Here is a 144,179-nt window from a genome sequence, read left to right as displayed (position 1 = left end):
ACATTTAAAATAATACTATCTAGGAATCTATCAGGAACTTAAATTTATTGGATTTAAGAGCTAAGCAGCCAGAAAAAGAGGTGCTCAGCATGTCCACAGTGATTCTTTTAAAAATTATTATAACATTATTTGTACTTGATCATGATTGGAGTGCCTTCACTAAGTGCTGTAAAATTTTAAACTGACTGGGAAGCCTAAATCAGGTTTAGAGGAGAGGAGAAAAACACTGGCTTCATATTATCAGTGAAAAACTAACTCTGAATGAATTGCTAGCAAAAATAAGTGAACAAGTGAACGTGATAACAAATCCAGGAACTGAATCCTGCTCTGCTGCATCTGTTTACTCAGTCTGCAGAATCAGCACTCAAGCAGCCTTCTCTCTTTTTCTACAGAACAATAGACTGAAAAAATTGAAAGGATTCAGAAATGAGTCATCTCTGATCTAGTAATCCCAGTATGTTTTTCTGCCCTATTTGTTTCAAAGCTTTGCCTTTTTAGCTTACTCAGTGAAAAGCAGGTTAGTTATATTTTAAAATTATTTCCACAAGAAGAGATATTTCAATTTTTGACTGAGGATACCAAGATGAAGTGCCTATGTTGGTTATAAATTGATACTAATTATGTAAAAGATAAATAAAAAATTACATTTTTTCTTGGGAAAAGTATTCTTTATGTCTTAATCTATTTTATTATTATTATTATTATTATTATTATTATTATTATTATTTTTATTTAAAAGAAATGCCAACCACAGCTTAAACTGCTAGCTATAGCTGTGCCAAATTATTGGATACATATCCAGGGGTTGCTATCCAGGAATCAGAGAAAATGATCGTAATGGTCCAGTGTCGTCTTATATGCTATGAATTTACAATTGCTTAGAGAAAAACTTTAATGTTAGAAATTAGGAAAAAATCCTACCTGCTGAAGTCTAATAAGAATTTTACCATTCATTTTTGTATATATGCTTATATTTGGAGCTGTAAAATGCTAAGAACGCTTTTCACTTTATAATAGAAGCACTTTTGTGAAGGTGCCATCTTGAAATTTTTAAGTACATTGTGAGGAAGCTTCATACAAATAGGAAAAATGTAAGAAATAAATGAGAAAATAAATGATGAATTATTTTAGTTGAATCCCTGTGTGACTACCTGTCACTATGTGACCAGCCACCCCAAATTCTTGATAGATTTGCTCACAAGATCTCATCCTACATCTGAAGTAATTAAGCTATATGATAGCTTTGCTGATATCCATGTTGTGGAGATGAAATCAGAAAATCTAGCAGAAAGCCTTTGCATATGCAAACTCTAGTATTTTCCGGGGAATCTATTTCCTTTCCTGTCTGCATATTATGTATGCATATGTTTATGTAGTATCTGACAAAGTTCACATGCAAAATATATATCTATTAGATTACAGTGATAAAATATCTGTACAATAGGTAGCTCTGTTGATATCTGGATTTAAAAAGAAAAAAAATAATTAAAAAAAATTAAAAAAAAATATGTTACCATGCTGTATTAAGGTAAGACACAAACCCTAACAGTATATAAACAACTTTGTTGTTGAATTGTAATTTTTAAATTGAGATCTACACATACGAAGAGCCAAGGAAAGCTGTGATAAAAGCTTATACACAGCTTTTTCTTCCACTTGATGTTCTCTAAATAGGGACTTACAATAAGAGCTTTTTAACATAAAGAAAAACAAGATATACTGCTTCTTTGGGCATTTGGGTAGAATCAGGTAAAGGTTACATGAGAAATAAGTTAATGGACTGAAGTTTATAGCTGTGTGTATAACTGTCAAATCTCTGTGTAAATTACCTTTCTCTTCTGCTGGCTGGAATGCAAAAATCCAATAAACTGTTAATAAAAATGGAAAGGTCATATGTAAATACCACAGATCTTGAAAATGAACCAGAAAAATATGATACTTTGCACACAAATATCATTTTATATTTTGCTTTGTGGTCTCTAAAATGGGATGGGTCTTATGAGACATGTTTTAACGAAGTATGGTGAGAAAAAAAACATTCTATTCAAAAGAGATTTGCTTTAAATCTGAAAACAAGTGTTTGATCACTAATTGGCTGTTTGTTTCTCTAGCTTAGAAAGAATTTGTTTACCTTATCAAGAAGACTCAAAATGAAGACTGATTTAGTCATTTTAATCGTTCACAAGAGTATTTACAGCAGAATATACGTTTCATCTTTTCAGTCCAACAAAGTACATGCTTATTTATGTATTTTTATTTGTATTGAAATATATTGGTAGCCTACTTTCTAAAAGAAAAGATGAAGGTTTTTTCAAGATGCATGATTTCGTGCCCAGAGCATTGGAATTTATACAAGAATCAGCTTCAAAGAAGTTGTGATTGCCTGTATTTTGTTCCTGAAAACAGTAATACATTTTTGTCTTAAAAATAATGAGATTCTCTAGATACTTGAATAAAGAAATAAATGAGAAAATAAATGATGTATTATTTTAGTTGAATCACTGTGTGACTACACCAGCCACCCCAAATTCTTGGCAGATTTGTTCACAAGATTACAAGATGCATTTATTTAATTTGAGTTAAGTAGAATATATGTATTGTAAATGTAGTCATCTAAGAGTGGTTGTTGAACGAGCACCACTGACTGGAGTTTTCCTTCTTTCTTGCTTTCCTTCTACTATTAAGGATATGATATAAATGATTTTATAATACTGCTTGCCCATTTCAGAAATTACTATTTTTCTTTTGCTCAGTACTACTAAGGGATATCAGCCTTAGTATTTATAACTTGAAGAGATTTTTGTTAAGAAGGTAATTTTCCCTTAAAATGAGCTTCAGGAAGTGGATTAGTATAGAAATGACCTGTAAGATGGGTGCTTTGTAATCATGAATAAAAAGCCAAACTACTCCTCTTCAGAGCAACATTTTTATATCAAAGGCGCTCTAAAATTGGACTGATAGCCCACTTATTTTTCTAAACAGAAAGATAAATGATGGCTTTAATCAATAGTAAGCATCAAAAATAAATCAGGAAGTACACAGGATATGTAACCATAGGGTTATGTAGTCTAAACAACACCTTCTTGGTATTTTGTTTTTAAATATTTTTTTTTATTATATATTTTAATGAATTTTAATTTTATTTATCATTGAATTGAGTGGTAGAAAGCAAAGCTCGCTTGAGTCATTGGAATACCTAGGGTATTCCATTTAAAAACAAGAAATGAAAAAGAAATCTTACTGTTACTTTCAAGTAAAGTTTTGCTTTTTTCTCAAATGCTCTAACTTCTGATTTAACAAAAATTTATATCAAGAAAGAGATGTGCAGCCAAAACAAAAAGACTAGATCATACTTTCACACTGTGTGTTTTGTTTGGGAAATTTTCTGGTAAATCCCCATATATCTACGAATGGAAAAGGGAATAGAAGAGAATACATCTTCACTATCTACTTCTATTCATTCTTTTATAAGATAAGTTGAAATGTTTGCCTATCATTAAAAGCTTCTGGATGAAAATGGTCCCTGAATTTTGTGATACTGGACATACCTCTAATTTACAGACCTTCATTTATGTATGCCTTATGCTTTTAGTTCTACCAGTAATGCAAAATTACTCTAATTATATACAAAGCAGGATAAAACTGCTGGAGGGCTACCTTAGCAGGCTGTCAGAAAGCTGGTGCATCCACACAGGACTGTTCAGTATTGTGCAGAAAAGCAAGGTAGGATTCTTCTTGGAGTATTTTAATAGGACGATGCAGTTTTTCTCTGTCTGCTGCAAGAATAGTTTTTGACCCATCCTATGGAAGTGTTGTTATTCCTTCAGTATTTGTCTTAATAAAGCCTGATGAGGTTGAGTCCATGTGAAGAACTGTGGGAGACCTAGAAATCATAAAAAGGGTAATTGAAAAGAACTGAAGTGTCAAAGATGGTGTCGTTCTTTGTATAGGGGTAACAAATTAATTCATCGGTTATGTAGAGACAAATCATTAGAAGTAGTATAAAACAATTCTGTCCCTTTAGCATATTACATAGTGGTGTCTGTACAGACTGATAGCACACAAAATTTTTTTTAGCAAACTTGCTAAATTATTTTGTGTATGTTTAAGTACAGATTTGCAAATTTGGATGTGTAAAAATCACTGGAAGGCAGTCTAAGATAATCAACATTCATTTGTGAATATATTGGATCTGCATTTTCAGCAATAAAAATGCCGTACAAAAACAATAAAATACTTGAAAAATCTGGTACTTCTATGCAGATGGAGGAGCCTATATTTTATTCTGTAAGGTAGATCTGTAAGCAAAACCTGAATAGAAGAAAATTAGCATAAATTCAGATTTTCTTGGAAAAAAAAAAAGTACATCTAGTTCTGGATAAAGAGCTTTAAGGGTATGCATTATACACTGTCATAAGGATTTGTAGGCTTACTGAGTAATGTGTGACTGTCACTAGCTGCATAATTAAAAAAAAGTTATTCCATCTCTTTCTGCAGAATGCTTTTGAGAGTCTTGAGCTCAGTGACTTTTACAAACACTGGAAATGAATTGATCAAATAATCTTCAGAACCACTGTGCTGTCATTTTTTCATTCGCTATGCAATTCTTTTCTCTGTGTGCTAAATCATGTGGAAGGGAGAGAGGCACATGCTATAATCTCAGTAACAATAATTGGATTAAACACCTCTTTTTTTTTTAGTAACTCTCAGCATTTTAAAAATGTCATGCTTTGAAGAACCATGCAAGTATTAAGTGTAGACTTGCAAGTGTTTTCAATTTCCATTTCTGTGCTGCACATTTTCAAGTACTGTACAGAAAAAGTATTTACAAAACATCTAGGCAGCTAAATGTTCATGGTGCATAATTAATAGCTGCATGGAAACTGATGAACAATATACTTGGAATACTTCGTCTGGAAGTAATTGTGCCATATGCAAATATTTCCTAGAGTCAGATGATCCAGTCTTTTATTTATTTGTTTATTTTAAGGTTTAGATGGTATTATCAGTAACATGCAGAGAAATAAGGTTTATATTTTTCTTCTGTAAGCTGATCATCTTCACAAACAGTACTGAAGCTCACTGCAGTAGAGACCCTACTCTCTTTACCTGGTAATGGACAAAAGAAATGCCTTTGTTGCATATGCTATAAATTTTTATTCACCTATCTGTGCTATGTCAAATCCTGATTATTACAGTTTAATCAGTGTTCTGAAATTCAGAAAAAATGGATTTTGCCAAAATAAGGTAAGGAAAAGATACCTTATAATTTATGAGAATGATTTTAATAGTGTCAGTATCTCATGGCTCTTGTTTTATTTAGATTTATATAAATAAAATGTATAAATCAAATCTAAAGCTGTCTAGATCTAACATAATGCTTGAGTTTAACCACTTTCATTTCTTTTGTTACTTCTCCTATTTTCCATTTTTCTAACTCACTCTCTATGCAGGCAGGTGGAAGAGCTCTGAAAAGGAAAAAAGAGAGAAAGGAAGGATCTCGACAATCAAGCTTTTGTTTTGTTTTTGCTCTTTTTTCCTCCTAAGAGCTCTCATGAGTTAGTTTTAAATAACATTAAAACCACTAACTCCACAATTTGGTAATAATTTGAAAGATAGTTGGTGGACACTGAACACATTTAAAGATCTGCATATTCCTAAATCAGAATTTTTGTGTCCCATTCTATCCATAAACCAAAGCTTAAAAAAGTAGCCAATGCCTTTTTAAACTGCACATGCTTTAAGCCATGCTCCTTTAAAAATAATAATAATATTATTATTATTTAAAACAAAAAAAAAAGCCTAAGAAGAAAAACCAGTAGGCCAGATAGACAAAACAAAATGTATATATATGCCTTTGTACTTCTTTTCTTGAAGTAACAGCTATTTTAATGGTCATGTCAAGATTAATCTGGCACTTTATTCTAAATATTTTTATTGAAAAATGGTGTGTTTAATTAGTCAGACCAATATCTGGTATGTCAAAAGTCAGAACCGGTGTCTTGGTGGAAAAGCAGTGCTTCCTCTGGGGATTGGTGGACAGCCTTGCTGTAGAGATCGAATGCAAAATATGCTCAAAACAACCAACCAAACCAAACCAAACCAAACCAAACCAAACTAAATCAAACCAAACCAAACCAACCAACCAACAAACCAAAAAAAAACCACAAAACAACAGCAACAAAAAAGGGAAAGACTGTTATCGAGATAGAATAATGTGGACAAATTTCAGTTGAGACATACTGTGTTCACGTGGTATGGACATTAGTTCCAGATTCACTGGGGCTATAAAGAATTTTTTTTTTTTATCTGGTATCTCTAAGGTGTAATCCTCTTGCTCCAGCAAAGCCATTCATCTCACCAATACAATACTTGTAGGATTGAGCTTCATTCTAGGTTTTTTAAACTTCTGCACAAATTGTGTGTGACCCACATACCTCACTGACTCCCCTTGCCTCCCCTTATCTGAGGTCATAAAAACTAGTAAAGCAAGAGCACAATACTATATTACCACTTGATGGAATACTACTGAATAAGCTTCAGCTTATTTACAGTGTACATAGAATACCACTGTTGCTTTTTTCCCCCTATTTTTCTTATTCTCTTTAATATATTCCCTTAAAAGCATGCTTACTTAAAATAATAACTATGATTTGAGGCCTCAGTATAGTCTAAAACCTTTATGATTCACAATAGCTTTTCTTCTGGCAAGCTTTCACAAAAGTTTAGTGCAGCACTAGTGCTCGACAACAAATCTGCACATAATACAAGGAAATTTCACTCTTTGCCCCTGGCAAACGTGTTATTATGTTGCTCAGAGATGCTTGTGGTGACAGTGACCACTGTGTGGCAGGTGTACCATGATGTTTGATAATAAAATCCCTATGGGAAGCTGCATATTCTCTTAATGTCAATTCCTTCCTGCCAGCTTCAGCTTTTGAATGATAAATGTTTCAATTAAAGCTATTGAGATGTGCACAAAGTAACTTGCCTGATTCCTGTTAACCCTAAATAGGTCTGTGACATTATGGAATAAATCTGACTGTTCGTAAGAATACATTTTTTTCAAAACTGACATTATTCCTAGCTTCCAAGCAATAAAAGGAAAGAAACTGAAGAGAATTCTTAAAACTTCAGTTTTCACAGATGCCTCAAGTACTGACCAAAAGTAGTAAGACAGTGAAAATTCCAAATGTCATTTTTTCTAATTCTTCTCTTAAATTATTGGCTTAATGTTGGTTTGACCAAAAAGAGAGAGTTTAGTTGCCCATCTAAATGGGGATTGAAAGAGTGTTCAATGCTTGTTTCAATATCATGATTGGGTTTGAGGAAATCTCATTTTGCCAATAGGCCTCTTTCATATTTTGGAGTTATTATCCAATTAACAAATAACACTGGAAACTGTGCCTGTTAGTGACTGGTAAATATGGTAACACAGTAAAAGTGATATTAAGGCCATGATTTTGTTTGTCTGGAAAAAAATGGGACATTTAGCAGATAACCTAAAACTACATTAGCTCTGCTCACTACAGTTTATTTCCAGGGCTTTTCATCCATGGGTCATGTGACTTAAAGCTCTAATTTTTATGCTATAGTTTTTATGTCAGTCACAGATTTCATTGAAATAAATTCAGCAAAAGTTTATGACAAGAACTTTCAAAGATTATTGAGTTTATAGGAAAAAATTAGAAAGCAGACAACCTCCCCTTCCCCCCCATCCTGAGGAGCAGTAAGGCAAATGTAAGGAGGGAAAATGAATATGACTGATTCCTTTCTTGGCTAAGTGATCAAATACTGAGTGTATCTAACACTGAAGGCTTTTGACTCATCTCTGGTGAGACATGGGGGAGGAACATACTTTTCATTTACAGCATTGATGTGTGCTTCACCTCATTTTTGGAATACCAGCTTCAAAGCTGTCATCTTGCAGCTTTTGTGAATGCAATCTTCATAGTAGATGTTAGCTCATATTTCAATATCTTACATTGTCAAAGCTCATATCACTGTGAAGAAGATCATGGTAGAGTTTTAATACTTGTTTTTATCAGTTTAACAAAATACAAGAAAACCTCATGATGCCAAACAATTCTACTGATGCAGAGTCAGATTAGAAGAAAGGAATCAAAGACTTCAGCCAACCACAACTTTGGTCAGAAAACAGATAAACACTTCCACAATGATTATATGACTCCCATGCCAATTAACCCAGAATACCATTAGTATCTAGCTATTTCACAGACCCAGCTCCTATTACCTTTCCTTTTAGCAAACTGGGAAGTTGTGTGGAATCTTCATTAATTCTCCACAGAGAGACTACTTTAAGAAACCTTTCTCTTTACAGACATTCTCAGTATGTTACAGATAATTATTTCTGTTCCCAAAGGTAGAATAGCTTTATTTTATGTATATGTATGCATGCACGCACATACGTAAGCTTAGTTCTACATGCATTTTCTAAAAAGTCACTGTTTACAGAGGGCTTTCTGTTGCCTCTCCTCTAGTTTCACCCTCCAATAAATCAAAAAAAGAGAACACACTGCCCTTTTTAATATCAAATCTTTAAAACACCATGCAGAAATCTAGCTACAGGTACACAGCTTTACTATATTCTATCTTTAGACTGTGATTTTGTATCTTTTTGCTTTTATAGTTAAATGTTTTAAAAAAAAAATTGTTTACAGTTTGATCTGGGTACAGAATCACCTGACTACCTAAATCCTGGAAGCTAGTTTTTTTTTTTTTTTTTTTTTTTTTTTTCACCCCTAAAAATCTAGAAGGAAAAAATGGAAGCCTGGCATCAAATCATTTTTATTTACGTTAAGTGTCTGTCTGGTGAATGTTCGACAAACAGAAAATAAGTGAAATTATTTCAGCAAGAAATTGATTTGACAATATATTCTAGTCTTACTAAGTTTTATTATTGTATATCATAATTAATCTACAATGTTCTACCATTAGGAGAACATATATGTTAATGTCCTCATTCATCAATTTATATGTCATAGCTGGAAAAATTCTGATGAAAGAGGAATAAACTAGAGTAAAATTTAAGCATAATTTTACATTAGTTCATCCTTTTGGTGATAAACTATTACAGTCAATACAGTTGTTACAACGAAGGAAGGGATGCCATCCAAAGGGACCTGGACAAGCTTGAGAAGTGGGCCCATATGAACCTAATGAGGTTCAACAAATCCAAGTGCAAGGTGCTGCACCTGGGTCAAGGCAATCCCAGACATGAGTACAGAGTGGGAGAAGAACTCGTTGACAGCAGCCCTGCAAAGAAGGACTTGGGGGTTCTGATGGATGAAAGGCTTGGCATGAGCCAGCAGTGCGTGCTTGCAGCCCAGAAGGCCAACTGCATCCTGGGCTGCATCAAAAGAGGAGTGGCCAGCAGGTCTAGGGAGGTGATTGTCCCCCTCTACTCGGCCCTTGTGAGGCTCCACCTGGAGTGCTGCATGCAGGTCTGGGGTCCCCAGCACAAGAAGGATGAAGACCTGTTACAGCAGGTCCAGAGGAGGGCCGCAAAGATGCTCAGAGAGTTGGAGCGCCTGTGCTATGAAGAAAGACTGAGAGAGATGGGGATGTTCAGCCTGGAGAAGAAAAGGCTCCAGGGAGACCTCATTGCAGCTTTTCAGTACTTAAAGGGGGCTTATAAAAAAGATGGAGAGCAACTTTTTGCTCAAGCAGACAGTGATAGGACAAGGGCGAATGGTTTTAAACTGAAAAAAAGGACAGATGAGATATTCAGAAGAAATCCCTCACTCAGAGGGTGGTGAAGCACTGGAACCATTTGCCAAGAGTATTTGTGAATGCCCCATCCCTGGAAGTGCCAAAGCCAGGCTGGATGGGGCTTTGAGCAACCTGGTCTAGTGAGACGTGTCCCTGCCCACGGCAGGGATGTTGGAACTAGGTGATTTTAGGGTCCCCTCCAACCCAAGCTGTTCTATGATTCTATGATAGCTGTAGATACAAAATTAAACTGTAATTATAACTCACTTTGTTATCACTTCCTTGAGTGCATTTTCCTTTCTTATACAGCATGTTATGTTGGCACCCAAGTGAGGTATTGTTCTTAGGAGTCTTTCTCATGATACAGAAGGTGAAAGGTGTTTATTAAAGAAAGCAATAAATCGTTACTTAATAACTTGCAGTTCTGGACCTGACTTTTTGTGGTACAGAGGTCACCTTCTTCATTGACTGTGATTGTATTTGATTCAGCTGGAAATCAAAACCATAAGAAGATAGGAAATAGCAACGTAAAAATGTTAAGAAGTAACAGAAGTAAATGAGATTGTCTTTGCTTTCGTTATTTCCAAAAAGAATTGGAACAATAACCTCATCTCAGATAAAATGACTGCTATTCAGTTTACACTGCACAAGAAATATTACCAGAACTGAAACATTACATTCCACTTCCCTATTTTTTTTCATGTCACTCATCTTTAAAATACTTCAGTTTATCATACATGAAATATGGACAGTACTTACCTATTTGCTGTGAGGTCTGTCAGGAGACAGTAATTCTTGTGGCACTTTCTGATCTCTTTCCTTGGAAGGTGCAGTATAAGAGAGGCAGTGGCCTGTATTGCTTCTTCTGTTCATAATGAAAATCCAAATTTAAAAGGTGCTGTCAGGCAAGTCTAAGTGTGAATGTTCCATGATTTATTCTCAGTTTGTGATAGATATCATGATTATATTAATTTAGAAGTATGTGTGGGTTTTTTTTGTTTGTTTGTTTTTGGTGTGTGTTTTTTTGTTGTTGTTTGTTTGGTTGGTTGGTTTTCCAGAGAAAATTAAAAAACAACTATGTAGAAATTTATTTTTCCAGGGAGGCAGGTCCGTAGGTGGAGACATTAGACCATATTCCAATTATAAGCTTTTACACTTAAGATACTGCTTTTATTTTATGATCATAACTAGAGGAGTCAACTTTAGGAAGAGACATGGCAATGGTAAGAGGAGCAAGAAACATAGACTGTTTAAAACGAATTGCTTGTTACCATGATACTAGAGGATTTTATGGTTACAATCACTGATACACAGTGTGCAAGCTAATCTTGTCATTGCAGATTCACAGACATTATATAGTATGTTGGTGGACAGCAGTATCCTACAACACATTTTTTTCCAGCTATTAGCACACCTATATTTTAAGGACTTAATTGTATAAAGTATGAGCTGCTGGTTGTTACTGAATTTTTGTTGGTTGCTTTTTTTTTTTTTTTTTTTTTTTAATAATGCTGACTATTCTCTCCTCCTCTGCTTTAACAAAATGCCATTGCTATCAACTTGTGCTGGATTCTTACTGAGGATCTCTGGAAAGTTAGAAAAGATAGGCAAGGTGTAAAAGAAATTGTTGCAGCTTTTGTTTGAAAAGATCTAGAGCCTTAAGGAGGTGAAATATCCTTAGAAAATGTATGTTTGAAAATCATACCTGACCTAAATTGTTGAATTTTTGAATTGTCTTCTGCTAAGTTATTCATAAAGTCAGGTTCTTCAAAAAGCTTTCAAGATAGCGTAGTTGTTTTACATATTAGTCCACTAGCGTAAGTTTTGTCCTGCATAAATAAAATATTCTTCAAATAAATTTTAATCCCATTTTAAAAAATAAATAGGAGAGAGTTATTAAGCTGTTAAGAAGAACGTTAGGTTTTATATTTTGTAAAGATATGGTTTATCTTTGAACTATAGATGTGTCCATATATCCATAAGACATCATAAAATAGGAATAGCTGTATTGTATTGAAGAACCAACAAATACAATATTTTATCTACAAAATAGTGGCCATAAATCATTTTAGAAAGAATAATGTAGTAACAACAAACTCATACAATGACACTTCCCTAAACATCCAGGTCGCTGAGTTTTAGAATTTCCTCTTGCCAAAAAACAATACAAACTACTTGTTACAGCAGAGCAGTTCACAAATGAATGAAAATTTACTCTAAATTTTTTACCCTAGATTTTTAAGTTATGTTAATGACTGAAGAATATAGTAATCACTCCCAGTATCACAGAAGCACGGTATTATAGTAGTTTACCTGAAACATGGAAAATATTATGAAAATACAAACTTAATTTTGATTAGGTTTCCTTGGGTATAACTCCTGTGGTCACAAAATATAGATCGCATTGCATTAGTTCTGACCTTAACAGTCCATTTAAAAACAAAAATGAATTCTCATTTTTCCTGTTTTCTTTCTGACTGGTTCATAGAATGTACATTACGTATAATTAGGATACTTCTCTTGCTTTATATTCTGTGGAAAAGAACATAATAGTGAAGTATTTAAACTTTGCTGATTCCACAAAGAAATCAGGAGCTAGAATCCTATTTTTATACATGGTATTCTAGTAAAAAACACATCTTCTTAAGCAACATGCAAAACCAAACAATATGTAAAACATAACACCCATACTGTCCTCCAAGAGCAAAAGTACACCTTCACCTTATCAGGGGATAAAGAGATTCAGCATAACCTATCACAGGGGAATGTAAAACTTTGAAAGAGTAGTTGAAGTAACAGCTTTGCATGTGTGCATTCAATGCAAACAAATACCAGGTACAAAAACAAACAACAACAACAACAACAAAAAAACAGCTTGTAGATATATTAGAATTAGTAAGTTATGGAAAAAAAGTATCTTGTACAAAATTAATGTTTATTGCAGTCACATGGAAAAAAACAAAGATGCAAGAGATGCTATTTAATTAGGCAGCAGCTTCATTAAGGTAATTCTTTTGGGAACACCTTGCAATAATTTACTATTTAGTGCAGTTCATGATCCCTTTCTTAATAATTCCTACTTGATGGAAGGCTCTATGCCTCTTAATGGAGAATACTCAGCTTTTGTGTGGGTTACTGCTAATTTTCCTTTTTTTCCTGAAGGTTCTTTTTGTTTCTTTGTTTGTTTCTCTATATCAGACAGCAAGGGATTACAGATTCACTCCCAAGCTGATTTTGAGGGTGCTTCATTTTAAGTCAAGTTTTCACTCCAGTTTTTCAGAGTACTAGATGACTACATGCCCCATGGAATAACAACCTTTAATAGACAGCCTAACTGGTGAAGAATCCAAAATTCATATCCTTATTATTTCTGAGAAAGCTAATAGCTACTTATTTAACATTGAATTTAAACATGTTATTAATCCAATTTAATCATAAATTAATCAGATTTAGACCTCATCTGATTAATCAAAATTAAAATTTTCATTTTTAAAAGAATCCTTCTGGTTCATAATTAATATATTTCCTGGACATATGTTGACTGATTAACATAACATAACATAACATAACATAACATAACATACACAGGCTTTTGTATTGGGCTTACATGGCAAGGTTTTGGTAGCGGGGGCTGCAGGGGTGGCCTCTGTGAGAAGAGCCCAGCAGCTGCCCCATGTTAGATACGAGCCCGTTCCAGCTGGCTCCAAAGGGACCCTCTGCTGGCCAGAGCTGAGACGATGTTGTTTGCGCCTCTGTGAGAGCAGATTTAAGAAAGGGAAAAAAAAAATGCACAAGAGCAGCTGGGAGAGTGAGGAGTGAGAAACAGGCCTGCAGGCCCCAGGCCTGCAGGAGGAGGGCAGGAGTTGCCCCAGGCACGGTGCACAAGTTCCCCTGCGGCCTGTGGAGAGGCCCCTGGTGGAGCAGGCTGTCCCCCTGCAGCCCATGGGTCCCACACGGAGCAGATCTCCACGCTGCAGCCCGTGGAGGAGCCCCCGGTGGAGCAGGTGGATGTGGCCTGGAGGAGGCTGCGGCCCATGGAGAGCCCCTGCAGGAGCAGGCCCCGGGCCGGAGCTGCAGCCTGTGGAGAGGAGCCCAGCAGGAGCAGGAGTCTGGGGGGAGCTGCTGCCTGTGGAGGACCCATAGTAGCCATTTTCATAGGCTTTTTATATATTCTGTGGGTTTACGCGGCTTAATGTGGGACATGCTGTATGTTATGCAGGATATTGTTCATATGGCCAAGAATATAGACCAAGAATGTATCAGCAGAGTCTAGGATTTCCAGTTAGGTCTACAGATACCTCAGATGCTACAGTACTGAAAGTTGCAGCTGGTAAATTTCATGAAGCTTGCTCTTCATTTTATTCATAGCTTTTTCCAGAGCACAAAGGACTGACTGCGTAGTAATTTTCAGTGTTCTTCCTGGGGACCCAGGAGTTGGACTCGATCTTTGTGGGTTCCTTTCAACTCGGATATTCTATGATTCTGTGATTCTGTGTTGGAGGAGTTTGCTACTGATGGATGGACTTTGTGGTACAGACCCATATTTGGAGCAGTTCTTGAAGAGCTGCTGCCTGTGGGAAGCCCACACAGGATCAGTTTGGGAAGGACGGCATCCTGTGCGAGGGACTCCACTCTGGGGCAGGGGCAGAGAGTGACTGTGAAGGAGTGGCAGAGACAAAGTATTATGGACTAACTACAACCCCTATTCCCCATTCCCCTGCACTGCTCAGGGGGAGGACATGGAAGAGAGTGGATGAGGGGAAGGAGTTTTTAGTTTGCTTTTAGTTTCTCACTGCTCTAGTCTGTCAGTGATAGGCAATAAATTATATTAATGTCCCCACACTGTGTCTGTTTTGCTCATGATGATAATTGTTAAGTGATCTCCCTGTCCTTATCTCAACCTTTGAGCCCTTTCCATCGCATTTTCTCGCCCTTTCCCTTTGAGGAGGGGGAGTGCGAGAGTTGTTGTGGTGGAGCTCAGCTGCCCAGCTGGGTAAAACCAGATTTCCACTTCCTAGTCAGTATTATCTATCAAAGAATTTAGGAAAAGTTTACAGCCAATATGCAAGTTATCTCTTAATTTGCTTTAAAATTCTTTTTATAAGATGCTTGAAAGATCAAATCCTTAAACATCCCATACTGTCCCTAGCTTCCAACTTTGGTTGCTTCCAACTACCAAACAATTTCAAAATGCATTTATGCAATATCTGTCCAATGACGTTCTAAGCAGAACCAGAAATAAATATTTACCCTCACTTCCCATTTCTTTTCCTCTGTATCTCAACGATCTGCTGGTGTGCAGAAATGCTTTAACATCTGAGGTGCAGTAGCATTCTAAGGGGAATTGACTTCCTACCTGAAGGCCAATTATTTAACTGTTGTATGTGGATCAAATGAGAAAGGAACTCAGAAGCTTTCATTTCTACATTGAACAGATTTTGTGCAATTCTAGGACAGGGAAACAGCTGCAGCTTTCATTAAGGGGAAAAATGTACATTTTAATCAATTCAGTACTCAAAATATCAACTCATTTCTTTGTGATACCTTTCGGATGTACTAGAAAAAGACAGACTTTTTTGGGGATGAGAAGAAATGTAGAATTAGACTATCAACCCACCAGAGTTCATTGAAGTTCTGTGTAATGAACAGAATTCTCTTAAGTCCTGGTGAGCTAACACTGAGTAGATCAAAGCCTAGAAAAATTCTTCAGAAGGTAGAGTTTATTAAAAACAAAAAAAATCCCTGAATGAATGTATAGCTTCTGAAATGTTCTGGTTTGACAGCCCTAGAGAACAGAGTCATATCAATTCATCCAAATAAAAGGTACAGTGGAAGTAACAGCATAGTAGCTGTCCTCTATTTCTACCATAATGTGAGAGAAAGGATGGATGAGTGCGTCAGAAGAACCAGAAAGAAAATATGTCTAAAGTTGGAAAAGCTAAGTGGATCTGTTGGGGTGAATGTATATTTTTTATAATATAGAAAACTCATGCACAGTAAGTTCTGAAAGAAAAAAAAAAAAAGGGCTGGGGGGGGGGGGGGCGCTGCAAAAAGAGCCTGACATTGAATTCAGTTTACTAGGAAGTTGAATTCAGTTGTCTAACTTTATTCAGGTAATTCTAATAAGAGTACAGAGGCCAGGTTTAGACACTGTGCTTCTGGCTTAAATAGTACATATGGCTGTCATCCCAACTCTTAGTCCAAATGAAGTGGAAGAAGATGGCAAACGAATTCATGATCTAGCAAGTGCTTCTGGATTTCTCTGTATCTGCTAGTTGGCTTATGCTAGCAGCTGAGTAGTTTTCACTGGAGCAGTAAGGTAGATCACTCGATTTCAAATTCATCAGAATATTATACAGGCTATAAAAATGTAAGCTGAAGGGAACAGATGAGAAAAAAACTTTGTCATGTAGAAAATGTATTTGTTTTCATTGACAAAACTCACCAAAGAATGGCTAGCAACACTTTGTCTTCTGATAACAGCCTTCAGCATCTGCTTTTATTTCTATAAATTTCTCTATTTCTATTCTTTCTAGTATCAGCATATTTATGATGGTGCTCTTTATAGGATGAGAGATTTCAAATAACAATGAGAGTGGCTACATTTCTAGCAGATTCAAAAGCTAAAGTGTTCTTTATAGTAAAATGATTAAGAGAACTAAAGAAAGAAATTGGTTAGCTTGGTTCTCTATAGGCAGCATGGCATACAAAAATAAATAAAAATACATGGATATACTGAAAGTGCTAGTAATGCATATGGTAATGTCTGAAGCAAAGTATGCTAATGTTATCTGTTTCTAAATGCAATCTAAGCAAAGAACTAGAAGAAAAACAAACCATTGGAACATATCGTATCAGTACCTTCAATGCTTTTCACCTTTTGCTTTACAAGTAATTTATTTCTCTCCCCTTCCTTCATAGTGTTGTATAATCAACGTGGTGTAGTGTAATCTTACGGTGGGATAGAAAACCTTTAACAGCAAGTCTCTTGTGTTATGGTTCACTTTGACCACAGCAACAGATGTATAAAAATGACTGCATTATGGTAATGGATGAAAGTAATACAGCCTGCTGCATACTAAGGGAACTCTTGTAGATTGCATTTTACCATCCTTTTGTAACTGCTGTATTTAATTACTTGGATGACATTCCTCCTGCAGTGAGAAGGAGGTTTTATACCATATCACTGAAGTTACACAAGAGAAACATTTGGCCCAGGACTAGAGAACACTTCCCTAACTACTTAGACACAGGCATTTCAAAAGAGGGAAAATGGAAGTCATTATTTAACAACAGACTTCCCCTTATCATAGGGCAGGAAGTTATTAATGAATTGAATGAATAATATGGAAGCTGTAATCACCTACTGTTTTCATATCTTACCGAGAAGCGTCAAAAGATGCAGTGCCAGAATTATTCTAAACCCATTTCCTTCCAGTTCTCTTTATCATACACAGGCTTAGCAGTTGACAAAGTGCTACTTGCCAAAAACTGATGTTAGCTGGTATTGTATTGGCCCAAAAGAGCAATCATCATTTTAGCTAATAAGGTTATAATGACTCTTCCTGCCATTACAGTTCATAGTTGGCAGAAGACCTATAGCAGGTGGATTGAGACTTCTTACTAACAAGCTATCATCAGTGTAGTCATGTTGTGTCAGTAAGAAAACTGCTGTCACATATTCCCTACTTCACAGATTTTCTTCACTTGGATGCCTTGCGTCTAAGGTAGGTATTTTTGCAGTTGACATTTGTTTAAGCAATTTAGAGTTGTCCTGGGAATATAACCCAACTCTCAGAATTACAGTACTGATGGGGGAGATAAAGAAAAGTCTTCCATAAATTTTTCTATAAAAAGATTGAAAAGAAAATAAAAACTTAAAAAAATACTCAGCTTACTTTAAAAGGTAGGGTAGGTCAAAACAGAGATGGTGGTCAAGCAATGTTGGTGTTATTGGCAGATTTCCACTGTCTCAATTTCAATTTAGCTTTTTCAATTTATGCCTGATGAGGATTTGGACCAGTATCTCTGATAAGAAAACTCTTTGCGGTATGCACTGAGACCTTGCAGCAAGTGCCTCGTTTAATTTTAGTTCAAAGTAGAACTGATTTGGCTGGCACGTAGGCTGTGATATCAAATTCAAGTCAACAGATCACGTCTGATGTTACTGATATTTATTCAAAAGTCTTAAAACACCAATATTTTTTTTCTTTACTGACCCCCTGCTGTTCTTTAAAGTCCAGAGGGAATTTTACTTTAACATCCAAAGAGCTTTTTTTTTTTTTTAACATATTTCACACATTTTCCGCTAGCTCTTTGTTCAGATGTTGAAGTACCAAACACAAGATTGTTGTCATTTTGACAACCACATTACGTTCTCAGATACACATGAATTCCTGCTGCAGAGTTGAACAGGCAAGTGGTTGTTCTGTGACAACAGTACTGATAAGAGGAGGTGAACAGATTGTCTTTATGTCTGTATTTGCTTGTGTGCCATGATTTCTGGTAGGTTACAAAAGGGTCATGTTAGGCTGCCCCTACTACTTATTTTATCTTCTTTTATATTTTCCCCATTGATTGTTCTACAGTGTTTCTGCAAATAGAAAGATCGTGAATGGGCCTCTGTTAACAACAATCAGAGCTTATAAACCTTTACATTCTTATTTATTTACTTATTTTGTAGTACCCCTTCTATTAATCTTTTCTATCTCTAGGACTGTCACTGTACAGTTAATGAAGTTTTGTCAAAGCTCCTCTCTTACCTGCTGAGTAGCTCTTACATCACTTAGGAAAAAAATAAATATTAAAGATTTGTTCCAGTCTGACTCCATTTGTCATGTCCATTTGGCTGGGACAGAGTTAATTGTCTTCATAGAAGCTCACACAATGCTGTGTTTTGGAGTTTTGACAAAAATAGTAGTGATAACACACCGATGTTTTTACAGTGCTCACACAGAGACAAGGACTTTTCAGCGTCTGGTGCTGCCCTACCAGCAAGGAGGCTGGGGGTGCACCAGGAGCTGGGAGGGGACACAGCCAGGACAGCTGGCCCACACTAAATCATTCTCAGCAATAGCAGCTGGAGAAAAGGAGGAGGAAGGGGAGGACATTTGGAATGGTGGTGTTTGTCTTCCTAAGAAACCATTACATGTGATGAACCCTGTTTTGCTGGGAATGGATGAGCGAGTGAACCATTTAAAAGAAAATAAAAATAAAGAGGTTCTAACAAGCTGTTTCACAGAAAAAATAAAAATGTTTAATTTTGAAACATTAATTGAAATAGTGTCTATGACCAGTTTGTGAAAATATTCATGTTACTCTCTGCTATTTTTTTTTTCTGAGAAATGTTTAGAATATTCCCCCTCATATTTCTAGCTACTACTGTTGATAGTAAAACAAAGTTTATGATCATAATAATATTCTTCTGTATTCTTATTCTGTTTTTACCAAATAAGTTTTATTATTACTGCTAATGTGATATTGATAATGACAGGCATCAAAACGGAGAGTGAAAATATTATTATAAATGGAAGGAGTGGCAGGAGAAAATAGGTCTTACACCCCAAATCCCAAATCAAAATAGCAAATATTTTGCATTTTTTCCTCCACCTATATGAGTATCTTTTGTTATTTTACTATGAGTTTTATTATTATGAAGAGGAACGAGGAGTTATCTTTCTATATTTAAATCATAGTGTCCTTTCATAAGGAAATAATGAAACAGTTGAACAAAGAAATATAAGATAATTAAGTAACCTTAAACTCAATATAATTAACTGCCTCTTTGGAAAATGGCCTTGGGCCATTTACTTTGGAACAGTTATAGAACCACCAAGGTGAAAAGCTCATCTTTCACTCCTAGGGTTATATTTTCACTTCAGTGTTACCCCATTGAGCATCTGGATAAAGGTGAAGCTTGAGGAGGTGACAAGGAAGGTGACTCTTACTGCAGAAATTGATGGTAGAGTTCTCCTTAGCCAGATTAATGGCTTGAATCACCGACTCAGAGTTGTCCTTCTGTATCCAGAAATGCCAGTAATTTCTAGTGTCCTTTTATCAACATCCTTTGCTACACAATTAAAACAAATATTTTGAGATAACTCAACCTTTTGATTTTAAACACACAATACAGGAAAAATCTGCCAAACCATCTGTAACTTAAGTAAAATCTATTTTAAAATATATTTTGTATTATCATCGCTTATTTTATTATTTCTAATAGGAAATATTTTTACATAAATAAAATTAGATATATTGCATGAACACAGTTCAGCAACTGTTTTTCACCTTATATTTTTCACCTTATATGTTTTTCCCCCTTTTAGTAACATTTGTTAAGATACAAAAGAATAGAATGTCTTGCTCTAAAATGCATGCTAGTAAAAATTTAGTGATATGACAATAATGTTGTAAAATATATTTTAAAATATTTTGTCACAAAATTCAGAGATACAACAATATAATATTATTCAGTGACTACAACAAAAAAAGGCAGTAAATTATAATGCCATAACATAAGGTTTCCTCATAGCCTAAATATAAATAGGAGAAATTGGCTATTGTACTTGCTACCAAATATTTTCCAAAACCTTTTACAGAAAAAAAAAAAAGTTAAATATTGTCAAAAGAGCAAGATGTTCAGTGACAAAATTATAAAATGAGAATTTAAAAGAACAGCAGTACATACTAAATAGGCTGATGCTTGAAAATATTAATGCATAAATTGAACATCTTATTAAAAACTATAATAGCTCCAAATGATGTAAGAGAATTTGTATCATGATGGTTGTTCTTCATGGAAAATAAACATACAAATTTAGGTTTCAGAAACAGTAACTATATAGTCAGAGCCAACCCTTTAATGTACATATTCAGATTAATACTGTAAGTAGCATATAGATATGTCAACTTGTTCTCATCATTAATTCTCAAGTTTAACACAAAAGTGAATCATTTAGTTCTTGTGTTTCTTGTAAGAAAAGAGACTTACTGCAAAGATATTATCACTTTATTTCAAGGTGAAGGGCTGCGTTCTTAAAATAGATTAAAACGGGAAGAGGAGCAAGAAATGAAAGCAAACAATGTGATCAAATGAAGAGTAGATCTCAAAAAGATATGATATATATCCCCTGGTGGAATCAACAGCCTTAATACATGATACAGGAGACAGTCAGGACTTTAACAATGGAATTCACAATAAACAATTCCCTCATTAATGTGAGCTGCCTAAAATAGTAAGCAGAAATAACGGGGAAGAGCAACATGGTTATGCCCACATGGAAAAGTGTCTATCTTTTTGTCTCCCCTGAAGTATTTAATTTGCTATACAACATTTGTATTTTTGGAATCATAAAATCACTAAATGGTTGAGGTTTTAAAGGGCCTCTGGAGGTCATCTCATAGACTGGTTTGGGTCAGAAGGGATGTTAAGGATCATCAAGTTCCAACACCCCTGCCATGAGCAGGAACACGTTCCAGTAGACCAGGTTGCTCAAAGCCCTATCCAGTCTAGCCTTGAACACTTCCACAGCTTCTCTAGGCCACCTGTTCCCGTGCCTCACCACAGTCAGAGTAAAGAATTTCTTCCAAATCCTCTAATCTAAATCTACCCTTTTTAATTTAAAAACATTGTTCCTTGTCCCATCAGTACACTCCCTGACAGAGTCCCTCCCCAGCTTTCCTGTAGGCCCCCTTTAGGTACTGGAAGGCTGCTGTTAGGTCTCCCCGGAGCCTTCTGCAAGCTAAACAAATGCAGTTCGCTCAGCCTATCTTCACAGGACAGGTGCTCCAGCCCTTTGATCATCTTTGTGGCCCTCCTCTGTACTCACTCTTATAGGTTCATGTCTTTCTTATGTAGGGGATCCCAAAGCTCAACACAGTACGACATATGGGGTCTCACAAGAGCAGAGTACATGGGGAGAATCACGTCCTATGATTTGCTGGTCGCACTTATTTTAATGCAGTTCAGGATGCGGTTGACTTTCTGGGCTGCAAATGCACATTGCCAGCTCATTTTGTTTAATCAAGACCACCAAGCAGGATGGTTGCCCAGGACCATGTCCAAATGGCTTTTGAATAACTCCAAGGAGGGAGACTTCACAACATCCCTGGGGAGCCTATATCAGTGCTCAGTCACCCACTCAGTAATGTTTCCTCCTTTGTTTCAGTTTGTGCCCGTTGCCTCTTGTCCTCTCTTTTTTTTTTCTGAAAGGAGCCTGTCTCTATCTTCTGTGCACCTTTCCCTCAAGTATTTATGTACATTGACAAGATTCCAGGCTGAACGGTCCCAGCTCTCTCAGCTTTTCCTGATAGGAAAAGTGCTCCAGGCTCTTCACCATCTTTGTGGCCCTTCGTTGGACTCTCTTCAGTATGTCCATACCTCTCTTGTACGGGGGAGCCCAGAACTGGACCCAGCACTCCAGGTGTATCTTACCAATTCTGAGTAGAGGGTAAGGATTACTTCTTTTGAGCTGCTGGCAGTGCTTTTCCTAATGCAGCGCAGGATACCATTACCATTCATTGTCACAAGGGTGAATTGCTGACTCATGTTCTGCATGGTTTCTATTGGGACCTACAAGGCCTCTTCTGCAAAGCCGCTTTCCAGCTTTGGTCCCTGCCAAACCTTTAGTGCAAGTAAAATGTCATCTGTAACAAATAATCTTTGACTTCTGTTCCAGAGTTCTTTGCTCCCTAGACAGAATCAGTAGCATGAATTCTGTAGAGATTGAGGAGGTATGTAAATATTCTTCACCATGGGCTTCCATTAAACTTACGATAACAAAAGAAATATTTTGTGTGCTGTTAATGGGTGTCTGTGTCACAAGTGAGAGAACTGAGGAAAAGCATCATGAATGCTCCAAATCCCACTCTCCAACATCCTAAAATATAAAGAGATGAAATTAAAGATGGCTCTTGTAACTGGTAGTGAATATAGATGAAAAAGTGACTTTTTTATCTTAGTAAGAAGTCAGAAAATGGCATGTTCTATAAAGACAGCTATTAGTCTGAAGTCAGTCTGTGGAAGACTGGAATAGTGCATAAATGTATATAAGATGAGAAATCAAATGAAAATATTTAAGTTGATAAACTATGCCCAAAAGTATAGTTTTTGGTAGGTCTGAGTTATGGTGACAATGGCTGACTGGAATAAGAATTACTGAATAAATAAATCAGCTTCTATGTCTATCAGTCTTAGGTTTAAAGATATATATATATATATATATATTTTGTTTCACAGCACAAAGTGTCTTGAATGACCAAAATGATCTGAGGCAATCTTACAGACCTATTTAGGAAACAGTTTACAAACTGGAATGAAGTCTATGTTGAACAAACTTGAAAGGCTTTGGAAGTTTGATTTAGGCAAGCATACAAAGTGTGAATATTTATTTGAACCTACTTGTATCTTGTTTTTATTCTGGATCTAAATGACTCTTTCAAAGCTATATTGGATGTATGGTTGTAGCAAAGGAGAAAATATTAGCAGCTTTTCAAGTGTTTTAGTTTGAGCGGGCAAGGAATAGTTTTCTTTTGCCAGTAATATTTGCAAGATTTTGAAGTTTTTCTTCTTCTCTACCTGTAAAATACTGATATTTTGTCATGAAGAAGAATAAAAAAATGAAGGCAAATGGAGAGGGAGACAGAGAGTACACCATAAAGTATTGAAAGGGTGAGGGTGGTTACCCAGAGTGTGGGCTCAAAGTCCATGTGTTACTTATTATATGCTAGGAAAATTGCTAATTGACCATGTAGTGAAAAATGTTTTTTATTCCTTAAAACTATTTTTGAACAGAAATACATGAAAGGAAATATTGGAAAAGTTTTAAAAAGAGTTCTTGCAGGTATTCACTGATAGGAACATGTCCTATAGATTCAAACAAAACCCGTGTAAAGAATTAACTGCAGATAAGACTTACGTGGGCGGTAGGCTATTTATGTTACCTTGAACATCAGTTGTGAGGAAAGGCTTAGAAATTATTTTAAGACATCAAGTGAGGAATACTTTGAAGGACTCAGCTTGATTAGGAGCAGAAAAAAGTTTTGGGAAAAAAAGAAATTTGTGCATTGCTCTTTTTTTTTTTTTTTTTTTAACAAGAATACCACTGAAACTTCTGAGTTGAGGAGAAGAATTGAGCCTGTACAGTTAGACATCTTTTGAAAATATTTTCTTTGCAGGTGTGGAAGTTTTATAGAAATAAATTCCTGAAGCAATATGCTGATTCCTTGGACTAAAGGATAATTATTAAAATGACCATCTTACAGCAAAGTATAACTAGAAGAATACCTATGTCAGGATGGAATTGTTTCTTTTCAAAAAAGAGAAGATGAAAGAACAATTACAGATTATGCAAAATGGTAATGGCATTCACCATTAGGTAGGAAATTCATATTCATGTTTCTCTTCAATTATGAAGAGCGGAGATGTAAAACTGCCTAAGTTTTGTCTTGATCGAGAGCTGTGACTATAGGGCTATTGCCTATCCTAACTTCTGTTTACTTCTAACACTACAAAGTTTACAAATGCTACTATATATTTTCATAAATAATATTTTTCATTAATTTATAAAATATTTGATTTTCAAAAATTAGGCTTTTTTAATAAAACACATTTTTTTCCTTGCCAGTCCTAAACATGCTGACATTGTAACATTACAGTAATTGTTTATGAAAAAAGGCCTCCAGGAAGGGCAACTGTTTTCAGATTTAATATATTATTAACACAATTTCAGAGTGTATCCTAAAATTACAATACACTTTTCAAATATGTGGCTTAGGATTCAAATTTAGAAATTGCAGGTTTCTCTCTTCAGACTGTCAGGGTTAGCTTTTTGTTTGCCACATCATTTGCAGAATTTTGCAAGCTTACTACAAATCAGAATGGAATGGTAACCCAGGGAAAAAGCAGGAAAACTGTGAATTTGGGATAAAGGCATAATTTTCTAGCAAGTAGATTCTATCATTTATATTTGATCACAATTATTATTATTACTGGGATAATAAGAGGTTATTACATTTGAATATTCTCTCTCTAAACAAAGAATTAACTAGAAAGCCAATCTTTGTATTTTTTTTCCTCTGAGCCATTAACTAATTCTTGTTAATATGAGTAAAATATATTTTCCTTTGATTTTCTTTCAAGTTTCTATCAGGCAAGAAATCAAGAAGCAAAGTTGTCTAATAGAAAAAATGGATAGCTAAGTTTCACTGCTGAGTTACTGGTAACACAAACATTTGCATCTGCAAACCTACTCAATGTCATATAAAAGAAAGTACTGATAGCTATGCAAAAACTTTCCGTGTAGAGATGGACCTTTGAAATTCAGTTACAATTAATTTTGTTTGTTTTTCCTTTGTAATTCTGTATTTTTGACTCATGAGAGTTAACAGCAAGGTTATTCAAGACACCAGTAGATTTTCATTTATTTAAAATGTCGTATAATATTGAGAAGGAGCCTGAGAAATGGAGAACAGCTGTTGGCAAGGCAATGTGTATGGTAATGTTATAGAGTATTTCATTCTAAAACCATTAAACAAGGTAACATAGAGCAAGCAGGATGGGAGTAGCCAGAGAAGAGAGTGTAACGATAGTTATGAGAAATGAATCATTCATGATAAATCAGTTCCCTAATGGAAACTGCAGAATCTAAAGGTGTTTCAGTGTATTGGCTTTTGTGTTTTAATTTAGTAAGTTAAATAATTTGTAGGACTGATATTTAAGAAAACAAATTATTAATGTTTCCAATTATTTTCCATAAGCTACCATTAAAGAAGGTGGCATATGAATAAATACTAACTCAAATGTTTCGCTGTCAGTGCCTAAATGATGTCCGCGATGCAAGGATTTGTGTAAATATCAGAACTTCATCTTGTAGAGCAGTAACAAAAAGGGCCTCTTAAACCTCCCTTATGAAATCATTTCTGTTTGGAAATTACGAGTGTGAATCAGGAAAAATGATCTTCCAAAAATATTATCATAATTAACTATAAGTTTTAGTTTGAGCATAATATAATAAGTATGAATGCAATAAGTATATTCAGTGAATATGGCTGCAAAATATTCATATTTTTCCTATTAGGTAAAAATTGCTATATTGAGCAATATCCTTATGACACTATAAGACTAATTTCTTTGTCTTAGCAAGAAGCAGGTAAAAACAAATATGTCAATTCTAAATGGGGAAGATAAGAATCTTCCAAGATCATGTGACTAGTTTGCAGTAGTTCTTTATTTCATTGTGTTACAAAACAGACTTTAAATTATTGTTCTTGTTCTTTTAATCTCCAGGCTACTCTAATAACTTATCACACACAAAAACTACTAATAATTTACCATGCTACACAGATATTTAAACACATTTTAATAGGGAGAAATAACTATATTGTGAGGAAAGAGTGTTTTTAAAAGCTAAAATATTCTGATGATTAGATCATATAATTTCCCTGGCATTATTTAGCTTTCATTGCATTGAAACTGATAGACATTGTGCAACTATTTGTAAAGGCAGGATACGTTTATTTATGTTTCTAGTTCCCTATCAGTTTTCTTATTTAAAAAGCTAGTTGATGTTTTGTTCTCTCTAAATAAATAACTTACTTGTAATCAAGTTCAACATCTGCTTCTCCCCTTCTTGGCATTCTGCACGGAATTAAAAAATGGGTGGCGGAAACCCATTTTTGGTAATCGTCTTTGGATCAAGCCACACCTTCCTTTATGTTAGTCCTGAATCTGAAAGGACTTTGGCCAGGACACGGCAGTCTTTCACTGGGATCTCTTCAAAATTTTGCAAAAGGCTGCAAATTATTCATCACTGACAAAAGTCCTGTGCCAAAGCTTGAGCTTGGAGCCTGGAGGAGTTCAAGTTGCAGTGGTTTCTTGGGTTGCTCAGTAACAAAGTCAAAGCTCCATCTTCCACGCTCATTTTTCTTCCCATAGGGATATTTCTTTCAGAGACAGGGAGAAGCAAACGCTCTGTTTGGTTGTCTGGGCCAAACTCACTGCACTTTTAGTTACTGCCAGATTGTCACTTGTGTCCTTACAATTCTGGAGCCACCAGAATGTTCCTTCTTCCCAGTACTCCACCGAGGTCCTGGAACAATCTCTCCTTTTAGATATATTATTGTAGGCTGTCTGCAGATGGGCAGGTTACACTCAAGTGATACTTTAAACTATTCATTGAAGCTAAGGTTTACGGGTGAAATTCTTGCGCTATTCCATTATGCTTACATTGGATAAGAGAGACACACAAGTGTGAAAACTCTAAAATGCTTAGTTATCTACTTAATATTTTTCTTTACAGGAGTTGTTGATGACTAATGCAGGCAGGTGTCAGGTATGTATTAGGAACAGAAAGATAGTATCAGGACTGCTGCTGGGGATAAGGGGGCCTTTTAAACTTGGAATCTTTGTACAACATTCCAAACATTCCAATTCTCCATCAAAACAGACTGTCTATTAAGTTAGATTAGGGTCCCCTATCCATAACTTTTCATCTTCAGAAAGCTTCAGAAATAATTGAAAGCCATTGATGAAAGGATTTTGTTCTGTATCTCTCAGTAGTGTGTCATAAAATTTCACTCTTTAGTATTTTACTTTTTGGAAAAGTGAAGGCAAAGGTTTTATGACAATTGTGCATCCCTCACACATGTTTCTTTGCACTAATTTTATTCTTTAAAGTTTTTATTACATCTTATGAAAGTGACGTGTTAACTCCTCATGCCCCAAATTCACACTTGTTGGTATGAATCCTTTTATTCCTAAACACCACATCCTGCACATTTTTGTAACTGAGAAGTTCAGTACAATGATAACTGGATGTTGCCAGTGGAAAGACTGGGGACTCCCTTGGGGGACTTGAAAGTTGTGCTCTGATAGATCTTGATGATGAATCATTACTAAGCTGGGAAAAAAATGGTAGTAACTCAATAAAATTTTCACACACATGCTTTTAATTTGATAAACAACTGTTTAAGGACATATAAAATGTATGTTCATAGTTTTGGAAGAGAATGAAAGCTACTCTTTCAGAAAATAGTTCTACAACTAATATGACATCAATCATTTTTCTCCAGTTTTCTAGATTTACAGGTGCTATACTTAAATGAAAATTAAATTTCTGACAGTGAAAAAGGATATGTGTACTTGTCTTTAGAGTGTTGTTTACTATAATCTCTGTATAGAAAGGAAATGCTCAGAGGAAAAACAGACACTACATTTCCATTTTTGATCAAACGTGTGGTTGATATTTATAAGTGCCTAGGCACACTTCACATTTAATAAATGATTTATTGGATAATTTTAATGACAAATACAGCTCTGCATGGTCTGCCATTCTCCAGGCAGACCATTCAGTCCAGTCAGCAGTACTCTATATTTCTGCACATTAGCTAGACAGAATTGCAGTCAATCTTTTATCTGCCTTGGGAAATGTCCAAGATGTTTCTGATTTTCTGTTGAAATACATCTTACTGGGAGGGGAGGCAGCACACCTTAAAATAACAAGGGTTGATCAAAGCATGATTGTTATCATTCTGACTCTGTAACTCTTTCCTGTAGCTTACACCTGGTCACATATGTTTGCTTAGTATTTTTTCAGAGCATCCCCACAGCAAACCATGAGGAAAGTTTGTGTGCGTATGTGTGACAGGACAATCCTGATGTTTTAGCAGACACTGAAGGACACTGGCACCAACACTCTGTTGTCAGAAAGCTGTTCAGAAGCAGCTCTTGAGTTGCTTTCCATATTGATTTGGCTTATATTTCATTTTGCATCATAGCTACATATTCATTGTTGTCAAGTATACTTCTGAACAAAATTTGTTGAAATATCCTTGTTTATTTAAATTGTGCTTTGTAAAGTAATGCTAAAATCACATATGAGTTATGTTTTGAAATATGCTTTCAAAAAATACAGAAACAGTTTTAATAACTTTTGGTCCTGTTTACATAGATGTATATTCCCTATGTAGTTTATAACAGGCCTAGGAATAAACCTGAAGTATTTTTTTTCTTTTGTTTCAACAGCTGAATGCAGTGTGTGATGTGATCAGCTGTCTATTACAGCAAAGGTAGGCGTTCCATGCAGACAAAGAGAAGAGACTTGGAGAAAACCCATACAGTAAATTTTCTGACAAAATGGAATTGTTAACCGTAAGAATAAATCTTTGCAATGTGATCATCCTTGCAATGTGATCATATGCTATGGATCATTGCTTCTACTAACAACAGAAAGAATCTAAAGTTTTAAGAGCTTTATTTCTCTGAATTACAGGCATCTGAGGTCAGAAGCTAGAGACACTGAGTTTCATTCAAGCTTTAATTCAACCTGAATTCAGTTTGTTCAAAATTAAGATCAGATTCTGTCTACAGGCTTTTCAAATTATGCAGTGTAACACTGAAGAGCCATCAAAAAGATGGAAGGATGTCTATGTCATTGCTTTAAAACAAAGGTCCTTGAACTACTGTCCTTAAACTGTGGACTGTTGGTTTTGCTCCTGAGTAACGTAGCTAGGTTTCTTTTTACCCTTTGTTACAGATCGTAATACTTTCTTTTCTGACCTATGGATAGTAGAAGAAAGGAAAAGGGAAAGAGAAAAGGAAAGGGAAAGGAAAGGGGAAAAGGAAAAGAAAGAAAAGCAGTGATTATTTTGGAAATTTCAGTCTTACACTTGCAGTCCTACAGAACACCATCAATTCTTGGCTTATCACCTTACCTTGGATAGGAAGAAAAATTAGGGAAAAAAAGCCAAGTTGCTATGGGAAAATGGGATAGGAAAAGTGAAGGTAGCATGGAAAATAGTAGTTTTAGTAGTTTCTCTTTTCATTCCTGGCTGCAGATATTTAGCATTCTGCCCATACTTTCAGTCTTTTATCCTGCCTACCTCTTGTTTCTTGTTTTCCTGGCGTTCAGCCTTACTTTGGCTGTGCTGATAAGAGGCAGCTGGCTCAAAGACTCATTTGCATCTTTCTCTAGCTCTGCAGTAACTCAATGTGGTAGGCAACAGCCATGGATGTTGGAAATGTATGTATGTCAAACTCAGGATAAGTTAAGATCCTGGAGAAAAGGCAAAGAAGGCGAGAGCAAATAGTAATTAGGTGGAAACCAAAGACAGAGGGTGCTAAAGAGAACAATGCTTCTGAAAATCTGGGGGGTACAAAGACTCTTCTTCATAACTTCAGAGGAGGAGAATTACTCTCTGCAAAGATCTTCCACAGAATGGGTGATCAGACATGGTGAAGGAAAAGGGATTTATTTGGAAAGGATTCTTAGGTGGTGTTTTCTTATATTTGTTATGTTCCTTAATTAGTATTCATGAAAGCAATGATAAGTTGATGCTCTCATTTTTCAGCTTATATTTGTATTTAGCATATAAACAGCAAATCCACTAAACATATGCATACTGAGGGAGGAAAAAGGAATATCTTAACATGTCTAGCAATTTGCAGTATTTTTAATCTGCAGTCTAGTGTATTTGTCCTTTTAATTTTATTTGTTTTTTAAATATATATATATATATGCCCACATTAATGCTTTTTCTATCTTTTGGATTTATGGCTTGTCCCTTATAGTATACTTTAGAGAAATAATTCCAGGGATGTTATTTCAACTCTGAAATGCGTAGAATCTACTAAAGAGCATCAATTCCAGAAGCTAATATTTCAATAATGAATAAAATACAGCCATATTTTTCATGTTTTTAATATCTTTTTCCTTTCATGGGAAATCTTGACTATCAAATGCCTGAATTGGAATATTTTTCTCTGAATATTCATTATGAATTCACTTAGCAAGCCATTGTATGAGTTAGAAGCATTTTGATTCCCAAATGATTGTCAGTGTCCTCTAGTTTTGGCTACTGATGCTTGTGTTAAGAATATGAGGGCAGGAACGTATTTAAGCAGATACTGAAATTAATCCCTTTGGTGTGATTAAGAATAAGCCTTATATTTAGCATGTTAAAATAGTGTAAGAACATAACAATTGCTCTTACGGATCATATCAAATGGTCCATCAAGTTCAGTGACAGGGATAGATAATGTTTAGGGAAGGCACACAAATATGGCCAATATCTGATACTCATTTTCCTCATACTTCTCCACTGTGATAGGATTAATAAATCTAACTGTTCACCTCAGCATCTCATTTGCAAGCCTATCATTTATGAATTTGTCTAATCCCTTTTTGAGGCTGCTGATACCATCTACCGCCCTGTAGAAATACAGTCTAGAATATTTCTGGCCACAGTGTGAAAAAGTATATTCTTTCATCTGTTTAAAACTGATCTCCTTCTTGTCTCAGTTTGGTGTTCCTAAGTTTTAGGGTTAGGGAATTAGGTGAACAAGTCCTGTGTTCAATTCACCCACTCCATTAGTAAATTTGAAACCATGTTCTTGTATCATTTTTTTTCCTCTGAGAAATGAACAATACCCTTTTTTATTTTTAAAATGTCTCCATTTAAGGAGGTGAGATGCCCTTCATCATGTTAGTTACCCTCTTTGTGCTTATTCTATCTCCAGGATAGCCTTTGTGAGATACAGGGAGCACTTTTACATGTACAACTACAAAAACAAACAAAAGGACAAATCTTTCCAAAGGTACTAATGTTTCTACCTTTCTCAGGAGGAGAAAACCAAACAAAACAAAACAAAGAAAAAAAAAACATAAACGAACAAATGATATTTACTACTCATTGTACTTAAAGCTCAAATTTGACAGCACTGAATGAGATTTGAGGAAGAGAAAATAATAGAACAGGAATCAAGTTCTTAATTTACCATTAAGCCACAGAAGTGTAATTATGTAGTTATTAAAATTGCACATAAGAATTCTTTTTCCTGGGTAGGCAAAATATGATTACTTGCATGAGAAGTAAAGATGCAGACTTTGTGGCTGATCTTAATACTTCATTCTACTGTGATAACTGGCAGTTATTTTGCCACAGAAAATTCTGCGATCAGAAACTATCACACAGTGACAGAAAGAGTGCCTTGCACTCCACTGCAGAGTAATAGTTCAGAAAGAGTGTAAATTGCCAGGATATCAAGAAAGATTTTTAGAGCTAAGAAAGACCATTCTCCTCGGAGACAGAGGCCAGTGATTCTGAGGCTCCAATATCTCTAAATGATAAAAGTCAGAAAAGGCTTATACACTGCTCAAAGTGGTGTTTGCCATTATGGTACCATCATGAGAAAGTCTTTGACATCCTAGCCCTCCACCCACCCTACCCCCCAAAGGAAAGCTTCTGATATTTTAAAATGAAAATCTGGCAGTTAATTTCTGGCATGAGTAAGATATGGCCTGTTCACATAACTGCATGCGATTTTATTTGTGCAGTCAGTGTGAGACAAGACAAATTATTTCACTCATAATTAAAAGTGCCTTAATTATGTCCAAAAAAAGCCCACCACTACCACCACCAAAACCAAACCAAAACAAAACAAGCCTTCGACTTTCCCTGGTCAAATATTAGAAGAAGGAAGAGAAAAAGGGAGTTTGGTATTTCAGAAGGCTTTGCTTTTTTTTTTTTTTTTTTTTTTTTCCTTGCAAAACTGTAACATTTTTAAAGTATTTTGAAAAGTATAGTGTAATAACATATAGAGATTTTCTTTTCCTTAAAAAAAAGTAGTAATGGCCTTGTCAGGTGGGCAGATGCTTCCTGTATCTTCTCCAGACTTCATTATTCGTCGGGAAATCTTCATGAATTGACAACTATTTCCTAGTGACTGAAATTTTCAGCAAGACTTCTACATAATAGTGACTCTCTTGTGGTACATTGATACACAATGTGTTCCTTGCTACATATCTTTAGCCTGTATGCTAAGAATGCTGAGTCTGTTGCAGGGTGATGAAGATATTTGATCTTGTTATTTGTCAGGTAGCATTGTTACAAAACTGGCCAGCTTTCTGAATGCATTTTAGCTATTTCAACTCTGAGACACAGGTATGGCTCTTTTGTTTTAGGAAGCCTCTTGTGCGTCATCAGGTTTTCTTGTCTTCTATGTACACTTCATAAGCTTTTTGACATATATTTTTTTTTTTTTTTGTAATCTGAAACAGAAGCTTGACTGTTTGCCATCCTCATCAATATTAGTAGTATAGGTTATGATTTTATCCTGTACTGAAGAAAAGATGACAGGTGCCTTTCTTGCTATTTTTTGCCTCCTTAGATCTTACAATCTGCTGACGAGTCAATTCTGACATAGGAGGCTAATAGGCAAGGTGTGAATTGCTGGTCCACCTCACAAAAGGCTAAGGTAAACCACTTTCAAGGCTATGCAGATATTTGTGATTTGCAGTTCCGGTCTTAAGAGTGCTCGGTTAGTTTTATGTCCTTGGTAGAAAAGGTATCAACTTCCAAAGTGAAGTGAAGTAGACAGGGGAAATAAAGAACTGCTCCTCAGATATGATATCCTTCATGTAAGGATGTTCAAAACAATTTTTAAAAAGTAATGGTAAAGTTCATGGTAATTTGTAATACATTAAAAATGGGTGCATCGGAGATGCAGTGCACCTGGTTGTTAACAGCCAGTGAATACTTGGTACAAAGTATCTCTGGATTTAAACACTCTTAAAGACAGACAGGGCTCATGCTCATATTTGTCACACATTGACAACATGATAGCACAGTTCCTATTACTGTAATTTATTACAGATCTGTAGAAACATCGTATCTTTGCAGCAGAGATAAGGTCTCTGAATGTCTCTGTGTTCCTGTTCTATTTTTTTTCATTATCCTTTAAATATACATTTTTCACAATTTTAAATTCTACTTGGTGACCTGTAACCTCATCTCTTTTCAAGGGCACTTCAATTTAAGAGCAGCAGTAACAGCAACAGGAATAGCAGAAGTAGCAGCAGCAGGGATTCTGTCTGTATAGCTATGAGAAGTATTTCAGTAATGAAAGGGATAATTGTGGCTCCCTGCCTCTGCTGTAATTGAAAATCTAGTATAGTGCCTTTTCCATTTAACTTTATTGCTTGAGTTCAAATCATTGTAGAGGAGGGAAAGCAACACTAGAATAATGTCTCTAATGTTGCTTTCTTGTCCATTCACCAGTTTGAAGTCTAACATTAAAGTTAAAGGGAAGAGCAATTAGATATATTCAATTATTGCAGAGGAAAAGAACTATAATTATAAATTTCAGTAATGGAAAAGTATTGCTTACAATGCTTACCAAATATTTACCTACTAGTTCTGGCTACCGGATTATCTCCAATGAGATGGAAAACAAGTAAAATTAATACAATAGTCCAAGTAATTTATGCTGAATTACAATGCAAAACTTTTTCATTATTGTAATTGCAATAACATGAAACAAAATGGCTAAAGCTGTTTCATCAACTGACAGAGCAAAACCTTAAATCTGCAAAGTGCTAAATATTTTCACTTCCTCTGGTGTTAATTGTTAATGAGGGTATGTAGTATATTGTGCAGTACTCTTCTTTAGTAAAAACTAGTCTTAGAGAACATGTTTTTCAAATGTTCTTTCTGGTAACCTGATAACTGAGTTTCTACAACAGTATATACATCAATAGAAACACAATAGGTTTAATAATTCTATATGCATTGAAATACACGTTCATTATTTACAATCACTTGTATCACTGTGGAAAAAAAGAACAATTCTGAGAATAGCTACTAATTATGCATTTCAACAGTGTATTTACTCTCTTCTCAGGAACCATTGAACCACAACACCCAGTATTCCACTCATCGAAGTGGCCTCAATTGGCTTCTGTTTTCAAAGTAAAACTAGTATGGATATTCTGTACTGATGAGCCCATAAATTTCAATTTTGTACTTATTTATTGTATATGCCCAGTACTTATTTTGATATATTTCAGGTAAAATTAATGGACCTACTAAGGACCTTACCTTTTTGAAAATTAGATGAAAATTTGACTTTGTATTTAATGCATTGGAATGGAGAGAGAGACTCAATATTTTGCAGCAGCAAGGAAAGAATCTCCAAGGACATGAAATAAAAAGGAGTAGTCCATTCATCACTCATCGTCTTCTGCCTTAATGAAAAATGACAAAGCCCTCTATATTTTTTGTGTTTGTATTTTTTATTAGCTACTTGCTAAGGGAAACAATTTTTAATAGGTGAATATCTCTAGTATGTCTAAAAAGATGGTGGCTTTAAGCTGGACTTTCCATTCTATATCAGTTTAATGTTTTTTGAAGTTTCCATACATGTCTAGTTCATATCCTGTGAAGAGTCAGTCATCCTGTGCCAGAGTTAAGAAGTGTCATGGAAATACATACATGAAGACAAAATTGCTGAACAAATTAAGCTATCAATGTCATGTATGATGGAGATGTTTATGACTCAGCTAAAATAGTGAGAATTTCATTTTTACTTAGTCATTAGCTAGAGGTGTAGATTTATTTCAGGTGTAAACAGAACAGGGGAATGGGCAATATTAACAAACAACTGTATGAGAAACTGATCAAACTGATCTGCATTATGTGAGTGTTTCGACAAAGCATTTACTTGTACTGATTCTTCAAGAGACCTCTAAAATGTATCCTTCTCACATCCTATATGCTGCAGTTATGTTAACCTCCTGATTGGTTTTCAGATTTAAAAATCAAAACAATGGTTGGACTATACATTTAAGTGAAGCGACAAAAATAAGGAAAAAATGAGAAAAGGTAAATGAGATGTTTCAACATAAATGGTTTTTAAAAAATACCAGAAAGGAAATGTTCTTCCAGATGTAGCTGCTGAACAGATGAAAAGCTAATGAGGTTAATAGAACTACAAAGAAATTAAAGTAGTACTATGGCAAAAGTTATGTGCTCTTACTTCTTTTAAACTTATGATAGAAAGAACAAATATTTTCTTTATGGGTTCTTGATATGATACTGATACCTATTTCAAAGCCACTTGTATTTACTAGACTTCTAAAGACAACAGGAAAAAAATTACCCACTTTATTCCAAAATTTATAATTAAATAACTAGTTCTAAAGTTCTAAATATTTCAGGAATTATCAACTGATTGAAACTACTTGATAAAATAAATATTAACTAACCATGACGCATTACCAGCTTTTCAGTAATCCAGTGAGTTTGAATGGTGATGCTTAGCATTTTAGTTGGCTGTTACTTAACCTGTAGCAAAAATGTTTCATATTCTTAGAAGTCACTTTGCATCCATTCACAGCTTTCTACAAATGGTTCCAGTTAAATAATCCGGTTCTACTTGTATTATACTCTGATGTGGATCAGTTGCTGAAAGCATTCACGGGTCACTACTTAATATCAAAGGCAGTGGCACCTGTCTCGGAGCAACGACTTTGTAACATTACTCAGCAGAGCACACAGAGTTTCAAATTATTGAACAAATATGCATAGCTGACCCCTAGTCAAGACTTTTTGCTAATGGTCTGTGATGGTGAAAGAAATATGCTCATACTTGCATTTTATGTATACATAATTGTTTCTGTTGAGATAAGGATGATAGGAAAGTGACATTGAAATCCTGTTTATTTCTGTCCTACAGAACCGGTGCTCTGATGATAAAAATGGGATGAGATTTTTGACATACCTTATCATTTCTGACCTAAACATCCTAGAAGCCTAGATTATTGAATTTTACAAGCAGTTTTACTGCTGAAAGATCTTACGGTAAGTAACTCTTTTACGTTTTTTTCTGGGCAGGCCAAAGAAAAAAATTTCCATTACCATCAGAAGGCGCCGTCCTGACAGTTGAAAGCAAAATATGAAGTTCACTAGCTTTATTTGTTGATTTAGCTCCAGCACAATAAATACAAATGAGAAGGATTTCTGTTTCCTGCACACTATATTTTGTTCAAGTAACATCTAGAGACTCTAAGTGATTTGTCCAATTGTATGACTAACTGGAATCTATAAAATTAAAACTGAGAGGTTTTACATTAAGCTATGTGTAAGGTAGATGAGTGAGCACTTTTCCCCCCAGCAGGCAAATCAGAAACTTTTTTACCACCATCGTAAATGTCATAGCTATTTTTAATTGCAAAGAATTAATATTCTCATTTCTTGATAATACTCTGTTAAAGTTGTGTATTTAAAAAGAAAAAAGTGTGATGAAATTGTATGCAATGCAGGCTGAAATTTGAACAAAATGTACTAATTATCAGTAAAGAATATGTTGAGAGAGTGAAGAAACTATGGCATTTACACCTCATAAAAAATCATGCATTTCATGGATGTGGATCAATGAAGGGGAACAGTTTTCTAGGACAAACTGGAGAGAGTGGAATTGAGTTTGAGATTATAATTCTGTGCACATTCTGCATATGGGATCAAGGCTGGATTGGACACATCCACACACTATTCTTATTCCAAGATCTGAGCTAAATCACTATTTTAAATTATTTTCATCTATCACTTTAACTTCTGGACATGCAGTTTCAGGCTTGGTGGGAGTAGCACAGTTAAAATGCACATAATAGTAGGTTTACATCCCTTTTTTTCCTGTAGAATATGGAGGTCAAAAATGTTGTTGTTTATGCTGAATGGATGCTTACAAAGTTGTGCTTTTCCTAATGGAACAGCTTTTAGAGCTGAGATTATTTCAGCTTCCTAGCATTCTGAGATGCATCAGTACATGTTATATTCTTCACAGCAGGATATTTTGATTGTGTACTATAAAGTGTTCTGCAAATACATAGGTATAAAAAATTGTAATTTTTCATGTGTAAGGAATCAGAAATTTAATTAAAGAATATTGTTACTGTAAAACACAACAATATTGTATCTGGGGGAAAAAACAATTAAAAAAATCTGAGAATTATGACATTGCAAATGATTGTATTAATTCAAAATAAAATCATTCTTATAAATTCTTATAACTAAAAGCTAGTATTGCTTGATCAGGCAACTCATATATACTGTATATCATGAATAAAATTAAAATTTTATTTTCACAGACCTACAATGGCAGGGGATTTTTCTTCTCTTGGTATAATCAGGGTGAACATTAGGGATACTTTACCTTCTTTCAGTTCATAAGGATTATATCTTCAGCTATGTGAGGTGATGCAGCATATGCTGGATCTATGGTACAGTGTTTGCCCGTAAGTAATAGTAGTCCCAGGGGCGGGTAATTCTGCTAGGTATTCTCTGAGGTGATTAATTGTTACTCCTTATTTCAGTAAGTGACTAATTTACAGTGTCAGAGATTTACTGCTTGCTGTTTGGCATGTGACAAAGTGATTCCAAACTGTACTCTCGGAGTTACTTCAACTGCAGCAAGGCTGGAGTAATTGCAATGTTGTGTTAGTGGAATTTCAATGGAAGCTGTAAAGATAAACCCAGAGAAGTGCAGAGGGCTCTTTGTTCTGCTGTGTATATGCTGCTGCTGCCATACTGAGTAGTGTATCTGTAAAGCAATTGATAAATTGAATATAAAGCTTTAACCTTTTTTTTTTTGTTTAATTAATATTCAGTATTTACTTTGGAACATAGAATTTTACATATCTTTTCAACTTCTGTTAAAGCACAGGCTATCAGAAAAATGTTATAACGGACTATTTCTGGTAAAAATTGGAAGGAAAATCTAGGACCCACAGTTGCTACTCACAGCTTTTGAAGCTGAGATTGGAACAGAATGTTAGTGTAAGATATGAGAGAGATATTTCCTATTGCCAGCCATATGTTCAGCTTTTTCCATTATGATAATAAACGATTATTGAAAAAGCTTCTACACACTAAATACTAACCCTCAGCTTTTGTGTTTAATTACATTAGTAAAGTCTTTCACCCAATACACAGTAGCTCAGACTGATCATATACCTAATTTTGTGTTGTACAACCCTGGCTTGTTCTTTTAATCAGTACTTGAGGAAGATACATAATATGACATTTTCCTTGTTAGTACATTCAACTTTTTTTTTTTCTGTAACCATGAAGGGCAGAATTTTTTGTTTAAAGGATGTATTGCAGAAAAAATGTGTATATAAGAATCAACGTCATATAAACATTTTGTTCATACTTTCAGTTAAAACAGACATCACTATGAAGAAAACAAAACAGAAATATAAACATTGATCTAAATACTATAAGATTTGGGATAGAATCAGCAGACCAAGAAACTCAGTATTTTTCTTTGGAAATTTCTTTCGTAAATTTGGTGTGTTCCTAAATCTTGTAAGACAAGCAAGAAACAGGTACATCCAAAAAGTGGGAGAACATAGTTTTGACCAGTAGAAGTATCTATAAGAGATTTTTCCTCAAAGTTAAATTCTACATTTAAACACCTATGAATTTTGTGCACAACCATCTCTGAACATATTCAATATCTCTATTTGGAAGTAAAATAGATAATGCTCAAACAACCAAGTCTGAAACTAATCCTAAGCTATGGTACTGAAGTAATGTCTCTGACAATGAACTTCCAGTTTTAATGCCTCAACAGACTGCTTTACTGAACTCTGTAATAAATCAACCAACGTTGTATAAGGATCAGATTAAGAATTTGCATACTGGTAAAAGGTTGAGCAAATCTCTATGTTGGTTACTATTTTTAATTTGCATCTTTAATGACTTGTAGCATCACCAGAACTGCTGGTTTGATATTCCAGTATTTGATGACATAGAACTTGAGTTTACTTTTGATCTACTTGCAGTCATCTCGTTTGTGAAGAAAATATTGAAGCATATGACTTTAGAATTCAAAAGTAATATAGATTTCCTGCTTATTCCAAACAAATTTACACACAGACAGGACGTTTCCATGGACCAATCTCATGCAAGAAGAAGGTTATCTCTAATCAGAACATTAGAATTTAGTTAATTATAAATTTGTAAGCTTAAGGACTAATGGCAAGATTTCAAGATGACATACTAAAATTCTAGGCTGGCCAGATAATGTTTGCCTTTGCAACCAGAAAGTGCTGAAAATATTATGTATTACTTTTTATAACTCAAACACTGATTTGCAATTCACCATTGATAATGATTATGTACAAAAGAGATGCTTTTGTTTACTTCCGCTGTATAAATGTAAGTAGAACCTTTGAATGCAGGGCCGGTGCTTTCCAATGAAAATCCTGGTAAAGATCAATGCAAAAACTTAATGGGAAAATGCCTTTTAACATGATTCTTCTAAAATCACTATAGACCAGAGAGAATAATGTGCTTATGGAAATGTGACTATTAGCAGATGTAGAGCTTTGATGAGGAATACGAGCAAACAAGAACAACAAACTGGTGTGAAGAACAAAAGGTGCTGTCTTAAATTACTGATTCAGCTTTACCAGAACATTTTTAGTTCCATAGTTTGAACTTAGAACTTTTATTCCCTGCCGATTAATTTTTCATTTTCTGATTTTCCTTTACGTTCTTTATGGTCCTTCCATAGAATCATAGAATGGCTCGGGTCGAAGGGAACTTAAAGATCATCTAACTCCAACCCCCCTGCCATAGACAAGGATGAAACCTACTATTTATTTTTTTTTTTTAAGTAGCGGTGTTAGACAGAAATGGCATCATGAAAAACTACAGGAAAGCTAGTAGAAAAGTAAAAGAGAATACTGAAAGATCTTGTGAAAATGTATGGCAGTGTGCAAGTGCTGATAAATTGGTGTCAGTATGATTTCCAGAACCCTCACAATCTTCAGAGTTGTGTAAAGGGAGAAACATCTAGTTGACATTCAGTTATTAAAGGGACTATAACCGAGACTATAACCCACCAAAGCTATAAAGCCATGACAAGAACAGATGTTGTCCTATAATATACCTAGCCTACCTGTAGTAGACATAGGGGAATATCAGTGTGAGCAGAAACAACATTTTAGACCCAATGTGAGACAAGAAATATCATATCTTCAAAAAAGATTGTGAAATTTATTCAGAGGATTGGCTTTGATGCCCTGTGAGGTAGTTTTTTGTCCTATTTCAAATGTCGTTCTGTACAACAATATATTACAATAGCTGTAGCTACAGTATATGTCTGAGTCAGGGCCCAGTGGAGGAATTTCAGTTGCTATTATATTCATATACAGCATGTTAGCTGACCTAATGCCATTCTTGAAAAATTTACCTCTAACATGAATACTCAAAAAATAAGCTGCATAAATAAAATATGGACCACATGGTTTTAGTGACATAGTGACAAACATTTAAATTAAAAACTTTACAGCTCTGACCTTTAGTCTGTTTGTTCATATGTATTCCCTATTGAAGAAGGTATCAAAATAGAAAATGTTACCTTTAGTTCCAGATTAAATCTTTAATAATAGACTTCATATTTGCTGTGTACTGAGGAACTTTCATCACAGAACCTCAAAATATTTTGCAAATTTAATTTTATTTCATAGCGTCCCTTTGAGAGTGGTCACAGCTTCTAAGAAAGTAAATATTATAAAGATAAAAACTAACATAGCATTTAAGATGTATATATGGTTGTCTTGGTTCTGAATTATTTATAGAAATTTTCTAACAAATTGTTATTACCTTTTAGACTTGTAATATCAATACTCTGTATGAATACTTAGATGGAAAAAAATTGTACCTAGGGAAAATAATAAAAATAATAAAAGCTTTCACAAGTCTCTCATAGAGGTTTATTATTCAAATCTATTTATTTATTTTCTAAAATTCTGGACACCTGTCTCTGATTATTTCTATGTTTTAGCCAGGTTTAAATAAAATCATAACAAGTAGACTTAGAAATTGTATGAATTGAGCTTGTTGATGATTAGTACAGAACAACCTTTCCTGCCTTTGATTAAATACATTTTTTTCTCTGGTTTTTATAAGAATCTTGGAATCATTTATGTTCAAGCATCTTTTCTATTATTTGGTTAGTAAGATTATTTTTCTCTTTGTTATAATGAATAATGTCATTTTTGCAGTTCTTTTAGTTCAGGGACTGATGATTGTACATTATTTTACATTTCCTAGTATTTTTCTCCTTGGTATTCAAACTGTCAGTATGGAACAGTATAATTTTGTGAGACTTACTTGCTGTTTACATTATCACTGAGCTATAGTGGCTTCATTATGCACCTTGGTGTCTTAATTTGTAAGCAATTTAATGTCAAGCTAACCCTTTTGTATATCACTAAACTATCTAGATTTCACTGTAAAGGCTGAAATTCTTTCTTGGGAAGACACTTTAATCTACAGTCACTAAAGAAACTGGTGCAGTCTGTGGACTGACTCACCCCTATAGGATGGGAGGAATTATTCTCTGGAGTAGTCTATTTTATTAATATCTCTCTTTAATATCTTTATCGATGATCTGGATGAGGGCGTCCAGTGCACCCTCAGTAAGTTTGCAGATGACACCAAGCTAAGTGCATGTGTCGATCTGCTCGAGGGCAGGAAGGCTCTGCAGGAGGATCTGGATAGGCTGGAGCGATGGGCTGAGGCCAACTGTATGAAGTTCAACAAGGCCAAGTGCCGGGTCCTGCACGTGGGGCGCAACAACCCCAAGCAGAGCTACAGGCTGGGAGATGAGTGGCTGGAAAGCTGCCTGGCCGAGAAGGACCTGGGAGTATTGGTTGATAGTCGGCTGAATATGAGCCAGCAGTGTGCCCAGGTGGCCAAGAAGGCCAACAGCATCCTGGCCTGTATAAGAAGCAGTGTGGCCAGCAGGTCTAGGGAAGTGATTGTGCCCCTGTACTCGGCTCTGGTGAGGCCGCACCTCGAGTACTGTGTTCAGTTTTGGGCCCCTCGCTACAGGAAGGACGTGGACGTGCTCGAGCGAGTCCAGAGAAGGGCGACCAAGCTGGTGAGGGGTCTGGAGAACAAGTCCTACGAGGAGCGGCTGAGGGAGCTGGGCTTGTTCAGCCTGGAGAAGAGGAGGCTCAGGGGCGACCTCATCGCTCTCTACAGTTACCTTAAAGGAGGCTGTAGAGAGGTGTGGGTTGGTCTGTTCTCCTACGTGCCTGGTGACAGGACGAGGGGGAATGGGCGAAAGTTGCGACAGGGGAGTTTTAGGTTGGATGTTAGGAAGTACTTCTTTACCGAAAGGGTTATTAAGCATTGGAACGGGCTGCCCAGGGAGGTGGTGGAGTCACCATCGCTGGAGGTCTTTAAAAGACGTTTAGATGTAGAGCTTAGCGATATGGTTTAGTGGAGTACTTAGTGTTAGGTCGAAGGTTGGACTCGATGATCTTGAGGTCTCTTCCAACCTAGAAATCTGTGATACTGTGATACTGTGATTATCTACAAAGGGATCTAGACAAATAACATATCCACTGCTTTTCTTTTTCTTGAATATATTTCAAGATGATCTTAGATACCTTCCCATTTAAATCAGCTTATGCATATATATATATATATATTTATGTGAGGCACTGGATAATCATCAGGAAAAAACAGCCAGCAAAACAAATTAGAGGAAGCTTTTGTTCTGTTTATCTGGTGTCACTCTGCTGCATAGTCAAAGTTAAACAAACACTAAAATACTATTAAGAGACTAACAACTGATTTCAATGTGACTGTGATGAAACTTCAAAATGGGTAAAAAAAATAAAGAACATAAACTGAAGCATGTACTCTTCATTACCTGTGAGAAATGTGCATGTTGCAGCATAAAACAGAATGTCAACACTGTATCAGCTGTTCTGTGTGTGAAAAGAATACAGCAGAGTTTTATGCATATTCCCTGTTTGTTTAACACATTTCTTTCTCTTGGTACTATTTGTACAATATTAGAACTGGTGGTTGTGATTGCTACTTTTTTTTGCCTTCTGGGAGTGGCTAGGTGTTTTGACCTTAGAACACGTAGAAATTACAAAGTTTTACCTTCAGCATCCTCTGAGGACTCAAATGTTGCAGCACCATGAAATGAAGCTGCCAGGAATTCAGATTTATTAAGCCTGTTATAATGTGTAGAGTGGGTAAGCTAATATTTTAGAGTGTTGTGTTTATAAAACTGATCTCAGTGTCCATGTTATTAAAACCAAGACATTAACTAAAAAGAACAATAATTCCGTGTTTGTTTGATCTGGTATGTCTTCAATCAAAAGATCTAGCTATTCTAAGTAGGTTATACTTTCTAGAATATAAATTCATTTTCCCTGGTAATAACAGCATACAAAACTCTGAAAGAGAAAACTAGATGAATAACTTCCTCTGGCAGAGTCCTTCCAGTAGCTCACACTGAGAGAAAGAGAGAAAGACCTTGTAGCATATGGTGGTGGCAGCTGATGTAGTGGAGGTGGGAGTGATTCTTCAGGATATCCCTGCTGGCTTCCAGTCTTCTGATACAAGTGTTGCTTCTGCTTGGGAACCCTTGGCTGGTCTGAGGTCTAGTGCAAGTGCTTCAGAAAAGTAGGTCCTTGACAGATTAAGACTTAAAGGTAAAGCTCAGAACCTACCACTTGCATATCCTTGCAGAAACTTATCTTCATATCAAAAAAAAAGTATACAGATGCTCTAAAGAAGTACATCTTCTGAGAAAGATGCCACTAAAGTTGGCATGAGTTTCTTCTCCTGGATGTAAGATTCCCATCAATACAGATTGCACAGTAAAAATTCCTGTTAATACAGGAATTATAATGTAAGATGTTATAGTATACTAACTGGGGTTAATAATTGTATTTTTAGTGTTTTTTGTTTGTTTGTTTGTTTTGTTTTGCTTAGCAATGGCACTTGCCCATTATTACAAGTGCATATGTATACACATAATAAAACTCTAACAACATATAACATGCTTAAGCATCAACTACTAAAAGTAAATAAGGATAAGAAAAATGTGGCCACCAGATCATGCTAAACTAGATTTCCTTGTTGGCAGCAGTACTTGTTGATTTTTTTTTCTTTTTACACATAGTGAAATCTGAAATTCCCATTGGTTCTAAAACAAGGGAAAGACACACAAAGAGAAGGAGCAGCAGAAGACATTTCTGCACACAGTAACAAGGTTCACAAAAGCAATACTGGCAGAAATGGGCTCACTGAAAGAATTTGAAACTGTAGACAGCAGGGGACTTACCAGGATGGTTTTAAGAGGCTGATCCATGCTGGGGGGAGTGGGAAACAGGGGACTGATGGCAATTTGAATGGAGGAAAAGATTTTAGATTCCTGTAGAAAAGGATGAGGGACAAATTAAATGGATTTTTAGAGGACACAGGCTTCTGTACCATATGGTCCAATGCAGCAAAAGTGTGATTGCCTGATGACTTTGGGCATGCGACTGGAAACACTAAATAGTAGTTGTGTTGGAGCGCTGATAGGCATCAGCACAAGTTTCAGTCAGTAAGCCTCACATTTCGCTAAGGCCAGTCCCACGCCAAACCCAGTAAGGGATTTTAAAGCTGCCTGCGGCGTTTTCAAATCAATCCATCAGTCTGTAGGTAGCAATGTAAAGAATGCACAGCAAGCACAATGCCTCTTCCAACCACTGACAACTATGCTAGTGAATTCTGAGCAAGCCACAAGCAATTCAAAAGTCCTGTGAGGAATGAATTACAATAAATGAGTCTCTCTTCCCAAGAGACTGAATCATGCTTACATGGATCGTGAAAAAAACGGTGTTGTTCTGGCAAGGGATAATACAATATAAAATTAAAAATAGTCTTGCATACAGATCACCCTAACTTATTATAGCATTTGTCTTTCAGTTTTTTTTTTTTTTTTTTTTTTTTGTTGTTGTAGTAGGGTTTTTTTTGATGAAATCTAAAGCTAAGGGAAGAAGTGTAACAGTAAGCTAACAAGACTACTCTCTTCACTTTTGCATTTTTTTTTTAACTGTGCAGAGAGAAAACCCAACATTTCAGGACAAGCTTAAATTTATCCTACCGGATATGACCCATCATTGAAATCTATCCTGTCTGTGCAAAGCAATGAATTATAGTGCAGGTGAACAGGTAACTGTTTGCAATAGGGCTTATCATAATGTTCTCTGGAAGAACATAAGACAGACGTTAGAGCCAGATTTAGTAACAGTATTAAAGCAACCAGCTGTCATCTGTAATGCTGCTTTCCTATTAAGAAATCTGTTTCAGTGAATCCTAAAATGGGCTTTATTTCCTGAAAGGTGATATTCAATTGAGAGTGCAAACCGATGGGTATTGAAGTAAAGACAAGACTTTTTGCTCAAAGGTTTCTGTTTATCTTAGTGGCAGAAAATATCAAAACTTCTCTGTATACCTACATTTCCAGACTAAGGAGTCTTTTGGCAGACAGCTACTTTGTTTCTGCTCTACGTGGGGTCAATTTGTTAACATTTTTAAGTACTTTTGGGATTTCTCATCTTCTCATTGAGTATCCAAACAGGCAATTCAACAACAGAAGCTTTTCAAATATCTCACTTCCTCTTGAAATGCTCTTCAAATATACATACATATATATATATATATATATTTTTTTTCCCTTGGAAAAATACAGTCAAAATGGAGAATATTTGTCTTGAAATCCTTTTCTAGTGGAATGATGTTTCAGTCAAACTTTTTGTTCTTGCTGTCCAGCTCTTACCTGTGTGTACAGTGATTAACACACTGATAAATGGAACTTTAAACTTAAAAATACCTTCCAATAAAGAAAATACAAAAATAAGTATGATGCATTTCTTCTGACAAGTTTCATATTAAAATAAATGTTCACCACTAAAATAACATTTTATGAGACCTCACTAGTCATACTCAGCAGAACTGTGGTTGATGAGATTTTCTAAATCATGTCCTACTACCTATTTTTCCACCATTAGCTTGTAATGGTACTGAAACCACAGAGCTCTTAATTGGCAGAAATCAAGCCACAGAAAAATAGTGCTTTTGCTGTATGTACTGCATTAGATTATTTGCTGACATGAGTGTTAATGTCTACGCAAATAATCCAGGCAGACTAAAGGGAAGAAGAAACATTTAGATGTAAGTAGGATAGTGTCAGTTAGTCTCTTTGGTTTGACACTTCCTGAAAGTATCATTTGAAGAAACATCAGAAAATAACAGTAAATCAATTATCACTGAAACTGACAAAGGAAAAAAATGTAGCTTAAAGGAAGAAGTGCTGACTCTAAATTCCACATTATATCTGACATGTAAGAGGTACATATCTGACCTACAAGAGGCCAAGAGAAGAATTAAGACTCCAGTAAATAGAAAAGCATGTTTGTTTTATTCTCCCTTTGGCATATGTATATCACCACTTTTGGTTTTTCTTACTGATCTTTCCATTAAGCTTTTGGATCTGCATAACTACTTGGTAGGCAGCAAGTATGCGTATGTGATTAACACACTGTTAGTGCATGTTATTGACTTCAGTTACTAGCTCCTTCTATCTTCTGCTGCATCTATTTTTCTCCCCCCCCCCCCCCCCCCCCCCCCCCCCCCCCCTCTTTCCAGCTCTGTTGGCAGCCAGGAGGGCCCTGGCACTGCCAGCTGGCTGAGGGAAGGCATTGTCCCACTCTGCTCTGCTGCTGCCTCACCTCGAGCACTGTGTGCAGTGTTGGGTGCCACGATATAAGAAGAGTATAAAACTATTAGAGAGTGTCCAAAGGAGGCCTACAAAGAAGGTAAAGGGTTTGGAGGGGAAGGTGTATGAGGAGCAGCTGAGGTCCCTTCGTTTGTCCAGCCCAGAGCAGAGCAGACCGAGGGCAGGCCTCATGGTGGTCTGCAGCTTCCTCATGAGGGGAGCAAAGAGGCAGGCGCTGAGCTCTGCTCTCTGGTGACAGTGACAGGACCCGAGGGAACGGCACGGAGCTTGGACAGGGGAGGGTCAGTCTGGGTGTTAGGGAAAGGTTCTTCACTGAGAGGGTGGTCGGGCACTGGGACAGGCTGCCCAGGGCAGTGGTCACAGCACTGAGCCTGTTGGAGCTCTAGAAGCATATATACAGCACTCTCAGACGTTGGGTTTGGTTTTTGGGTGGTCTTGTGTAGAGTCAGGAGTGGGACTTAATGACCCTTGTGGGTCCCTTCCAACTCAGGATATTCTGGGATTCTGTGATATGTAAGTGAGTCCTTAGGCTGTTTGGATACCTGCATGCAGGCAAGTCTGCCTTTTACTGAAATCTTATTTGCTTAAAAGCTTACAGTGATGTTTAAGATTAGATTCCTTTTCAGCTTACATATGTCTCACTGTCCATGAAGTTCTTGGTAAACTTTATTATATTATATTGTTCTTATCTGTAAGAAAAATCTTTTTTTTTTTTTTTCTCCTTAGATTTGACATTGTTTTCTTTTTAGTTTACCACAGTGTGTTTAACTTCATTTTCATGTTGATTTTGACCACTGAGACTTTTACCAGTGCAAAGTACAAGTATTTCACAAACCTTTACCCTTAGGAATCATCTTTTGTTTGGTCATATGTCCAGTAAATAGTTTTAGATAAATTCCCATGTGAATACTGAAAGAGATCTACCCTAAATCAAAAGTAATAATGAACAAGGACTTCCAGAGAAAGGAGACTATACATTTCTCTCATTTTTCAAAATTTGCAATATATTTTCACCATGTCCAGTTCCATTATTGCTCTCTATTTCTAAAGCAATTTGCATCTTATGCTGTTACATGAACATAGTTATTACGATAGCTCAGCATGTAGTTTTTATACCAGAGTAGAAAATGAAAGGTAAAAATTAAAAGGAAGTTGCAGAAGTAAAGACATGATATTGAAATCTAAAGCTTTTGTGAAATTTAATTATTTCTGTAATATTTTTTGTAAATCATTGTTCTAAAAACTACATAATTTTGAAGAACATAGTATTTAGTTCCATAAAATCTCAGGAAAAACATAAAATATATATATATATATATATATGTATTTACTTAGTTACTGCCAATGTCCCCTTGGAATTCTGTAATAGTTCAGTAAAAGCTGACAGCTGTACTTAGTACTTTACAATGGTTAATTACAATCATATTTTTCTACTGGTACATTTTATTTTTGCTCTTTTATTAGGATAAGCAGGTTTTGAATAACAACTATTTGCAATAAATTAACCAAAAGTTTTTTTTTTTTTTCATTTCTCTTCTGTTTACTACAAGTTTCTGCTTGCCTAGAATTTTCCATAAAAGTAATCTGCACTCAGATATGTGATACTTACACATATTTTTTTATTTGTGTAAAATCTATTTAGTTAGGTTGTGAGTTATCAGTCCAGGGAAACAAAAAGGAAAAAAGAGTTGAGGAGAATAAAAGTATATTGGGAACAGAATAGTTGGGAGAAACTGTTTCTAAGAGAATATTAGACTCAAAGGATTTAGACTATGGCAGGAATTAAAGTCTCTTTCTCCATCTCTGAGGGGGAAAAATTGAACCCAAACTGAAAAATTGGATAATGACGGCCAAGTAATAAACTGTAAGCAAATCAGAGAAAGTGAGATCTTACAAGAGTAAAAGCAGTCTTCTCCGAATGTTGGTACAGGTTTTTTGTGTATGGAGTTCTGTTACAAAAATAAAAATAAAAAACAAACAAACAAAAACACACAAAAAGACCCAAAACTCTTAAATGTTTTCAAAGTTTGAAGTATTTAGCATGTGATTGAAGATTACATGACCATTTTTGCATCATACACAGATAACACCAAAACCCTGCTAGTAAAATCAGCTGTTCAATGCAGAGAAATCTCCTGTAGCTATTTTCAAGGATGCCTGGCCAACACCCATTATTGCCTGCTATTGCTTGCTATGACTTGGGAGACCTGGCAAAGAACTTGGTTTCTATAAACAAGTGAGGGAAAAGCATCACTTTGTGGAGGTTCAATTTCTTACTTCTCTGTGACTTCAACAGTTCCAATGTCTCGGGCATCTTTGGCCTGGGTACCAAAATGAATTATTCTCAAAAGCCATGCCATCAAATACACAGACATTTCAATTTTTAAGAAGTCGTCATTGTTCAAGTGTCGTGTGCTTAGTGTAAGAATGGACCCATGCATTTCTATAGATAACCAAGTACACAAATGTGTTCCATCAGAAAGAATGGTTCTTGGTCTATTCCTGACTCCATTCATTCATTCATTTGCAAAAGCTGAATAGTACAGCATTGGAATTCAAAATAACAGTGATCACAAGCAAGCCATAGCTACATTGCATCAGAGATCTATTTAAGAACACATAGTGCAAAAAATATGGTATAATGTACTTAGCACTGACTGATACATTATTCTTTTCCTTTTCAAAGCACTTTACAAGCATTAACTAATTAATATGTATAACTCATCATTAGACGGCATTTCAAGGACTCAGTATATAATTCTCTAATGGCTGTTACTAAGAAGTCCCTTTGAGAGGCACTCCAAAAGGTTAATGCTTAGTGTGGAGAGATCATTAGCCCAGCCTTTCTAGACCAGTTGCTCTTGTACGTATTTAAGGTAGCCCACATATTAATCGATCTGTGTGGACTTAGTCTTTGAAGCATCAGTTTTTACATACTTTTTCCTTTTATTTTCTAGAGAAAGTCGCATTTTATATAACTTTTCGTATTATTTTCTAGAGATTTATTTGCATTCTGCATTGTGCCAAAAACCTGTAAGAAGACAAGCTCGGCAAACAGCAGAAACATAGGGGTGCTGCACAGCACCCTGTGATTCTTTTGAGAATTATCCAGTGTGAATAAGAAATGAGAAAATATCCAATTGCAGTGGTGTTGCTTTCTGACAGTTTTTTGAAATTCGTTTTAGAAACTTGAGTCCTTCGATTGGTTTTAAAATAGCAACTTGCATGACTGTAGTTTTCCAAATTTGGGAAAGATTGAGTCTCAGCCCTTTAGCAGGTTGCAATAAGAATTTTTATTTGATTGAGGAAGTCCTTAAAGTCTGTACTTGTAATACTTAGGAAAAAAAAGCAACCAAACAAAAACACCGCCTCTTTTCTTGGCTATCTAGTGATTTGGTTAATTTAGCTCATTTGCCCTTTAACAAGTTGCACAGCAATAATGTGCTGAAGCTGACAGCTGGGTCATGACAGCATCTTGTTTATCAATCTTTTATGGGTATTTGATTAGATTTATGAGAGAGGATGGCATATTTTCCCAGGAAGGTTTGTATTAAAGCTTTTTGTCATATACAAAAAGAAAAAAAAATGCACAAAATACATGTGTAAATAACTACAGCTCTTTTCTTTTTTTTTTTTTTTTTGACTTTTCATTGAACAACAACAAACAAAGAGATCCCTAGAGTTATGTCTAATTCATTTTTATTAGTCATGCCAGAGGACAATAAATTTCCAGTGCAACATCTGGTTGGAGTGGTCGGATCTGTACATCCTCTCAGTCAGAGCCAGTCTTTTCTAATTTTCTCCTTCCATTGCCTGAGTTTTCCTGCCTGAGTTGGTTTCTCCAGAACTGAACCAAACTGAGAACTGCAGTTCAGGCAGTTGTAGAGGGGGGCAAGAAGACCTAACTTTGTAATCTCATGTTACGTTCAGCTGTACTAAAAAAGGGGTGGCAGACTTGTCCTTTGAGGAGATTCTGAGGACACATCATTCATGACCATGCCTTACTGTTACCATCTTTTATTCTTAGGATGCTGTCTCCACCTTGCTACATATAAATAGTTTCAGACTGTACTGCTTACAAGATTTCAATTTGTCATTCTTAGATGAATGTGTAAATTAGAGAGTGAAGTGTGTTTATAATATATTCATATCAGAAAAAAGTGAAGTTTGGTAGAAGTTTATACTTATTTTCTTTAGGAAATAAAACCCACTGAGTTCTTTAATAAAGTTCCTTTGAAGTTGTTATGAAAAAATAAGGAGCAAGGATATTTCCCTTTCCCTTTCCCTTTCCCTTTCCCTTTCCCTTTCCCTTTCCCTTTCCCTTTCCCTTTCCCTTTCCCTTTCCCTTTCCCTTTCCCTTTCCCTTTCCCTTTCCCTTTCCCTTTCCCTTTCCCTTTCCCTTTCCCTTTCCCTTTCCCTTTCCCTTTCCCTTTCCCTTTCCCTTCCCCTTCCCCTTCCCCTTCCCCTTCCCCTTCCCCTTCCCCTTCCCCTTCCCCTTCCCCTTCCCCTTCCCCTTCCCCTTTCCTTCCCCTTCCCCTTTCCTATGGGAGAAAGAACCAGCTGAAGGATTAACACTGCCCAATATTTAATTGCTTAAAAACAATTAAATCAGATGAAAATTAAAAGTAAAGTACAGCTACTGACTACACTTGCCTCCTTGAAATAAGTCTTGCTCAGTACAAACCTTGCCTTTCTTTTACCACACTTCATTGTACAGGAATTGTATCTTTGTGCTATGGCATTGTGATTAACATCCACTTCTTCTCGAATTTCTAGTTTGGAGAGTACCTGCTTAGGAGCTAACTTAGTTTCAGTTCTGTCAAGACCAACATTACAGGTTGGAAATAGATTAGAATCATTAAAGCTGGAAAAGACCTTCAAGTTCATTTGGTACCTCTGGTACTGAGGGGCCCAAAACTGAACACGGTACTCGAGGTGCAGCCTCACCAGAGTACAGGGGGACAGTCACTTCCCTGGTCCTGCTAGCCACACTATTCCTAATACAAACCAGGATGCCATTGGACTTCTTGGCCACCTGGGCAGACTGCCGGCTCACATTCAGATGAACATCAACAAGCACCCCCAAATCTTTTTCCTCTGCACAGCTTTCAAGCCACTCTCCCCCAAGCCTGTAGTGCTGCATGGGGTTGTTGTGGCCAAAGTGCAGCCTTCATGTTGATAGTCCATGACATTGAAGGATTATTAGATTATTTAATCAATAAAATCCATCATTTGGTCAGAAATGGGGAAAAAAAAAAAAAAAAAAAGCCCTATTCGTTAATTCATGGTATTTATTGTTATAACTTTCGTCACAAGTTTCCAATTAGTTATTAATATTTGTCACAAGTATTAAAATAAGATTTGCACTGTAACTCAGCATTGATTAACCAAACCATCATTTTAAAGTGCTACAAGAATTATACAAAGTAGCTGTCTTTTGCTTTCAGCTATGTTTAATTTATGCTCATTACAGTTTCCAAGGATACATTTTTTGCATATGCAAATGTTATGATCATCTGTTATTTAACAAATTGAAATAAATCTTTTGACAGTGAAAGATTCAAATGAAACAAATAGGATTAATGAAGAAATAATGTAAAATATTTTTAAAGAGAGGAAAATTTTTCTACATTCCTGTTAATTTGTAGTGAATAAAAATAAAAACAAACACTACTGCAGTACTCAGGGGTAACTAAAACTGCAGTTAAAACAGACCAAATCACCCCAAAATACCAAAAAAAAAAAAAATCACATGCAAAGGCAAATAATCATGTTTCCTTTACATAAGATTTACTAAAAAGACTTTGGGACACATAGTCACCAGTATAAATTACTAAACCTCTGTGTCTCTTAGATGCCAAACAGATTGATAATCATTCTAGTATACACTACAGATGTAGTATCAGTTAGAAGAAAGAGAAACATGCTGCTATCAAATGTAACAGATATTTCTGTACAGACAGTGGATGGTACATCCATAATTTTCTACATTCACAAGGGTCTAATAATATCTTGTACAGTGAGATATTACTATTGCAAACATATCCCAAAATAGTTTTGTTTAGTAAATATTAGATAGGGAAGATGAGGTCTAAGGTTTCACATTGATTTTTTCTTTTTCTTTTTTCTTTTACTGTAACATGGTCTCTAACTGGCATTCATGAAAATTATCTTTTTGACTGTGGGTTAATGGCATGAAACCTGAATCTAGGTATTAGGCAGAAGATGTTCTAGGATACAAACTGTTTTAAATAAATTATGAGTCCTGCCGTTTAATTCTATCATTCCTTTATAATGCATTAAACCCAAACTACTTAATCTTCTACATGATTATCTTCTTACCTTGTTTGAAGAGATGGGAAACATGATCTGGTTTGGTCCATCTGTAAGAGAGCTTGGTTCAGCACATTGTAATATTTTGTACTATGAATTCTGCCTACTTTCTCACTGTTACAATAGAATTCCATCCACTCAGAAGAGAGTTATTTTTCAGTCTGGATTGGCCTTAGGGTTTGTTTCAGCTATTGGAAATTAAATACATTAGGAAGAAGCTTATTTTACTCCTGTAGCTGCTGCTACTTTGGTTGAGCTGTACAAACAGATATGATGCCATCACCAGAAATTAGTATTTTTTATACTCTGGAGACTTTATAATATACTCTCTTGAGAGATCATACTTCATTCATTAGGTAGCAACAGTAACAGAAGAGATAAAGTGAACTTCATAATCTGTTAGGAATAGAAAACTAGAATTTTCATCAGATAAAAAGTTTTTAAATGGTTCATTTCACTGTTAGACAAGGAGCGATGGTGCATTATGTATGACATTTTGTTCATGAAAGAAGAAAGAAATATGCTTAAAAGTTTCCAGAGAAAAGCTTAACCTATAACAAAGTGATTAAAAGAAATCATGAAAAAAAAAGTGACTATGCAATGTGCATTTAAGCTAATCTTTTTGCAAAAATGTTTTATGATTAGATAATTCTGCTTTTGGGGGCTGGTTGGTGGCTTAGCTGTAGTGTTAAGTCCGATTACTTTCAAATGCTCTTTCAGATATTTTAAATGAAATTAAAAGAACACAGATGGCTCTAAAATAACTTACTACATTTGGACAGAAGCTGGTGTTCATCTGAGAAAGTTCAATTATTTGAAAAGGAAATCTGTGACAAATATCAAATGGGAAAAAATAATCCAGTTTTATATATACCAGAAAATGAGAGAGATCTTTTAAGAATTATTTTTTGAAGAAAACTAAAGAATTACCAATCTCAAAGTACCATATGCAAAGTAAGATTAAATTGAAATAATGCTTCTATAAGTATGTTAGAATTGCAGTGATTTAAGATCACAGAAACTTAATATACATTTTCTTTCAATTAATTTATATACTGCAGATACTTAACTGAACCTTGAAAGAAAATCCAAACTCTGTTTTTTTACTTTGAGTTATCAGAATAATAAGTTTAGAACACTGTGAAAAGCATAGTTAATAAACATCTGTAGTTATATTCGTTTTGCAAAGAAATAGCAAGAGTATCTAAACTGACAGTATCTAAAAGTATCTAAAAGTATAAAATAAAACATATTTTTAGAAGCTTGAATGTTTGAGTACTTAAAAAATATAAATACTCCTCTAGAATTGACTAGAGGGCAACTCATGATGCCCTCTACATTCCCTCTAGTACACGCACATTCATATGTCTTTGAATATGAAAATGAATATGAAAATGCCTTTAATTCTGGACCCAGTGAACGATTATTTAAGTAACCAAGAACCATAAAACCCTAGCTGCTATCTTCTGACACTATGGGCAGAGGATTTGAGGATTTGAGTTCATAGGCTGGAAAGGGTGGTATGGCAAAGGGCTGGGCTGTTTGGGTTTCCCATGGTAACTCAGTGGTGGTGAGCTCAGCAGTTCTTGGTGGTTTTCTTCCTCCCATATCTGAATATTCACATTTCCAGTATAATACTATCATAGTTCTCTTGACTATTGCAATAAATTACCCTACCATAAGGTTAGCAGTTGAACTGGATCTTACACATCTTTTCAGATGTGTTGGCAATTCCTTCTGATGATTGATGGGGAAATTTGAAGGCTTTCAGGACAAATATCAGAAAGTATCTGCTAATACAACATTTTAGACAGAGATCTGTCCAGAAGTTTAAAAATTAGATGTATGACTTCTTTTACTTTCTATTAATGCCTAATTTGTTATTAATCTCTTAAAAATTTTAGATAACCCAGCTATTTCTTTCTTGCTCGCTTCTCTCTTTTTTTTTTTTTTTTTTCCTTTTCCATCTTTGTTCTATTCAAGGGAATAAACTCCCCTGTCTTTCCCTTTACTAAGCCATTCTAGTGTAGACATGATCGACTATAGAATCAAACTCTCAAAGTCCTTTAAAATGCTGCTTCCATACTCTTCTAAATGTGGAGTTTATTTTATATCTTGGAGGTTTTCTTAAACATAGACAAAAAAAGCTTTTGCTATATTTCATCCTCCCTAATCCTTAAATATTTTGTTTGAAAGTCCAGTGTTTTACTTTGAGTTTTACAAAATAAACCTTTGGTACCTACAATACAATATAGTGACTTAATTGCGTGTTCTACTTAGTTGGATTGCTTACTTTATTTGATTGCAGGGAAGGAGCCTTAGGTTGTAGTGTTTAAAGTAACCTTTAAATACTAAAGGAGGGTTTTTCATCTATTATTACAAAAACAAACAAACAAGCAAAGAAACAAACAAAAAAAAACTAGCTGGCACAGGGCTGATAGTACTTTAAGACAAATTTTCAGATGGTAAAATCATTCCATTGACTTTGAGGACCTGACTCATTATTTAAAATAAAAAGATACAAAAAAACAGAGAAACATAGTAAATTTTCTTGCATTGCTTACTTTCAAGACAATTTTTTCAAATGCATATTTATAGCTATGGAAGGTTACCCTACATTTTGTGTTATAAAATTGATAAAATTAGTTAAATAATTTTCTAAGAAGACATATATTCTAAAAACTGTGTACTGTTAATACAGTAAGAAGACTTTTGAGGGCATACTGATGTATTGTGCAGATACAAAATCCCAGTCTTTTCTTTTTAAAAAAGTAGTGTTTTTTCTTTCCAGACTGAATACTTAAAATATAAAATAAAGCTGCTTAGACTCAAAAGACATTCTGAGTACACTAGACTGATGCATGAATGTTTTAAATTAATCTTTGGTGATGTCTCGTGAAATATCCCAACTTTATCTGGCAGTTTTCAATGAATACAGTAATTTGCTTTTATTTGTAAAGACCCTCTTCTATTAGTAAGAAGAGGACTGCAAGAGGTGTGTTTATTATAAGATAATAATATTCTTGAGGGAAAAGAGACACTTAAAGTACCTGTTTCTTGAAATGCTTCAGGAGTCTCATTGATCTATAATCAACAAGGTTTGGATAAAATAAATGTGAAAGTAATAAAACACCCACAGGGAGGAACTGTCTGGGAACATTACAAATTACATGCTTCTGGAGACATCTGCTACAGATTATATCTTCAGCATTTCTGAATTCAATGTCTACCAGAGTTTTTCATATCTGCTGAGAACTTAGTGTCCAAAATGTCTAACTCAAAAGCACTGTTATCAAAGAAGAAATTGAAAGTCTTTGTACAATTGCATAATATATACTACATTCTGACTACTTCTGAATACAAAGAGAAAGCTGAAGTCTTTTTAAAGTTTGCAAAATGATCAAGCCTGCATCAGCAACATATAAATAAGGACTATTTATGAGTAAGGATACCAGCATGCAACATTGATACTTTTGGTGAGAGCTGGAGTATAACATGTCTCATAGAGCTCTCATACTTGTGTGTTTTTGTTTTGTTTTGTTTTTATCCTTGACTGAAATGCAACTGAAAAAACAGAATATTATTTTATGTGATGCCATTATGCAAATTATAACACTCAGATTCTAATTTGAACATAAACACATGTATGATTTCCTCAAAGCCTGTATTGAAAAACAGGAGTAAAGAGAGAAGATCTCTAGTAGGTCATTTAACAGGTTATTTCACTAATCTGTGCATCACAGTTTTAAGAATATTGATTTTTTCCTTTGACTTTAATGGAAAATTAAGTGTTTGAAAATCTCTCTGATGGTGTAAATAGCGATTTGAAATATTTGCTAAAATACATGCTTTTTAAACTTCTGAATTCCTTGGTGCCAGATACTTTCATTCAGATATCTAAATTTTTCATCAGCCTCTCTCCCTTCCTCCTTTTCCTTAGTGTACTTGGAAAGTATAATACTAGTTTGGGGGAACATTTTCAGAGTTCTGACATCTGCTTCTTTGTAGAAGGTGAGCAGTGAAATACGCTCAAAAGATTATTAATACAAGTAGATAGGCAGCTGCATAGTAAGTAACAAGTAGGAAGCTGACTGCAAGTGATACACTCTCAAGCAAATTTTTCAGGTACTGAAATTTGCATAAAAAAATCCCTACAACATATAAAATCAAATTTGTAAGTATTCAGGAACACACTAGCTAATGTCATTCTCTTTCAGTCATGAGGTTCTCTTAATGGTGCAAATACAACTTAATTTTGATAAGCATAGGTCAGTAAAAATATCTTTTTACAGGAAACTTGCAATAAGAAACTGGAGATTTTGCAAAACATGACACATTAATCCCCTTTTACACTCCAAATTAGTTTAGCTGGGTTTTGTTTGTTTGCTTTTATCCCTCCAGATTCTGTGTAGACTATTTATATTAGCATAAAATATGCCTTGAATGTCATATATACCCAAACATCTATACCCCAAAATAATTTATCGCTATTTTGAAAAACACTTGGCATATACAAGAGCTGTAGTTCAAGTAAATGTCAGTGCCTCATCCTTTAGCTGAAATTTTCAAGTTATCAGACATTGTAAAGGTGTCTAACAAAAATGGTTGTAGAATATATGTATATATACCATTCCTGCTATAAAGGAGGGTTTGTCACTTCTCAGCGATGCTGAAGAAAATGTAAATAAGTTTAACAGGAGTAATAACCAGATGCACCATTACAGGCCAGGGGAAGATTGGGTGGAAAGCAACTTTTCAGGGAAGCTCCTGGGGACCCTAATAGACAACAAGCTGAACATGAGCTAGCAGTGTGCCCTTGTGGCAAGGAAGACTAATGGTGTCTGGGCTGCATTAGGCAGAGCATTGCCAGCAGCACTGGAGTGACACATGTGTAGTGCTATGTCCAAGCATGGGCTCCCCAAGACAAGAGAGACATGGACAAACTGGAGTGAGTTCAGTGAAGGGTCCAAAAGCAGATGAAAGGGTTGGAGTGTTTGTCGTACAAAGAGAGTTGGAGATCTTGCACTGTTTAGCCTAGTGAAGAGATGGCTTGGGATGTGTGATCTTAACGTAAGTATATTATAAGAGGGAGTAAGGAAGACAGAGGCAGACTCAGTGGTACTCAGTGCCAGGACAAGGAGCAGTGAGCACAAACCAAAACACAGGAGGTTCCATCTGAACATCGGAAAACTTTTTCACTGTGCAGGTGATGGAACACTAGCACAAGTTGCCCAGAAATGTTTTAGCATCTCTCTCCTTGGAGATCTTCAGAAGCTACCTGGACCTGGTCCTGGGCAACATGCTCTGAGTTGATCAAGAGGATTTGACCAGATGATCTCCAGAAGGTCCTTCCGACCTTGCCATTCTGTGATTCTATGAAATATTTCCAGACAGTGGCTTAGAACCAGATCAAATCGATCTTACTTTTCAATGTTGTTCGTGGATTGACATTTCAAGTACACTTATATAGTTATTGCTGTTTATGCATGTAAGACATACTTGTGGTTTTCTCTGATTGCCTAGATACAAATGGGGAAAAACAGCTTAGAAAAAGAAAACTTACACTGAATCTGTATATAAAACACCACACACATCACTCATATATATATAGATATACACTACCCCCTCATATAAACAGTATATGTTTATATCAAGATCATGACAGATGAAATATTCCAGATGCCAAAAAATGTTTACATTGTTATATTTTTTTTGGTGCTATTTAATCTTTTTTTTTTTTTTTTGTCATTTTTCAATTAAAGTCATCATGGGATATATGTATTTAAAATTGTATACAATACCTTGTATTTAGGCAGCATATTTAGGCTGAAATACAGATACTTGTACTGTTTCATCTGTATTTTCTCTTTTGTATCATTTTCATTTTAAATTAAGAAAAAACATAGGTAACAATGAATATAGCCAGTATAGACACATACATTTTTAATTATCAAACATGTGTAAACAAGTCTGTGGTTTTTAGAGTGCTTCAGTTTGTTGAATATAGAAATCTCTTTCACCAAGTTCAAGACCATTTCATTGCACTCCAAAGGATGTGACACATCATTATTCAACTATACCTCAATCAAGAGATCAGAACAAATTGTATCATTGTATGTTGCCACTGAAAATAGAAACATTTGATGTACTTTAATTTCTATTTCTTAAAATATTAGTATAAAAGCATAAGCCACCTCTAAAGTCAGAAGAACAGTTAAACAGAAAATTGACATAAATACTGTCTGAATATTAAAAGTAAAGCTATTTCAAATAAAAGCAGGAAAAATCTTCTTCTGAAGATAATAACTTTGATATTGTTAGAGCAGAACATCATTGTGGCAAGTCATTGAACATTTTGTTTGTTTTTTCTTTGCTATAATTTGTGAATAACATTTCTCTTGTGCTGTATACATGGATACTTTATATGGTATTTTTTTTACTGTAATTATGGTATCTTTTTCAAACCTTTGTACTACATCTCAAATAGCACACATACCTGCACAAAACCTTGAAAATGAAGTCAGAACCATTTTGATTGCAGCAGTGCTGCTTTTTGTAACTTAACTTAATACAAACAATTGGTTCCAAATGATATTCTTTAAAGGGTGACTGGGGCCTTGATATTAAAGGCAGCATCAAAGAGAAACAACAGGTTTGCCATGTAGTTGTCTGCAGGCAGCAGAAGCAATCTCTGGCAAAGATCATAGTAAAGTAGTGCTGCTGACAGAGATTGCCCCTGAAAGTAAAGTCTTTTTTTTTTTTTTTTTTTTTTTCATTTCCAGTTGTTTGGATATTTTTTGTCAGTTGCTGGCAAAGATCTGTGCCAGGAAGAACACTGTGAGAGAAAGTGTAGTACTCTGACAAAATTAGAGATGGATAAATGCCAGCATATGTTTGCTTTTTGAGGACTGAGGGAACTACTGTGCTGGCACAAAACAATATAGCTTCACACTAAAAACATTTACAAAGAAAAGGGAAAAAGCCAAGATAATAAAAATATTATAAAGGCAGTTTGCCAGCGACTTTAATATGATTTAATTTGCTAATTGAGGAAAATGCTGGTGCAATTTACCCAGCTTGCACATGCTACTGCATCTTAACAATCCTGTAGAAAAGGGAACATCTATTTGAACCATATTTGAACTGACAGTGCTATGTACTTGAACCTAAATTCTGATTTCTATTTTTTAATGTATTTTTATGTAAGCAAAGTTTAGGCATTTAGTGATAAACATTCAGGATGTGTTACTTGTTTAGCTATGCATTTGACAGCATTTTGTAGGAGGTTGTTTCCTCTCTTCTTGGCTTCCAAGATGTTGGTTGAGATCCAGGCATTCTGAAATCAGTCAAGAAAGGATGTATCATTCGTTTCCAAAATCAGCAAAGAAAAACTCATCCTGCTTTCACACATATTGATGACCACTAGTTACAGAGCAAATCTGCAGAAGAAAAGGGGCCTAGGGGTTCTGGTGGAGAACTGGATGAACGTGAGACAACCGTGCACCATTGTGGTGATGAAAGCTCACCAGTTTTTGGATTGTAATGGTAAGAATGCAGGCAACTGGTTAAGGAAAGATTTTTTCTCCTCTATTCAACACCTGTGAAATTGCATCTGGAATACCATGCTTAGGTTTGGGTCCTTCTATTATGAAAGGTATAGTAACACACTGGAACGAGCTGAGGATTGGATTACTAAAATGGTGAGGGTGGTGGATCAATGTACAAGAGGCTGCGGGAGCTAAGATTCTTATCTAGACTACAGAACTAAAGAGAGAAGAGTCACCTGACTGCAGTCTTCCACTCTAAAAAAAGGACATGAAAAAGACTGTTTCCAGAAGCACACAACAAAAGACAATGGTCATGATTTGCAGCAAAGAAAATACCAAATAGAGATAAGGAAAATAAATCTTTATCTTGTAAATGACTAAGCTCTGAAAACAAATATCCTAGAGACGCTGTGGGATGTTTATCTACTGTGATACCCAAAACTCGACTATAAAAAACCTGCAACCTGAGCAACCTGCTAATTTGAGGGTTAGAATTGGTCTCAGCAGGAAACTGAATTAGAAGACTTCTAGCATGCATTTTGTGATGAGTGTATAGAAAATTTTCTTAAACTATGACTAACTTCACAATAACTTCCTAATGTGGATGGCTATTGCCCTGCTTTTTTTTTTTTTTTTTAATTCAGGTATTGGTTTTCTCACTCCTTCTTTTGATGATATTGGCCCATTTTTTATTTTTATTTTTTTTAACATTGTGTTCTGTAACTTTGTCTACTATTTCGAATACTGTTTTTCTTTTCTGAATACATTCAAAACTTTTGAATCAAATAATAACTTAGTTGGTCCTTCAGATCAACCCAAAGGTCAAAGTAGGGCTACAATAGATCGAGTTGCCCAGGGCTATGTCCAGTCTTGTCTTCAATACCTGCAAGGACAGGATTCAAAAATGTCTCTGGGCAGCTTCTTAAAGTGTTTGGCTATCAACATGAAACAAAACAAAACAAGGGTGCTTAAAGAGCTGCCTGACGTCATCGCAGGACCTCTCTAAATTATTTTTCAATGATCTTGGGAATCTGGAGAGGTCCCATTGGACTGGAAGCTGGCAAATGTTGTGCCAATTTTCAAGAAGGGTAAGAAAGAAGACCCTAGCAATTACAGGCCTGTCAGTCTCACGTCAGTGCCTGGTAAAATTATGGAGAGGATGATCCCCCTGCAACTACGATATCATCGGCATAAGCGAAACCTGGTGGGATGAGTCCTGTGACTGGGGTGTTGCGATAGATGGTTACATGCTCTTCAGGAGGGACAGGCAGGGTAGGCGAGGTGGTGGGGTGGCGATGTATGTGAAGCAGGGGCTGGACTGTGTGGAACTTCAGGTCGGCGATGGCAAAGTTGAGAGCCTCTGGGTAAGGATCAAGGGACGAACGAATAAAGGGGATGTCGTTGTGGGAGTCTATTACAGACCGCCTGGCCAGGATGATAGCGCCGATAAATTATTCTTTACAGAACTAAGAGAGGCCTCGAGATTAACTCCCCTTGTCCTTATGGGGGACTTCAACTTGCCAGACATTAACTGGGAGTGCCACACGGCTGACACAAGCAAGTCCAGGAGGTTCATGAAGCACCTAGATGATAACTTCTTGGTGCAGGTGCTAACGGAGCCAACTAGGAAAGGTGCCCTCCTAGACCTGTTGCTAGAAAACAGAGAGGGTCTGGTGGGAGATGTGGTGATTGGTGGCCGCCTTGGTCAAAGCGACCATGAAGTGGTTGAGTTCAAAATTTACGGTGACAGAAAGAAAAGTGCCACCAAAACCTCATCCCTAGATATGGGGAAAGCGGACTTCAGGCTGCTCAGGGAACTAGTCAGCAAGGTCCCCTGGGAAACTGCTCTTGAAGGCCTCGATGTCCACCAGTGCTGGTCATTCTTTAAACGATGCCTCCTAGAAGCACAAGATCAAGCAATTCCTAAATATCGCAAGTCAGGCAGGCGGGGCAGGAGGCCGGCGTGGCTGACCAGGAACATTCTAATGGAGATTAGGCGGAAACAGAGAGTGTTTCGCTACTGGAAGGAGGGCCAGGTGTCATGGAAAGAATACAGGGATGCTGTTCGTGTTTGTAGGCAGAAAATTCGTGTGGCCAAAGCACACCTAGAGTTGAAGCTGGCTGTGTTTGTGCGAGAAAATAAAAAGGGCTTTTTCAGATATGTGAATGGAAAAAGGAGAACTAAAGAATACATAGGGCCGCTCCTTGATAGGGAAGGTCTCCTCACAGACAATGACATAGGCAAAGCAGAGACGCTTAACGCCTTCTTCGCCTCTGTCTTCAATGCCGATGATGGGCTTCGGGACCTAGGGTGCCCTGAGCTGGAGGACCGGGACGGTGGGGATGACAAACTCCCAACCGACCCTGAACGTGTGCGGGATTTGCTACTCCACCTGGATCCCTACAGGTCCATGGGTCCGGATGGGATTCATCCCCGGGTGCTGAAAGAGCTGGCAGACGTCATCGCGGAACCTCTCTCAATTATTTTTCAACGATCCTGGGAATTTGGAGAGGTCCCGGTAGACTGGAAGCTGGCAAATGTTGTGCCGATTTACAAGAAGGGTCAGAAAGAAGACCCTAGCAATTACAGGCCTGTCAGTCTCACGTCAGTGCCTGGTAAAATCATGGAGAAGATGGTTCTCGAACTTACTGAGGCTCACCTGGGGGACAAAGCAGTCATTGGTCCCAGCCAGCATGGGTTTGTGAAGGGCAGGTCCTGCCTAACTAACCTGATTTCCTTTTATGATAAGATCACCCGTATGATGGACCAAGGGAAACCAGCTGATGTGATTTTTTTGGACTTCAGCAAGGCTTTTGACACGGTTTCCCATAGGATCCTACTGGACAAAATGTCCACCATACAGCTAAATAAAAACATCATACGATGGGTGAGCAATTGGCTAACGGGCAGGGCCCAAAGGGTTATGGTAAATGGGGCTGCGTCAGGCTGGCGGGCGGTCACCAGTGGGGTCCCTCAAGGCTCCATTTTAGGGCCGGTACTTTTCAATATTTTTATAAACGATCTGGATGTAGGAATAGAAGGTATTTTGAGCAAGTTTGCTGATGACACCAAACTTGGAGGAGTTGTGGACTCGAATGAGGGTGGAAAGGCCTTGCAGAGGGATCTGGATAGGTTGCAGAGCTGGGCGATCACCAACCGCATGAAGTTCAATAAGAGCAAGTGCCGGGTCCTGCACCTGGGACGGGGAAACCCTGGCTGCACATACAGACTGGGCGATGAGACGCTGGAGAGCAGCCTAGAAGAGAGGGATCTGGGGGTCGTGGTAGACAGCAAGTTGAATATGAGCCAGCAGTGTGCCCTGGCGGCCAGGAGGGCCAACCGTGTCCTGGGGTGCATCAAGCACGGCGTCGCTAGTAGGTCAAGGGAGGTGATTGTCCCGCTCTACTCTGCGCTGGTGCGGCCTCACCTCGAGTACTGTGTGCAGTTCTGGGCACCACAGTACAAAAAGGACATTAAACTGTTGGAGAGTGTACAGAGGAGGGCTACGAAGATGGTGAAAGGCCTGGAGGGGAAGACGTACGAGGAACGGCTGAGGTCACTGGGCCTGTTCAGCCTGGAGAAGAGGAGGCTGAGGGGAGACCTCATCACAGTCTACAACTTCCTCGTAAGGGGGTGTCGAGAGGCAGGAGACCTTTTCTCCATTAACACCAGTGACAGGACCCGCGGGAACGGGGTTAAGCTGAGGCAGGGGAAATTTAGGCTCGACATCAGGAGAGGGTTCTTCACAGAGAGGGTGGTTGCACACTGGAACAGGCTCCCCAGGGAAGTGGTCACTGCACCGAGCCTGTCTGAATTTAAGAAGAGATTGGACTGTGCACTTAGTCACATGGTCTGAACTTTTGGGTAGACCTGTGCAGTATCAAGAGTTGGACTTGATGATCCTTAAGGGTCCCTTCCAACTCAGGATATTCTATGATTCTATGATCCTTGAAGTTATTGAAGCGCACCCAGGGGACAATGCAGTCATTGGTCCCAGCCAACATGGGCTCATGAGGGGTAGGTCCTGCCTAACAAATTTGATTTCCTTTTATGATAAGATCACCCATCTAGTCGATAAAGGGAAACCAGCTGATGTGATCTTTTTGGACTTCAGCAAAGCTTTTGACACAGTTTCCCATAGGATCCTACTGGACAAAATGTCCAGCATACAGCTAAATAAAAACATCATATGATGGGTGAGCAATTGGCTGACGGGCAGGGCTCAAAGGGTTGTGGTAAATGGGGCCACATCTGGCTGGCGGATGGTCACTAGTGGGGTCTCTCAAGGCTCCATTTTAGGGCCAGTCCTCTTCAATGTTTTTATAAATGATTTGGATGTAGGACTAGAAGGTGTTTTGAGCAAATTTGCTGACGACACCAAAGTTGGAGGAGTTGTGGACTCGGATGAGGGTGGAAAGGCCTTGCAGAGAGATCTGGACAGATTGGAGAGCTGGGCAATCACCAACCACATGAAGTTTAACAAAGGCAAGTGCCGGGTCCTGCACCTGGGATGGGGCAACCCTGGCTACACGTACAGACTGGGCGACGAGACGCTGGACAGCAGCCCCGCAGAGAGGGATCTGGGGGTTGTGGTTGACAGCAAGTTGAATATGAGCCAGCAGTGTGCCCTGGCAGCCAGGAGGGCCAACCGTATCCTGGGATGCATCAAGCATGGCATTGCTAGTCGGTCAAGGGATGTGACTGTCCCGCTCTACTCTGTGCTGGTGCGGCCTCACCTCGAGCACTGTGTGCAGTTCTGGGCACCACAGTACAAAAAGGATGTGAAACTGTTGGAGAGCGTCCAGAGGAGGGAGACGAAGATGGTGAAGGGCCTAGAGGGGAAGACATATGAGGAGCGGCTGAGGTCACTTGGCCTGTTCAGCCTGGAGAAGAGGAGGCTGAGGGGGGACCTCATCGCAGTCTCCAACTTCCTCGTGAGAGGGAGTGGAGAGGCAGGTGACCTATTCTCCATTATCACCAGTGACAGGACCCATGGGAATGGTGTTAGGCTGAGGCAGGGGAAGTTTAGGCTGGACATCAGGAAGAGGTTCTTCACCGAAAGGGTGGTCGCACACTGGAACAGGCTCCCCAGTGAAGTAGTCACTGCACCAAGCCTGTCTGAATTTAAGAAGCGATTGGACTGTGCACTTAGTCACATGGTCTAAACTTTTGGGCAGACCTGTGCAGTGCCAGGATTTGGACTTGATAATCCTTATGGGTCCCTTCCAACTCGGGATATTCTATGATTCTATGAAAACAAAACAACATCGACCATACCCCCCCGCACCCCCCCCCCCCCCCCCCCCCCCCCCCCCCCAGCAACTAAAATGTAATTAGTATTTGGCATGTTACAGATTATGTGATTAGGTCCCTTTCCTATCATCCTATCACTGTACACTTCTGGGGAGAGTTTGGCTCCATCTTCTCTGCATCTTGCATCTTGCAGGAGGATGGCTGTAGGCAGCAATAAGGTCTCCTCTTAGCCTTCACTCCTTCTTCACTCCTTGTGGCTGAACAAACTGAATTCCCCAGCTTCTCTCCACACACCCTGTGCTTCAGTCCTGAGCTGTGTTGGTGGACTCTCCTGACCTCACTCCAGCAGATAAATATCTTTCTTGCACTGGGGAGTCCAAAATTGGATTCAGTACTGCATATATGGTGTCACAAGTGCCAAATGGAGGGAAGAATCACTGTCCCTGCTGGCTACACTCATGCTAAAACAGCCCAGGATGCAGTTGGTTGCCTTTGCTGCAAGGGCACACTGCTGGTTCATACTCAACTTGTCCTTCAGCAGGACACTCAGGTGCTACTTTGCAGAGCTGCTTCCCACACAGCCAAGCATGTATTTAACTCCTTTGCTAGCATCAGTTCCAGCTGAGCATTTGCTTTCCTCACTCCATTCCTATACGAGTGGGCATTATCTTTGCATTCCTCCCATATTGCTGTTTCCATCATCTGTGTACGTCCTTTTTGTGTCTGAGTTCAGTCAGGAGCTCCACGCTCACCTGTTTTTGCCTTCTGTTCTTACTTGGCATTCTGTCCATTGATGCGGACCATTCCTGTTCTCTGGGAAGCTTTACTTGAAGGGAAATAAATGGACTAGGTCCAGATGATAAACCAGTTGCTTTCTTATCTTGCATAGTAATTATCCACATTTTCTAAAATTTATTATGGATTTGTAATTAATATTCAACCCATTTAAATCTTTAATTTCATTATGTTATTTATTAATTGATTTAATTTGTCTTAGATACTTTGGAATCTTCTGCTAAGTACTTTCGAATACATATACATTAATATATTTATAAGTCTTATGCATTAAATCTTAGTAAAGCAGAAGGCACAATTGCCTCCAAAATCATAAACAAATAAAAAATAATTCATGGGAACACCCCATAAGTTTATCTAGCTCAGCTTGCTTTTCCTAAACATAGAAACCAAAACTGGTAGTTTTATTGTCACAAACCCATGGAGCCAGATGGGATCCACCCTAAGGTGCTGAGGAAGTTGTTGGATGTGATTGCTGGGCCGCTTTCCATCATCTATCAGTGGTCATGGTCATCTGGAGAGGTTACAGATGACTCAAGACTTGCTAATGTGACACCCATCTATAAGAAGGATTGCAAGGAGGACAAGGGATCAGGCCCAGTCAGCATGGGTTCATGAAAGGCAAGTCCTGCCTGATCAACCTCATCTCCTTCTTTGACCTGGTGACCCACATTGTGGAGGAGGGAAAGCCTGTTGATATAGTCTACCTAGACTTGAGCAAGGCCTTTGACATGGTCTCCCACAGTATTCTCATGGAGAAACTGACAGCCTATGGCTTGGACAGGTACACTCTTTGCTGGGTTAAAAGCTGACTGGATGGCCAGGCCCAGGGAGTGGTGGTGAACAGAGTGAAATACAGCTGGTGACCGGTCACCAGTGGTGTTCCCCAGGGATCGGTGTTGGGGCCCATCCCATTCAATATCTTTACTGATGATTTGAATGAGGGAATTGAGTGCACCCTCAGTAAGTTTGCAGACATCATCAAGCTGGGGGGAAGTGTCGATCTGCCAGAGGGTAGGAAGGCCCTGCAGAGGGACCTGGACAGGTTGAGACCATATAGCTCTCTACAAGTACCTGAAAGGAGGGTGTGGGGAGCTCGGGGTCAGCCTCTTCTCGCATATAACTAGTGATAGGAATAAAAGGAATGGCATCGAGTTGTGCCAGGTTTAGGTTGGAAATTAGGAGACATTTCTTCTTAGAAAGAGCAGTCAGGCATTGGAACAGATTGCCCAGGGAAGTGGTGGCGTCACCATCCCTGGGGCTGCTTAAGGGAAAGTTGGACATGGTGCTTAGGGACATGGTTTAGTGGGTGACATTGGTGGCACGGTGATGGTTGGACCAGATGATCTTGGAGGTCTCCAGCCTTAATGATTGTATGATTGTATGATGTCATGGTAGATATTTGCCTTAACATACACCAGTCTGTTAAAGCATATCCCGGTGCTTACCCTGCCTTACAGGTCATTTATATATTCTTGTTTAAATTTTAGTTTTTTGTTGTTGTTGTTGTTCTATTTCCAATAGATATGGAGACCTATTCTTTTGTGACAACCTTCAGCATATATGAAAATTGTTATTTTTGATTTTTTTTTTCAGTTTCCTCTTTTCAAAACAGAGGAAACTGAAATAATTCAATCTTCTGGGGATTTTTGTTTGTTTGTTTGTTCGCTTATCACTGTTGCTGCTCTATTCTGAATTTCTGTAATTAGTGTTCACCTTTTCTGAAACGCAGTGCTCAAAGTTAATCATGGTATTCTAGGTGAGACTTTTGCATTACAGAGAGATTTTTTTTTATGCTTTACATACAAGATTTATGCTAATAAATCACAAACAGAATTATTTCAAATTACTCTGACAGTTCTGACTTCCTCGAAGGGAGATGCCAAGGAATCTTAAAGGTGAATTATTGAGCTGGACTGAATTTACCCATGATGTTTCTCAAAATCAGACTATTTTGTCAGTTTGATTTCAGATTATGAAATATTCATGATCCACAAAGTTAAATGGTGTTCTAACTACTGAATTCAGTAAAGAGCTGGTGATCAGCTGCCTAGATGTTCATACTAAGTAAATTTAGGAAGATAAAGAATAATATAGAATTTATTAGAACTGTAGATTCAGAAAAGGAGTGTTTTTTGTCTATGAAAGAAACATCAAGTCAGCAAAAGTAAGAAAATATTCCCTTTTTGATGAGGCAAACCATCAGTCAAATGCAGGACATGAACCTGGTCTCTGAAAGTTATTTGTATTTCCAGGAAGTGGTACCACATCAAAGACAATGAAGAGTGCCTACTGAAATATAATAATTTTGATGTGAAAAGTCTAAATTTCTCTGAAATCAGAGGACTTCAGAGTACAGACTAATTGCTTGTTCCACCAGAAAGATGTATATGCTTAGTGGCTATAGTTTGAGACATGCATTGATATCTAGGAACCATTTAAAATGGGAAGCTCTGGGAAAAAAATATAAAGACCTGTAATCTGAAACAGTGTTTTTTCACATTTCTTTGCCTATATATTTTATGAAGATTATAACTGCATTGCTTACTTCAGATGCTATAAATGCATGCTTTTATTTTAAATCATATCTTAGTCAAACATGAGCTAAGTAGGATTTTAAAGTACCCAGATAAAAGCAAGATTTCATCTGTTACCTAAATAAGGAGTCATTCTCTTCTTACTGAGGCTAGCTTAACAAGTGCTTAGTTCATGGGAATGTCATCAATGCTAAGTGTGTCATCAGGGAGGCTTTGCGGGCAAGGTAGAGAACTGGTATTGTAGTCAAATCAGGAAGAAGTGATTTTTCAATCATAATCAGAAAGTCTATTTGGATAAAGGTATATTAGTGATTAAATCCTCATTGTCCCCAGGGACTTTGTCACTGTTCATGAGGTAGAAAAAGAAGGTGGAGCTTGATGTGCTGCCCAGTAGTGTATTAATACAAGATGCCATAAAAAAGAAAATGGGATCTCATTATTGCAATGTGTGCCTTTTCCTCCCCAGATGGAGACATTTTAGAATTGCATACAACTTCTTGGAAAGGCTGTATTTGGACTCAAATACTCAGCAGTTCCAGTAAATAAGCTTAGGGAGGAAATGAGTGCAATGAAGAGCCACTGAAATAATAAAGGTACCAGACATCCTAAACTACATTACCCTATTAGAGAATCTCTGAAAACAAACAAACAAACAGACAAACACCAAAAACAAAAACAAAAAAAAAATAAATCTAGAAACTCTGGGAAAGACAGACAACTTCCTAATTAAAGGATGATGATTGTATAGATATAAGTAGCAAATGATGATATGCTGATTATTAACTAATTTATATTAAAAGAAAATTCAGAGCCATTAGAGCAGGAAGGTTCTGGAGTGGACTCTTCTAAAGTAAGAATAACGAAGAATAAAAAACCTTGTTACTTCTAAGATTGAGAATTTATATTCTCAGGGAGAATTCCAATTTAATCTCTAATACTGAGATTAATAAATTTATGAAAACAGGAGATGATCTGGTGTCTCAGTATTAGGTACTATGTTGGGTGATCCACGTAGTCACTCTTATTTTGTGTAGAGACTATTCAATGACAGACTCTCTCACCTTCTCATAGTATTAGGAAAGAAATAACTGTAAGATTTGTGTTCAACATTCTTCCTTCTATATGTATGGAGAGAAGTGTAAGGGTGTACTTCCTGCAAATTCCCTTTTTAACACCAATGTGTCCACCTTTTACTGGAACTAAATAGAGTTTAGCAGTGTAGATGAGGGCTATCTCCTCTGAAAGGGAATGATTCTGAGCACATTGAACTTACTAGTACAAGCATAGTCTATATTTCCTAATTTCTTAAATATATATTTTTATTGTTAAAATCCACTCTTCTGTTGATGTTTATTCATATGACATCTGTTATAGATATAGGATTTTTAAAATTATTATAACTATTATTTAGGAGGGCAAATAAGTGTTTGAGCATCTGGGAAAGGAGAAGTAACTTTAGACTGCTTAACTTACTGAGATGCAAATAGGCAGATATCCAGTTAAGCTATGCTTCAATGTGCCATGAATGACACAGTCAAATAGAAGATTGCAGTATTGTGTCATACCAAAGTCACTAGTATCTCCATACACTAGTATCTCTAGCAGTGACCACGTTTGGTTCTTCTGCTAGTGCCCAGTTCAGAAGGGGCCTCTGAAGTCATGTTGTCCAACTACTTACTGATAGTTCAGCTTAGAGCAGGATGCTTATATCCTGGACCAGCTGGATTTTGGTTATCCTTCAGGTATGGAAAATATCTCCCATCACATGAAAAGGAAATACGCTTTAGTACTTTTGAGGTCAAGGTGGAATATCTGAGTGGAGGCAATGAATTGTCTTTACCAGGAGGAACAAAGTACAAAATTATATGGTTTCAAATAAGTTACAGCTATTAAGGACTGGTTCTACAGTGTAGATAAACTTTCACATACTGCAGACAGTATTTTAAATGTTATGCTTTTGAATGTTACGATTTTGAATGAAAGTTTACAAAATCTTACTCCTTGATACATTCATGGAAATTTAACATGGTTTATTCTATAGGCCTGTATATACCTGTAATCAGATTATGTAGGGAAAAAGTAGCCTTGACTTTTTAATAGAGTTTCCTTCCTCTTAGTTGCTCTACAGCAAAGTAGCAAAACTTCAAGGAACCTGATCCAGTGTTCAATGGATTCTTTTATCATCATCTGTATCCATTGTCCATATTTTTGTGCTTTATTAACTTTACCCAGATTTTATCATGTGAGGCTGGCTGTCTCAGTTGTTAAAAATAGTTTTAGGAATTTTAATCTTCAGTGTCATAATGTGTACATCATAATTTGTATAATTTACACAAATCCACACACAAATTTATGACTCATATATAATTTGTTACTCATGCTATGATAGGAAGATATATGTATATGCTTATTACAGTATTCTGTTATCCATATTATTCATAACAGCATTAAATATTCATATGCTTTTGGCTGTACCAGGAGCTATCTCATCAAGCTAATAATTAGGCATTAGGGATAAACTCTTGTCTCCATGGCCTGAAGCTCCCATTTCTTATTCAAAATAGTGCCAGAGATGGTTTACGTATATCTACTTCTTTTGACAGTGAGAGTAGATTGGCTATAATGCACATATTAGAGAAGAACACAGAATACAAAGTGTTTCTTCTCTCTCTTACCATATCATTCAGCAGCTGAAGATTCTGTGAGTGGAGAGACATGGAGAAAGAGACTAGGAATATTTATGCAGAAAGTATGCGGTATCGTATTGATTCCAAAGCACCTGTAGGACAGAGTATAATATATTCAATTCACACTCAATTTTTACTCATGAAAAATGTAAGTATATGCTATTACTATAATTAGCTGTAATTACGGATATTTTTTTTAATAGGGAGATAATACCCATATAGTATTTGAAATATAAACCAATGAGTTCAAAGATACAAAAGTCTATTCTGACATGAAAAGAAAAAGAGGCATTAATTTTCTCTTACAATGATGCCTGCAGAAATACAAGTAATTAAGTAAATATCTAACATAAATACACTGGTGATTCAATATGCAAAAGCCATAAGAATGAAAAGCTAGTGTTTCATCTGCTAAGTTAACGGACATAGAATTTTTTCTTTATACTTTTATTTAAGATGCTTTTGCCTTAACTGGCAAATCTCAATTATGTAATTATTTGATTGTTTATTTGTTTGATTATTCATTTGCTACACTAGCAGAAGTAGTCATAAATTAGATCAATTACTAAACAAACTATGTAAGACATTTTTACCCAGGGCATTGCCTTCTGATTACCTTTAGAACATGACCATATCTGTACTAATACTCTATCCTAATATTAGAAGCATAATGCCCAAGAACCACATTTAGATTTGCCTGGATTTAATCATTTATAAATAATATATATACTCTGTAAGCCTTTTCCTAGCCTATAGCTCTTTTTTTGTAGGAGATGCAGATCTCTGAAATACAGAACTTGAACGTATTGAAAATACACTTGCTCTCTTTTCTAATGCACTCCAGTGAATTAATTTTTTTGCCATTCCTATGTAAAGGTCATAACTATTAGATTGACATGGAATCACATGACCTCAGCACTTGCCTAATCTTGCCTTCAAATGAGCTGAGTTTAGTTTGCTTTTATGATTGGCCAAGTGATCACTGACTCCCCTGTTTTATTTAGCTGAAGATCTGTGAACGCCATCTGTAATCAGTATCCAAACAAGAGTCATGGCAAAATAAACGATCTCCCTTTTTGTAAGCTGAGGCTGGGGGAGGCTCCTGTGCAACTTTTATACTTCAGCTGGGCATCAAAGAGAAGGAAGCAGACTATAACATCAAAACATAAAAACAGGACCATGGCAATCCCTAGGCTTGAGGATGTACTTAACATTGAACTTCTTGCAGCAAAGAGGGGCCACAAACAGTCAGAATATTGATGAGAGTATTACTCCAAATAGAGATACAAAAAGATGAATTGTTAAATTCAAGGACAACTGCAGATGCTTCCTTATTCTGCATGCTACCCAGTAGACTACACAGTCACTCAAAACCAACGTATTAATTTTACATTGGCCTATTACATCTAATAAACTACACCTCTTAGAGAAAGGTGATATAATTTGCTTCATTAAATCTGGATTTTATGAATGGGTATTTACTAAAATGTGTTGAAGAGACTTTACAGCTTATGTGGGTATTCACTAATCAACATCTTAATTTTGGCTTTGAAATGTTCATCCTCAGCAGAAGGGCAATGCTGTCAGAAATGGCAAGATGCCCTATGCTCCAAGAGTTCTTTCTTCTTACGAGGAGGCATAACATGCACTTCAGAAGAGCACTCCTGGTAGTCCTGTCAGACAGCCATTCTTTTTAACTAATTTTTCTCTGATTTCCAAGCTTGCTTGCAGTGCCTATGGACTGTATTTTTATTCAGATATGTGCTGGGACTCAACTTGCTAGTGATTTATTGAGGAGAGACTTACCATACCATTCTTTCTCCACGAGGATAGCTGGAGAGGAGCCAAACATACACAGGTGTTAAAGCTATGGTAAAGCAAGATTAGCACTGGAGACCAAGCATCTTGTCACTCTTCAGTATGGAGTGCATATTGTAAACACAAAACATACTATCCCACAACTTGGGAAATTCACAAAAGCCTTCTAATCTTCATACTCATAACTTCCTCTAACCTTATGTTGCAATGCATGCTTTAGTGTATCCCAAGGTCTTGGTCAGTGTGCAATGTGGGTCTCGTCTAACCTAGTCCTTAGTTTCTTGTGAATGGAGGCTGTGTTCCTACGGAAAAGCAAACAGAGCATGTGGGGCGAGTAACAATCAAAGACTGCATTTGGACATGGTGGCATGGAAACGCTGGTGCATCACCTAGTTTTGACAAAGCCACATGTGAACCTTCTTTTATAAAACCTACTATTGTAAAGATTGCCAAAAGATTTCTCATGTGTAGAGGTATCATTGTTTTCTTCTATGCCATGCTTTAGGAGCAATCTCTACAGCTGACTGTATACTGTGTATATGGGATATTCAAATATTAGTTTGAGACCCATGCTCAACAAAAAACAAAAAATTACATAATATTTACATTAAGATATGTATACTTTTAAAGGAAGATCAATACAGCCACCAAGAAAAAAGTTTTCTTCCTATGTAAAATCTCCACTAAAATAACACCACTTCTTTACTAAGAAATTCACTATATTCAGAACCACATAATGCTTAGTAGCATAGTAACAGTAACTCAGCCTTCAACTTACTGTAAAGTAATAATCCAAGTCATTTTACTATGGTTAGGAATAGACAGTATTTTAAACATTAAGTTGTTATGCAATTTTGACTTCTGTTTTGATTCTGTCAAGACTTTACCTGAGATAAATCAAGTAAATGGGTGAGCTTTCTTCTTACACTTACATTATAATTACACTAATTTAGTCCATACTGCCTTTCTGTTGCTATTTTGAGCAGCTGAATCCCAAAATTCAGATTTCTTGAAAGAAAAGTGGAAATAAACTGTAAAAGAATGACTTAAAAATATTGCATTTTGATAAACCTTGTCACTTGCTGTCTGATATACAATGAAATTTTGAAGCACATTTTGAAATCAATATTTTACACTCACTTTAAGGCACTTGTATCAAGAAAAGACTGATGTGATTTATGGGTCGAGTACAGATTATTTAGGTCATTTAAGGTCTAGTGATAAATTGTCATGGTTCTTTTCATGGTCTTACTCCTTCTTTCTTCTTAATAACTACAGAGGAAGCTAAATCTTCTGTCTTTATTTCCTCTAGCATGCAGGGAAAAATTAAAATGAAATATACCAAAATAGTTTTAAGTTTTATTTAGTGATGGAAAGTACAAACTTTAAAAAAAGTCTCCTTATTTACTGACCTCCAAATATGTCAGATTTTTTTTTTTTTCCATAGGCTGGTGTGGAAGAGGGTAGAAAGCAAAGCAAAAGAGGGCAGAAAATGAAATGTTAACAAGAGGATTAAATGATTAATAAGGTTAATGCCAGAGATTGACAGCTCTTTCCTTACATGTTTCTTTGTCTCTGTCTAGGAAGGTTGACGAAGGACGGATGAGATCTTAGATAGTACATACAGAATAAAAGACAAAATGCACGAAAAAAATGTTATTACTGTTACTGTAATGGATTCTATAAAATTAGGGAGCTGTACTATACTGTCTTCACTGTCAGAAATCTAAGCATAACTTAAAGTTTTCTTGTTTTCTTTTTTTTTTTTCCTTTGTTGTTATTGTTGATTTTGTTTGTTTTTGTTTTTCTGTGCAGAGCACTGCAATGATTTTCCAGGTCAATAAACTTTTTTGTCTCTGCTAACATCCTTTCATGGATCTGTTGTTAAATATCCTTGCAGTTATTTAACTTCAAGTAGTATTTTCTTTTATTCACAAAGTTATGTGGAGTGGCTCAGTCATTATTCCCCAAGGGCAGTTTGCAGTTTACACTGGTTTCACACACTTTGCCTTGTGCTATGAATTATTCCTTCTTTGCATTGTCTTATGTGAAATGTATACCTTCCCAGCAATGTTCAGTCTACAACGCTATACAGGGAAATGTTTTTCTTTCACTTAATTAATCTATTCACTGTAACATTTGTGCAGAATAGCTTATTATATAGACATAGAGATTTTGTTCCTTTTATTTTTTCTGTAAGTTGCGATGCGTTTATTACCTTTTTAATAAAAATACTATACTTAAAACTGCTTATTTAATTTTCCTATTATATCAAGTGAAATTTCATTACTAAAATACCTGTACATTCATAAATAGATGGTGAAATCTTAGCATTTCTCTGAGGTAATGAAATGTAATAATGATAAGAATAAGCAAAAATTGTGTAATAGAGGGATGTATTTTTAAAACTGTTAGAGAATTTTAATTTAGATGGGAACTGATGAATTGTCAGACATAAAAACGACAACAACAACAACAAACAAAAAATAAAGCTAATTGTGGAATCCTATAATGTGTGCTGAGTATCAGTTATGCAGGAACTTCAAACTGATTTGACAAGTGAAATAATGGAAAAATCTTCTTCAGTAGAACATCAAATATACAGGCATTTAACATGAGTCTATTTTATGACTTACAAGAACTGAAACTGTTATTTAATGTTTACATTTTTTTAATGGATCAAGTTTTGATATTAGATTAGGTTTTCTTGATATGTCTTCTCTCACAAAATACATAGATGGCTAGGTCAGACATTCGAGTTAAAACATTCAGATGCAATACCTAAACCAGGAAATACCCTGGACTCTGTCTGTTGTCAATGGATGAAAAGTATAAAACTGAACTCTTCCAGATCATTGTTCACATCTTACGAAGACTGAATCGTTCTTGAATCTGTGGAACTTGGAAATGCTGCCCAAAGTTACTGCATCCGTGCATTTTTGTGACAGAAATATCCAAAAATTTTGGAAGTAAAGTTTCTTGTGATAATATTTAATTAAAAAATAGTTTGGACAAAATGTTTAACCATATTTTGTGGAGAAAAACAAACAAAAAAAACAAACAAACAAAAAAGATTTCCTTTGGCTCAACTTTCTTAGTTTGTGCTGGGATACACAGAATGCCAAATGTATAGGTGAGATACAGTGAACTTTAGAGGGTAGTGGCAGTAATTAGATATGTGACTGGAAGGAAGAGAAGAGAAATTGTTAAAAAAAAAAAAAAAGAAAGCTATTCTGCTTGTCTCTGAAAATTTTCAAAATTCAGAAATTACTAATAGTAAAAGTTATTCTTATACATTCCCTTTGGCTATGTTAGTCATTTGGAGCTCTGAATGTAACACTTTTGGGGATAAAGTACTTCTATTAGAGTAGTTCCACTGAAGATTCTTTACTTTCTTTCTTAAAAACCCTTACCTACAAACCCTTACCTACAAACTTGCAAACAAACTGCCTTTCAGCTTTAGCATGCCTTAGCACTGGTAAACACTTCCTCAATCCTTTACTTGCTGAAGTCGAAGTATCTTTGGTGGTCTTACCCTTTTGTGAGTGAGTGAGCTGGCAGTATGTGTCTGGAAGCCCACTCCTGTGCCCTTGCCAGCAAATGAACTGGAATAGCAGAACTGATGTCAAACAAACAAAATGTACTGCATACTAGATTTTCAGCAACAAAGGAAATATAGAATCAGCAAATTCTCAGTGGATAAAGTCTGATACTTCCTCTACTTTGAGAGTTGTACAGCTATATTTTTCACTCCTGTTTCCAAAGTTTTCATATTTCCCAGGCTCCACAGCATTTTAAGTTAGAGTTTCTGAAACTGTAGTCTTAATTTGTAGTGTCTTTGCTGAAGGTTCACTGAAATTGATGTAATCTAGGAGGACAGTACTTCTGACAGTCACAGGATTTTAGTTCACCTGTGAAACATAAGATGGCTCTTTCCCAACCCCGGTGTGTGCATTTCTGTCGTATGGCAGTAAAGCGGGCTTCTGTGCATGCAGGCTTTATTCCAGTGTTGGTGTAAAGCCATGAAGGAGCATCTGTACTGGAGCTCCAAAGCTTGGAAATACTCCAGATTTCACCAGCTGAGATATAGCCTGTGAGGTGTGTGGTTGCACACAGCTGCCCATCTTTTTTTTTTTTTTTTCCTTTCCTAGTTGTATGGGGAAGGAAGAAATGAAGAAAAATGCAGTAGGAAAGTAGGAATAATGATAAATATATTGTGCAAAAGACAAAAGTATATATCTCAGTAGAGAAATGCAAACATTGAAGTACTTTCCTACAATGATTTCTATTTTATTTTTACTGATTATGCACTCTTTGCAGCTGTCATAAGGCGTCAATTGCAATGGAAAAGGGAAATGGAATCTATGCAATTGCCAACTGAAAAGAAGAAAAAAATACAGCACAAAATGGGACAGTTGGTAAGAAATATTCAAAACTGTTCTGCTTGTTATCGATGAAACTGTGTATTTTAAAATAACTTTGTCATACATATTATTTTTTATTGTTTCTAAAATAACATCCCTTATAGTTTCAGTGAAACTGCATTAGTTTAGGTTCAACTATTCTTTTTTTTATTCTTGAAGGGTTTGTGTCACAGAATTGTATCACAGAATTGTAAGGGTTGGAAGGGACCTCAAGAGGTCATCAGATCCAACCCCCCCACCAAAGCAGGTTCCTTAGAGCAGGCTGCCCAGGTAGGTGTCCAGACGGGCCTTGAATATCTCCAGAGAAGGAGACTCCACAACCTCCCTGGGCAGCCTGTTCCAGTGCCCCATCACCCTTATCGTGAAGAAGTTCTTTTGCACATTGGTGCAGAACTTCCTGTGCTCCATTTTGTGGCCATTGCCCCTTGTCCTGTCCTCACAAACTACTGAAAAGAGGTTGGCCATATCCCTCTGTCTCCCACACTTAAGATATTTGTAAACATTGATAAGATCCCTCCTCAGTCTTCTTTTCTCAAGGCTGAACAGACCCAGGTCTCTCAACCTTTCCTCACAGGGGAGGTGCTCTGGGCCCCGTATCATCTTTGTGGCCCTCCACTGGACTCTTTCCAGGAGATCCCTGTCTTTTTTGTACCGGAAAAAGTCTTTGTCACTTTGAAAGCACAAAATTTTAATGAAACTCCTGTGACATTGTTTAAGACCCAAGAAAGAAAGCTAGACTTTGGATATTAGGAATGTTGATGAAGTATTTCATATTTCAGTTGGTCATGCACAATGCCAATAAACCTACTGCTTCAGTTTGTAAGTGAAATGGGTAGTGCTTTTGAGGTGTTTAGCTGTACTATAAACTGAAATAATAAACTCAGTCAGAAAAAGAAAATAAAATTCATAAACATTAGAAAAATCTAGGAAATGGAGTTTCAGCTATAAATTTATTGACTGTAAGTGTTGAAAGAGTATATATCATAAATAATATAGGATTTCTTGCTTTGCATTGTGTGTGTCTTACCGAGCTCAAATAGAACATAATAAGGAAACAGCAAAGCTCTCTTTGTAAGTTGTGGGATGAATTTTCATCACTGATGCCAAGTGAGCTTTTTTTCCCCCCTACAATATTCATATAAACAGCAGGAATGTATTTAATTTCATAAAAGCTATATATAACTGCTAATTATAAATGACAAGAATTGATTAATATATACCTGAACTAACATCAATTCTGTTTAAAAGGTTAACCGTCTGTGGTTCAAATTCTAGTTTTTGAGAAGTCCTTTAATGTCTTGCATTACTTGTATGCTATGCTGGGACATTTTCTAAAATTTAAATGATAGGGCTTCAAAAACACGTGGAATAGAATGAAGTTATTCAGAGAGACATCATATACCTTCAAGTCTGCAACCTTACAGTTGTAAAGTCCCAGTTTGTCTGCAGTTTTCTGATAGACCACCAACCAGTGAGACTGACCAGGTTTGTTTCTGGTTATTGTCTCTGCTGTATTTGTCTGTTAACTCTTTGCATGTTGCTTTCCCCTTCTCCTTATTTTGACAAGGTTCTTGATCAGATAATCTTACAGAAATAAGCATTGCTACATTCTACATACCCTCATAAATTACTGTGACTGACCAGGTTTGCTTCTCCTTATTGCCTCCTTTATCATTTGTTGTTCAGGTTTGTGTCTGATTATGTTCTTGCTTATGGCTTCCCTCTTTTCTTATTATCCTCTTGTATTGGGTTTACATGGCAAGGGTTTGGTAGCAGGGGGGCTGCAGGGGTGGCCCCTGTAAGTAGCGTCCAGAAGCTGCCCTATATTAGATAACAACCTGTTTCAGCCATTTCCAAATGGGACCCACCCCTGGCCATTGATGAGCCAATTGGAAATGCTGTTTGTGCCTCTGTGAAAGCGTATCTGAGAAAGGGAAAAAACTGCTGTGCAACAGCAGCTGGGAGAGAGAGGAGTGAGAGTTTCACCCCCAGCCTGTGGAGAGGCCCCTAGTGGAGCAGGATGTCCACCTGCAGCCCATGGGTCCCATGGCAGAGCAGATTTCCACACTGCAGCCTGTGCAGGAACCCACAGTGGAGCAGGTGGATGTGGCCTGGAGGAGGCTGAGCCCTATGGAGAGACCCTGCAGAAACAGGTTGGAGCTGCAGGCCATGGAAAGGAGCTCATACAGGAGCAGGTGATCTATTAGAAGCTGCTGCCCATGGGAGACCTGTGTTGGAGCAGTTTGCTCCTGACGGATGGACCCTATGAGATGGACACATACTGGGGTAGTTCTGCCTGTGAGAAACCCATGCAGGATCAGTTCAGGAAGGATGGCATCCCGTGGGTGGGACCCAGTGTTGGAGTAGGGGCAGAGAGTGGCTGTGAAGGAGCAGTGGAGATGAAGCATTAGGGACTGACTGCAACTCCCATTCCACATTCCCCTGTGCTGCTTGGGGAGAGAAGGTAGAAGAGGGTGGGTGGGGAGAGAAGGTGTTTTTAGTTTGCTTTTAGCTTCTCATTGTTCTAGTCTGCTAGTGATAGGCAATAAATTATTTTAATCTCCCTGCGTTGAGTCTATTTTGCCCATGACAGTAATTGGTGAGTGATCTCCCTGTCCTTCATTGAGCCTTTTCAGTGTATTTTGCCCCCCCTTTTCCTTTGAGGAGAGGGAGTGAGAGTGCAGTTGTGGTGGAGTTACCCTGCCCAGCAGGATAGAACCACCACACCCCTTAAGCATTAAAAACATCCTTGACCAGCTACAGAAGTGAAGAAGGAAGCAGATGTTCTTAAGATGTTTAGAAAACTGGGATGTGAAGCTTGGAAAAGTAGACATTTTCACATGCTTTTTATGTATTCTGTGGGCATATAAAGTTGAATGTGGGACATCCTGTATGTTGTGCAGTAAGTATATTGCCCATATGGCCAAGCATATAGACCAAGAATGTATCAGAAGAGAGTCTAAGACTTCCAGTTAGGTCTGCAGATACAACAGTATCCAGTTAGGTCTGCAGATCCAACAGTACTGAAAGTTGCAGCTGGTAAGTTTCATGAAACTTGCTCTTCATTTTATTCACAGCTTCTTCCAGAGCACAAAGGACTGACTGTAATCATCTTCAGTGTTCTTCCTGGGGACCCAGGAGTTGGACTCAATGATCCTTGTGGGTCACTTCCAACTCTATGATTCTATGATCACTCAGAGGGTGGTGAGGCACTGGAACAGGTTGCCCAGAGAAGTTGTGGATGCCCCATCCCTGGAGGGGATGACCAGGTTGGATGAGGCCCTCAGCAACCTGATCTAGTGGATGGTATCCACTAGATACCATGGCAGGGGGGTTAGAACTAGGTGACTGCCCTGGTTTCAGGTTAAGGTTCCTTCCAACCCAAGCCATTCTATGAATCAAGTTTCTGTTTTCTGGAAATAGTCAACTTTTTTTTGTTGTTGTTGTTGGAGTTTACACCAAGTGAGTGAGAGAGAGGTTGGAGAAGAAGATGCCAACTTGTTACTATGGTAATGGGACAAAAGAAAAGTAAAGAACACCTATTCTAGTAAGTAATAACACTGCTAATATCTAAGAACAAGTTCTATAACAATCTGCAGCACAACTGAGAATTTATGAATTCATATAGAAATGTGCTTTTCATTTTCCTCTCGTTGGACTGAGAAATTGCTTTCTACCTTCCTCAGCAGAACAGGACACAATTACCTGTGAAAATCACATGGACCTAACTTGAGATATGCCTTACATTTGAGGAAAGTAAACAATTAGTAAAACTGATGATATACCCAATTCAGGAATCTGGGGATATCTGATTACAAAATCAATAAAAAATAGATATATGCCAATATTTTTCTTTTCACATTTTAAAATATTCTAGATGAGAAAGTAGACTTCAGTATGAAGGCATTTCTAAGAAAATAAAATATATTTTTTAAATGACAGTATTGAGCACTTACTTTTTTTTTTAACTACCTTGAATTCTTTCCACAATACACGTGTTTTTTCACAATCAGCATGATTCTGATCAACGTTCTACTTGAAAATCTGTTACTTTTTTGTACATAAAGCAGTTCTTTGGAAATACTTCCATTTGTTCTCTTGTGGTTTGGGGTATTAAGTATAGGACATATTTAAGTACACTGCAATTATCAATCTACTTCTGACCACTTCATCCATTCCCTCTTCTGTAATGCATATTATTTAGCAATACTACTCTTAAAAGCTGCTTTTGGGTGTTATTATTCTTTGTCATGAATTGAAAAAAAATATTCCTTCTCTCAATATGGGACCATTTAACTATAAACACTATACTTCTGCTCCTTTGAGAAGTCCTTTGTACCTATGAAGAACTTTCAAAGACTAATGAGAAGATCTAGGTAGCCCTTGAGGCAGATGTGTTCATTTTTTAATAAAAGAATTGGAAATTATAAATTTTGTAGCAGACTAGGGAAAGATTTTTAAAATCAAATTTGGTAGTACTGTCAGTTTTGAAGTGTTATGCCATGAATTATCAGACTACGTGTAATTGAAACTCATATTAGTAATAGAAGAAAGGTTCTTTGTGTGTTCTCTTCCTGAGAAATACACAATTTAGTTCATATTAATTTCTTGGAAGAAATTATTTACACTGAAGGTGGTGAGGCACTGGAACAGGCTGCCCAGAGAAGCTGTGGATGCCCCATCCCTGGAAGCGTTAAAGGCGAGGTTGGATGGGGCTTTGAACAACCTGGTATAGTGGAAGGTATGCATGCCAATGGCAAGGGGGATGGAATTAGGTGATCTTTAAGGTCCCTTCCAACCCAAACTATTTTATAATTCTATGATTATTTAGTCTGGATTTAAAGCTAAGGGAACTTAAGAGGCTTTTGTAAAAATCCAGTGGATCTGATATAACATCTCTTCTCATATCCAGGTGATCCTCAAAGAAGTTGGTTGTGCTATAAGTAAGGGACTTGATTTCAGCAGATCTCTAAATGAATAGAGCTACGACAGTAATCATGCAATAAAGATGTATTCACAAGCAGGAACATTTATTTTAGTTCTGCCTATAGTTAAAGTTTTTGGTAAATCAGCCAATCTAAACACACATAAAACTTCATATACCATGATGTTGTTTAAACTCATGATTGGATACTAGAAAATCTTTACTTACAGTTCCATTAAACCAGTCATATTTGTAATAGTAACAGCTACAATAATGGTAATGTGCAAATTATTGATAACTTTTTAGTGTTATCTCATAGTAGGATTACTTTTCTGTTTTATGATACTGACCAGTTACTCAAATTGCTTAAAAATGTTATCTGTCATTACTTTTTCAAACAAACCTCTTCATTTGCATTTGAGATTTTGCCATAGTTTCAGCAGAACATAGGTGGGGTTCTTGTTAGTTTGTTTGCTCTCCATAAGATTCAATAGAAAATTCCCAGTGATGAGCAGTGAGAAGATCCATCAAGGCATTTTGTTAGCAAATATGTTCTCAGAAGAGTTAAAGTATCTTTGCATCTTTGGGGGTTTGAAAGGTAATTGAAACTGGAAAATACTTTCTCTCATTAGTCAAACAAAAAATAGATCAAATCTAAGACTTTCTATCATGAGCTAAACAGAGGTGTAACTACCTTGAAATTTAATAAAATCAAAGAATCATACAATATCCCAAATTAGAAAGGACCCTACAAGGATCATCGAGTCCAACTCCTGACTCCACACAGGTCTACCCAAAAATTCAGACCATATGACTGAGAGCACAGTCCAAACGCTTCTTAAATTCCAACAGGCTTGGTGCCATGACTACGTCCCTGGGAAGCCAGTTCCAGTGAGTAAATAGACTAGCCTAGAATAATATCCTTGTTGCTTAATTGCAACAAAAGAGCTCTTATATGGAGGGGAGACATCTAACCCCCAAACATATCAAAGATGCTAAGTATGAATTCCACACAAAAACTAAGAGTGTTACAAACATCAGGCTTCCTGAAGTAGGGATTTCAGTTCCTCTTGTAGTAGATCAGACCTTTTCAGTAAATCCAACACTGTTTCTAAAACTTTGTTTACAGAGGAAACAAAAAAACTATGCTACTTTTTTACAAGAGTAACCGTCTTAGAAGAATGATAAATTCAGAGAGAAACTGAAACAGAGAAAAAAAAATTGTAAGTCATCAAAAGAAAACATTTTGTGAAACAGCAGGGTAGTGGTCTTTACTGCCACTCAGAAGAGATTCTGTTCTTTCAGGTTAAGTGTTTGGTCCTTGAGAAAAAATTATCTTGACACCTGGTTAGACCATCTGCGCTCTTAGTTCTTTTTCCTTTGTCCTTTTACAGTGTCTTTTAATGTCAGCTTGTTGAGTATGAAAATATTACTTTAAAAAACAGTAAAAATATAATAGCTCATATGTCCATAGTCATATGTAGCCTAGCAACCCAGTAAATGTACTACTGCAGTAAGCTAACAGAGGCCACAAGACTTGTCAGGCTTTTTTAGAACTCGTCCTGTCCTATCCAGAGCTGTCTTTTCCTATTGAATCATAGCATCATAGCATCATAGATCTTGTTCAGCCTCAGAGCTGAGTGCAGTACTCCCGGTGGGGTCTTACAAAATCAGAGAAGAGAGGGAGAATCACCTCCCTCGACCATGCTTCTTTGGATTCAGCCCAGGATATGGTTGGCTTTCTGGGCTGCACATTGCTGGCTCATGTTGAGCTTCTTGTGAAGCAACAACACCCCAAGTCCTTCTCCTCAGAGCTGCTTTCAATCCATACTCTACCCAGCCTATACTTGTGCTTGGGATTGCCTGACCCAGGTGCAGGACCCAGGTGCAGAACAACTTTTCTAAATCCAAATTATCTCACTGAAGATAACTGAATGTTTTAAGGTTCCTGCCATTTAAAGCTAGACCTACACATCTTATATCTAAAATCTTAGAAATTAGAGGGTGCAGCAGCCTCTAGGTGACTACAACTGGGAAAAGTGCTTATACTTCGCTGCTGCCCTGTGGGACTGAAGATTGCAAAATCTATAGCTCTCATGTTCTTTAAAACCTGTGCAAACTATGTGGAAAAACATTCAGATAGAGTACTTGAAATGAGCATTTGGAATACTGCAGCAGCATATAGAAGACTAAAAAGCTTGTCCATCATGTCTATAGTCACTCCTTCCAAGGAAAGAAGCACAAAGTCTGAGAAATTATGTATCAGCCAAGATTCAGAAAAGTTTTTCAGTTTAACAATTTTTAGCATGTTTATTGGACACGTCCTCCCCAAATAAAATCATTTCAAAGTGTCTCTTCAGTAGCTATAGTTTATCCGTGATATTCATAAATTGATTATATAGGTATTCCTGGTATACTCTGACAGTAATTTTTATGAAGTTCAGAAAGCCTGTATCCTTTCCATCGCAGAATATTCCTCTGAAACAAACAAACAAACAAACAAACAAGAAAAAAACACCATACTGTCTCCCAATAGTTAATCGAGGAATGATATTTAACTCAGTTTCCACTAAAGGCTTATCCACTCCAGCACAACACAGACTTCAAAACAGCAGGTAATTTGTTGAATTACAGTACATGCTGTCTTTCTGTTCTGTGAGAATCCATTAAGATCAATTAGTACTTCTATTTCCATAAAGCCTTTCATAACCATTCTCTGAACGTACTTTGCAAAGATTAATACTGCATATTTTCATGTTACTTAAAAATCATTATTTTGTTATTATTACTTACTAAATATTCAGTAACAATCTAAAAAGTTATATTCTGAATCATCCTGGAGGAAATAGCATAGCATATTCATTGAAGATATTTAATAAGATAAGTTCACAAAGCCTGCTGGTCAAATGACTTCTTCGCCCTACCAAGGTGGAAGGTGCTGGCAGAAGCATCTGGTTAAAATTCTATCGGCTGTCTGACAGGAGGGTGAGAATGAGTAAAAAAGTTCGACTTTCATATAGCCTGAGGGTTTTGTGGTTTTGTTGTTTATTATTATCTTTTTGGGGGGGAGGGGTGAAGGGCAAACATCTTTAGGTAATGTTCAAATATTTTGTGAGGTTTCACTCAATAGTGACATCTGACAAATGCAATGAAAAGCCATGACTCTCTGTATCTTCAGTGACTGTAAATATTTGGATCCTTACATTACTTTTGGTAAATATTCTCTTCTTTTCAAAAATAGTTTAGGTCAGACAAAAAGGACTACTGAAAGGAATATTTTCTGTATACAGATTTTTTACATTTCTTTCACAATTGATTCTATTATAACTCTCCGACACTGTCAGTAAATTTGTTATATGACAGAATAATATTTTTATTGCAAAATTCAGAGACAATGAAATCATACCAGGTGTATTAGAAAACTGAGAGTGTATGCAAACAAACATAGGGGAAAGAAGTATTCTTTGCCAATCATCTCATAGAATACTGTGGTTTGTCACACATTTTTTGAGTTTCTAACTCATTCTGATGAATTCACAAATATAATCTAAATTAATTAATTCATGTGTATTTTCAGTTTAGTTCTTGGCAGGCACATGCTCATAAATTATATTTAGAAGGTTGTGTGAAATATTCTATATATATGAAAGCATACTCATGTATCTTCTTCCTTCTTCTCATTAGTTAAAGATTCACCATTAAGCTAGACAATCTGTAAGCCCATAAATACAAAGCTTGAATATTCTTTCTTAAAATGGTGGATGCTGACACTTTGCTCTCGTATATGATGTGCAGAAATAATTTTGATGGTCTGAAAAGGGCACTATTAAGAAAATTTGTGTATTACATGCAAATTCATAAGATTCTTTCTGTAAAAAATCCACATACAGGGACCGTATGAAAATAATTAATTTTACTAAAAATAGGTTGTGCTGACTGCCTTGATTTTTTTTTTAATTTTGCCTAAAAATTTGTAAAGAGATAACAAAATTTACATCTTGCTTTTTAATGACCTTGTCTGTCTTCTAAGTTTTTAGAGCTATTAGAGCAACATGTTCATATTGGACTAATTTCTTTACTTTCTACAATCTCTATAACTTTTGAAAATAAAACTCACACAGGAGTTTCAAGATGAATCATCATTTCTCATAGTTTTCACTGGGTTTGATAATAGACATCTTTTGGCCTTTCTTCCCAGTTAAATTCTGTATCTTTTCAAGAAGCTGTTTCTGCACCTCGAATTTAAATATATCTGCCACCTGACCTAGGTGTCTAAAAATCTACTGCAAGTAAAAGTGCCTTTGGATTCATAATTTAAGGGAGTCTTTAGGGGAAACTATTCCATTTGTCTGTAAATGATCAGTGATAAGGAAGGACAGGTATTTTAGATTGCCTCTGGCAATGAAAAATTCAATATAAAGCACTGCAATCTTAACGAAATACATGTGAAAGGATAAAATATTATAACCATTTTACCACTTTAATCTTCCTGCCACTTCTGCAAGTACTGTAAAAAAATTGAAGTTTTTTGTTGTTGTTGTTTTGTTTTGTTTTCAGGCATATCAGTCAAAATATAAATGGTCAAAAACAACACAAACCCTACCAAAAAAAAAAAAAAAAAAAAACACAGTTTATTAAACAACTGTAATGAAAAAATAATGTTAAAAAATTGCTCCAAAATATACTACTGCCTTGTGATTTGTACAGTGAGTCTCTTCTAATAGTGTAACATTAAAATTTTGGTTTTCTAGGTATTCACACTGACTTTTCTGAAGTAAAATTGGCAAGAATGGTGGAATACTGGGTATACATTATTTCAAAGACATGTCCAACTAAAGTTTCAGTAAGCAGGAACTTATTTCGAACCATGCTTTAGAAGACAGTTCTTGTTTTAATGTAGACAGAATAATTCCTGTAAATTTCAAAATGAAATTTTGGTACTTATAAATGAAATTTCTAGGGAAAGAGAAAGGAAAGAAATATTTTGTTTTATAGAGTTGTGGAATTAGTTGTAACTGTAATAGTTAATGATCACCTAGAAAACTATTAGAAACCCACTTTTAAACTATTTATTAGTGTTTTGACGTTTAACTGGTTAGGGCATTTTCTGTAGTCTCCAGCTAACTAGGTATCTCTGGGGCAGTGAATTGCAAGGGGAGATTAAAAATAATAATAATAATAAAAAAAAAAAGGTATGTGAGTTTGTTAGTTCAAAAGGAACTTGAAAAATTCAGTAAGTCTTGCAGATTTAGATCAGTGGGGGCCAGGGTCTAAAATGACAGAAGCAAGATACAGGTAGCTACTTTGAAAAACAAACATAATCTATTTGTGCTGTTTTTTGGGGGGTGGTGAGGGCAGAGGCATCTGCTTATCTGACCATCTTTCTCAATTATTTGGCTATATATATTTTTTCTTCAGTGATTTGTCAAGCCTCTCAACTCCATACGGTGTAGAATCATAAAATGGTTTGGGTTGGAAGGGACCTTAAAGGTCATTTAATTCCACTCCCCGCCCATGTCATGAGCACAGACACCTTCCACTACACCAGGTTGCTCAAAGCCCCACCCAACCCGGTCTTTAACACTTCCAGGAATAGGACATCCAAAGCTTCTCTGGGCAACCTGCACCAGTGCGTCACCACCCTCAGAGTAAAGAATTCCTTCTGAATATCTGATTTAAATCTACCCTTTTTTAGTTTAAAATGATTACTCCTTGTCCTATCTCTACACTCTCTGACCAAGAGTCACACTTCTTATAAGCCCCCTTTAGGTACTGGAAGGCTACTATAAGGTTCTCCTCGGAGCCTTCTCTTCTCCAAGCTGAACAACCCCAACTCCCTCAGCCTCTCTTCATAGGATTGGTGCTCCAGTTCTTTGATCATCTTTGCGGCCCTCCTCTAGACTTTTTCAGCCCCAGAGCTGAATGCAGTACTCCAGGTGGGGTCTCACAAAAGCAGAGAAGAGAGGGAGAATCACCTCCCTCGACCTGCTGGCCGTGCTTCTTTGGATGCAGCCCAAGATAAGGTTGGCTTTCTGGGCTGCACATTGCTGGCTAACATTGATTTTCTTGTGAAGCAACAACACCCCCAAATCCTTCTCCTCAGAGCTGCTTTCAATCCATTCTCCACCCGGCCTATATTTGTGCTTGGGACTGCCTGACCCAGGTACAGGACCTTGTATCTAACATTTTATTTTAGTTTCAGTGAGTTTAATGAGCTAGCAAATTGTGGGTAAACCCATGATAAAGTGAATGTTTTATGGTCCTATTTCATTGCTTTTCTTAATCTGTTTAAAGCGTTGGTTGGTTGTAACATGCATTCTGAAAACATGTCAATAAAGTGAATTATTTTCATCAACTGTTTTCACCTCATCTTGAAAAAGAGTTGTGCCGTTTAAAGAAGTCTGTAGGTGCCTGGTGCCTTAAAGAGTGAGGAGTCAACTAATAACTTTGTCTTAGCATCCATTTAGACATATGAATGTCAAATCTGTCATTTTAAACTTCTTGATTTATAACTTTTATTTCTGTGTATTAGTACTGTTGCTTTTCAGTGGAATTACTTACTAGGGTTAACTTTGTATGACACATTTTATGAATTGAAATTGTTTTTCAACAACCAGTTTTTATTTTAAGTCCAAATCATTCCAGAAAACTGGAAGGAATAAAATATAGTCATGTTGTAGGTACAAATTATAACCTATTATTCACTGGTCCTTGCAATAGATTGGCATCTGCTGAAAGTGTTTAACCTTTCATCTCTTGGTTTAGGTTGCAAGCATTTGCCTTACCCGCTCCAGTTCCACCCAAATAAAACTGAAATAAGATAAAACTGCTGTCACCAAAATGTGTAGCAGATCTTATAACACAGTGCAGGGAAGATCACAGCCAGCATTAAGTGCAGATGGCTTCCAGATTTCAGTCACTTAGGGCAGTCTATTGAAGCTATATAAGGCAGCCCAAGGGATTGTGAATCTGGTCTTCTACAAGGAATTTCTACATAACTGTAGATTACATCCCTGTTCTTCTGTTCATTCCCATTTACTTCTCTGAAATACCTCTGTGTTTTTCAAAAAGAAGAGTGTCTACAGGGAGACAATCCCCCATCAAAAGGAAGCAAGCATTCTCTGGGCTGTTTACATATGAAAAGAGAGGAGAAAAAAAAAAGTGATATATCTTTATTCATAATACGAACGGCTTTCATATAAATGGTATATTCAGGTTGTTTCTGTGTCTTTGTACATTTGTGGATCTAATATTTTATAAATTAGTACATTTGTAAAAGCTACAAAAGTACTGGTTTGGCTTACACAACTTCTGTTTGAGCACATTTTTTGTTTCTATGGTTGTATTATGAAATACTTTGAACATACCAGTTTATGCAATCTAGATATTAAAATGTCAAAAATCATCATGGAAACATAATCATTTAAATAAGGCAGCTTATTTTTTCAGCTACTTTTTAACTGCTTCCTATTTGTACCACTTCAAAGATTAACAGAAATACAACTTTTATATAATAATTTTCAATATGTCTGTCATTATTTCCTCTCAGATTAAAGAACTCCACAAACTGATCCTATTTTTCTATACATACACATACAAAGCTGCCATAGATAATCTCTAAAAAGAACAGTACCTGAAAAAATCTGAGAAAGAATTTATAAACTTAGAAGTAAAAATTTCTATTAGATAAAATTATTTTATATCAAAGTTATGCCATTTCTAAATATTTCTAAAAATGCAGTATTGCAATGTCATCTACTAATCTTATTTAGCAAGGTAAATTACTTAAATCAGAATAATGTATCTTTATTGTAGGAATTGCAATCTCCTATCTGTGGAACAATGAAATTTGGGTTTCACAAGCTAAAATGTTAAATGCATATTCATAACTGTTTACTTCAGAACACACTGCCAACACACTTATGTTTCTGATGATAAAATTAGAATGTTGTACACAGCATAAAGAAAAGTCTAAGAGATATGACTAGAGTATTGAATTTAGCTGATTACTACATTCTAATTTTTTAAGCAGCAGGAAATCGTAAATTTCCAGAAAGTATAAGAATTTTACTTAGATTCAAGGAGAAATGTTCTGTGATGTTCTTCATAAAATGTGTATTTTTTTTTTTCCTAAAGGAAAAGAATTAAAAACATTAAAAGATTTACACATCTCACTAGGAGATAAATGTTATTCTGAAAACTGTTTGAAATAACTAAATCTTACCGTTTCACAAATATTAAAACACAGCCAGAAAAGTTTTAGAATGTTATAGTGTAGAACATCTAGCTTCATGTTTGTTAATAAAGTTGATTGGCCTCTTGGTTAATAATGTTGTTGCTCTTATATCACCCTTCAGATGTAACTGCATTGCCTTTTTACCTTCTCATCTCTTCAGCTTCTCTCAGTATAGATATCACATCATAACGACCATCACAAAAGGAAAAACAAAAACAAAACAAAGCAAAACCCCACAGTGTTTATATACTCCTAAATTCCTTTATATCCTTTATATATATTATTCCTTATTCCTTTATATCTTTTATATAATTTATACAATATCCTTTATATAATTCCTTTATATTTATATTCCTTTATATTCCTTTATATCCTCCTAAATTCCAAACCTGAAGACCTGAAAGTAAATCCTATGCTAATAGAGCCAACTTGAGCACTATTTTTTTTTTCTTCCATGTAAAGTAGCATTTATAAGAGGTCAAAATACCAAAAGACAACTACATTAGCAAGAATCAATTCTTGTTTAGATTGTTCAGAATATAGCAGAAGAGACAGAGCTGAAACAGTGCTGAAAATGGTTTTGCATTCACAAAGAACTGAGGGTGTCAGTACAATTAATAATCCACGTTTTTTCCAAACAGAGTTGTTTCAGGGTCTAAAATTTCTGCTACAAGGGCTTACAATAACTTTAGGTGTGTGTCATTATAGTGTAATCTCAATTGCTTTTCCTAAGTTCTGTTCACTAAATAATAAAAGATCTTCCATTGTCATTTCTATTAGTCCACCTGACGACAGTTTCTGAAGGTACTCCACAGCTGCTGCCTAGTTGAACAGAATAGATGTCTGAGAATCTAGGTCTCCATTTTTCCACACTGAAATAGTGTAGGAGAAAAATTATATATGTATTTTTGTAAGACATTTTTACGTGGATTAAGAAAGTAACACTTGAAATTGCTAAATGACACATCGGTGGTCTTTTTGCCCAGTATGACTTGAGCCTTAGAAATCCTTACCTTTCCATAAAATGAACTGACAACTTAAGCAGTTGTTTTGGTGAATTGTCTCTAGAAAAAATAAAAATAAAAATAAAATCCCAATAACAATCAACAACCAAAAATAATTCAGCACACAAGTGAATAGACAGCAGGGTCTTGGCAATGTTATTCTTCTATTGTCTGTCCTGCCAAATAAATTCAGGCTTGAGGGGTTTTGGATTTGTATCAAATGTTTGGAAATAATCCTGTCCATTTCCTCACTGCATCTGATTTTCCACGTGTTACTAAATAGGGCATAAAATCTGAAAATTTCTCTCTCACAGTGAGATTTGTTAGGGCTTGCAAATTAGAAACGGTGAGAACATGAATGATTTAGTTGCTTCTGAAGGCAATATTGCCTGAATCAAAAAGAATATTTAAACACACCTAGTAAAAATGAGTTTCATTTTAAAAGGTTTGATGTTAAGTAGTCATTTTGTGGAAGTAATGTGGAGATCGCTACTAAAATGAAGAACTGATAATATGTTTTTATGTTTAGAAATATTTTTTGTTCGTGAACACAGAGACTCATATAAAGGTCATACCCACAAAAGCAAAGTTACCAAATAGACTTTTTGGACTACCTCTCACAAATGATAGGGTCTTGAAATATGAGTCTACTGCTTTTGTCTATTACTCCCTCAACATTAAAATGCTGTAAAAGAATGTGTAAATTGAGGCTAGTACAGAATTTGGCAGCCTTTTGGCTAAACAAGACAACTTGTTATTACTGATGTATTTTCATCAATGTTTTATTTTTTTAAGTAAAGTCAAGAGCAACAAACACATGGCAAGAGGAATTGTATTTATTATTTTTATAGAACTAAATAAAATATTATTTCAGGTGAGAACAAAATTTAAATGATGGAAATTATTTTTTTTTCTTATATTCTTCTCTAGACAAGATTGATAGAATGTCATCCACAAGTATGCTTCCATGCATATATATGAAGGGTTTATTAATACAGGTGCAAATGTGGTGCTCCAGCTAAGATTCTGGAAACCTGTCCAGATGTAGTATTTGTTGCTGACTTTAGAAAATTACATTCAGCATTTAACAACAAGTCAAAGTCATACAATTTCTGGGTCACTAAATTATTTTAAAAGGGTTATGGTGTAAGATATTCAGTATCATGGAGCATGAGAACAAAAGAGGAACAGAAGTTTCAGTTGCCAAAAGCAAGTGTAGAAAATGAAATCTTCCCTCATGTGAACAGCAGTATTGTCTGGTAACCTGGCAAAGAAGCAAATAGCTTTCCATTTCTGTGAAGGTGCAAAGATGAAGAATAGCTGTTGTTGTATTCCTGTAAAGCAGGATATGAAATATCAAGTGATTATACCAGAGATCAAGATCTTTTACACGCTATGTTACTCAGCCATTAATGCCAGAGGTGATTATAAACTCCTTGTTAGACAGAAAGATATAAGACTTGAAAAAGGTTTTTGTTGCTGACAGGCAACAAAATATAAATTTTTGAATAATCAAAGTTGGCTTTTTGTTTGTTTTTAGTTTTGTTTTTTAATACTTAAGCTCAACTATTTTCTTGTTATATAAATTTGCAGTCCCAAAATTTACAGCAGCTTAGAGGGCAATGGAATAAGTAAAACATCGGAGGAATATAAGGTTTAACTGCTTCCACAGTTCCATGGCAAAGCTAAAACCTTCTTGTCCTTTTTAAAATCATTGGTATTCTATATTTTCCAACTACACTGAGGAGCTTTAGAAAGGAATCATCACTAGAATATCCAGCTTTAGGGGGACCTAAATATTTCTATCTCTTCTGAAGTGAAGCCTATATGTTCTTGGTGATCTTTATAAAATAACTTTTCAAAGTAAATGAAACATTTTTTAATTTTTATTTATTTTTTTTTTTTTACAGAATAGCTCTCTGGTCAGGACATTCAGAATTCAATTCCAATAGCTTCTTCATAGTCAATTATAAATATAAATATATATAATGAGACCCAAGGCTATCATAATATAGATAATTTAGAAGCTATATAAACGAATCCCTTAAACTTTGTTATTCCTGTTTTCAAGATCTGAAGTTTTTCTTAAGTTTCTTAGTACAAATATCTCTGTTCAATACATTCATTCTTGAAAGAAATAAAACCAAAATCTTTTGCATTATAACAGTGCTGTCTCCTATAAAGCTTAGGCAGATTTTTTTCTTCCATGTGATTTTAAGCAATCTAAGAAACTGTAGCATAGATTTAGTTCATGTCATTGCTGTTAGCTTTTAATTTAAGATTGCTTGTCTTGCCAGCAGTGTAAAAGGCAAATGAATAATGATGAATTGGCTATGATGTCATACAGAACTAATGGCAATTCAGCTGAAATGTTTAATTAATATAGTACATAAACATAAATTTTATCTGCCACTGCAGTTCTGACCTTCCAATTGCAGGTATAGGTGGACAACTTAAGGAATAGCAACGCACAATCCAGAAGGATATTTGTATCCTTGACGTGACAAAACAGCCATAAGTGTAATTGAAATATATGATCCTTTTGGCATTGATGCAGATACCTAATTTTGATGGTGTAGGAGAATGAATGATGTGACATTTTGCTCATTTTCCTCAGCTATAGCTTGTACAGTTTCTTAAGAGTAAATGACCTTACAGTATTGTATAATATAGTCTTGACCCTGACTGTTATGGCAGCTTAAAGTGTAAACATGCAGTCAGCAAAACAGCACTACTGAAAGTTGGATATAATTTACAGTGGGACAAAATCAACTGAAAGTTTCAATGGCAGTGCCTGATGGCCTTGACATTGTTCTAAGTCTATATCATAATAGGTTCAGTTAAAACCAGAAATTTTGTCTCTGGATGGAAGTTTATTTAAAGACACAAAATACCAAATTCATTTATATTTTCTACCCTGTTACTGTGAATGCAAAAACTTGTCAATAAACACAAAAATTTACATTTATTTTCTTATATATTAACAAAGCTATCTTGGTGGTTATTCATATTGTCAAATTATGTAAAATCTAGACTATGTTGATTGTGTTCTAATGATCTTCCTCCATCTACGCACTGGACATACAAGTGTTTATGTGCAAATGCTCATCATATCTCTTAATACATATTTTAACTTTCTGTTGTTGTTGTTGTTGTTGAAAATGCTCATAGAATTTCCTTCTGGATAATTCACATTTACATACATTTCAAAAAAATTAGATTATTTTTTTTTCCCAAAAGGCATTATATTGTACCATAGAGCATATAAGGTTTGACTTTTCATGAATGCCATCTACTTTCCTCCATTTTTCAGTGGATGGTTAGCTACATATCCATAATCTGGATGTCTTATGCTTACTAAATCCCATTTGTGGTGGGTTTTCCTTGTCTAACAAACAAACTTCCACCCAGCCACTTGCTGACTTCGTAAGTAAGATGGGGGATAGAAACAACAGGAACAAAAAGTTCATGGGTTGTGGTAAAGACTGGAAGATCAATTCCAAATTACCATTGTGGCTAAAACAGACTTGACATGAGGAATATTAATTTATTGACAATTAAAACAGATATTTAATAACTGAGTCAAGTAGTAGGAAACACAAAGGCAAACACCAAAACAGTGCATTCTTCCCCCCTTCCCAAGCTCAACTTCACTCTTGACTCCTTACCCCCAGTCCCAAGCAGTGCAGGGTATGGAGAATTGGGAGAGTTTTGGTCAGCATATACCAGTTTCAGTTTGCCACTCCTTCTTCCTCACACATTTCCTCTGCTCAGGTGTAGGTTCTCCATAGGCTGTAGTTCCTTTGCCAATATCCATCTGCTCCATTGTGGGGTCCTTCACAGGCTGCAGTGTGGATATCTGCTGTGGTGCCAGGCACCTCCCTCGCCTCTCACCTTGGTGTTCCGTCTGCTGTTTCTCACTCTTTCTTTTCCCAAATTCCTCTCTCTATCTGGTGTTTTCTGAACTTTTTAAAACATGTTTTCATACAGGTTGGTTGATGGCCTTGGTCCTGCAATGACTGTTGTGTAGCACCCAGAACTGTCTGGAATTGACTATGTCTGAAATGTGGTAGCCCCTGGCCTCTTCTCACTGAGGCCACCCCTGCGGCCCTCTCTGCTGTCAGCACCCTGGCACATATTCTCAATACACTGTTTTGGATTACTAAGTGTACAATTAAATGCTCAAAATGTTTACACTTCTACCCAATGTGTGATTCAATAAGCAATCTCAGAGGACAGTTATATTGTTAAGCATTACAGATGATACTGGAAAAAGGTGATGAAATTTCCTTATAGATAGCATTCACACATGAGAAACACTAGTACAAGACTGAAAAGCTATGAAATTAATATATTCCTTCTATTTAAATCTACAGAAGTCCTTACTGTCTGTAACATGGAAAAGTGTCTTAGCTGAAAGCCTATATGGTCTTAAAGCCTATTACAGGTCATCTGATTTCAGTCTGATTTGATGAAGGTGGAGTTTTAAAATAACCGTTTCTGCCAGGATTCCTTTTGAGTATATTACTTTTAAGTCAACAAAGTAGACTTTTGGTTTAATTTTCTGTTCACTGCGTTTTACTTAATCTAGAATTAGAACTTCAGCTTCTTTGGATAACTTAAAAATCTATTATCAAAATAAATTGACATCTTAAAAATGGGCATTATGAAGATAGAATAAAAAGGCCCTTTTTGACACTGGTGCATTACTTATTTCCTTAGCAACAACCTGCATAACTATTGCTTCTTTAAAAAGGCATTAATTCTAAAACAAAAGTTCCATAAGCTCCTTTCAAATTCTACTCTGGAAAACAAAGAAACAAAACAAAACCAAATTGTAATTAATTTAGTTGGTTATCTAATTTAAAATAATAAATAGTCAACTTGCTCCTAAAATCCATATTTTCCTGGTATTACAGTGAAATATATATTTTTGCATGACCTTAATATTTATCAGAATATCTACCAACACAAGATGACAAGACTAGTAAAGACCATCAGTCATTGTTACCCACTGTCACTATATGTGCTCTAGAATGATGGAGTACACAATACAGAATTACTTTTTTTTTTTTCCTTCCTGATGTGTAGCAACCATAATGAACTACCACGGAGAATTTTTCAGTCTGCCTTCCTGGAAGCTGTGTTTTGGTAGAGAGGCTTAATTTTGCACAGAGACAGCTACAGCATTTGACGCTTGACAACAGTAGTTTGCAAAAATACGATTTCCTCAAACTAGCAAGCATTTTTACCTATTGCCATGTTTTCCCTTAACATATTCCCAAAATTTGGAAAAAGATTCCTGTTTGTCTTCTGTATTCAGAATACAAAGCAAATGTAGAATCACTTGAAACACTGGCAAGAACATGCTGATTCTTGCCAATTGCAAAGTGACTTTCGGGAAAATGTGTATTTATATAATTAATTTTCTGTGTTAACTATCTTCTCACTGTAGAATCCTATCTATTAGAACAATTCTATTAGAATTACCTGTCTATTAGAACATTTGAATAAGGTAAGAATAAATTAAAAAATGTAACATTTTAGCTACTCAATTTTAGTCTTCTAGCATATGGAAGACTTACCCTTTCCCATTTCCATTAATTTCAAGTATAACTTGAAGTAAATCTCTAGACAGGGATTTCTATTTTGACCTTTGAATATTTTTTGGCAATCTTGAAATAATTTCAAAGGAAAATATACGTGATTTTGAGTGCTGTGTCTTTCCCCTAATCTATAATATAAATATTACTTAAGGTATATTTCACAACCAAAAAAATAATATTCCTCAGTAATTAATTTGTGTAACAAAAGCAGACTTATAAGTGAGAACAACATTCTAGGCAAAAAAAATATTTTATACTTGGTAAACACAGGCATATGTGGATCTCTATTGTGAAAAAATAAAAAAGAATAATCTCATTTTTATTGCTAATATATAGAGAGAAGTTATTACTTCTCTTTAGTATATTTCTTTTTGGAATATTCTTTCTCATCTCAATATTCATTCATAAATGAGAAGCTTTGTAATGACACACACACACAAAAAAAAAACAAAACAAAACTTAAGCCATATCAAATACTCAGAAAAGTTCCTCAAAATCTATTAGTGGATTTTGTGTACCTGTTCGTACTAAATAAATAAATAAATAATAAAATAAAATAAAATAAATATAATAATAATGCTTAGTAATAAAATAACAAGCCATTTTATTGTCCAGAACAGCTGATTAAGTCAGTACGTATAATTATGTTTTGAATATCTCCAAAGAAGGAGCCTCCACAGCCTCTCTGGGCAGCCTGTTCCAGTACTCTGTCACCTAAACTGTAAAGAAGTTCTTCCTCACATGGAGACGAAACCTCCTGTGGTTCAACTTATACCCATTACCCCTTGTCTTACCATTGGCCACACCACTGAGAAGAGTTTTGCCTCATCCTCTTTACATTGTCCCCTCAGGTATTTTTAGAGGTTGATAAGATCCTCTCTCAATAGCCTAGTAGTAATTATTAGTAAATGCAAACCAGTAGCAAATGCTTTTATTTGGGCAATCAAATCAAACCCAAAACGTAATGCTAGGTTCAGACTTGTATTTACTGGAGGATAAGAACTGGTAGGAAGAGAAGAGAATGGGAAGGATGAACAAAAAGGAACACAAGCATTAGAATCCTATTTTTTCTCTCCATGTTTAGAACATTTATCTGTTGTACTGTGGTTATCCCATGGATTTTTAGCATTGTTTATACTAATGGATTTAATATTCATCATTTTTAAAATCTAGGGATGCGAAAAGCAAAGGTTTTGTTGTTTTAATTAATTTACCAAGTTCTTTTCAACATTAAAAAGAATCTGATTTCATATTAATAAATAAAAATCTAAAGCTTTAAATGAGGTTGTAAAATCAGTGCAGAACTTCAGATACATTTAGTCCTTTTTAATTATTATCATTGCAAAACACTTGTTATCAACTTACTTGTCAAATGTCTTGAGCCACTTGAAATATTTGACCTGCTCTTCTTAGCATGCTCAATAAATGTGTTTTTTGTTGTTGTTGTTTTTTTCTTTGCTTGCACTTTTTTGTGAGAAAGGAGAGGGTGGGTAGGGTTGTTTGTTTCTTTCTTTTTTTGAACAGCAAGCCTGCTAGGCAAATGGAAGAAAGCTTCAAAGCTGTAATTTTTATAATGGCTGTTTGCTTGAGCTTGCTATAGCAAACACAGCTTACTTTAGTTGTACTAGATAAATCGCTGTGGGAAAAAGCTACTCTGGTTCTTAGATTTTATATCAGCTAAGTTGTCCCCTTTGGTGTTTTAATTTAATGAAAGTAGTTAATTGATGCAGAAATAGCCTGACAAGGTTCAGGCAGCACTATTATTTGGAGTGTCTGAGGCAAACCTGAAGTATGATTTCTCTAACTTCCTAGTATAACATGAACTTGATTATAAACCTGATCTGCTGGGACAGAACACAGCCATCATTTTCTTCTAGCGTTCATTAGTTTGGTTTGCGTCTTCATTATTTTGGTTTGCGGCTTCTTGAGGCCTTCCCAGAAGTGCAAGTCTCTAAATTACAGTCCCGATCTTGACACTGTAATGCATGTTAGCAGAAACTTCTGCATGCACAGTGGCAATCTGAAGTCAACAGAGGTCTGTAACAGTTTGGAGATACTCCTATGTGACCTGCTTCATGGTATTAGCAGCCAAAGTCTAAAATGCTTACATTTATTTGAGAAAAAAATGCTTTTACGTCATTCCATGCATTTTCATCCTAATTCCTCTACTGTTCTTTGTCTTCCTTTATGTATTTATTTATTTATTTTTATTAAACTATTTCATATGCTTTTTTTTTTTAGGATTTCTGTAGTTCCCACCCTATAGAGCAGGAACCCTTACAGGTCGGTTCCTACCCTGGCTAACTGCATATCTATAATTATCATGTAATTGAATCCGTTCTTCAGTACAGTTTATCTGACATTTTTTGCCTGAAATTAAATTATGAACTAGAATCCAGAGAATTGAACAAACACCAGTACAGTAAGAATTGCTCCACTGTTCTTTCTGAACTGAAAAACATAATCATTGTGCTCTAATAGGAAAACTACTTGCTCAAACATAACCTGAATCAGGATGTTTCAGTTTATTGAATCTAAACTTATTCTATGTTTGAGTGAACTAATGGCCTAGTGCATAATTATGCAGGCATGTATAAAACAGCCTAAGTGAAGTCTAATCTGACTTCCACACGTTACAATTTGATAGTCATTCCTTTTCCATGCCTGTTTAAAACAACCATATAAAAATAGCTTTGATAATGTGTAAGTCGGTTGTTTTCCAATATTATCAGTTCTAAATTGATTTAGGAGGTTTCTTGCATAATGTTTAGAACTGAGGTTCTCTGGAGAATCCTGACTGACTTGTACTTGACAGAGAAGCTTCTCTGACAGCACTACATTAAAGTCATTATACAGGGAAAAATAAATATCACTATTTTGGAATGCAGACATTGATTACTTTAGAAATATTCTCATTTTCAAGCATTATTTATCATGATAATGTCATGATAGTCATAATAGTTCACATGTGGTCATTAAACAGGTTTTCGGAGGATGATGCAAAGCAGAACAAAAAGGTTTTAAAATGAAGAAATAGAATGCTGATAAATTCCTTATTTCAGGGGTGACCAATAGCAAAATGTTGATACAAGGTAAGAGCATAAATAACAGCAGCAGACTGTAGTGCTGCACTTATCCTGTGAGTGTGAATACAGTTAAGGAGGAAAGTGGAAGCAGCATCAAAATCAGAGAAAGAAAGTGATGCAAATAAAATGTATACTGCTTCCTCAGTTCTGTAAATTACAGGCTCATCTGGAGGAAGGGAAAAGATCGATTGCAGTCTCTAAGGGTTTAAGGTCCTGTACTTTCAAGGAAAAAAAAAAATATATATAGATATATATAAAATAAACATAAGAAAATATCCACCTTTCTTTTTTAAAAGTCATCACACTTACATTTCTAATTTCCTTTTACTCTTTTGAATTATCTAAATAAACAAAAACCATACAAATATAAAATAATAAAGAATATAACAAATATGATATTTTGTTTTCAAGTGGGCTTTGCTACAAATCACCTGCACTGAAGCAATTAGTATATTAGGGATTATTCTGGCATTAGAAAAATGCTATTATTGAATTCCTTCTGTATTTCCCACAAGAATTAGGGGATTTTTTGGCTATAGAAAAAGTATGAGAGTATTATACTGTAGATCAGTAGTTAGATAACTTCCACAGAAAGGAGTAGACTTGGATTCAAGACCCTGCCTCAATCTCTCTCTCTGCTTTATCCATTATTAAGAACTGATAGTCTTCAAGATTTTGCTTTTGCATTTGGGAACTGTGGTGTTTTTACTCAGCTGGGCAGCTGAGCTCCACCACAACCGCTGTCTCACTCAACTCGTTCCTCGCTTCCTTCTCAAAGGAAAAGAAGGAGAAAATACGATGAAAAGGGCTCAAGGTTTGAGATACGGACAGGGAGATCACTCTCCAGTCATTGTCATGGGCAAAACAGACTCAGCGTAGGGAGATTAATGTAATTTATTGCCTATTACTAACAAGCTAGAGTAATGAGAAACTAAAAATAAACTAAAAAACAAACTAAAAACACTTTCCCCCCATCCACCCTCTTCTACGCCCTCCACCCAAGCGGTGCAGGGGAACAGGGAAATGAGGGCTGCAGTCAGTCCCTAACACTTTGTCTCCGCTGCTCCTTCATGGTCACTTTCCGCTCCTGCTGCACGTGGGGTCCCTCCCATGGGATTCCATCCTTCCTGAACTGATCCTGCTTGGGCTTCCCACAAGCAGCAGCTCTTCAAGAACTGGAGCAAACTGCTCCAACCTCGGTCCCTCACAGGCGGCAGCTCCCCCCCCCAGGCCCCCTGATCCTGCGTGGGCTCCTCTCCACGGGCTGCAGCTCTGGCCCGGGGCCTGCTCCTGCAGGGGCTCCCCATGGGCCGCAGCCTCCTCCAGGCCACATCCACCTGCTCCACCGGGGGCTCCTCCACGGGCTGCAGCGTGGAGATCTGCTCCGTGTGGGACCCATGGGCTGCAGGTGGACAGCCTGCTCCACCAGGGGCCTCTGCACAGGCCACAGGGGAACTTCTGTTCTGGTGCCTGTAGCAACTCCTCCCTCCTTCTGCACTGACCTTGGGGTCTGCAGGGCTGGTTCTCTCACATTTTCTTACTCATCTCTCTCCCAGCTGCTGTTGCACAGCAGTTTTTTTCCTTTCTTAAATCCACTCTTCCAGAGGACCAACCAGTGTCACTCACTGGCTCGGCTCTGGCCAGCGGCGGGTCCCTTTGTAGCCATCTAGAACTCACTCTGATCTGACAAGGGGCAGTCTCTTCTCACAGAGGTCACCCCTGCAGCCCCCGCTATCAAAACCTTGTCACGTAAACCCAACACAGGAACCAAGCATCCAGGTTATTTTTTCTGTGGACCTGTTTGTTCCAAAGGCTCCCCTTAGCCATTACTGAACAGACTTCAGTGTGTGCTTGGGAAAGGACGAAATCAAAAATTCTCACAAAAGAAAAAAATCTTTGAGAATTTTACAGAAAGTAATATTTTCCTATTAGTTAAGATCTTTTTGCATAATGAAGTTATTTGCATTAATCGTAGAACTACAATAGCATTTATTTTTGCATCAAAAACTGGAAGATTTTCATCCTTTTTCATTTAACAATAAATGCAAGAGTCATTTTTCTGCTTGGTTTTGGATTTAAGTTGGGATTTTAAAATGCAGTTTCTTATTGTGTGTGTGTACATTTGAGTTCATCCGTCTATAAACAGATACACAGTGAAGGAACTGGTGTCTCAAAATAAATTTCCTTATTAAACACATGCTGTGCAAGCTAGTGTAGTGATAATACCAGTGTTCAGAACACAGCTATAAAGTCGATGCTACAGATTGAAGCACACTATATGTATCCTTCAAATACATACACTGCTATCCTATCTCATTGTGAATATCAAAATTTAACTTCATAATTTGTCCATGAGGACACAAAAAGTTTGCAGAAGAACATTTTAATTTCCGAAGAAAGAAAAAAACAACAAAACAGGAAGCGGCCACATTGTAGACAATTGGAGACTTAGATTTACAACCGCCTTGTAAATTATTCTTGCTGTTTTCTTGAGTAAAAGGATGGGGAAAAAAAGAATACATTCAAAATATTCAGTAAGTTTATCTGTAGCACTGATTGAAATAAGAATATATTTTCTACAACTCTGGTCATTGTAGAAGTAGGTGATACCATGACCTTCCTCCAGTGATGTTAATACAGTCAGGTTTTTTTCTAAATTACAAATAGACTAATGCTTTTTAAAGGGGGAAGGAAAAAAAAAAGAAAAAAAAAGACTTTATAATTTCACATCAGTTAAAAAAAAAGAAGGTCATTTTTTTCATAATTATTGACAACTCAGTTGTTCAAATGAGCAATATGGGTGAGATGCAGATGCTATATGTTATAAATTTACAGCTCAAAAAATACTGAAGTGTCAGTGGCTTGAAAATAATATTATAATAAAAGTAAGTACATATTGCTTACTTTTGCCACTGGTTATCCAAAACAGTATATGAGGAATCTAAAGCAATTTGGATTATGAAAGGCTTATTTGTTAAGCACTGATAAGTACTTCCAAATTATCTGGTCTATCAGAATTAATGACCCATATTGCAGTATGACAGAGTAGGTAGCACTTATAAAATATAATTACAAATTGTAAGCAAGCAAATATTCCCTTTAGCAGATACTTTCTTAAGGCAATGTTAAACCTTGCTTTATATACATTACAGGTAGAACATGGCAGTAATCAAACTGAGATCAAAGTTAAAATTAGACCAATAAATTTGATGTTCAAATAAATAAAATAGATCAGCTTAAGAAGTTTTGTCATCAGAGGGCAACATTACAGTATCTTAAGATCAATGTTGGTTAATATTTCGATGAATAAGGTTGAAAAAGCAAAGTGAAATTATTCAAGCTGGCAACAATTACGTTTTAGCTTGGATTAAGAAAACTTTTCCCTATGAGTGTGAGGTCCAGATTTCTACCAATATCTCATCCCTCCTCCACAGTAACACAAATCATTTCTGTGAGCTTTATGAAAGTGGTGTGAAATTAGGCAGATGGAACACTTTAATGATAAATTAGGATTAACTTTTGAGACAATATATTAAAATCACTATTGCAAAAGTACATTACTGAAATGGGGAAAAAGAAAAAGCTTCCCTCCAATAAATAGAATTAGGAGTGACAGACAAGTGGAGATTTGTCAGAAACTTGAAACACCTATGCATCTCAGGTTATGGGCAAGGAGGGCTGTATTTGCTGATGGTTCAAGTCTTTTTTTTTTCTTCTTTTTTTTTGCTTTACCTTTCTTAAACTAATGATTTCTCATTCACTCTTCTGGTAGACAGCTTTGTATTTTTAACGATAAGGCTAAATGTCAAAAAGATAAGGTCAATCCAAGTGTTCTAAAAATCATCTGGTTTGGTCCTCAGAATTAGTAGCCTTTGACCTTTGGCTAAGTCACTAGAAGAACTTCATTCTTACATATTTAGAAAGTAAGTTATCTGTAGGAAACATGATTTTGACTATTTAAATCTGTTTACATCTGCCGTTTTGTTACTGCTGCTTATTTGTCACTCATTCAGTAATACACAGAGCATAATATATATGATGAATCCCAAAAAATAATGTTAAAGAGAAAAAATACATTTTTTCTAAAGTTTTCTGGTAAGAATTCTGTAGACTTTTCAAAACTGGTTAGCTTTCATGTGACCACTTACAGATTGTTGCACATCATGAGGACCCATAGAACAAGTGCTTAAAAAGAATAAGTTAGGTTACTATAAGGCTACTAAGTTATTTCACTAGCACATCTGCTTCTTAAGAACTCATTCTGTCCAAGTGTTTCCTCTCATATTATCTTTTCCCAGACATCAAAATCTTTGATTTACAGAGTTTTTGAGCCTGTGCAAGTAGGAAGGGAGAGAAGCAAGAATTTTTTAAAGGGATTCAGTTACAAATTTTTGATTTTTTTTTTTTTTTGAGAGAGATTCTGAGGCTAGAGGATTATTACTGCACTGTAACAGTATTACAGTTTCAGAACTGTCAGCTGACTGCTGGATTTTAATGTATGTAGTTCAGATGTCCTCATTTCATAAATGGCAAAGACAGTTTGCAGGGGATTGCAGCCTTTGTACCTCACCAGGTGTTTGATTACTGTAAAAGGTTTAAGAGGCTGTAATAAATAACATTCATTTTACACATTTTGGTATGTGTGTGTGTGCCAGTAGGCCACCTGATAAAAAATAAAAGACGCCTAGTTGATGAACACAATTCATCCTCTTTTGGGGATTCACAGAGGATTTGCAGGGAATCCTGAAGACAGTTTTGGGGCATTTTATCCTTTATTCATTAATGATATAATTAACTCGATACTCAAACACAGAAGATGGTATCTGATCTGACAAAGCAGTCCTGGCTGAATTAAAATGATCTACTTTAGTATGATGACAATCAAAAGTATTCTAGATAAATTAAAGATAAATAATCCTTTCCTGGGAAGAAGGATGAGAAGATTTGGATTAGAAAATAAGATCTGGATCATCCCTGAAAGAAGCTGATGGCAAGATTGTGTGTTTAACAAGGAAGTTATCTTTGAATAGTGCAATCTAAAACAGGATCTGCACCAAGACAGAATGTCTGATGAAGTAAGAAAAGAATCCACAGCAAGTCATCAAATTATTGGGAAGGAAATTTGGCTGTATGTGATTTCCTTTCATTTTTCATTTTTCTTTCAAAACCACTTCTGATAATGCTGTTTGTTTCACAAGTAGCAAATTTTAACATGCATTTTACCTTCTCTTGGTTCAAGTCAATGGTAATTTTTAATAATTGGCAGATCTCAAGGCATTATAATGTAACAGCGTAATAGATATAAAACGTGAGTACTGCTGTGCATTACCTAGAGCCCTGATTTCCCAGCACACTCTCCACAGGGTGTATTTCAACAGAACTGTGAGGGCCACTTGAAAGCAGCAGAAGTACTTTCCAGTAAACAATGAGTATTAGAAAGTAGTTAATATGTGTGTGAACCTAAGGCAAAGAAATTTGTAAAAGGCTTTTTGGCAATCTGTGAGCTATTGGCATTAATCCCCTTACATTATAGTGTCTTAATCACTAAAGTCTGTAAACAGTGGTAGCACCCACTTCAGGCAATATATAAGGTCATGTAAGGAAAAATCACCTCAGGATGCAAGTTCATGACTGTTAGCTAGCATGTGTTTTTCATCAGATTTAAGAAAACAAAACAAAACAAAACAACCTACATTACTTGTGAAGCTCAGACTAGACTGAACTTCATGCTCATCATTGCTATAATAAATGATTAAAAGTAAATTCTTTAACAGCTGATGGGAATAAACAGTAACATATGTTTAAAGGGCCTTTCTTTTTAGTAAGCTTTCATACAATAGAAACTCTAGAACAATCATTTGTTTATATGTTTCTGATTCTGGTTTTGTTTTCTGTTGTTTTGCTATAGTACTTACTATAACTAAGAAGTGTTGAATATTCCTCATATCACTTCATTCTTAGGAATCCTTTATTAAGCCCATTTCTTTTCTTTGCAGCTGCTTGTTATTCTTTGAAGTTACATTTCCTCAGGCTCTTCAATACTTTCTATTGACTCTTCCTTTAATTTAATTACTTTTTCTTTTTCTGAGACTTTAAAGAAATGAAAAGTATTCTCCATATATAGAGGCTGTGCCAAATTATATTTCTTGCTTGACCTTTAAATATTAAAAGATGAGCAAAAGTATCTTGAAATGTACTTAAACATTGGATCTGTTTTTTGTTTTTTTTTTAAGAAATTAAAAATGTATATACTTTTTGAAGTTAGGTTGCTGTTGCATGCAGAAGCTATGAATAAAATCAATAGTAAACAGCAGATTTAGTCATAATATAATATAACAAAGGGAAATACTTGTATATAGTCCCTGAAAGTGAAACAAAATGAGGGGGAGGACTTAAAAATTGCTTAGAGATAATACAGGGATTCTCTAGTGGTCCTTCTTCAGAAAATAAACTACAAATCAGTCAAAATTTTGATTCTCATAAGGACAATGAAGCAAAAGGGTTTAATTTTGGTATCTTTTGCAATGGGGCACATTGTTAGGACTCAGATAAAAGTTGAAAATAGTTGTGAAATTCTGGTGTGATAGAATAAAAAAAAATGTAGATCCCATTTAAAAAGCAAATTTTCTGTTCTTCATAATCATTCAGTAGACAGCAGTCCAATTATACTCTCATACAAGTAAAATAGTTTGTTTAAATCTCCCTATTAACTTCATGTACTTTAGGGTGAGGGGAACATCATTTATATAGGAAGACACTAAATATTTAGAAAAGTATGCATTATTTTTAGTAAAATCTAAAGTTTCGGCAAGATATGGGATTAGAAATATGGGAACAGATAATGTTCTGATTAGGCAAGCAAACATAAAATTACTCTTATTCTTATCTTTCCTTTATTTGAAACATTCAGCAATTTTAACCATGAATTGATGATTTATCTCCCTTGAAAATTTTTCCAAAGGTCCACAGGTGTACATTTACATGGATGACACCTAAAAGGTTGTTGTACCTGCACTGCTCCCTCAGTAATGATTCTTATAATTTTGATCTTCTGTTCCTAACAAAATAATTTTAAAAATAATTTTTGTGCAGCTATTGTAAGTCTATAGTGCCATTTTAAATGTCTCCTGACCACTGCTGAAGAAAATCTCAGGTGGATCTTATCAATGTGTACAAATACCCAAAGGGAGGGTGCAAAGAAGACCAGCAAGGCCCAGTGGTGCCCAGTGCCAAGACAAGAGGCAGTGGACACAAGCTGGAACACGAGTTTTTGTCTAAGCATCGGGAAGCACTTCATTACTGTGTGAGTGACAGAGCACCGCCCAGAGAGGTTGTGGAGATCTTCAAAAGCCTTCTGAATGTGGTCCTGGGCGACCTGCTCTTGGTGTCCCTGCTTAAGCAGAGGGTTGGACCAGATGAACTCCAGAGGTCCCTGCCAACCTCAACTATTCTGTGATTCTGTGATCTGTGATCTGCCCCCATGCAGATGTTTCAGACAACATAAGAAATCTAAAATGCTTAGGTTAGGCAATTGAATCACTCCCCAAATTGTTCCAGTACTGACATTTGGCTGAATTTGAACTCTGAACAGGAGATTATTCTCATGGAAAGAAGAAAGCATATTAGCAAATGACATTCATATTAACATTGCTCATTTAGATTCCCAACTGAAGGATACTGACACATCCCTTATTAAAAGTAAGATCTCCCTAATAACTTAGGACTTAAGAACTTACTGACTGCCTTTATGAACTCAATCATTTATATCCTTGAAAATTCTTATTCTGCTGACACCTAAATTTTAAGCCATAAAACGTTTGTAAAATAGTACAAGTATCAAATGTTCTACTCAGCTAATATCTGCTTCTTGCTGATAGCTGAACTGCTTTCTTTTTAAAGTCATAGACATCCTTGAAAACTATGGTTGTGCACACATAACTCTTTGTTTCTTCAGAACTTTTAGGGGATTAGTTATAGAAAAGTGTTTAGAAGGTTGTAAGTGTTTATTAACAATTCATAAACATCTATTATTGTGGCTTACTTCCTGTATTGCAGATGTTGATCCCAAATACATTCATTGTATTCAATATGTTCATTGACTGCCAGTTAATTTTACGTCATTAAAAAGTCAATAAGCTGCTTGAATTCTGATTTGGTGTAGCCTACATGAACTGAGTATTTTTGTCTGCAACAGTATCTAGCACATATGCTATTTATCTACTTCAAATCTGACTGAAATGGGAATCTCAAATTCCTTAGTCCATATTTTCAATTTCATTGTTAAGATCCACATGCTTAACTTGTGCCTGCAAAATGCACTGTTCAGAAAAGCACTATTCAGGAGTGCTATGTACATCAGTATTGAAAAACTGATATCTATATGCTTTTAAACTTTGAACTTGTGCTGTTTGGAGACTAGGATAATTGCTCTACAAAGTCTGTTTTTGTTGTAAGAACTTCTGTCTCAGTAAAGTCACAGTTCATTTCCTGTTTGGGCTATACTGACACACAGCTGATGTGCAGCTATCAAGAGCACCTTTAATCTTTTACTTATTTTTCGTAAAAAAAAAAAAGCAAATAAACAAACAAAGTCTATACCAAAATCTATTCCAAAATCTGTTAACATTTATGTTCCACTTAGAAAGTTTCAATTTGCCAAGTAAAAATAAACCAAATTAATTCAGTCATGAGTTTTATTTCAGACAGAAATTCTGATGACTTACTGTTTTCAGAAAGTTGTTATCACAGATACTCATTGTGTAGGAGTTTAATTTGTAAGAGTTTAATTCATAAGTTTGTAATTATTATCTGGAGCTGGATTTTTCAGACAGGCTCTGTAAAGCAAAAAGATGTCAGTTCATCCCAGAATAGCTATCTCAATTTCAAAAGATAAGTGCTCTACCAAGCTTCAGACTTCTTTTGCGTTGTTGTCTTGTTAATAGAACACTTTATTTGAAGACAGTGTATTTAACTGTAAATTCAAATGTGAAATTCCAATAAGGAATATGAAATGTCAACAATTAATTGTGAAATGTCCAAAATACAGAACGCCTGAGTTCAATTCTTCCCTCATTTGGCTGAAGCCTGGTGTATCATATTCTCTGAGGAAAAGCTATTGTCTGTTTTATTCCTCTTACCTTCTATAAAGAATGTAAAGTCCACCATAGATGTCCCTTCCCTTCCCTTCCCTTCCCTTCCCTTCCCTTCCCTTCCCTTCCCTTCCCTTCCCTTCCCTTCCCTTCCCTTCCCTTCCCTTCCCTTCCCTTCCCTTCCCTTCCCTTCCCTTCCCTTCCCTTCCCTTCCCTTCCCTTCCCTTCCCTTCCCTTCCCTTCCCTTCCCTTCCCTTCCCTTCCCTTCCCTTCCCTTCCCTTCCCTTCCCTTCCCTTCCCTTCCCTTCCCTTCCCTTCCCTTCCCTTCCCTTCCCTTCCCTTCCCTTCCCTTCCCTTCCCTTCCCTTCCCTTCCCTTCCCTTCCCTTCCCTTCCCTTCCCTTCCCTTCCCTTCCCTTCCCTTCCCTTCCCTTCCCTTCCCTTCCCTTCCCTTCCCTTCTTCTTCCCAGCATTGCTTTCCATTTCCTGTTCTCTTTCTTTTCCTCATTCTGAGTTTCCCATGATTCTTTTGACCATTTATGAGTTCACAATTCAGAAACAGTTTATGGGTTTGACACTCAGAAATAGTGGATACAACTTTCTATGGATAAACCTTTTAAGTGCCAAATTTTTTTATTCTAACTTTCCTCTTAATTTTCCTTTTTGCAGAAAGGAAATATTTTTATATTTGACATGCTTTAAAAATTGTATCTTCCATTTTTGTACGTCTGTAAGTATATGCGCATTAGTGTGAATACATAGATAATCACTATGTCAAAGAGCTGGTATAGTTTAGTCACTCAATGAACCCTACAAGAGATTCTCTTTTCCTGTACAAGTCCCCTTTCATTCATTCAATTTCCCTAGTTATGCCTTTCATGACACTGTTCTATGTTGTTCCTCATACTGACAGTTACCTTTATGTATTCTTGTAGATCATAACTTCAGATATATAATTAACCTCAGTACAGTTCATTGCACTAGTGGATGAACAACATTATCTCTTTTTCTCCTTCCCCACAAAGAAAAAAAAAAAAAAAAAGTAGACCATACAGTATGCTGTTTTCTATACTGTTATTTCACAATTCCAGAATGATTGACTTCAGTTATATGTTTACATTACATAAGTACATTTTCCCTATGTACAATAGACCCTCTGCTATTCCCTCTACTCTGTATCTTCTGCTATTCCCTCTACTCTATCTGTTGAGAATGAACATGATCATTCATGAGGTTAAGTTATGCCAATAACTTTGTTTTCATTCACACTAATTTCCTTTTGTACACAGTCCCTTCTTCTGAGAATGGGCAGATCATTTTCAATTTGCATTGTTGCTTTTGATTTCACACATTAGAATACTATGCGAGTGTTTCCCTTGTCTCTATTACAGCTTTACAGTACTGACAATCATTTCTCAGTGTGAACTGAAGACACCCTTTCAACATACATGCACCCCCTCAACCCCCTCAACATGGTGTTAATATATTTAAAATAACCATGCTGTTTGCATGGTCCAGATATATAGTCAAAAAAGATGGACTTCAGGTATTTTCAAAGCACTGTTTTATGTTTTTAAAAAGTCTTAAAAGTCATGTAAGTTTTTATAAAGAGGTTTTTTTTTTTTTTTTATGGTAGTTTGCATCAAAGTTCCATGTTGTTTGTAGAAATCTTTTCACAACATTTCTCCTAACATTTGCAATATTAATTTACATTAATATGTAAATATGAGACTTTCCTTTTAGAAAAAAGATTACCAACAATTATTTTCCTTGTAGGTTTATATCTTACTGATTCTACATATAGTAGAACATATATTATCAAACATGCCAAAATACCAAGCACAAGGCAGAGATGTAAACAAATTGTTCCATTGTTTTAGTATTTTAAAATATTTTAAGATGTCCTGTGCCATTTAATTATTTCCTGTGGAGGATTTTAATATCAGAAGACTGAATATTTCTCAGATCAGTTTACTTCATCTCAAAGGAGACAATTGTACTAGATAAAGCACAATTATATAGTTTCTTGCCTCTAAACTTCATCTTTGACCATCAATAGAGACTTCAGGTTATACTTCTCTTCATGACCTTGAACAACCTTCTAGTTGCCAGCTTGATCCATAATGGCAAGTGTATTTAAAGGATTTATATATATATGTGTAAATCTGCAATGTTTGTTGCTCAGTTTAATGCTTTTATTTTTCTCATTCATGTTGCACGTAGGAAACTAGTACCTCCTCAGAAGTTATTTCCCTATATTGTACTTTTCTTTTTTTTTTTTCCAGGCAAAATCTTCTCTTCTTTAGCATGCCCCCTAAGAAAACAACACAATAAACCATATTGCCATAAACTCTAATATACATACTTGTGCTGAAATTCAATATGGATGCCCAAGCCTAAATAAATTAATAAATACAAGCATTAAAAAACTGACATCAAAATAAATACTTGACTGGAAGAAAAGAAGTTCATGATACCTTTGTAAAAGCATTAAAGGAACTCCGCTTTTAAAAGACACCAGAAAAAAAAAAAAAAAGAAAAAGAAAGTTGTCTATCACAAGATTCATAACCTCATGATAAACAATTTGAGTTTTTATTTCATGTTTTGTTATGTTTTCTTTTATTTTTCTCTGTAAAGTCCCTAAGTCTAATCTATTTTGTGTTTTGCTCGTGATCAGTGTATATTCTATTATATATGTGTCTTATATTAAGACAGACAACTGGTTTTCTCTCTGCTTCTTTTATCTTATACTGATCAGTGAGAGAGTATAAATTAAATGGTTTGTGTCACATTTCCTTTCTATTCCCTTTATTCTTTCCCAATAAGAGAAACAGAACAGAAAATTCAAATAGATACTGACTTCTGTGAAAATTTTTGCCTTAGCTATCCCTGGATGTCCAAGACACACTTAGGAGGGGTTTGAAGTTTAGAATTTGAACTGAAATAGATTTTTTTTTTCTTTTGCCCCAAAGGGAGGAGAGGACTGCAAAGATCACTTTTAGATTTACTAGTGTTTAATATTACTAGTTGATACAGCATGTGGATTGCCTTTGACCTCTTTTTTTTTTTTTTTTTTTTTTCCAATCAATTTTATCAAGCAAAATTGCTAACAAATTAATTGTGTCTGAATGTTTACAACTAGGGTTATCTTATAGATCAAATACCTTTATTCCATAATTGAAAAAGTTGTCTAATAACCATTGTATACCATGACAAGTACTCAGAAATTATGTAGATAAAAGGAAAGTTTACCTTTGCATGTTTAGGAGTTCATTGTAGTTTTATTTTGGGTTTTATATGATTCTATTAAAATGTAAACCAAACCTAAAATTTAAACTGGCATTCAGTAGTATGGTTGTAAACTAAAATCCTGACCTTCAGCAATACTGTGGAAAAAGCGAAGAATTTGAATTTAATATCATGCTTGATTTCAGGCAAAAACTGTAGAAATGTTACATAAGCTCATTATTTTTAAGATAAATTATTCATATATAACTGATGATGAAAGCAAATAAAGGTCTTCAAATGAGAAATCACAGTATTGAGAAATCCACTGCTAATTTAACATTTACCATACAATCTTATGAATTTAAAATATAGCCAAAGACATAAAAAATATATCTTGAAAGTAATAATTTTGCCCATAGCTTCATGATTGCTTATACTAGGATGGTGGATTGTGCTAGTTTTGAATATGAAAAATTCACGTCGTTGTATTCATGTTAGCATTTAAAGAGTGCATGTTACTCTAGCCAGTTCCCAAAGGAATAATTAATATCTCAACTTAGATCATCTTTGGCAGATGAAATCCTATTTTTCACATGGCATCTTAGACTATTACTTTGTGTAGGTGTTAGAGGAGCAAAAAGTTCATCAGTTTCAATGTCTGGCATGCACATCTGATGCCCAGGGGACTTGAAAGACAACACTGGAGAGAAACCTGCTCTCACTCTCTGGTTACATAGTTCCAAATTATTAATGGTCTCAATAGACATACTACACAGAATGTGCGACCTATTAATTGTGGCCTCTCCTACGTGAAATTGCCTGCATATATTTGAAAGAGTTTCTTAAACATCAAATCATTTTAAAGACATAGAGTCATTAATGGTGTTGTATCCCTACACTGTCACTAGAGATACTGCTGTAATATAAGATCTACTTTTTTTTTTTTTTTATAGTGGTGTATTCTGAATATCATAGATACTCTGTCTAGTTTCTATTTTAAATATTCTTGCTCAAAAGAATGGAACAGTTTGCTATTTTTCAATTAAATTGTGGTTGTTAATCACTTCTAAATAGTTGACAGTGGCTTTTAAAAAATTCTATGTATTTTTTATTTGTTTGTTTGTTTTAGTAACAGAATTTTGGGCTAACACCAGGCTAAATTCTCTCTGATATTCTTCAGAGTTATATGAAAAATGTTACATTCAAGATAAGTGAATAATATGCTGAGGGAGACCCAAAAGCAATATGTAACTCTTATAATGTTTGTTTAACTATTCAGTGTATTAATCTATTCAGGTTAATATTTTTTGTGCGTTTTAAACTAGTGCAGTTACTAAACAGAACCAGATTAATTTCTAGCATTTAAATATAACTTCCCTGAACCAAAGGGAAAATGTAGAATTTTCTGCCTGGAACAAAAAGTTTGAAAAGATTTCATCAGCAGGGAGGTGGAAACAGTTTAATGTAAGAGTGTCTGCAATTAATAGCGTTGTCTCTAGTTGGAGAGTTAATTTACTGAGCACTGTTGTCTTTTTTTATTTCTTTCTTAAAAACAACAACAACAACAAAACAAACAACAAACAACATATTTTGGAAAACACCTTTCATGAATCCCATGTATCCTTGTAACATAACATAAATCAGCATGAGAGGTTTCTAGCCCCAAATGACAACATGGTATTTCTTCTTCCTTTTTTTTTTTTTTTTGTTTGGTTGGTTTTGTTTTGTTTTTCCCTGTTCCAGTTATTAATGAATTTAGATTTTCAGGTCAAAGCATTTTAATATAATCTCAATAGCATGCATTTGGCAATAAATGAAGACTGTTTACTTTGTATTTATGATCTTTTAAATGTTTTACATTTATTTTTCATATGAACATTCAGAGTTTGTCTCCAAACAACAAAAAAAGTCTTTTTCCTTGAAGGACTGGTGTACTATTCTGTATAGACAACAAAATTGTTTTGGACTACAACAGATGCATGTTTTATAATAAATTAATCAGACTTGCAGAGAGACAAAGAAAGAGTCTTAATGGAGTTCTCAAGATAGAGATTGTGCCTGTTAAGATTCTTTCATGAGATTTTCTAAAAATCTTTTTAGGTTCCACTAATCTTTCAAGTAGATTAATATTGTTCCTTTTCTTATTATCCTTCATTAGGATAATGAAGTCAGATGTGTAACTCTGGTAGAATTTTTATCTGAGAATTTAGATTTCTGAAGGCCCAGTTTTAAAGCACTGCTCATTTTACACTGTATATGCCTACACTGTATATTCAAGGGAGTGGCTGCTACTAAAAGTTCTTTTAGCATGGTACCATTGATATAGTTCCTCTGTGTTAAAACAGGCAATACTAAGACTAGATGAGTGGGCACTGCTGTATTTCCTGTACACCTCAGCACTCTGATTTAATCTCCAAAGCCCACACCCGAATCTTCCTCCTGACTAACTTCTTTGTATGTTGAATCAGCATATGCTGAATGATGAATTCTGACAGTGTTCAGACACAACATAAGGAATGGATCCATCCTACACACTACTATCTACATATTTTATTTTATTTTATTTATTTTTACCAGTGGGAAGAAGTTATCAGACAAATGAAATTACCTACAGAAGGAATGAGGTTATACTACATTAAAATATTATGATATGCCTTTATAAGACTGCATAAACTACATCTTTTTAAACTAAATATTTTAGCAATAAACATCGATGGCTAACTTTTCAGAAGATTTATAGATTAACTAGGGTGCATATGTTGAAATAGCTGTAGAAGACAAACAAGGCAAAAAAGATGAAGCAACTTCTCAAGAAGAAATTTCAAGAATAAATCTTGAATTGTTAATTTACTGTACATAAATTAATCTTCTATGCAAAATAGTAGAACTTTATTTGTTTAATTTTTAAATTTTCCAGAACATAAAAAGTAGCGTTGAGGAAATCCTCATTGTTACATAGGCCTGAACCACTGAAAATTGGCTTGAACAAACTAAGAATGATAGATGGCTAGTGAGATAATTCAAATAATTTAACAACAACAACAAAGCAAATTAATAATAGTGATAATGATGATGATGACGATAATGTCCTAGGAATCTATGTGAAATTCATGTTCCCTAAAAAGATCTACCAATATTTTATATTTCAAAATGTTAATCTTCAGATCTTCAGACTAGGAAGACAGCCCAAAGTCATAAAGAAAAAAAAAAAAAAAGAAAAAAAAATATGAAATCAAGCAAGCGAAAAAGAAAAGCCAAACATCAGTAGAGTGAGATGCAGAAAAGGCCTTTACAAAGGAAAGTAAACTGTTTAATATTGAAACAAATATCATAAGTATGCTCATCATACAACTATACAGCTGCATAAATTCACTCAGGCAGAGGTTGTCATTACAGTTGTAAGACTTTTTTTTTTTTTTCCAAGTACAATGAAACTTGGGACTTGTCTGAGTAATATAGAACAATTCATTTCAAAATTCTTGGTGGTCCCAGTGAGATAGCATTGTTTTTCAGCCTTTAATGAAGATACTTCTTTTATCACCTTTCTAGAAAGGTCAGGCCATTTCATACCTCAGGGCCTTTCTACTTATGTTTCTTTATTGTCCTGCCAGACAGCAACAAAGAATAAAACATCTTCTCAATGTGACTGCAGATCAGAAAAATTAAAGTACTTTTATATCCATGACATCTGAATGAAATATGACAAGTGCTGTTACCCTGTGTTTTGTTTTGTTGGTTCTTTTTTGAATTGGATATTGTTTTGTATGGATAGAAAGAGTAGGTCTTCTTTGCATTGCTTTTTATTCAGTGCCAATACAGTACTGGAGAAGGAGAAAAGCTCAAGCAGGTTGAAAGCACTGCTTAAAATATCCATTAAGTTCAATTCCTTAAATATAATCATAACCATAAAACAATTTACTGGCTATATACTATATGATCTGTACTATGTACTGTGTTCCTTATCTATATGCCCCAGATCTTCAGATGGGGATGATTTTTATTTTCTAAGGACAGAATTAGCAGTGTTTTAGGGGTTGTGTTTCTTTCCCTCCCATCTCCGATAGAGAAAATTCCATTTTCTCTTTTATGTGTTAATCCACAATTTTGAACGGTTCAACACTGAACGATAGGTAATCATATTTAAAGGTTTTGTTCATTGCAGTTCTCTCTGCCAAATCACAATGACCTTCTTACAGTTTCTATTAAAAATTCAATCTCGGTATTTCATATTCTAAATGTGAACATAAACTCTTGTTTATAAGGAAGCACAAATTTAAATTCCTCCCATATCTACTGTAATCATTAGTATTAGAGCAGCTATTATAGCAGTAACCAAAACATCTTTTGATAGTTTAAAAAACAACATATGATAATAGTTACAAAACAAATAACCAGATCAAAATATCAAAAACTGTTTTAATAATTTCAGATATGACTAACTGTTTCAAAAGTAATGTATTTGAACACCTGTATCTTTTAATAGAGAACATTCTTAACTTCATATTTACAACATACTGCCAACAGCAATATTAAATTGTACCCAGTCACTCAGTTGCTAATGGTATTTTTAGACACCTATTGTTTAAATAAAAAAGATTTAAGAATAGCCTTTTATAATACCTTTATAAAGCTAAAGAATAGGCTTTGTGTAATAAAATTGTTTCCCAGTTCTATAAAGTACTGTAAAAGCTTAAAATGTTATAATTTTAGTAACTTTTTGATTAAGAATGGTGCCTGAATAATTGAAAAATTGCACTTCTTTGTTTGAAAAATAATATTTCAGTCTTTAAGAACTGAAGAGAACTTATTATAGTTATAATCTAGACTTTCAGTTTCTGATTCATTATGTCTGCAAACAAATTTGTACTTTCAATTATCATTTTTCCAATTTATCAATAAATACATTTTTTAATTATTCCAGTATCTTAATTCCATATTTTTAATAAGAATATTTTTCCTTAGTAGGAAAAATAGTTATTTTGAAAGTAAAAGCAATATTTTTCACACACATGATCTTTTGATAAAGAAAATTTTTATTATAAACAATTGTTTTCTCAAAAGATTAGCAGATTGCATAAACAAACCTTTCATTATTATAGTTGTTAATGCATATTAAAAACAATTAACTGTATAATTCTGGCTTATGTAACACCGTTACATCACAACACTCTAAACAGCTATGTGAAAGCTGCATGTAGCATATGTTAGTTTTACTGTAAGCTTCACTGCCTCATAACAGCATCCAACAGCAAGGGGAGCTCTAAGACAACCTGGAGTAAACTGACAAACATGAGAGAAGGTTAGAAATACTGTCAGGAAAAGACAGAGTTTGGAAACAAGATTTGGAATGTGGGATGGACATAGCTGTTATTCATCATAAATGAAGCAGCCAGAGTTGTTTACAAAGTCCATGAAAAAGAAAAGGAAAAATTGTAGGAAACTCAGAGAAGCAGCCAAGTGACTGAATAGAAATAGTCCAAGCACTTTAAAAAAATCTAGCTCAATATATGAGAGATGACAAAGAGCTAAGAAAACCTCCTAAATACGATGTAGTGTGTAGGCAGTGGTTGAAATAAGTAGCCAATCAGATGTAGATTTTTCCATCTGGTATATAATTGTACCTATGAATTACAAAAATACTTTGCTTTCAAGTAAATCTGAAGAAAAGGCTATATGAAGGAATGTGATGCTTATTTTCACACAAAGGCAAGAAAATTATGTTAGATCATTTTATGTACATAGAATTAGTCTTTCATAAAAATGCTGAACTGGTTCATTTTCAGATCATCTGTAAGTTCATGATGGTAACTTCTGACCTAAATCGGAAGAAGAAAAAAAAACAAAAACAAAACAAAACAAAACAAAAACCATGACTATCTATCAAGCATTAGATCTGTAACAGCCTAGTAATTATTATTGACATCAAGGTACTAATTAAAACATTTAATGAAGAGTTTCCATTATTCAGGTCTGTATCTAGCATGCAGATAATGGAATAGCAAAACACTGTTGAGTATTAATTATGCAAAATTATTTGAAGTATAATAATTTTGAATTTCAGTCATCCAAAAAAAAAAAAAAAAAAGGCGCTTCATTTCTACTCACTGTAAACCGTAGTGTAGGCTTCAGTAGGCATGTTTTTTCATCAAAGAAAAAACTGCCTAACTGCCTATTTCAAAAAGACCGCATACTCGAAAATACACAAACAATGATATTTGCAGTGATATCTGGTAACTACTGAAGTTACCTATTAATTTAGCTGCTACTGTTTTCTGGCTGATACTGTGGAGTGGATTATGACATAAAAATGTATGTGAATTATCTGAAATTTTAATAATAATCTGAAATTTTGTTACAAATTTAAAATCTATATCCCACAAATTTAATATCTATATCCCACAAACGTGATTAGACCCATGTGGATTTGTACCAGATGATAATTTTTCTGTCAGTCCCAATTCAAAATGTTCTAATATGTGATATGTGAAAAAAAAATGTGATATAACCATCATTTCCGTGGTAGTCGCCTTGGGTAAAGGAGGTTGCCCTAGTTAACAAATATTAGCTTGATACAATAAAATAATCTGGGATATATTTGCATGATGATGCACTATCTCTCAAGTGATATGATAGTTCAATTTATAAAGATTTTACTATGTACTCTGCAGCACTGACTTATCACAGAGTTAAACTTGTCCTCCATGAAGCTGTGATGAGTATATTCTCTTACACCAAGGTTATTTGTTTTGACTAATTGTGTTCTTCATATGTTTTTTGTTTGTTTGATTTTCCTCATGGAAATGTAGACATTATTATTATTATTATTATTATTATTATTAATTTATTGTTATTAATTTATTGTTATTTTATTATTAATAATAATAACAGCAACAACAACAATAATTTCCAGATGATAATTTGATTCGAATAGATTTTGGTATAGATTAGATAATTTACCTTCTCTTTATCTCCTGATGATAGGAAATGTGCTTCTAAATTAGAGTGGTAGCAAGTGTTATTCATCAACTTAATAAAGAACTTTCATTACTCTGGTTTGTTCATTTTAACACATTTCCGAAAATCAAAAGATTGATCATTCTTGTTACTAAATTCCCACAACTGATAACTTCTTAAATCTTTCATTAATTTATTTTAAATTTCCATTGACTTCATTCAGCATTAACCTTACATATGTGATTCTATTTCAGAAGGAATGCATGGAGGAGACTGACATTTTGACATTTTGCTATATAGCAAACTGCAAAAATCTAAAATAATCGTTCAGTCATGGTTAGATGCCCAACCTGACACATTTAAACTTAAACATAGATACATTGAGTCACAGTAATACTCTGACCATCCTTCACAAAGGCAGCTAAGGGCTATCAAAATGTTGACAAACATTTTAGTTATGAAAAAGAAACTGAATGTGACTGTGTGAATTCAATCAAAAGCAAGGAAGATAAAGAGGCATATAGCTTCTTAGGAGCTGTGTTGCTAGGCTGACCCATGGTTCTTTCTGAAATGTACTGTAAAGCTCAGGGAAACAGTTTGAAATGCTACTCTTATACACTCCTTTTAATTTCCATGGTATATTCATGTAATAATTACACTGGCATATTAAAAGGTCCATATATATATATTATTTTTTTTCGTCAGAGCCTGATTGTGTTATACACAATGGAGGGAGGGAGAGAAAGAGGTTATACATTTCTACATCATGAACTATTTGGAAAATGAAAACATTAAAAAAAAATGTAAAACTGAAAAAATCGAGTTTGATGGATCTTTTAACAAATTCCATCATTCCTACTGTCTGTTTCTACAGTGGAGAATTACTTATTTGCCTTAGCGTCTTCAGTTGATAAAAAGTCCCATTATATGTGAAAGAGCTACACTAAAAAGGTATATATCCTGAGGTTATTTTATTTGTTTGTTTATCTGGGAGGATTTTTGTTTGTTTGTTTTGTATTTATTTATTTAAAGCCTGATCCTTTTTCTTTTCAAAACAAGATTAATTCAAGAGCTGATGGAAAATGTATCTTTTTTTTTTTCCTTCCCCCAACCCCCCACTCCCCTTGCATAAGCAAGCAATTATTCTCCTGTTTCAGTAACTGTAAAGCAATAAACACTACTGCAGTCTAGATAACTGTAACTGAATCCTGATTTTGCTTCAGTGGTCCTGGAAAACACTAGTTTAGGCCTCTGCTTTCCACTGAGAGAAGTAGAGTTTCCATTGGAACCTGGTACCTATTGATCCTTTTCAGCATTCTTATATCCTCTGCTAGGATACACCCTTCAAGTTAGCTGAAATTCTGAGCTTATGATGCCTCTCATGCTCTGTCACAGATGACTTCTTTCTAACATCTGTCAAGGGCCAAAATGGTTCTCACAGCTGCCAGCTTAGTGGCAGACTGGCTTTTGAGTCTCCTCAGTTTAGGCTATCCGTAGAGACTAAGCCAGTAGCCTTATTTAACATTCCTCATAAATACATATAAATTTACCTTAAAAGGTCTTTACTACTAGGCATAATATCATGGAAAAGTGGAGAACAGTTTTTACCTAGTCTCAGGCACTGTTAAGAAACTGCTTACCAGATTTGAAAATAGAAATACAGGCAAATAGGATAATATAGCCTGATCAAGGCAAGCAGTTGAAAGAAAATTTTATTTGTGATGTTTTTAGAATTGAGACTCACATAGATAAGTTATGTCTCCGGGCATAGTCTTCCCAGACAGGAATATTTCCTTAGAGCATTGTTCCAAGGCACAATGAGCTTCAATGATGCAGTTGTTGTCAGCCTCTAAAAACATATTCCTAACCTAGCATAGTGGCTTGTCTCTCCCTCTTTGCACTCTCTGCACAACCTACATGCAAAGCCACACAGTTATATTCTATAGTATGTGAGTACTGCGTCGTCCCTCTCTTAATGGAGAGTTATTTTAAAACTGAATTATTGTAGTGATTTTATCAGTAGAACAGATTCTCAAAAAGATTTAGTGCACAAAGGATAGTGCTGTGAGACATGCAAATAGAATTCACTCAGTCTCATATGTATCTTTTTTACTCTCTGGGCAGAATATTGAATGCAAATGTATTTCTGTGCATTCCTCAATGCTTTTCTCTGCACAGCTGGAGTTCTGTATCTACTTCTGGAATCCATGGTATAAGAAAGACATGGACTTAACTAAAGTGAGTCCAGTGCCAGGCTACAATGGTGATTAGGAGACTAGAGTATCTTTTGAGTAAGAAGCTAAGAGAGCTAAAACTGTTCAACTTGGAGAAGAACAGGCTTCAGGAGGATCCTGTTTGATGGGAGGGAATGAAGAATAGGGAGCTAGACTCTTCTCACTTGTGCACACACAAGAAATGAGACAATGGATACAACTTTAGAACAGTAAATTCCATCTCAGCATAAGAAAACCCTGTTGTTTTTGTACAGTGAGGGTGGTCAAACACCAAAACATATTATGTAGAGAGATTGTGGAGTCTCCACCTGTTGTTGAAGTTTGAAAATTTGAAATGTAACTTTTTTTTTTTTTTTTAATTTTCCTAAATTGTCTTTTAGTAATTTGTACATTAATTTCCCTTAGGTGTCCAAATATGACTTTCCCAAACAGGAAAGCCAGCCACTTACTCTTATGCTAAACTAGTGCTGCTACTTATGGTAGTGAGGTAATCGAGGACAACAAGAAGAGTTTCTTCAAATATATCAGTAGCAAGAGGAAGACCAGGCAAAATGTGGGCCTGCTGCTGGATGGGGTGGGTGCCCTTCTGATGAAGGATAGAGGGAAGACAGATTTACTGAATGCCTTCTTTGCTTCAGTCTTTGCTGCTAAGGCCAGCCCTCATGAATCCCAGACCCTGGAGACAAAAATGGAGAAAGGAAGACTTTCCCTTGGTTGAGGAGGATTGAGTTTGAGATTATTTGGGCAAACTTGATCCCACAAATCCATGGGCCCTGATGGGATGCACCCACATGTTCTGAGGGAGCTGCCAGTTGTTATTGCTAAGCCACTCTCCAACATCTTTGAAAGGTCATGGAGAAAAGGAGAGGTGCCTGAGGACCAGAAGAAAGACAATGTCACTCCAGACCTCAAAAAGGACAAGAAGGAGGTCCCAGGGAACTACAGGCCAGTCAGCCTCATCTACATTCCTGGAAAGTTGATGGAACAGCTCATTCTGGAGGTCATCTCCAAGCATGTGAAGGAAAAGAAGATAATCAGGAGTAGTCAGCATGGATTCACCAAGGGGAAGTCATGCTTAACCAATCTGATGGCCTTCTATGATGTAATGATTGGCTGGATAGATGAGGGGAGAGCACTGGATGTTGTCTACCTTGCCTTTAGCAAAGCTTTTGACATTGTCTTCCACAATATCCTCACAGGTAAGCTCAGGAAGTATGGGATGGATGAGTGGACAGTAAGGTGGATTGAGAACTGGCTGGATGGCAGAGCTCAGTGGGTTGTGCTCAGCAGTGCAGTCTAGTTGGAGGCCTGTAGCTAGCGGTGTCCCACAGAGGTCAGTACTGACTCGTCTTGTTCAATTTACTCATCAATGGCCTGAATAATGGAACAGAGTGGAACAGAGTGCACCCTCAGCAAGTTTGCTGATGATACAAAACAGGGAGGAGTGGCTGATACTCCAGAAGGCTGTGCTGCTATTCAGAGTCCTGGACAAGCTGGAGATATGGGTGGAGAGGAAGCTAATGAAGTTCAGCAAAAGCAAGCTCAGGATCCTGCAGCTAGGGAGGAATAACCCCATGCACCAGTGTAGGTTGGGTACTGACCTGCTGGAAAGTAACTCTGCAGAGAAGGACCTGGGAGTCCTGGTGGAGATCAAGTTAACCATGAGTCAGCAGTGTGCCCTTGTGGCCAAGAAGGCCAATGGTATCCTGGGGTGCATTAGGAAGAGCGTTGTCAGCAGGTCAAGAGAGGTAATGGCCCCCCTCTACTCCGCCCTGGTGAGGCCTTACCTGGAGTATTATGTCCAGTTCTGGGCTTTCCAGTGTAAGAGGGACATGGAGCTACTCCAGCGAGTCCAGCGGAGAGCTTTGAAGATGATTAGGGGACTGGAGTGTCTCTCATATGAGGAAAGGCTCGGCCTCATATGAGGCCTCTTTAGCTGGAGAACAGAAGGCTGCAAGAGGATCTTACCAATGTATAGAAATATCTTAAAGGAGGGTGTCAACAGCATGGGGCCAGTGCATGGCAAGGCAAGAGGCAACAGTCACAAGGCAAGGCAGTGCAAGCAAGGACAAGAGGCAACAGTCACAAACTGAAACACAAGAAGTTGTGTGTGAATATGAGGAAAAACTTCTTAACTGTGAGGGTGACAGAGCACTGCAACAGGTTGCCCAGAGAAGTTATGAAGTCTCCTTATCTAGAGATATTCAAAATATACTTGGATGTGATCCTGTGCAACATGCTGTAGGTGACCCTGCTTGAGCAGGGGGTTGGAATAGATCATCTCCGGAGATCCCTTCCAACCTAAAGACTTCTGTGATTCTGTGAGACAGTTTTCTGAAAAGAAATGACAAACAAATATCTACTATTAAAAATCTGGTACATTCTCTCATATTATTATTTCTTTTTTTCCTCTGTAACTGTTTTGTGTTCATAGAAAATGGATTATGAAACGTCAGAAACGGGAATTATTTTATTCAGAAAATATGTATGTCTTAAGCATTTTGTCAATTTCTAAATAGCTTCATGTTTATAGTTTACAAAGATGCATTGGAACAATGTTCGAAAAAGACTTTTCCAAATAGAACGATGAACACCCACCACAGAAGAGTTTGGATGTTTCTCACCTGAGTGAAATAAATACCCACATACTCTTCTTCAGAATGTGAGAATCATATTCCTAAAGATCTAGTTCCACTAGATGATAGGTTTTATTGCTTTTTTTTGTTGTTGTTTTGTGGGTTTCTGATTCCTTCACACTATGTTTTGTATTTGGGGTATTCACAGACAACTGTTTAGTTTACATTTTCCAGCTTGTGTCAACTTCACACCAGTATTCCTGCCAGTATACTAATATGGCAATGACAGACCATGAAACGAAAAAATATTTAAGAAATGAAATCAACTTAAATTAATTTCTTGAAAGTTAAAATTTGCTCATATACATAGCGCTGCACTAGTCAGTGAGACTGCTTAATCTAGAAAAAAAAAAAAAAAGATTTAGCTATCATAAAGCTTTTTGCTGTACTAGGTTGAGTGGAACATACATTCTTCTATGCATGTAAAGTCTTACATTAAAGTGGGAATTGTTAACAATGTTCACCAACCACATTCCAGTTAAGAACCCATAAAGAAAAACCCATAAAGAAAGTGAAAAAAATGAAAAAGCAACAAATCTCTTCATCATGTACAAGCATAAGCCTGAATTATTACACAGTAATGTATAATTTCCTAGGTATTTTAAAAAGATGTATTCTTTGCAGTTTAAATTTTGAATTGCTTGCATACAGCCAGTGTTATTATAAGCCTACTCCCTGCAAATACATTCAGTCTGATTTTCTTTTTCCTAAAATTTTATAAGCAGGGAAAGTGGAAGGTGAAAGTCTGAAGACAATTTATGAAATGGTTTTTGAATTACAGGCCAAAAAACGTAGCCAATTTTGAAATGCTGACCTTTGTCCAATGTTCTTTTGTCCAACGTTCTTTGTCCAATGTTCTTTCCCTAATACTTGAAAAGTGATTGTTACTAGTCCTCTAGATTTTTCCTGTACTTAAATCTCTGTTTGAAGTAATTCAGAGGCTACTGTTGAGTAAAAGTGTTTGAAATTAGTCGACGTTAATATGGTTTATGTTCTGTAACATTCTTGTTGCCGCTTCTTGGATAGTTATATGCTTGTAAGTACTAACCTAAGAAACCTGTTTTTGAAAGCAGAAGGGGAAATATTTGGGATGGGAGGTCGAGGTGAGGAGGAGGTTTATGTTTATTGTGTCGGCTTTATTTAGAAACAAACTCTGGAAAAATTCCATTGTACTTGTTCCCAGAGGAGAAGAGACAACTAGTTCCAGCCAAAGTTAATGTATTTCTTTTTAACCACATGAAGGATAGGTCTGCGTTTCTGAAAAACACGGGTGAAGACTTGTTCCACCCTTGGAGGTGTAGGTTACAATTTAAATGTTCTAATGTCATTTAATAGTATAAATACCTTAATGTCATTTAATACCTAACGTCATTTAATAGTATAAATACCTTATTTACCAATCAATCCCACTCTTGAGTGCAACTTCTATTTTTGTGTAATTGCAAAAAGATACTTTCAAATCAGGAAAAAGATAATGTGAGTTTGTTCTGGAAAAGGTGAATCAATTTTATTAGAAAACTTACTATTCTGAAGCTGTCTGCTTTAAAATAATAAGCCAACATTTTTCAAAGATAAATTGTTAGAAAATTTTACTAAAATAAATGAACTGAAACAATTTTCTTCTCAAAGTCTTTATTCTGCCAATTAAAAAAATGAAATATAACATATTCCTGTCATATCACTTTATATCAGAGTGGCATAATATCATCCTGACATGACTTTTCATGAAAGGGAAATCAATGACTGCATGCAATTTAGTTGTTTTAGTTGGTGGTGGTTGGTTGGTTGTTTTTTTGACTTATCTTACAATATAATTTGTAGGTTTCCTCAAGTCGTATTAATGAAGGTAAATATGAACATGAATTCCTTGCTTTTCTCAGTTTCTTCCTTCTACCTGATGCTTGTCCTATTTCTCCTCTTTCTTCTACATTATACAGCAGTGAAAGGACTGTTGGTAGAATGTCTAGATGAGCAAAATCCCACAGTCACTCATCATGGCTGTTTGTGCCAAAATCTGAGGTCAGCCTTCATTCCTTTTACTGGCTTGGCTGCACCATCTGTACATAGCACTATATGTACAGTGCTATTGCTGCAGTGGTAGGGCTATAAGTGTATATATGGGGAAAACGCAGAGAAGTCTAACCGTGGGGGAAAAAAAAGAAGGAAAAGGGAATAGTCCTCCTGTACTTGTCTACCTGTAAAATAATTGTTCACATAAAATGTTATGACATGATATGGAAGACATGAGAGCTAATTAAATCCAAAATAACCGTTTCACTGCCAGTAGATATAAGAATCAAATCATTTTCAACCATGATCTTCATTTGATGATTGGAAAACTGACCTTACTAAAAAGAGCATATAAGAGACCATTGTGAGTGTGCAGTTTGTGTGAAAAGAAAATCCAAAACTGGGGGAACAGTTGACTAAAACAGATATGAATGAGAATTCAAAATGACCATCAAATGTTCTGGGAGTGGGTGTGTGTATATGCCTGTGCACGTGTGTGTGTGTGTGTGTAGTTAAAGTTTTTGTGGATTAATTACAGGAGGCTGTTTCATCTGTTTTGTATGTGGCCTTGCTAGCCTTTTTGATGTTATGACTGAGTTTAAAAGAATTTTACACATTCTGTACCTGTATGCCTAATTCAAGTGTCTCATGAGAGAATAATAAATCCATGTGTTTTATCCAGTGGAATGTGTAACCAAATAAGAACAAACAGTTCTATTATAGTTAAGTGGCTAATAATCTAAATTACTACTGTCTGTTTACTACAATAATATTGACCTTATGTAGTCTGGCTATGTCCCTAACTCTTAGATTGGGAAAAAAAAAAAAAAGAAAAAAAAAAGAACAATTAACTCAATTAACTGAGAGACCATATTTACTTTAATAATGGAATCCGCCTCATATACATTTGTGCTAAACATTTTGCACATGAATCTAAACCTTGTTAGCATAAATTTCATTAAGTGCTCTTCTGCTTTTGTGCCAAGGAGTTTGTACTGCCAATTCATAGTAGAAAATAAAAATAAGCAAGTCTGAAATCAACAACTGGGAAAAAAATATAGCAGTGATGGAAAATTTGAGAACAATGAGTTTTTATATACAAGTCCATGTTTCCACATCATGAAAGATCAAAAAAAAAAAAAATTGCTAAAGAAACACTTTTTAACATCAGTGTAACAAAAGCAATCGAAAGAATTACCTAGTCAGCTTATGTCTTTTTATTATTATCATTATTATTTTTTAAGAATAGTTTATTTTTTTATTTTTATTTTTATTTTTTTTTTTTTTCACCAGTTTCCTGAAAATTAATGAGGAGTTATTTCTAAGCTGTAGTTACTGACTGTTCTACTTGTTACATGGACAGCTAACTGAATCTGACAATTCTTTGATTGTAATACATTCCAGTCACTTGTCACAGTCACTTGTTTTTTGTTGGTTTATTTGTTTATTATTTTGTGTGAGTGTATAGTTCAGTTTTCTTAGAGCTTGTGCTGTGAATGAAATTTGTCAGGCATTTGAAGACAATGACTTGAATTCAAGCAAAGATGTCAGGAGGCCTGCAGGGATGAGCATGGAGCTTCTGACTTAACTCAGACATACAAAGCATACAAGAGGTGGAAGCAGGGTCAGATGACCCAGGAGTATAGAGTTGCTATTTGATCTTGCAGAGTTGGTGTTAGGAAAGATACGTCTTACCTGGTATTGAATTTGGTGAGGAAAATAAAAGGAAACAAACAGGACTTGACAACTACATCAATGGCAAAAGGAAGACTAAGGAAAACATGGTCTTCTGCTAACAAAGGACATGGAAATAGCAGAGGAACTCAACACCTTCTTTTAATCAGTCTTTTCTGGTGAGATCAGCCTTTGGGAATTCAAATATCCAATTTTTTAAATAGCCAAAAAGTTGGGAGAAAAATCTCTGACAACATTATCCTGTTTAAAAGGCATAACTATATCCTTTTTTATTTCCCTCTCTTTTTAAAATTGCTTTAAACAGTTTGCCTTCACTTTGTTCCTGAGTTATATTCCTTGCGCTTGCCATTGCTGGTAGGAATCTCATAGGAACAGAGCTAGATTTTCAAGAGATGTTTGAAAGCGAAGAATGAATGTAATATTGCAGGATAAGCTCAGACAGGATAGTTTTTGTTTGAAAGATACTATCTAGAGATGTATCAGAGTGAGAAGTTATTGTATATTGTGTAGTCATACTGTTATATGACAGTATGGGATAAATACACTGAGAAAATAGTAGTCACTTGGAATCAGGAAAATCTAATTTGAGAAGCAAAAAATAATGTTGTTTTGTAGTAGTGACAAACTCTCTGATTTTACTGAATGCAGAAAACATCTAGACAAAAGCTTGAAATAGCAAAAACAGGTGACCAAAAACAGAGGAGGATTTTTATTTATTTATTTATTTATTTATTTATTTATTTATTTATTTATTGGTAATAGAATCACAGACCATTTTGTGTTTAAAGGGAGTTGTGGAAACCATATAACCTAACCTCCTTCTAAGACTGGGTCTAGGTGAAACAGGTTGCTCAGGGCCCTATCTAGGTGAGATATGAGCACCTTCAAAAATGGAGATCCCCAAACTTCCCACAGTTTCTTTGAGCAACTTGTTCCAGTGTTAGATCTCCATCAGGGAGAAAAGGTTTCTCTGAATATGTACTCAGAATTTCATATGTTATAACTGGTGTCTGTTGATGCTTTTTGTAATATGTTCATGTCCTTTACTACAAGAGTGCCAGGAAATCTAATAACTGAGAAGAGGTAGAGCTGTACTGAGATAATTTCCTGTAATCATGCATAGAGTGGGGGAAGAGAACACAAAGAATGAGACAGATGGGAGTGATAACGATGATGAAAAAATGGTAGAATTTAGGGTAATTAGGAATTGAGGAATTTAGATTCACATACATTCAAAAAACATATTGCTTATTCCTTTGGTAACCCTTTAAAAGTCTATAATACAAGATCTACTTTTGAATAATCTATGAACTCATTCAAGAAACAAAGCTGTTTTGTGTTGAAAGACTTTAAGTCAGAACTGCTTATATTTTTTTTTTCTTTTCACTACAAATAATGTAATAAGAAGCAATGTGACTACAGTCAATATACCAAAAACATTGCCTTGTAACTCCTGCTCAGTCAGTTATGCTGCTTGCTATAAGTCAGTATATTAAAGCAGAGAATAAAATGTGGAATTGTCTAGATATTCCAATTCACAAGCAAGCTGAAAAGCACATTTAGTGGCATTCCTCAACTGCAATTTCTTTTATGAGAAAACTGACTGATTTTCTGACAAATGTGACTCTTTTTTTTTTTTTTTTTTTTTCCTCCTCTGATCTACCATAAAAACCTGTAGCACTGGCAAAAGAATTGATCATGCAAAGCAAAGCATACACAGGTGTAAAATCAGGTTAGATCTTTGTTCCTATGTGATTAAACTATAGAACAATTTAGCTTCTCTGCAAAGTGATTTTTTTTTTTTTAATAGAAAATCCAAAATGTATTAGTTTGGAACCACTGTTGCTAAAATAAATTTTTGCCAGCCTTATTCATTTAGCATTTTCTACATGGCAAAAAGAAAAATCTTCTGCTGACATGTAAATATTTTTGATATCCAAAATAAACTGGATAGTATACTTGTTTAGCAATTTCTGCAAACCTCAGATTGTAAATTCGTATAAAAGATCAAAGAGTTATTGAAAAAAAATAAACAGGAAAATATTTTTTCTTTGTTTCAAATGCAAAATTTCTGATTTCTGTCAATAAATAAATAAATAAAGAATCTGGTCAGTAAGGTATTAGATTGCATTTATGTTTTGGTATGTGCCTTCAAATAATTCAGGTCTGATTTTCCATTCTCTACTGCTGACTATATTTTTCTAGTGAAAGACTTATAATGACGTGTTTTCCTGTTGATAAATATGGGTTATGTATGTAGATATAAATCTGTATGTCTCTCTCTCTCTCTCTCTCTCTCTCTCTCTCTCTCTCTCTCTCTCTCTCTCTGTGTGTGTATATATATATATATACAAATGTATAGACATATATACATATTTGAACCAGGAATGTGAAAATAAAAAAGGGATCAAGATTTTATACTGCAACCATCAGTATTTATTCTGTATACTTTCAAGGAAAAATGAGGGAAATAGTGAAAATAATTTAATTCTTAAGCATTTCAACAAAGTGAAATTAATTATTTTATTTTGGGGAATGATGAAATATTTTACAAGGACATAAGTTTTCACAAAAAAATGTTTGAATATTTTCACTGATAATTCCTTAATTTCAAACCACTTTCTTCCTTCTTCCTTCTTCCTTCTTCCTTCTTCCTTCTTCCTTCTTCTCTCTTCTCCCTTCTCTCTTCCATCTTCTCCTTCCTTCTTTCTTTTCTTCTTTCTTTTTTTCTTCTTTCTTTTTCTTTTTCTTTTTCTTTTTCTTTTTCTTTTTTTTCTTTTTCTTTTTCTTTTTCTTTTTCTTTTTCTTTTTCTTTTTCTTTTTCTTTTTCTTTTTCTTTTTCTTTTTCTTTTTCTTTTTCTTTTTCTTTTTCTTTTTCTTTTTCTTTTTCTTTTTCTTTTTCTTTTTCTTTTTCTTCTTTTTCTTTTCTATTTTTAAAGTAACTTCAATTTATATGAAAAGAAAGGATAAAATGTTTTCTAAAGTGTAGAAATAGCACTTCATATTCACTCCTATGATAAATATTGCATAGCAGATTGATTTAGAATAATTTTGATACGTGTAGCTTTTCATGTTTTAGTTTTCATGATTATATAAAAAAATATTTCTGTAGCAAAAGTGTGGAGATTAAATCTGACACAGCTTCCAGTAATCTTTTCCAAGGTTTACAGAAGGGTCAAAATTCAGATTAATGTGCTAGAGTTGGGGAACTGAAAAAAAAAATCTTCAGAAATTCCGTGTGCATAGAGTAGCATAGGGCAAACTTGTGGAATTTTTGTCGTATTCGAACACTTCAGGATTGAAGCTATACATAGTATGTTGAAACAGCAAGGCAAAAGGTTATTTTACTTTAGCTTCTTACGGATATTCTTCTCTATATGGATGCTGAATTTAAGAGTAGCTGAATAAAATTTCTCATCAATATTTTGAAAAGAATGCCTGTATTTTTTCCTGGTTGAGATTTGTATACCGTAATTTTGTACTCCTGCTTATGGACCTGAAGCTATCCTCAATTAAATTAGGTTGCAGAAGCTGTAAGTAACAATGTGAATTTACCATTTTTTCAGTTCTCTTGAAAAAACATTACTTTTTTAAATTACAATTAAATTACTTTTTTTTTTTTTTAAGTGTTTGGCAGTTTTACACCTGTAATTAATTAAATAGCAATGAAAATTGCATATTTGGTTATATCTTGGGATAAAAGGAATACATTTTTTCATCTAAATAAAAGAGCACCAGTTTGAAATTATGCCAAATTTAACACAATTTTATTGTAGTTATTAATTATTGTTAAATAGACTTATTTAGATATAATGATCCTTATTTGACTCCTTCCTGCACTTTATTACAATTTCTTCAATAATAATCACTACAAGTATAATTAACAGCTCAATTATACAGTATTTATGCAAGGTATCTACTTGGGCAAAAAGATTTCATTTAGAACAGTGTCTTGAAGGCTAATTTGAAAACAATGGGCAGTCATTAAAAGTAATTAAGTCTGAGAAGGAGAATTGAAAACTTAGGATAGCTTTTGTGTCTTATATCTGATTGCACTAAGATCATGAACAAAAACTCTTTCAGAGTGCATTGCTTTTCATCTCCATAAACGTGTTTTCTGTCAAAATACTTTTGACTCACTATCTTCAGTCTTGAGAGTGTTTCAATATCTGTTCTGCCTAACTTAGTAAAAACCTCCTAAATATGTTATAAAATGACAGCCTTCAATAATAATAATAAATTAATAATAATAACAACAACAACAACAACAGCAATAACAACAACAATAACTTGCAAAGCACAAAACAGTTTTATTATTCAGGCTTTCCCCCCCCCCCCACTTTTCCCCCTTTTTCCCCTTTTTTTCAGCTATGAAAATTTTAAGAAAGACAAAATCTGGTCTGTCCCAGATTTTCAGTTTCTGGCCTGGAGAGCTGGAAGCTTATCTAATTTTGCTTGAAAACAAATACATTTCCAGCTCATCTGATAATATGCACACACATTTTTTGCAGAGGAAATGTATATATATATCAACTTTTGGAGATTATCTCTAGCAACCTTTTACTGTTCAATAGGAGAAAAAATGTTGCAATAGATCATTATATATATGTATTTATTATATTAATATAAAATAAGAATCTGCTTACATGCAAAGGGCTCCTTTAAGTCCTCTGTCCATTTTCCCATTCTTTCTCCTGCCCAATCCACCCTGACCTTCCCCACCTTAGGTCCTTTCCCTAAGTATCCCCATAGTATGTTTTACATAATCCTATATACCCTTTCTGATATTCAATAATCAGATTCTCACGATCCCCTGAGCCCCCTCAGCTATTCCATAATATTGCAATAACAACAATTTCCCACTTTTTGTCAGATAGAAAGTCAGACTGGTCCTGTTCAAGGCTGTGTCTAGTAGTTCCTTTAATAACCTATCAGTCTGTGGATGAAGTGTTCAGCTCTTTGTTATTGTTTCTATTATCACCTCATCATTAATTTCTGTGTGTCCATGTGTTTAATTTATCAATTTCCTTGGTTTTGTCATTTCTTTTGTACAGAATAGTCTTTTAACAGGTAAGTTAATGAGCCAGATGTTCTCACTTTCTACATACCCTTAAAAATGTTCAAAGATAATAGGAAAATAAAAGGTCAAAATGGGAAATCTAACTTTAAAAAATAAAATTAAAAAAAAACAGAAAATAGCAAAACCACAGCTAAATTTTATGAAAGAAAACCACTTATTTCATTACAAACTACAAAATTTATTACTTACACTTACTTATCACATAACTCACATCAGGAAGAGGAATAAAAAAAAACACAGAATAACTCAACCCGTTATATAACTAAATAATATAATACCAGTAAGCAGATAAAAAGCAATATTTTAAAAGGTGATAAATTTTGCCTTGCTATCTACACTGCAGAAATAAAAAAAAAAAAGACAAATTTATCTTTCTGAAGTTCTATCTTAATTTACAGTCTTCAAATTTGTGACAGTAAAGATTAGCATGCAATGTAATATTGAAAATCATTAAATTTTCACAGTCACTTTAAACTTCAGAACTCCTTTGTGAAAGTTGCTAGGTATCAGATATGAAGAGAAACAAAAAGATGTAAGTTAAATAACTTAATGAATGTTTGAAACAAATTTGTGTCTATAAGAACTATTGATAGCCCATCCCTGACTGGGTAAAACAGGCAATACAGGATGTCGTTGTAGATCATTAAAAGATAACCAGAACAGATATTTTGAAGCTTAAGAGCCATAAACTAGTATTTTTAAAATCATGGTTTTACTGCCAAGTCCTGCTAAGTCCTAAAATAACCATAAGACTTTTATTTTTGTTATGTCTGTATGGTGTTTCTTTAATATTAACTCATAAACTAAAAACGGTCATCGTCACATACCAAAACAATATTTGTAAAACTCATAATATCACCCTTAGATGTCATATATCATGCATATAAAGCTAAATAATCTTGTTTCAGAGCCATTCTAAAATGGTAAGTGTCCTTATAGTTCAGTTGAAAGGGAAAGCTCAGCTAGAGAGTCTTACTTAGAGAATCTTACTCCCCTGAGACTATTGCCACTCAAGAAAAAGGGTAGAAGTTCATGGCAAACATATTCCCCATAATGTATCTTTCTAGGTGCTTACAATCTACATATTAATAATTTCATCTATAGGGATTATAGCTTTCTGTTTGAATAGCTATTAATGGACTTTCATTGTAAAAACTGTCTAATTCTTGTGGAGTTCATTGATATGCTAGGCCTTTCATATCCAGTGGCAATGAATTCTACATTTGTATATTAAAGAAATAAATTTTGTTTCTTTTAGCCTGGTAACTGAAAATTTCTCTGAAGGATCACTTTTCTAATTTTGTAAGATTCAATAATTCTGTTTATGTATACGTACTTCTCATTCATCTCTTTCCATTTTTTTTTCAGATGAAAACTCCTAGATAGCTATCAACATTGTTTGCTATTTCAGAATCCATTTTTTATCATTTTTAACTTCTCGTTTTAACTTGTCACTCTCGTGATGACCAGAACTGCATATAATATGATTACAAATCCGAATTTTCTTATTAGTTTTTTGTTTGTTTGTATTTGGTTTCTTAGTTTGTTTGTTTGTTTGTTTGTTTGCTTGTTTGTTTGTTTGTTTTCCTTCTGCATTCTGTTTTATTCCTGAGGCCTTCCCAAATTCTATTTGCCCTAGGGACACCCTACACAGACAGAAATGTGCTATCCCCCACAACCCATGGAGAATGGTGTTTTTATATTTTGAATGTTTCTCTCCAACAAAATGTCTTCTTTTCATGCATACAAAAAGGTAGAATTCTTATATTTTAAAGTTTTTTGTACAAGATATATATGTAGACAGATACAGATACACAGCATAAAAGATTGGGCTAGTTTGGGCTGGTACATCTTGAAAGAAGGAATTTGTGCTTCTGAAATTTTCACAGTGTAATGAAAAGGTAGTTATTTGGCTGCACAGTGCTTTCCAAAAGTTATGGCTCATTCATATCCCCAAATATAAAATATTTGCAAGGGATAATACATTTGAAACAGTATTTAGAGAATACATTTCTGTGTTGTGGATAAAATAATGCATAATTTAAAAAAGAAACTTTTCACCTAAATGATAAACATTGTCCGTATTCCCAGTCTCAGTTACCTGCTACAGAATAGCACATGTTAAAGCACAGTTGTAGCTAGGCAATTTTGTGTTGAAATGCTTTAAAGTTAATGTGAATCCCTTGTCACAGGCCTAAACTGAATTCATCAGTATCTAGGTCATCTCTAGAATCTTTGAATACTAGTGTAATTATTTCTGTGTTTATAATATTATTTGATAGGGGAACCAAGCTTATATAACCATTTCTGAGATCTATATTATAATATAAAATTGATTTAATTACTTCATACTGGATTAAGAATTCCTGTGCTGGACTTTTTGGACATAATGATCCTTTTCATATTTTTAGATGATATTATTCTATTTTATTAAGTTTAGTTATTTTTGAGGAATATTTCTGCCCAAAGTTATAAACTTTACACATTAAGTTTCCTATATACCATCTGAAAGTATTCTGTGATGCAATAAGATTACAGTTTCAGATTCCCAAATCATAATCATATTTTTGGAATACCTTGTAAAGTTCATGATGTAACATATTGTAGCTTTTCCTAAAACATTCGTAAAAATATTACAAATGTGATTTTATAATTTTTTTTAATCTAACACACACAAGATGCGTATAATTACTGCCAGACATGTTATTATGTTATTATAATCTTTTCTTCCCCCCCCCCCCCCCCCCCCCCGAATTCACAACTTAGCTAACATAGAAATTGCCTCTATAATCACTCTTTTGAAATTTTGTCAGAAGATTTTGGAAAACCCAAAACAGAGTGTCCAGAACTGTGAAATGTGAATATCTGTGTTTAGCTCAAAATATTAGCTATTTCATAACAAGTAAACATTTTCAGAAGCTGTTTCTGAAGAATAGTGCTTTTAGATACTCATCACTGTCAAAACTAATGTTCCCACAGATTCATTGTGTTTCTGGTTATTTTTACTTTTTTGTGCTCCAAGCTCACTTCCCATACAACTATGCAGAGTCATAGTGTTAGGGATGAGGAAAAGATAGCCTGGTTTATCACAAGTGAATATGGAGATATCTGAGCTTTCAAAGTCTTTTGGTTTGGGTTGGAGGACAGAACTGATGGAAAAAGCATAAAAAATGATGAAAACTCATTCATAGATCTGTTCAGATTGAATACATTCCTTGATAACCTTCCCTCAACCTCAGCAAACTTTATCTTTGTGATAGTTGGTTTCACTCCGAAGGACAGCACAAATATGAACTAAAATATATATAATGTAGTTGATCAGAGACCCAGGACCAAGGAATAAACTTACAGGTTCCCAAGTTATTGAACATTTGGAGTTTTGGGAACAAAAATCTTATAAAGACAGTTTAACTAGTTTCAAAATTTAGTTTTTCCTCCATGTTGATACTCCAGTAATAAATTTTTAATTTTGTATACAAGAGATATTAAAGAAATAGAAAAAGCATGACAAAGTTCACAGTGACTTCTGAATATTAGTTCTGACTTTTGATGAGAAAGCAGGACAAGCAGTCAGTTTTTATCTTATTCTGAAGCACAACTACTTAAAATTGATTCTAGGCATCTTCAGTCATGTTTTTTTCTTCAGTTCAAACCAGCAGAAAATAACATGACTACTCTTATGGAAAAAAGACACCACTTGTTTTGTTTGTTCTGTTATTTTTTAAATTGCTAGTTTATAAGGCAATTAGAAAAACTATCACAGCAAGACTGAAACAGTATCAGCATTAGTAGCTTGAAGTCAAAGAAAAGACACAAAATGCATTTATTTCTCATTATTTAAGCATACAAATAATAAGCAGCTACTCCATCAGAGATGACTGATGTGGATCACTCCAAGTTATACCACTTTATCAATTTTATTTTTCACAAAATATGTATCTTATATAATCTTCTCCTACATTCCTTACATATATGTATATATATATTTGCCCACTGGTAACATAACACGATATAATGACTTTTCATAGATTTCTGAAATGTATTATAGAAACAGTATATTTTAAATACATGAATAGAAACATGTACATTTTTGTATGTATTTACATACTTACATCCATGTAATCCCATCAACATCCATGTGTATATTAGTATGTAATACTAATCTAATTTAAACATAAGAATGAAAGCTGAATGTGTTTGTTTCTCATTTTGAAACTCTTCTCTTTTGTATGCCAGGACTGAATTTCAAAGTATGTAAATCTCATGGATATAGTTTGTAATAGTATCTACAGAAGTGTAAAGAACATGTTCATTAGCTGGCCTTAGGTATCAGGGACTTCAGAAACACTTGAAAGAGAAATCTCTGAGTTCAAGATTTAGCAGTGCACATGAAAACATCAAGGAAATTTAACATGGAGCAAGTAGAAATTTAATCATATGCGAATCTACTTTCACTACGGGTATTTTCATTCTGTTACAGAGCAAACAAAGGAGTATGTAAGATGGTGACTGATGGAACTGCTACTACAGTTTTTGAAATTCCTATAGTTAAATAGCGAATTCCATCCAGTTATTTATGAAGCTATTACACTAGTAACACCAATAAGTCTTTAACAGTGAATGTTAAGACAAAATCTGTAGGTGAAAACAGCAGATAGGCTGCACCAGTATGCTACCTGTAACCTGGGCTGATAAAAAACGAGTCACTATGATTTGGGGTTTGTTATGTTAGCTTCTGCTAATATGCTCTCTGTGAACAGGGCCACCAGTTGCTATATCATACTGGAATTTAATCTACTGTCTTACTTCCTGAAGTAATTCTTTGTTACATACAGTAACAGTACTGACACTTTGAGTTATACAATGATCCACCAGTGGAAAGATAACCAATGCAATCATAAGTAGTGCCATCTGTATGTTGTTCTGCAGTACTGTTGAAGAGTTTGGAGAGCTCTGAGCTAGATGCAGATAGTTCCTTAAGTTAAAGTCAGTGGCAGAGCTAACTCTTTAACTAACTCTAATTATCCTTGGTCCTCCTTGTTTCTACTTTGTTTTGTTTTGTTTTGTTTCATTTTCATTAGATTAACATATACAACATTCCTAATTTAATAACTTAAACTTCTAGTTTCCACAAACAATGTATTATGTAATAATAGTTTATTATTACTTAACACTGAGTTATCGCTGGTTAGCGGTTACCATGTTACAGAATGCTTCTATAGTGATTATTACATTGACTGAGTGCTAATGTTTTGATTTAGGTCAAATACAAGCTAATATTTATTTATATTTTTTACTGTTCTTCTGCTTTTTCAATTTAGTAGGCCTTTGGTTTGGCCTGCTGCATGATCTTGAACACTTCATATTTATGTCACTGCCATATACTTTTATATATCTAATTTATAAGTACATTACATTCTAAATTGTTGTATTTCTGGAGCAAAGACTGTTCCATCTTTCTTTGTACAGTGTCTGTTAAAGTAATACAGTTTGAGCTTACCTATACTTCTGATATTGTTATCTGTATGGTAAATATATTCTTTAACCTGAAAAAAAGTATATTGTTTTTGCTTTATCTGCTTAATTATCTCATTTCTTTTACACGCCTTCAAAAATATTAACTCTTGTATTTTTTTTTTCCTCGGTGGCTGAGAATCCGTTCCTACCACCAAAAGAGAGGCTCAATTTTATTTCAGTCGAGACTGAAGGATGGAACATAGAAGCTCCAAGCTTTGCTCATTATTTGGGTTATTTCTTACCTAACTTCCTAACGGTCTTTGATCTTGCTAGTGTAATATTCTTGCAATATATTAGGGATGTGATGAAACAGAATCTCCTAATTTAAAATAAGTGGCTCCCAATGCACAGGTAATTGGATCTAAATAATTTTAGACCTACTTACACCTTGCAGCTACATCTATCAAAAAGGCTCAGGAGGCTTGCATAAAGTACTGAATAGAACTAAATTCTTCTAGTGCACTATTTAACAGTCCTATCAGAAAAGAAGATTACCAGAATGTGTCCGTTATGTCTCATCATTGATCAAGAATATGGAGGTTTATTAATTAATTAGTACATAAATCATAATAAACTTAAGAAAGAAAGAAAGAAAAAGTTAAATCTGAGCATCATTAAGTGAAAAGTATCCAGCATGCGAATAAGAAAATGAATCTTGGTTTCCACCATCTTTACCATTCAATCAAAACAAACAATCAAATCCAAATAAAAGCAAGCAAGCAAAGAAACAAAAAACTTCTTACATCTGTGTTTCACATCCCAACTTGTTCAGGTATGCCTATTGCCTTCAGAGTGCTGACACATTCACGAATCAGCAGATGCTCATGCAATTTCATCCTTTTGTTTCCTCTTTCTCCTGAATGTGGTAACACCTTGTTCATTCCTCACCTGTCATATTATGTTATGCTTTGCCCTTTGTATCATCTTCTGCCTATCTGTGAATTGCAGACTCCTAATTGCTTCCTTGCCTGTCATGGTGCCCTAATTTCTTATACCTTACTTCTCCATCCTGTTTCTTAAATGTAGTCTTCTGTCCTTCAGTTCTGCCTTCATTTGAATAATTGTGTGATTCAGTAATCTTTTTCCTAGCTTGGGATTGAAAATAGGCTGAAAAATTTACAAGGACATAGCCAGTGGAAGTTCTTGCTAAAATTAAACATGCTATGAAATGATGGAGTTTCTGAAGTTTTTATACTGTATTTAAAATATGATTAAAAGTTTTGAAGGCACAAAGGATAGAAAGCTGTATAGCTAAGTCTAACAAGATACAGACTGCCTTGAGTTATTCAGCTACCCGGAGGACCAGGATATCAATGGAACAGAATTGGCTTTGAAAAGCAGTTATGCAAAATCGACTGCACTTGCTTTTTCAATTGGGCATGATTTATATAGTGTATAACACAATAGATAGCCTATACTAAAATAAAAATTTTCAAACACAATAGGATTCTAGAGTTAAAATCCTGAAAATCACTTTACACACTCATATTTTTCTTAGTTTTGAGGAGAAACTATGGTGCTGAAGAGCATGGCAACAAGATTTTTGTAGTAGATTTAAGACAATGAAGTGAAACAATTAAAATTATAATAAATTAAATTATTTGGGGCCATGATTCAGCAGAGTACTTATACATGTGCCTACCTCTAATCTTTTAAGCAGTCTTGATTTCAGAGTTAAATAGATGTGTAATCAGGTCTATACCTGAAGAAAATAGTTCTTGGAAATTCCAGATGGAAGCATGAAACTTAGTCTTTTGACCAAGATCTTAATAAACTCTGTGTTTAATGAAGAAAAAGAAAGGCACATTAAGCATAATTCAATAAAGTTTTGACAAATGGCTTGACTGAAATATAGGTCACAAACTGTGCAGTTTACTTAAGGAAAGACCAAGGGCAGTAGAAATGCTTGGCTTATTTGCTTTTGGGGAGGAAATAAGGAGAGGAAGTATTACCAACTATAACACCAAATTTTCCTTAAAAGCTAACTGATTATTTACTTTGTATTCCAATGGTCTAGTCAATATTGGTAGTTGCTAGCAAGTGGACATCAAAGCTAATCATTTTGCTAAGCAAATAGTTTTTACCAGAAGGAAAAAGCAACTTTTCACTTGGAGAAAGCCACATGAATTCACATTTGTAATATGCAGGGTAAAAGATTGCCCTTGAGTAAAACTAGTAAATGAATATTTTAGTGGTTTTGCTTGTTCTGCGAAATTGATCATGGCTATAATCAAACTCATTTGGAAAAGAGCCATATAAAAATTACTCAGTAATACTCTGGCTGACAGGAATGCCTTTTTTTTTTTTTTTTAATCCTCTGTGAAAAAGGCTCAGCATTTTTTTTCCTTTGCATTTTATTTTTGTTAATTTGCTTTAAGCAATATTTATAAATAAATGGTGGATAGGTTTGTAATGAGTATTATATACACTCCAAAAGAAATTCACATGTTGCTGTTGGATGAGACTATGTCACAGAGGTGAAAAATAGTACATGTAATATAATTTGTTTAGTAAGTAAAAAATTAAATATATCAGTACAAGATGGGTCTTGAATATTTCAGCCTAGGTAATTTATCAAGATTAATAGTGTTAATATCCCTGTCTTACTGTGATATTTGAGTGACTGCTGTAACTATACTGTTGCTACTTGAGTTACATGAATCTGTCATCTCTCTACAAGCCTTATGAAACAAACAAACAAGCAAATAGAAAATAAAGCTTAAAATTATTAGCATTTTCCTGTAGCAGACAATAGTTTAAGAAATTTTTGTTTTGTATAAATACATATACACATATCTATAAGAACAACTCTCTAGAAAACCTACAAAGCATATTGTCTATCATAACTTTTTGCATAACTTTTTAATAGTTATCTCCATCATGATAGAATATTACTTATGCTGCATGTGTCTCATTTATTTTAGTTGAAACAAAAATTTAGACTGAACCTTTTTTTTTTTTTCTTTATTTTTATGAGTCAGAAAGTCTTCTAGAGCAGAAGAGGTGTATGTCACTTAGAAAAGAAATATTTTTTCAAGTGGGAACATTTCTCAGCATCCCTTTCGTATCAGAAGCATAGCTGTTTTTAGAATTGCTCAAGAGCCAATTTACTGAGGATTTATTTTCTTCCTGAGGAATATTGGTGTTGTGTAGATTCAGAGATTAAAATCTGGCCTTTGATATAGGGCCAAACACTTGCAAATTATGATTAAGTGATTAAACCAAGCAATTGAATTAAGTAAATCTTTGGCTTATGTTTTCATGTGCCATTGATGAGCTGTACATATTTCAAACAATATATATATATATTTTTCTCTCAAGCTATCTCTTATTCTAGGAATAAACAAAAAGAAATTCCACTCCATTTCTTACAACATCCTCCTCAAAATTTTTCTTTGACACACTGTCTTCACAAGCTTTACAGCTGTTCATATTGATGTTCTGTGACTTCTATCAGAAGAAAAGTACTGTTTCTTCTTTTCTTTTGTCGTTCATATACAACCACATAAATTGTTGTTTTTGGTGTTGTTTGTTTGTTTTTTTGTTTTATTGGACTTCATACTCCTAGGGGCAGAAGTTGTTTTTCTTTTGTGCTTGAATAGTATCCATACAACAGAACTCCTAGTAATAATCTGTAGCCCCAGAGAAATACAAATAGGGAACAATACCATTGTGTGACAGATTTAATTTCTTTTACTCACATTTCTTCAAGAATTTTATATATATCCAATAGGTGATGCTATTTTTTTGTTTCTACAGCAGAGATAGCCCATTAAGTCCCCATAGTCTATGACATATTTTTGCTGCTTTGTTTTAATTAATTTTTCTTTTAAACTGTCATTACATATAATGTATTGATATTCAGAATCTCAAGAAGGTGAGTTTTTCAAATATATGCATGTTTTGCTACTATATATAAAGCTCTTGTACTTTCTGGTTATGCATTATTTTGAGATTATAATTAAAGACTATAGATGAACTATTATAAAATAACACTCTTGAACAAGAAGCTAAAAAAAGAAGATATTTCATGTTTCACTTTTCATGCTTTCATAGTAACAAATCACATATTTACCTGCTGCATGCTCCACATTTGTTTATAAACATTATGATAGAAGGATCTTATATATTCTTTTTATGCAAAATTACTCACTCATCACCACTGATATTATCCTGTTACTTGTACGTTATATGACATTACCTCCAGAGTATTTAAGTCTCTATTTAATTGCCTTATATTTAGTGGTAAGAGTTTGTTAATTATTACAATACTCTTGTTAAATCACTATGTATGCTATTGCATATACATATTTGTTCATCTTTTCCTCCACAGAAATAGCTGTTACTGCATCTCAGTACTTTAGTTCATTCTT

The 144,179-nt window shown here is 35.4% G+C and overlaps 1 long non-coding RNA gene across 1 annotated transcript; it reads left to right on the top strand.

Moving 5' to 3' along the window:
* The first annotated feature begins 47,040 nt into the window (after nt 1-47,040).
* On the top strand, nt 47,041-105,575 carry LOC125179978 (uncharacterized). Its single transcript, XR_007158151.2, has 4 exons — nt 47,041-47,192; nt 78,405-78,502; nt 100,520-100,561; nt 101,262-105,575. It is a non-coding gene; the product is annotated as an uncharacterized lncRNA (long non-coding RNA).
* Nucleotides 105,576-144,179: the final 38,604 nt, after the last annotated feature.

The sequence above is a fragment of the Anser cygnoides genome, chromosome 4 (assembly GCF_040182565.1).
Source record: "Anser cygnoides isolate HZ-2024a breed goose chromosome 4, Taihu_goose_T2T_genome, whole genome shotgun sequence".
NCBI lineage: Eukaryota > Metazoa > Chordata > Aves > Anseriformes > Anatidae > Anser > Anser cygnoides.
This window is presented reverse-complemented; position numbering and strand designations above follow the sequence as displayed.